The sequence below is a fragment of the Periplaneta americana genome, chromosome 10 (genome assembly GCF_040183065.1).
Source record: "Periplaneta americana isolate PAMFEO1 chromosome 10, P.americana_PAMFEO1_priV1, whole genome shotgun sequence".
In the NCBI taxonomy this organism is placed as follows: Eukaryota; Metazoa; Arthropoda; class Insecta; order Blattodea; family Blattidae; genus Periplaneta; species Periplaneta americana.
Genome location: NC_091126.1, coordinates 74,512,043 through 74,633,938, shown reverse-complemented (window position 1 = coordinate 74,633,938; position 121,896 = coordinate 74,512,043). Strand labels below are relative to the sequence as shown.

Here is a 121,896-nt window from a genome sequence, read left to right as displayed (position 1 = left end):
ATTGTTAGCTGGCAGAAATATATACAATGAAATCACTTTCACGATTGAATGACATGGGAATTTATGGGAGGGAATTACTTTAGTTACAAAGAGTTCCGATTATCAATGCAACTAGCCTACATGGCTTTCAAAACCTTGCAACAATTTTGCGCTTCACCTACTTTTTCAGGTACGAGCCGCTACTGCTATGTGTAATTCATTTGCAAAGGTTAAATACATTCCCATTTGTTCCCAATGCAGCACAGTGTGCAATTTTCTTAATCTAGCTGGACAAAAATTAGTAACTTCTCTCCTATTCAACAGACTTTCATGAAACTTCATGAAGACCTATAAGGTGGCGCACATTATTTCAGTACAAACCCTGATTACGTTTGTGCAAGGGGAAATATCCCTTTATGGATGATCAATTTAGATAAAATTAATAACTTCTTTCCTATGTAATATTTTCATGAAACGTTATGCCGACCTTTAACGTAGCGTGTTTGATATGAGTAGGCCTACAAACTCTGATTACGTTTGTGTATGGGGAACTATCCCTTTATAGGAAGTGAATTTAAACAAAATTAATAACTTCTTTCCTATATAACATATTTTCATGGAACTTTATGCAGAATTTAAAGGTGGAGCATTTGATCTAAGTACAAACTCTGATTATGTCTGTGTAAGAGAAAATACCCCTCTATAGGGGTGAATTTAAACAAAATTAATAACCTCTTTTGTATGTAATGTATTTTCATGATACTTTATGCAGTATTTGAAGGTAGTTTATTCCACCTGTATACAAACTCCGATTACGTTTAGGTATATAAGAAAAATTCCTTTTTATAGGGGTGCATTTAGGCAAAATTAGTAACTGTCAATAGAATTGAATTTATTAAAAATTTGATATAAAATATGTCCCTTATCCTTAAAAGTTTACTTTCAATAATAACGTTGAATTCATGGTATATATTGTGAACTGTTGAAATGAAGCCATATTTATGTCAAATCCACACTATATTATTTGCAGAATCACACAGAATCGCTGGATGAGTTCTTCATTTATTCTTGTTATGTTAGGGCTGTGGGTGGTATTACAAAAATCTTCTTGCCATGTTACCGTCAATAGTGGTCCCCCCTTCATTCTATCAACCTGAAGATCCTTTACAATTTGGAATTTTTCTCTAATTATTTTCTTCCTTGATTCGCACTTCGATTTGTTAGTTTCACTTCTGATCTGTCATTTTTTAATCCCCAATCCGTAGGTGACATTTAGAAGACATTCGAAACACTGAATCCAGGCATTAAGTGTATAGAGACCGAAATCATTTAGCCTTCGTCGCTAGTCCTTATTCAAATCTTTGGAAAATACACTGCAAATATAGGTAGCAATTTATTTCTGAGCCGTATTATTCTCCGCTAAGATATTACAAACTTCACCATCAACCACGGCTATAAGTAACTGTTGATGCACTTCTACAGTTCCCAATAAGCACCTTGGCAGAGTCCAGAACAATGATTTGCTGTTTAACTTTATCTAACTTTTCTCTGATTAATTGTGGCGCTTCTTTCTGGAAAAGGACTGCCACTTTAACCAGCAAGACAGAATGTTCGATTAAATATCACCAACAGATGTCTCAATTTTATTTTAAACATTACTGGAAATATCTTTTAGTTCTAATAGAGATATTATGCTATTTAAAAGTTCGTTATTCTGTGATTCAGCACTACTCCGGTATCAATCTTCAAAATATTGCCTGCCTGGTATTGACCGTCACACCACTGAAAATAGTTGGGCCTAATGTCGGTTAGGTTCGCAAAAATACGCAACCAAGCAAACAATATTTCACACAGGTAATGATGTCGGAATATACATACTGTACATAATTGTTTTGACATCAGAGAGAAGCTGGTATTTTATAACTCAAATTAAAGTCAGAATTTAATATATATATATATGTCCTTCATACGAAATAAAATCCTTACTGGAGGCTCTAATTTAGTAATTTAGCTAAATTACACATTATATTGAAGCACATACCTGAATTTACAAATTTCATGTGAAAGAAGGAAACGAAACATTTCGCTAACACCTTGTACTTCGTTTTCAACAAGGCGCTCTCTATTGCGACTGAGGAGTGTGGATTCAAAACTGCAGGTAGTAGTGTTTGTGCTACTCTAAAATAAATAAATAAATATTCGGGAGAAATATCGAGCAGTATCTTTACAAGATATCTCGTACAGTCAGGGACATATATTCATAAAAAATATATATTGAAATCGACAAGTCGAAAAAAGAATTTTGCCCAGCTAGTTTAAGAAAATTGCACACCGTGTGCCGTGACCGTGGCTTAACAAAACTTGTTAAATTCTTTGAACGCTGTTTTTCAAAACCTTTAAATGACAAAAATTTTAAGTAGCAGACTTTCGTTCGTCCATTAGCACAACCTGGCAGAGTTAAGCCCACGTGCGTCAACGTCGGTTAGTGTAACCATCGGTTAAAATTGTCACCTAATCCCTGATTAAGCATTTTTACGGTGGATCGACCTCGGTTACGACTTAAATAGGAGGTTAACCACAGTAATCTCTAACCAGCCAAATACGAGAGGTTAAAGGAGATAACCAGCGATTAGTAGAGCAAGTAAAGCAAAATGGCGACCAGAGCCACAGGTGATTATTTCGAAGACGATTATTATTGTACAGTACTTGAATTACTTGGATAGAATGTGAGCGTGAAGATTCTTTAGTGGAAAGAGAGAATTCTTATGAGCAATTAGGTGACAGAAAATTTCATGAGGGATTTCGTTTATCAAAATCTACAAATGGATCACTTGAAATAACACAAGAACAGTCATATTTCTCCTACAGATCGGCTGCTTATATTACGATTCTATGTAACTGTTATTTTCTGTATTTTAAGAGGGAATACTCGAATACTGGCATCTCTTTCTCTATGTCACTGGCTGAACAGAGAGGTTATTGATGGATCTTAGGATAATGCACAATTCCCTGGTGTAAATGGGGTCCAAGATCGTACACACATTCCTACTAATCTACTGCATCCTTTTCCCTTATGGATATTCCATCTTTTTTATATAATACATTTAAATCTAGTAATTAAGTCTATCGATACTTCAACCTCACATTGGGATATAATCATTTTTGCATTCAGTTTTCCATTTTGTACGATTTTAACCTAACAGTACTGAAAAACAAAGAAATGGAACTCGCAAATATAACAGCGCCCAAAGGCAAACAAATGCAAGCGAAAATGTAGGATACGTTCATTTCGATGTAGAACGTATTGAGCGCCGTAGTTTTTAGACGTTAACTATTATCTTTGCAGCGGTATGGTGCTTTCCTTTAGTCATTTTGTAGAAACAATGTACCATTATAGACTTTACTCCGGTTAAATGAGGTATCAGCTAGCCATGTTTTAGTAATCGGTGATTATGAATGGTGCACAGAAATTACATTTTAACCACGGCTACTGTTTAACCGTCGTTTCGTAATCTATGATTATTGCGTTTTTAACTGATGTTGATGCACCTCTCCACTAGACAGCTCATGCCAACGCTTGTGAAGTACTACAAAGTTTAAGGACAAGTTTCTGAGACTACTCTTCGAGATTAGACTCTCGAATAGATTCATCCGAGTGAAAATACTCTCTAATAGACAAGAAATTAGAAAGTACTCTTGACAAATACAGACTAAAAGTTCTCAAATCGACATACATACTTCAGAATGTTGCTCCCATCCTATGTACACGACTGCTTTTGACTTCTTCTTTGACAGGATACCGTAAATTTATCACCCATACCTGTTTTTTTAAAGATGGAACATGACAGTTAAGCGGCCGAGCTTGGAACTACAGCGCTATGTTGCCAGTATGGACTACCATGCTGCCAGCTGATGGAAGCTAGCAATTGACGTTAAGATGGCTGATATTAAAACATTCATTGACAATTGACGCGAAAGTAAAGAAACAATACAAAATCGACAGAGAATCAAAGACGAAAAGTAACAATGCTAACATTGTGTGCACAATAAATGTCGCCAAGAGAGCTATTAACTCGCCACTGTAAGTTTGGCAACTCAACCGTTGTTACCATAGCAACAGGCCTACCACGCTATGCGACATTCAGTTGTTTTTCCGATCGCAACGCTCCTGTCATGTCCCATCTTAAAAAAAAACAGGTATAGCAAACCCTTTATATTCTGAGACTTGCTATGAATATCCTACTCTGTCTCACGCAAAACAAATCACTTTTCTTTACGTTTTCGTTTTATCTCTCCTCTTGTATAGCTCACACTCCAGTGGCTGTAGGGGAGGAAATGGTTTCCTCTGTACCACACAGTAGACACCGACATACATGTGGGCCACCCTAGCCTGGAGTCGGCAGTAAGTAGGGGTCCTCAGATATACACAGGAGAGAATAATTATATTTCTCCTGTTTGAACAGAAGTAGCTCTTACTACTACTAGCACCACCACCACCAATAATAATAATAATAATAATAATAATAATAATAATAATAATAATAATAATAATAATAATTGAAGGATATGTTCAAAATATTATTACAAGTCGAGAAAATATTCCACTCGTTTCCAGCAAATCAAAATTTTATGCTATATACACCTATATGTTTTATGGGGATTAAACTGCGTCAATTTTAGAGTAAAATACAGAGTGAACCGTAAGTAATGCCATTAATTTTAGGGGATTATTCTTTGAGATATTTCAAACAAAAGAGTTTAACAATACAATTTTGCACGTTTTTGCTTCATTTCCGAAATAAAAATAGTTTTATATGAAACATTTCATAACGTGTTTTTAGAAAGCCACTGATTTAATTCCCCATATGTTCAGTCAATTTAATAGAGCAGTGTATTATGATAATAAATGATCGAAAGAATTTTAGTTTCATCCTTTAAATATGCAGAAATGTAATCCGAACAAGTGTAACATTTTAGAGTTCCTTTTCACAAGGAAAAGTTACATTTGTTTACATTATCTCGTAAGCGGTTAATTTTCGTACCCATGTTTACTGAAACTTTTTTGCTTCTCTTTGTTTTCACTTCACATTCCTAATTTTTTACCATAACTTTTGAAACACCCTGTATAAGTGTATAACCTTATTTGAGTCTGTAGCAAATAATTTCACATGTACTTCAATGGTAAATTAAGATTATAAACTCTAAACGGGAATACCATTCGCAATATGATAATAGGAGTGGATTATTTCAAAATATGAAAAACTTTTAATGAAAAATTAGGTGTCATATTCGTAACACTATTGAGTTATTTTTTAATTTACAATAATTGTTGTTATTTCATGATGAATAACACACAAGTACTTTGATGCTTAAAAAACGTACTTTCAGATTCTCATCGGTAATACCACGAGTGATATTTATCCAAAGTGAATGAACAGCACGTGTGGTATTTCTTTGGACTATTTCACGAATATAATAATATTATAAAAACACTAATTAGTTGCGCAAGTAAATAAGGAATAAGTCGTTTAAAACAATAAAGTAAGTACAGTAAAAAAAGAAACTCATGAAATTTTTAATATCCATTTTTAATTTTTTTTTCAGTGCATGTTTATCATCACCGAATTTACAATCTTCCAAATTGTTCGTGTTCCTGTGAGGTCATACATCACCAAATGCAGACATATTTAACGACCTAGCTCACTATTTTGTCGTTATCCAAGAGTCGAAGTAGCACTGTCGAAAGTTGTTATATTATTAAAACGCAATATTAAAGATATTTAGATGCAAACTGCAACTGAACTTAAGACATTGTCTACAACTGACCTACCTCATATACAGATACAAAAATCAATATTATATTCCAAATTATGAACTTATTATAAAAATATTATTGAAACACAACTTCAGGAAGATCGTCAATAAATAAACAACAAATTATTTAAAACCATTCATAAGAAAGCAACAAATCATTTATATTCGCAAGACTTTTCACTTTTAATATAATAATATTTTCTACATATAGTTCGTATGATTCAAAGTCACCACGTAAGACAATACGGTAGCCACCGGCGTAGCTCAGGCGGTAGAGCGTTTTGCTGCTGATCCGGGGTTGCGCTCGGGGGCGGGTTCGATTTCCGCTTGGACTTATTAACTGGTTGGGTTTTTTCCGAGGTTTTCCCCAACCATAAGGCGAATGTCAGGTAATCCATGGCGAATCCTCGGCCTTATCTCGCCAAATACCATCTCGCTATCACCAATTCCATCGACGCTAAATAACAAAGTAGTTGATACAGCTTCATTAATAACCAAGTAAAAAGTAAAAAACGACGATACAGAAGAAGAAGAAGAAGAAGAAGAAGAAGAAGAAGAAAAAGAGTGACATTTACCCAGTCCCTACCCAAAATATGCTTAGGCCTACTTATTTCCCTTCGGGAATCAAAACTATGGACCTACCGGTTCTTTTTATCAATAATGGTACCACTTGAGTCACAGCGGACAAATACTAACACACTGAATTTATTTCTGAAGATTCTAGCGTTAAAACAAAATATACTTCATCTTAGTTATGGATAGTTCTGCGGGTAACATTTCGATATTTACACTGTACTTCGGAAGAAAGTGGGAACATTTTCAATTTTCAGAATGCAGGCGACGCATAAAATTTTCGAATTCTTCCAAAACACTGCAATTATTATTTTCTGTCACATAATACATTTTTTAAATTGTATATCACCAACTCTGGATATCTATGCAATAACAGATGGTGAACCAAGAATAGAAGTATGCACAAAGTTACAACAATATTCTCTACAATGAGGCAGTCAAAAGTGGTAGGATTTTAATAGGACAGATACGTCTTGAGGATCTCACACTGGCATTTGGATCGGAAGTTCCCGGAATGAATCCCAGCCGAAAGCGATGGAATTTCAATGACGATAAAATCCTATTATACACATGGCTTCCTCCAGGAGAGGAGTATAGCTGGAAGGCCAGTGTCGTAAATTTACGCCACATAGAAACTTCTCTCCCTGTTAGAGAGGTCCAGGAAAAAATTGTCGGCAATTTCTAGCCAACGCAGAATGTTATGTTTTATTTAACGACGCTCGCAACTGCAGAGGTTATATCAGCGTCGCCGGATGTGCCGGAATTTTGTCCCGCAGGAGTTCTTTTACCTGCCAGTAAATCTACTGACATGAGCCTGCACATTTAAGCACACTTAAATGCCATCGACCTGGCCCGGGATCGAACCCGCAACCTTGGGCATAGAAGGCCAGCTCCAACGTAGAAATTTGGAACTAGCACAATAGGGTCATTATACAAATGGTCCAAGTACGGGCTTCCCCCATTCTCCACCCCCAATCCATACCATAGCAGGATGGACAAAATATCACGTTTACATTATTTACTAAAGATTTTAAACCCCAAGAGCACAAAATTAACATAACGAATATTAGTCCTGATAACTGATAATACAACTTCGAAGTTCAAACATCATATTCTTCTTCCTATTTTTTCGGACCTACCGATTTCACTCTTCATCTCTATAGTGCTTATATAAGTTGCGGCAGTGGGATATGACGGTTTTTATAGCCCTGTTGTGGGACACCCGGACGAATTAAAAGAAAGCGCATATAATGGAAGTAATCTAGTACAATGCAATTTATTAATGTATGATTACTTTTTAAAAACTACATTTCGTAGTCTCCATGGCAACGAATACATTCCTGGAATCCGCTTATGAAAATTCTGCATAACTCGTCCCAACAAATCGGGTTCGATGGCACTAATTTCGTTCCTTACGTTTTGTTTCAGCTGAATGATGGAGCGAGGCTTGTTGCGATACACCCTACTTTTGAGATAACCCCATAGGAAGTAATCAGCTGCAGTCAGGTCAGGAGATCTTGGCGGCCAGGCAATGTCTCCAAATCGTCCTGGAAACATGTTTCGCAGACAGTTCACTGAACCATGAGCAGTGTGCTCTGATTACTTCCTATGGGTTTATCTCAAAAGTAGGATGCATCGCAACAAGCCTCGCACCATCATCCAGCTGAAACAAAACATAAGGAACGAAATTAGAGCCATCGAACCTGTTTTGTTGGGGCGAGTTATGCAGAAATTTCATAGCAGATTGCAGGAATGTATTCGTTGTCGTGGAGGCTACTTACGAAATATAGTTTTTAAAAAGTAATCAGACATTAATAAATTGCATTGCACTAGATTACTTCCAGTATATTTGTTTTCTTTTAATTTGTCTTGAGTGTCCCACACCAGGGCTATATAAACCGTTATATCTCACTGCCGCACCCTATATTATACACTCATGAATTGCCATTTTTATTGTTCATTGCGTTTTACGGTCCTCACTTTTGAAATCACAAGAAAATCACAAAACAAATTCACAACGACACACATTTCCTTCAATGGCATCGAACCGTGAATCGCTTGGTTCGTAGTCTCGCGCTACCAACTTATAACAGTGAATATTATCACCAACATAAATTATTTTAACCAAATAAACGTGCCCAGCGAATAAAGCTATTGCAATATTATATTATTAGAATATCAATCAGTTCAGTCTTCACAACAACTTTAACATGGAATGTATACACTTGTACTCACCGCGATGAACGGAACTTTGACAATGAATAGCAACAAGAGCGATGTTGTTGTAGAGACAACCATGTTAGGTACTGGCGCTCCACTTGTGTGCCCAGAGTACTTTATCTTTTGCTTTGTTGAAACCAGTGGTCACGTTTCGGTGAATGCATACGTCACATTCCTGTACTTGCATCACGCACCTGTTCGAAATACGGACAGGGGTAAGGATTTGTAATCCCTCGATAGGATGATAATGCGCACCCCTAAAAACGTGTATACATTACATGACTGATAGGTGGGCAACCCATTCCTTTAGTGGACGAAACTGACCTAGCAGCTATGGGATGCGTGGGAACAAGAGCGATACCGAAGGCGACTACAATCACGGAGTACATCAGAAGAGAGCCACAAGAAATGGGTCAAATAACACTTCATTTGCTTGACTTTTCGAAAACCTGACTTAGGACCCATTGTATTGTGCGCCCTATAACATCCTGAGTCCTGAGAGTAATAATAATAATAATAATAATAATAATAATAATAATAATAATAATAATAATAATAATAATAATAATAACTTAAAGCTTTTAAGGAACCCGGAGATCATTGCCGCCCTCACATAAGCCCACCATCGGTCCCTATCCTGTGCAAGATTAATCCAGTCTCTATCATTATATCCCACCCCCTCATATCCATTTTAATGCAGTGCGTTCGTAGCTCGGCCGGACCGTTCCGCGGTACAGGTCGTCAATTGACGAACATTTTATAGACACTTCTGCCATTCATGCAAGTCGTGTAAAAACTAACAAGCATGCGATGAAGTCTGTATCAGACCGATTACTGAACTGTAATAAATTCTTATTGTTGTGTTATATAATGCCGAGCTACGAACGCACTGTACTATCCTCCCATCTACGTCTCGGCCTTCTCAAAGGTCTTTCTCCCTCCGGCCTCCCAACTAATACACTATATGCATTTCTGGATTCGCCCATACGTGCTACATACCCTGCCCACCTCAAACGTCTGGATTTAATGTTCCTAATTATATTATTATTATTATTATTATTATTATTATTATTATTACTATTATTATATGGCTTTTTAACTTTGCTCTAGAGTAAGCCATTAGGAAAGTCCAGGATAACAGAGAGGGTTTGGAATTCAACGGGTTACATCAGCTGCTCGTCTATGCGGTTGACGTGAATCTGTTAGGAGAAAATCCACAAACGATTAGTGAAAATATGGGAATTTTACTTGAAGCAAATAAAGAAATAGGTTTGGACGTAAATCCCGAAAAGACAAAGTATATGATTATGTCTCGTGACGAGAATATTGTACGAAATGGAAATATAAAAATTGGAAATTTATCCTTTGAAGAGGTGGAAAAATTCAAATACCTGGGAGCAACAGTAACAAATATAAATGATACTTGGGAGGAAATTAAACACAGAATAAATATGGGAAATGTCTGTTATTCGGTTGAGAAGCTTTTATCATTCAGTCTGTTGTCAAAAAGTCTGAAAATTAGAATTTATAAAACAGTTATATTACAAGTTGTTCTATATGGTTGTGAAACTTGAACTATCACTTTGAGAGAGGAACATAGGTTAAGGGTGTTTGAGAATAAGGTTCTTAGGAAAATATTTGGGGCTAAGAGGGATGAAGTTAGAGGAGAATGGAGAAAGTTACACAACACAGAACTGCATGCATTGTATTCTTCACCTGACATAATTAGAAACATTAAATCCAGACTTTTGAGATGGGCAGGGCATGTAGCACGTATGGGCGAATCCAGAAATTCATATAGAGTGTTAGTTGGGAGGCAGGAGGGAAAAAGACCTTTGGGGAGGCCGAGACGTAGATGGGAAGATAATATTAAAATGGATTTGAGGGAGGTGGGATATGATGATAGAGACTGGATTAATCTTGCTCAGGATAGGGACCAATGGCGGGCTTATGTGAGGGCGGCAATGAACCTCCGGGTTCCTTAAAAGCCAGTAAGTAAGTAATGAAGTAAGTAAGTATTATTATATGGCATAAACTTTCCTTGTTCGTAAACCCAATTAGCTTTAAATATGTATCAACTGCGCACATATGGAATTGGTGATAACGAAATTATATTTTGAAGGGACGAGTCCGAGAACTTGCCATGGAATTACGTGGCTTTGGCTTACAGTTGGAGGAATCATCGAAGAACTGAATCAGAAAATCAGCCGACGCGGAATTCTAACCCGGACCAGAGCACGAACTTAGTCTCGGTGCATAGGTTTCGAATGCAAACCCCTATATCACGCTGGTGCTCCATGTTTCTTAAAGCGCTCATAATCTGAGGGAGATTTAGTCACGCTTAGATTTAGCTGATTTCACTTCATCAATCAACATTGCGTATCTGTAGTTTGAAAGAAATGTCATTAAATTTCTTCTAATACACGAAGAAGTGTCTTGTGTTTGGTATCAAGAATCTGATCATGAATAAAGAGTATTGTGTCTAAGGTTGTTGATAATTATTTTTCCAGAGATTTTAACCTCCAATGACCAAATAAAGTATCTGTATAAATAATAAACAGAAGTGGCGGGATATTGGTGACCCATGTGCCCCACTTGAAAAGTTATTGTTTACTATCAACAGAATGCAAGAAAGATCCAAATATCATTTAGTAGTTTCGTCAATTTAAATATCCAAATAACATTTTTTTTTTAATTATTTAAATATGTCATTCAACAATTTATGTTCAATTTTTTTCATTTCGTTTTCATTTTGCAACCACACGCTTTACAGATTGAAATTACAATTTCTGTATCCGTTGCGCAACAGCCCATGGAGAGCCAATGCCGACCAGCCGAATATTGGCCTCACGTCCACATGCCTCAGCAGAGGTGAATAATCATCCAACCATAACGAAGGTAACACCTGGTCAGCACAATGATCCCTCAGACGTTATATATGGTTTTCAAAACCCGGAATTCGCTACCTATCATAGCCCCAAAAATTCATCACGATGTTGGGTGAGCACTGGCCCTATACACTGGCCGAAATTCCATGAGAAAATTCCTTGCCCAATGGGACTCGAACCAGCGCTCATTCCGTAACGCGAGTCCAGGCATGATGCCTTAGACCACGACGGTATGTCGCGGAACAAATAAATATTCCAGAATATAAAACGAGTAGAAGCATTAATTTGAAATGTGGGTATGGAGAAGGATGGAGCGTGTGAAGTGAACAGAGACAGAATAAGAAACGAAGCTGTGTTGGAAAGAGTGGATGAAGAAAGAATGATGCTGAAACTGATCACATAGAGGAAAAGGAATTGGTTGGGTTACAGGTTAAGAAGAAACTGCATTCTGAAAGAAGCACTGAAAGGAATGGTGAACAGGAGAAGAGTTCGGAGCAGAAGAAGATATCAGATGATAGACGACATTAAGATATATGGATCATATGAGGAGACAAAAAGGAAGGCAGAAAATAGGAAAGACTTGAGAATGCTGGGTATGCAATGAAAGACCTGTTTTGGGCAAAACACTATGAATGAAATGAGAGGAGAAGGGTGGGAAATGGGAAGAGGGAGAGGGAGGGAGGGAGGGAGGGAGAGGGAAAGAGGTATGGCTGGGGAAGATGGTAGGGAGGGAGGAGTAAGAGTGTGGGGGAGTGGAGAGAGATGAAAATCAACCTATTCTTCTGTTTCTTGGTTTCCTTTAACACAAAGTTTGTTTCTTCAAAATGGCTGAAGAATTTAAATTTGTTAAAGATGAAGCGGCATATACTGGATTTGAATAATATTAATTTTCCCTAGATGCATATTAACACGAATGTACAAATCTGACTTTCAGGTAAAGCTCCCTGTGATGCAGACTTGAATATTTTCAAGAGAAAAATTGTTCCGGGGCCGGGTATCGATCCCGGGACCCTTCGCTTAGCGCACGAATGCTCTACCGACTGAGCTACCCAGGAACTACACCTGACATCGTCCCAATTTTTCCCTTTATATCCACACAACTCAAGCGGGCTGGGCAGGCGCCAGAAACCCAACTTTGAGTGCACACAAACTCTATGTGATTTGAATTGTAGTTTTCTGTTAACGTACCTACAGTGACGTATATATTATGCAAATCTGGCTTTCAGGTAAAGCTCCCTGTAAAGTAGACATGAAAAACGAATGTGTCTATTAACATGCGCCATAATTTACACTCCTCCAAAATGGTCGGAGAATGATGAGTTCCTAAGAGTGTTTTAAATATTAAATAATATATACTTTATTATATCCATCAAAGAGTCCTATACATAATAACCTAAAATATCTTCCCTCAAAATATGAAATATTTTGTTACTTTTCGTTGGCGCATTAATCAATTCATCTTGATCTATGAAATTTTTTGGTTGCACTTACTCCACTTTGAACCTATATAAATTACTACAAAATTAAAGTAGTTCCACTTGCAAAATAGAAATTGTCTGGAATATAAAGTAGTCACCAGAATTACCAACAATTCGCTAGTAAAACTTTGCATTAGAGGAAGCGTTTCGTCGGCAGTTAGCTACTTCATCGACCTGACACAAGGCGTGGTCAACTTCAAAAATAATTTCACTAAAATTTAGTTACGATGGAGTACCAGGAAACGTGAGAAACCTGATGATGCAAAATTGAAGCATGTTGCAAATCATGGTTTTGAAGAGCCAGAGCACGCGTACTCAGCACAGAAGTTGCTGTGATATACAAATCATAATCTCTTTCCATGGAAAGGTATCTTCTGAGTCATGGTAAGAAAATACTTTCTTAGATTCTTCTAATGAACAAGCGCACACAGCTCTGACTTCAAGCATACGATGTTTAACTGATTCACCGCAGTGGAGCCACAGATATTTTAGAAGGGGGCAAGAGGAATTTAAATGCCATAATAATGGAAATGCAATACAATCGTTGTTTTACTTTACTTACAGTTCACAAGGTTAGGCCTACTATCAAATTAACTCGACGTGGCTTTATTCTGGAAAATTTGTCTATAATTTTTCACTCAACTATCTCTGCAGAAGGATTTACTAGACCTATAATGCTAATCCTTATGTGGTGCTGTAGTGTCTTCTTCAATTTTCACGGAAATCTTTGTTAGGATATGATTCATGGAACTAAAGATCGCTCGACAGATGCAGTTGAAATTGGAATACTTAATACAAGTTCTGTCAGTAATTTCTTCAAATGTTCATATTCTGAGTTGGTTTCTAGGAGTTTTGTGGTAGAGATTTTTTTTTATTATAATTTCTCTGCGCTGCAAAATATTTTAAGTCAGCACTAAAACTGCCACAGAATCAAAACACTCACGAATATTTTGAACGTCTCCACTAGTAGCGCTTAATAATGGAGAGCATGATTCAAATATATGAAGCAACCATAGACGAGTTTCATAGCAGTGTCGCTGGACGGTAGTGTGAGTTCATTAACCACTGAACCAGCAACATTTGTTATTGCATTCATTGCTACCTTTCGTCCTTCATTTTTTGTTATAGAATGTAAATTTGATGCTGTTATCTTTTTACTGCCATGACATAATAATGGTAATTGAATACATTTAAAGTCTCATATCAGGAGATAATTATTGTATGTTAAGACAACTAGTATGAAGTTGTGCTTAATTATAATAATAATAATAATAATAATAATAATAATAATAATAAATATTTCACAACCTTTCAAACATTTATTTTGACTAATTGTACGAAGTACGGCCGCACTCTATGTCGTACGAAATTTTGTACGACTATTTTACTGAAGGGAAAAATCATTTTGGAACTTAAGTTGGTTTCTAATTAAAATAAAATTAACGGTTAATTCGTCCCTTTTAGATAAGTTTTCTTCACGCAGTATGTCCTTGACTAATATGAAAGAAACACACTTTTAAGGGGTGAGAAATACTTTGGAAATCGATATGGTGACTACGTTTGTCATGCAAGCCATAATAGTTGAGCCCTTGAGTAAAATAGTGGCCCATGTCCATATTTTCATTAGTTCATTAACTGATTTATTTCACACATCAACGGTATAGGCCTACGTATAAAGTTCCTAATTAACTGTTGTATGTATACCAGATAATGACCTGAAATGCCGTTTTCTAACATGAAGTATGGGCATGGTCCACTCTTTTGCCGAAGGGCTCAATTTGTAATCTCGAGCTCTAGGTTTCATGTAGCCTATACGGCGCGGTTATATCAAAGTAATACGAGTTTAATTAACTTTATTGTATGTTCGATATTCGTCAATGAAATAGTACAGCAGTAGCATTAGGAAGTCTAAATAAACGCGATGACATTACAGCAGTGTCGTTACGGATGTGAACAATAATTAGTAGTATTCCTAATTATGACTAAAATTAAAATTTAGAGGTAGAAGCTATATATAATTGTTTTATTTTACGACGCTTTATCAACTGCGTTGGTTATATAGCGTCTGAACAAGATGAAGATGATAATGCCAGCGAAATGAATCCAGGGTTCAGAGTCGAAAGTTACCCAGCATTTAGTCTTAATGAATTGAAGTATATGTATATATAAAAGGTAAGAAATGTACGACAATTGTATGCTGAAGTACGAAAATTTTCATGAGTTTGTACGACGCGGCGGTTGCGTTTCTTTTATCTGGCAACTCTAGCTGTATCTGATCTTGTTTAGTCGCTGATAAAGTGAAATGGCAAGTAGTTGCAAATTGTTTGTGTTTGAATGGAAGGCAGACTTGTGAAAATGTAAACTGAAACTGAAGGTGTGTAGGCTACTATCTTTCGCATGTATGAGTAAAGAAAAATATATCGCGATAAAACCTTTAATTTGCGTCACGTTTACAGGCATTGATTATGTTAAAATTGAAAGGTTCAGAACCATAGTGGGCCAAGCGTCATTTAATAAAACCGTAGAAAACAAGGTTTAAAATGAAGTTATCACCATAATTCAATGGAAACATATACCAAGTAATATAAAGTATACACATTCAAACTAAATGATATGTCAATCTTCATTAAACTATGGTATTCACTTAACTTTAACCCTTGCTTTCTCTGTTTTTAATAAATTGCGCTTGGCCCACTATGGCTCTGAGCCCTTCAATTCTAAACTTAATAAATGTTTGTCTGTCGCCACTGTGGCCCAGTGGCTATGGAGCTGAACTTATAATCCTGTGGACTTGGTTTCGATCCCTTGCATACCCACGATTTATAACTTGTGTTGGACAAGCCCGTGGTCCAGATAACACAGGAATTTTCTCAGGGAACTCCGGTTCCTCTGTGGCATCCCAAAAAAATCTCCATCATCATTTAATCTCATCGCGAGTGTAGCGTAGACCAGCCTCCAATGGTGCAACCTGGACAACGACTCTGTCGGTAAATTGGTCTACACAACTGGCTTCATATGGGTGAATGGAGAAAAGTGAAGTACCCGCCATTAGTAAAAAAAAAGAAAGGATTTGCCTAAACTTTAAAAAATATGGGGCATCAGCGGGGTACTGTAATTTTTAGTAAAATACATTAAGGATATATTCAAAATTTAGGTTTTTAAGTTAGATTGTGCTAGTAGTTGCTAATGGAGCGTACATTTAATTTTTACATTGTCTCTACAGAGGCGCTCTGACGAGGCGACAGCGCTTTGAAATGGTAAGTGGTAACATCGAGACTAATGACTCATTATCTTTTGTTATTAGAAAATTAAATTCGAAGAACTGTTCTCAAGGTGTGAAGGAATGTCTCTCCATAACTCTAGGGAATTTTGTAAGTATTTGAAAAAAAAAATTAAGAGAAATACAACAATTTTTGTTGCTGTTGTGGAAAAGTATGGTGAGAATATTAATTTTTCATCTGAAATTTCGGTATTGTTAACAGGTAGATTACCGACACCTACAGTGGAGAGAGACTGTAAACTTTTCGCAGAATCGAGCGAAAAATATAGGCAAAATGTTGTGAAAAATTTGATTTCCTCACACACTAAAGAGGAGTTAGTTATTGCAGCAGTGTTCGTTGCCATCTTCGGGTAAGGCGTGATGCTGTCCGAGCTCGAATGGTCAAAGAGGTAGCTGCCACAATCCCTCTAAGGGCGACAAAAGTAAAGAAAGCTTATCAATTATTCACCCCTATAAAGGGGTAGTTTCCCTTATCCAAACGTATTCAGCCTCCGTACACAAAACAAGTATGCCATCTGTAACTAATATACACCATTTTATGAAAATTTGTTAGATTGGAGAGAAATTATTTTTGTATCGATTCACACCCCCATATGGATTGTCACCTGGAATGGAATGAACAAGTGAATCACACTTCCAAAAAATAAAAATATTTTCTATTATTCACTTATTAAAGCGGCTCAAATACTTTCTTCCTAATGAACTAAAATTAATCCTTGTACAAATAAACGTGTTGCCACACTTCGACTACAGCGATGTTACATTAAGTAACCTAAATGCAAATTTGGGCAGCAGACTACAACGTGTGCATTATGAGTGCGTCCGTTACATTTGCAATGTTCGTAAGTATGATTATGTTTCTCCTTCCTTCCATACTCTGTCTTGGTTAAGGCTAAGCGATCGACGAGTCCTGCATTCTCTTATTCTCTTATTTCAAATTCTGTGCACCCAACTCTACTTGGCTTCTCTTTTTCAAAATTTATCCGCGTATCATCAGCTAAGTACCAGGTCTCATCAAAACAATTTGCTCATTATACCCTGCCACAACACATCTATATATTCTTCATCCTATACAGTTTCAGTTGTTAGAAATTGGAACTCGCTTCCGAGTGAATTAAGGGATTGTTGGACAACAACTTCATTCAGGTCAAAATTACATCAATTCTTGCTTAACATATTAATTACTGATTAATATTGGTTACTTATAATGAAACTAACATCTGTCCATTCTTATTATTACCATTAATTTCTTTAAATAGAATACAAAACCTCTCATTGCAAAATCTCATTACACGAATATAATTAGATTTGTATTTTGCTCCCTAACATAGTTCCAGTAAGCTACTATTAAATTAATTTTCATCATTTAACCAACAAGCTATCTCAAACTTAATTATAATTCTTTATATACTGCATATAGATTGAACTGAATTATATTAGTTCATAAATTGCGTTATTACTTTTTCGTATAGGTTTTATCTAAAATTAAATAAACCTGTTCTAATCGTTAAAATTCAACTCAAGAATATTGCTGTAGAATCTTTAGTGTATTGTATATATCCATAATTTAAATATGGTATGTCACTATTGTATTGATTAAGGCTGGATGAGCGAAAGGGAAGGCCTTATGACCTTAACTCTGCCAGCGAAAATAAAACATTGTATTCTATAAAGAAGTAGTTTTCCTTAGCCAAACGTAACCAGACTTCGCACATAAAACAAGTATGATGCTTGTAACTAATATACTATATTTTTTAAAATCCATTAGATAGAAAAGTTATTATTTTTGTGTAGATTCGCCGCTATAAAGGGATAGTTTTTTCTCACCCAAACATATTGAGACTTCGCACACAAAACAAGTATGGTACTTGTAAATAATATACGAAGTTTAGTGAAAATCTGTTAGATAGGAGAGCAGTTATTATTTATTTCAGCTAGATTGCCCAGACATCCCACTGTGCGATAGTGGCCATGCAAATCTTTGATAGATGAATATCAATAATAGAATGTATCTCTTTAGACAAATGAAGCAAATCTAAATCTGTATTTTAACTTAATTTTATTCTTTAAATAAATGTATTATAATTGAACAATGTGTGATAAATTAATTTCAATAGTGAAAATTTAGCAAAATTATATGACCAAATCTCAAGATGAATAGAAATATTGAAGAGAACATATTCTAGTGGTAATCTACAATTTCATTTCCTACTTTTCAGCACTACAGAAATAACACTTCCTTACATGGTGGATGAAGATCTAGACTCCTTGAAAGCTGGCGCTGACAGTACAAATCCACAGGTGGAGTTTCCAGTAAATTTTGCTTGAAATTATTTCATTTAGGGATTGGGTTCTCCACTTATTTGGATAACAGAAAATGTATAGATGAGTTTAGGACTTCATTTAGGACAATGGGTATTGAGTATAACAAACACCAAAGAACTTCATGGGATAGTAAATATGGAGATAAAAATTAGAGGGAAATTAGTTGGGTCTATAAGGAATGTTTAGAGAATAATGTAGAATTGGATAACCCAGAAATTCCCTCCTGTGTTCTAGTATAAACCACAATGAGCAAACATTTGGAAAGACATTTTAAACTTAAGTCCATAACAATCAAACTAGAATAATGCATGAAAGAAATATCAAAGTGGATTTGGAAGAGTACGTTTATTGTGGAAGGCAAGGAATTTAAGGACTGTACTTGTAGTAGTAACATTGGTGAAATCAGTCATTCATCACCAGTTAGCCCATACATACTCCGATGTAGCTTAGTGTAATAAATTGAAGCGGAAAATTAAATATTAATTTGTGTATTTTACATCAATAAAATCAATCACAGAAAAATTACAATACAATACGGTACAATACGATACAAAACAATCGTAGTGATTGAGTTTTTGTAAATGAAAATAAAATGACTTGTTACGTTAATGAAAATATAAAATAATATACGACGTTCATAAATGATATGCGAGACAAATGACAATACAAAAAACATAACGATATGTAGTTTTTTAATTTTCTATAAATAAATAGTGCATATTCAGTCTCTTGGCTATTCTCTCAATGTACACCAAGCACAGAAATACACATTTTGAACAAAACATACAATACTTGATGAAGCAATTAATTTACAGATGAAGGACGAACAGAAATTCTACATCAACGATGTAGGTATCTTTGTCTTCCTAGAATGGTTTCCCATTACCAGGCCAATGGCAAATGCATCGATTCTGGAGTCAATGATGAAGCCGGCCGCAGCAAAGGCTGGAAAGAGGAAGAAAAAATAATTTTAATTTTCTAAAATATTATGCTAATTTTGAGCATCTTTTAATATTTGAGTTTCAATAGATTATTATACAGGTGGGCCAAAATAAAATGTACAAAGTATATAATTACTTATTTTCTGCGTTGGTACATTGTTGAGGATCTGTGATATTTACAAATATTTTTCTACAACGTATCTGATCCGAAACAATTCCTTCAAAAGCTGTTCCTAAGACTGCATCTAATTCGTCAACTGTTATTCAAATGGGTAGTGACTTTTAACACAACTTGTATAATATTTGACATGTTTTACAATTTAATCTGCTCAGACTTAAACATTCAATGATAAAATGACATGACAAAACGTCCAATAATATTCGTACCAATAATATATTATATGAAAATTAATGTGATACTTACCACTAAGTTTCTCCAACAATTCAGACACAGGAATTAAAACGGGCTCCTTAAATCTGTCATTATTGAAGTTTGATTTCAGGTGTAGATTACCAGGTTCATCTCCATTAACCTGAAAATAAATAAAATATAATGTAATCGTCTGAACTCCCTTCATGTTAAAGAGGTCGAGATACACACATTACAAATTCACTTGTACTTAAATATTCTTGTGCTAGTAGCCTATCAAAATCCCTAAAGCTTTCAACAGTTTTATCAGCACTTAGGAATGTGTTTCTCAGAAATATCACAATATCAAGACTAATTTGAAGGCCCTCATAAACATTTCAGAAGAAAATATTGAAAATTATAGTAAGAATTCATTTTTTTAAATAAGGATATGAAGATAAAACAAAAAGAAACACATTGCATTAAAAATATATTGGCCTTCAAATGCATGATCGGATTTTTAAAGAACCAAAAAGATTCACTAAGGAAAAGAACATTTGGGGTTTATCAAGATGTACCAAGATATTTTGTAAGATATATGTAACATCATCCGATTAGCTTCCCAAACTTATAATTTTAATTGATATTTATTGATATTATTGAAATAAAATATGTAATTCCATCTGTCATTATTCATCGATGTCACAAATTATTATGTACATTTAAGGTTTTTAATGTCATTCACCCTAAATACTTGGATATAATCAACATTTTCATAGATAATGCAAGAGTTCTTTGAGAGAGTTTATTTCAAATGAATGCATAAGGGACCTAATAAGGAAAGGAATTAGTTTTAGCAGCAAAGCCAAGTACTGGTGGGTTTTATAGTATTAGTTTACTTTACTCAATCGCCAGCTCCTCAACAAACATGCATACTGTACATGATGGGTAAATTGATAAATTTACGAAAATGGAACTCACCTCGACTGTTACAAGTCTCATCGAGCTGTTGGATGCTCCTGGATCCATCGCCAGAGCAGGTCCGACTTTCTTAACAGTTCCGTAAAATCCAGTATCTTCCTTCAACTCCCGAATTGCAGCTGCATCAGGGGTTTCATTTTGTTCTATCAGACCTAGAATTTGAACAAATTAAAATTACTCAATAAGCACTTCAGTGAATAATGTGAACTTCTAATTAAATAATGTCAATCAGTATTTCGTTTCTTTTGCATAGTTTAGGAAGTGTTTATGGAAGATAATACGATTATAAACGTTTGTATTCATCTATTATATAGTATTATTTTGACATCGCTGCTTCCAGACAGTTTTACAACACTAAGTAACTTAAAGTAAATATAATAGGCTAGGGACTGTATATCTAAGAACGCTATCACGTGGGTAATGCGTATCATTATTTACAGTCTGAATTCTATGCACATATTTAAATTAAATTAAAGCTCGAAAATTAAAAAAAAAAATGTTTTATCATCTTTCACACAAGAATTTCATTATAACTAAAAGAAAACACTGTTACTTACCGATTGGCATCTCAATTGTGTAAGCTTTGAGAGCAGGACGATACTGCTTCACCAAGACAATGCAATCATAATGAAGTAGTCGCCTGTAGAATGCGATAACTCCAACAGAATCAACCTTCTCCTCTTCATTTCTGGTAAGTGTTTTTGTACCTTCCCACACCCTGCAAGATATTAAGTTACCAATGTATACATCTAAATCGACGTACTGGCACTGGACATAATACAGATTTACTAACCACGCTGTCATTTTTATCATGTTATCCTTGCTGCTGGACACGAAGCATATGAAACATGACAGCAATCATTACTTATTAATTCCATTCATATTCAAGAAGCGATGCCTACCACGTGCTTAATGGTAGATAACTAAATGGTCAAGACTCTGAAGTTGAAACAGTCAGGAAATAAGTACGTGATAAATTTAATGCAGACATTTATCTATTACTTCTGCGTAACTGCATATTCCAAATATTGTACAAAAGGATTTATAATATTATATATTGGACAAGCCCTGCAATTAAATTTGTTGAAAAAATTCAGCTTTGTAATCGAAATAACACAAGGCATAAGTTAATTTTTTTCAGTTATGTATCTCCGGTATGCGTTCTCTAAGTCCAATAATAATTTAACAAATTTAATTGGCCATTTCGGAATTGGAAATCCCTGTCTAAATGCAGAAATGGGAATCATCGCAATTTCCTGAAATTAATGACGAATACTGAAATATAATGACGATATAGGTCTATCTTATAATAAATGGCAAATATTGAAGTCCAAATAAGAACTACATTACAAATTTCTTAAAATTAATATTAAAAATAATATTTTGTGACGTAGGATTAAGTGTTACTTCGAAATATAAATATTTACATTGAACCCAATATTCTGCAACGTTAAATAAGTTTCAAAGCAATATCATATCATTGAAATGTAGCACCACATGTTAAAAGCAAGAACAATAATATGTTTATAATATTACATGAACAATTACGTAGTTAAACATAATTACTGCCTCAAGTTATGTTTGCACCCAACATTAATATTACAACTGTAGGAGTAACAAGTATATTTGCAAAGTTGTAACGATTAAAATATTCATAAAATACAATTTAGTACCGGTACCTACAATTTTCTGTATATGTGACATGTTTCTACTTTATAATTTAAATATGGCAACATTTTTTTATAATGTATGAAAAAAATAGTAGGCCTACTTTCATTCTGCTCTTGTCAAAGACTAAATCCTTGACGAAGCAAAACAATCGTTCATCTCAAACAATTGTTGTGAATGTTGTCAAATTTCATATCATTCTACAACGTGACCACTACATTTTGATATGTTTTTAAAAGAATTAGCAATTCGAAAATGTCTGAGCGCTCAAGGACCAAGCACAGAATTTTATCCTTGGCCACTCCGACAGTAAATTCAAATTCCGTCATAGACTGCAATATAGCACAATGAACTACACTATATGGTCACATATACTGTACTTATATAATATCTCACTCACTTCGGCATGCCGCGCTGGTCCAAGTACGTGATCCGCGCCACGGAAACCCACTCTCCGGTGCTCATGTTCTCTTCGCGGTGGAAACGGCAGTTGGTGATTTCTTCGTTGTTGTTGACGTTGTTCATTGTGGATTTTCTACTTTAGCACTGTTCCTCTGCAGCCCGCTCCGGCCTTTTTTCTACTTCTCTGCTGGAGGGAGGAGTTGGACCAGAGCCACGAGATCGAGCCAATGAGATCCCCTGTCACGCTCGTGGACCGTGGGTGGTGACCCCCAGTCTAATCTGCATGGACCTTCGACCGTCCTTAAGCACTCCCGAATGAGTCTTGCAGCGGAACTTGAGAGTAACTACTCTCCACTTTCTCGGTAAAGAGGAATACGAGTGTAACGAACTGTAAACTTAAATACGCCATCGAAAAAACGATAAATTACATATTTACGTAGAGGAAAAACAAACCATAAAATTTCCAGCTACCAATTTTTCCATGAACACAGAGACGTTCAAACGTTTAAGTATGTCAAATCCCTTACCACGAAGTTTTAACTGTCACAGGCCTCCTCTTCTCATACCAGATTCCCCTCTTCTCTTGCCCGAAAATTGCTTGTTGAATTTTATATCTGTCTCTTAAATCAGTTAAAAATTCTGCAGCGTAGTCTGAATAACATTTATTTAAAATGTTGTACAGGAGATTTTGATTAATTCGGCATTGGATAATTCGAATAAATGCTTATTCCTCTCGAAATTACTATATTACTAAAATTAATATTGAATTAGAATTTTCGAAGCTTATGTTTAGACAATTCGAAACTATGGGTTCAACAAAAAGTGTCTAATCTGGAATTCTATAGAAAGTCAAAGGTTTTACTGGTAACCTCAGTTATGAATTATTTAAAGAACTCAAATTGTATTTTTTAACTTCATATTGATCGACAGGTAGTGGAAAAGTAAAAGAGCTGTTATTTTTAACAGATTTCGTATCATTATCCAGTGACAGACCGTAGGTATGAACAATGGGAGGGATGTTCACCACTATTGTTTGTATGTTTATGCTCGACCATGCCGAAATGTAGTAATTATACTACTGGTAGCAGTCCTTTAATGCATGTCATTAAAGTACACCTACTCATTAAAGTACAGGTGTTCAGCCAATGACAACTCAGCTTACAGGTGTTCAGCCAATGCCAAGTCAGCTTTGTACCGTTATAAAACCGCAAGTATCGATTATTCTCGGATATTCAATCGAAAGAGAATTAGCGAAAAGTCACGGAGTCTGGAAATCCAATACTGTCGCAGAAGATTATGTTCTGTTACTATAATAATTAGCGCTAATTGTAAATAATATTCAAATAAATTCAATTTGTCATCTCGTTTTTCAATGTCGAATTCAATAATCAAGGTTACATCAAGTTTAACGGGATTACATCAAGGTCAATGACATTATTGTTCCTCGGAAAAAATCAATACTTTCGCGTCTGCGCACATCTCACAATTCACGACTTAGAACAAGGTCACTTCCGATCTTGTCAGATACAAATAAAATGTATACATCTGAATAATTTCAAGTTAGAAATATGGTCGAGCATAAAAAGTCGTATGAAACTTGCCTATAATGGTAATTAAGACGCTCGTATGAATATTATGAAACGAGCGCTCGTTACATAAACATCCATACTTGCGTCTTAATTACTATCATTATAGGCTCGTTGCATAATGTACTATTATAGTATAGTGAGGCTCACGTAACGTTATTTCCTAAAAAAAAAAAAAGCTAATATGGCAGTCTTTTGAATATTGCCAAACCAAAGAAGGTAAAATTACAATAATATGTACTAAGAAAATAATATTTATTTATTTATTTATTTATTTATTTATTTATTTATTTATTTATTTATTCATTTCATTCATTCATTTACTTATTTATTTGTTTATTTATGTACCTATTTATTTATTTATTTATTTATGATTGATCTAATATTAAAAAGTATTTTATCTGGCAACATGAAATTCATTGGTTTGACTGTACACATAACGATTCATCAGCCCTAACCTAAAAATATATGTTGTTGGACAACATGAAATGATACCATGAACTCAGAAAACTGAATACCACTTTAAATGTATGCTGTTTATTCATTAATTATTACTGTATTATAATATATTAGTATTATTAATTACATTCAATTTTCAAATAACACTCGTTACTAACATTTGTTTCGTTAATATTCACAGATTCTTCAAAGGAAAATGATACTGTCAACATAACAGAAAGTAACTGCCAATTGTAGTATCTTTCATTACCGAAATTCGAAACAAAGTTGGCAAAAAATTCAACAACATGGCAACTAAAAATCATTACAAATTCACTAACATATATATTAATAGGGGTGGAAATGGTTAGTTTCACTCGCAGGGTATAAAGCAAGAAGATCCGGACTATGTGTCTCCTTCTCTCTTATCCACCAGCAAATAAGTTGGAAGAGAACGAATTTGTAGAAATCTTCAGTATTGTACGTACGAAAGTTAGTGTGTTAGTGGCTCTTCTGCATTCACAATGTCGAAGCGTGGAGCGCACACACGTTTAACGCTAGCAAGAAAGTTGAAGTGTTTTCTTCTATTGGCAGCCTAATTTCTGTATGGAAATGGATAAAACATATCAGCAGATGAGGTATACTATTGTACATATATTATTCATTACTTTAGGTTATACGAGTGTGTAATTCTTATTTGATATGAATTTTCCAAAAAAAAAAAAAATAATAATAATAACTTGCTGGTTAATTCGAATTTAGGATATTTCGAATTTATTCAATTTTCTCTTGGAATTCAAATTAAGAAGAGCTCACTCTATTTAACTTGTGCTAAATTACTGAAGATAATGAAATGACTGTCCAGTAATATTTAATCTCTCACTATATAAAACATAAAGGAATATTATATTAGTGCGAAAGCGATTTAGAGTATTAACGCGAAAATGTTTTGAAGCATCCTTCATATCGAAAACGTCGTTTTCAATTTGCCGTCAAGACGGTTTATCCTAATTGTTGGACGGAATTCGTCCATATTCAGCACCTACGAGCGAATTAAACTTGAAATACTCGTACTACACATAAAACAGCATTTACACAAACATTAATGGATTTTGATTCACATTTTTAAATTTAGATTTCTTGAAATTCAAATCGTACAAATACAAATATATAATGAAAAATAAAATATAGCGCGAAAGCAAACACAACAGTAACAAAAAATGGAAGCTAGAAAATACACATTCCTTTCCGTTAAGATTCAAAATTATACCTATTTAAACTATACTAGAAACTCATTACAATATTATAATATATATATTACAATCGTTATATTAATCAAATTATAACTGGGTAACACCCGAAAAAGCAAGATGCTTGATGTCGGGTGTGACAGATATTAAACTACACCGAAAAAAATTAATCAGAACTGCGATTAAACTCTTAACTGTAATTACACATAAAATAAAAAAAAACATATTACGTGTACATAAACATACTAAGTTAAGAATACGACATTGTTACAGTAACAAAAAATGAAGAATAATAATTTATATGGTGATTATAATTTAAAAAGAGTTCAAGAACTTGTTTTTTTCAATCATCTATCGTTAAGTAATTTAAGTTAGGGATTCATCTTTATAAAATCACGATACAGTCTTGAACCGAAATTAGAACTGTGACTTAGACTTGCTTCAGTCTCACATTCTGGTTCAATGAGGGGGAGTGAAATATTGTGTCTTGTATTGTGGCCATGATCGAAAGATATAAACTTAGTTTGATATTTATGGTAGAAATTCAAACTACTATACATATACATTTGTTTGATATTTAAAGCATTAAATTTTTTGTATATGAGATGAGTTGGATAATCAAAACATATTTTAAGAATTCTTTTTGTAGTAATATTAATGGACGAATGGTAATCTGTGATAATTCACCCCATCCTAAAATTCCATACTGTATTGTAGACTGAACTAAGGCTAAAAATATTACTCTCAATAGTGTTACTGGCATAAAGCGATGCAGTTAAACAAATCAAAATTTAAATTTAAATTAAGAACACAAAACAGCGATTCATTCGATATAGGCTCTAACAATTATTCTTTCATTTTCCTTCTTAAACAAGAAGAAGTAGGCTTATTTCCAATAGTTATTTACTTAATTAGTAGGAAAAGTTTATTATGGCTCCAGTGTATTTTTTTAAGACCGAGATGTTAGCTAAGTTCTTTAATTACACGAGAGTTGTAATAATGGTTATCCCATTATCGCAAAAATATTTTATCCACGATCGTTTAATAATGTTTATTTTTTAAATAATAATTTATAACAATATTTTTTAAATAAAAGTTCAGTATAATCGTTCAATGTAGGCTAGAGCTAGATATCCACAGTCATTGATTGTCATATTTATTCATTTACAATATAATTGGTAGGGCCTATAGGTCTACCTGAAAGTAAAAAATATTAATTTTGTTCTATCGCTGAACTATTTATTGACGTTTGTTTTCTTGGACATCACACTCTATCATAGAATAATACGTCCACAGAGATCAAGGTTTTTGTTTATAAGATTTATATTAATACTCAAATAGAGCTGGCAAAATCTCATTTGTAATACACCGTGTCCATAAATTATCTTTACATCTTCAGATTATTATGTCGGGTGATCGTGGTGGCCAAGGCAGTGGATCATCCCTCCCAACCCATCCTATCGGATTTGGGGGTCTGAAAAGCCACGCGAGATTCGAGAAATCGATCGCCATAGTCCAAAGGTAAATGTGTGGTGCGGTCTTATGCACAATAAAATCATTGGTCCCGTTTTCTTCGCTGAAGGTACTGTTAACACCAATACTTACCTGGAAATGCTAGAGGATTTTTTTTCTCGCAACTTGAGCATCTCCAACCAGGCATCTCTTTCCAACAGGATGGTGCACCACCTCAATGGGCTCTGGAGGTACGCATATCCTTAGATAACCATTTCCCTAGGTGATGGATTGGGAAGGATGGCCCATTCCCTTGGCCACCACGATCACCCGACATAACGCCTTTGGATTTCTTTTTGTGAGGTTATGCAAAGGATATCGTGTACCAGACGCCAGTTCCCAATATTCAAGTCCTACGACAAAGAATTCAAGACGCCATCGCATCAGTTACTGCGGATGTAGGCTACTACAGCGGACATGGCAGGAAATCGATCATCGCCTTGATATCCTAAGGGGGCAAGGGGAGGCACACACAGAAGTGCATTGAGGTGGTAAAAACAAAACTTTGAGAGATTCTCTTTCACATGAAAAAACAGAACTGAGATACCTCGTTTCATTATTTAGTTATTTACATCTGAAGTTGTAAAGATAATTTATGGACCCGGTGTATTACCTACTTTCTCACCTTCGCATCATTTCAGGGAGCGCTCATACGCCAATTTATATTTAATTTTCGATTTTTCTGGAATCAAATAACAGTTGAAACTGCTTCATCAATATCTGAAAGAAAGCTTTCTTCAGAATCTCCAATTTTAGTGGAAGAATTGATACTTTTGAGAGATGATTGCCGCAGTGAGAACGGCAATGAGTTGATTACTGCACTGATTGCTATAATCAATGTCGTTACAGTGGTTGAAATAAGTATGGATAAGTACGCATTATTGAAGGGAGTGATACCTGTGCGATTGAAGAATTTCACTACAAAAGTTTAGTTCAATATTTCTAGGTTTTTAATGTAAATTAGAATAACAATTTCCATGGTTATACAATAAATCACTCTGAATTCGATGATATAGAAGACAACTAATTAGTTTGTTATCCAAGTGCAAAAAAAGGCCATAACTGATAACCTGTTTTCCCACTTTGCTAAATGTAAGCCTACCTCAATCTTCAGATGCACATTACTTGCTACAGTCTTCCCTCACAGACTTTGTATTTTTTTAAATTATTAGGTAATGTATATTGTAAATTCTAAAGAAAAATTTAGTTAAATATTTCACCCATAGTGAAGCAAAACAAATATTGCATTTTTATTAACAATGTTTGCAATTTTTTCAATGTATATATATTTTTTCCTCACTTTATGCGTGATATATTCATAAACCCGTAGGTCTACTTTGTAGCACACAGAAAGCACTGTACAAATTTCGTGTGAATAGATTCAGTAGTTTCAGAGAAAAAATGCACTTAAGTTTGAAAAATATCAACATATGGAAAACTGCATTTAAAAAAAAAATAATGTTTGAATTATATGTGACGTCAAATTTAAAAAGGCCATTTAAAGGGCATATCTGCAGAGATAACCCCACAATATATATAGAGTTTTAAAGAGCAAGTTTTGTACTTTTTAATATAAAATAAAAGAAATCGGATTTTGACCACTAATCACTACCCATTCCCCTTAAATAATAATAATTATATAGTCGGTATGTCCTCATGAATATTCATGGTAAAGTAATTAATTGTTATTTAGACAATTATACCCAAATTATTATCTTATATCTCGGGATTTAAAATAGCTTATATTCACATTACTTTGTAAAATTAATGGCGGCCGGGTAGCTTAGTTGGTAGAGCAGCTGGCTACGGACTGGAAGGTCCGGGGTTCGATCCCAGGTGGTGATAGGATTTTTCTTGTTGCCAAACTTTCAGAACGGCCCCGAGGTTCACTCAGCCTCCTATAAAATTGAGTACCGGGTCTTTCCAGGGGGTAAAAGGCGGTCAGAGCGTGGTGCCGACCACACCACCTCATTCTAGTGCCGAGGTCATGGAAAGCATGGGGCTCTACCTCCATGCCCCCCAAATGCCTTCGTGGCATGTGACGTGGATACCTTAACCTTTACTTTGTAAAATTAATGCAACACCATTCGTTTCAGAAGTAGATACATTTGGTTTACTCTAAAAGTGAATTAATATGTACACAATTATATGTCCAACTGCTGATAAAAATGTCAAGGCCTTGAAATATCTCTACGAATTAATTTTCGAAAATAACCGAACCCTAGCGACGAAAGCACTGGAGTCCACCGCTGGGTAATAACGGTCAGCACGTCTGACCGTGAAACTAGGGGGCACGGGTTCAAATTTTTGTTGGGACAAGTAACCTGGTTGAGGTTTTTCGGGGGTTTCCCCTGAACCCATTAAGGGCAAATGCTGGATAACTTTCGGTGTTGGACCCTGGACTCACCTCGCTAGCATTATCACATTCATCTCGCTCATACGTTAGATATGCATAACAGTTGATTAAGCGTCGTAAAATAACCAATTGAAAACACTGGATTAAAACTTGGTTCTAAGAGATCAAATCATAGGCCTACATTAGTATTCGTTTCTCGCCACAAACGCTAGGCAAACGGAACTTTGTTCGCCTTTTGCAGTGAAGAAATAGTTACTAACATTGGCTTTCATCATAGAGGGATTTTTTTTTTTAATTTTTGATTTGACCATAGGTAAAACATTCACAATTCCTTCATAAACTTATTAATTTTAAATGACTTACTGATTTCCGTAAGAAGTGATGTAATAGCAGAGATAACACCAGAATTGGTGTAACACGAGAATTTGTGGAAAATAAATTACATACCGTAATATACTTAATGCGTATAGTTTATAAAATAATTAATTAATGCGTTTTATGTGCAATACGTAAAATTGAAGTATATCCTCCATCGGTGCACAGCAAATCACTTCATTTATATACGTATTTCAAACGAGAGTTCAAGAAAACAAACTATGTAGTTTAAATCATTCATAGCTTAAGGGAAAAGAAAGTGTTGCTAATTACATAAAGGTATATGTATCATCATCCTGACACCCATTTTTACTACTAATAAGGAAGCGATTCACAGAAAATATGACGGACTCTCGGGACTCTCGTGGAGAAGTTCGTGAAACACTTCCACAGCAGTGTCAATTAGTCTAGATTACTAATTTAAATATTTCTTGAACTGCTTTAGATTTCTGCAATTTTTATGAGTTAGGTGCATTTCCAGTAAATTCGTCACGAGTTTCATCATGGCAGGCAAACTTGTCTCACTGGTACAAATAAATAAAATTCTAAGAGCGGCAGAAGTAAGTTCATAAACAGTGGTGAAATACGTTCGTTATCACTAAGTTATATAAGTATTCATCGCGCATAGCTACTCTTAAACAGACAAAATACATAGGCACATTGATGTTTTCTCATATTTGCATCCAGATTGAAAGCTACAGAATGTCCTTGTAGCATAAAACATGAGTTTTAATGAAATAAAGTAGCATCGTTTTTCGTTCTCATGTGCTTATTTCTTCAACTGCGACTTTTTTCGAACCATGAGTTCACAAACATATTTAACACTACCTGCAATGACGAAAATCTTTCAGTCCACAAAACATGGACTGTGTTGTTCAGTGACATTTCCCTAGCTCCTGGCGATTGAGGACGTTAAGCATCCTCTTACAGTTTTTAGATTTGGAAACACAGTGACTTCAGCTGTTTCCAGCAATGACAAATGGAAAGTTCAGAGTTTCAAATGCAGTGTATAGAGGTTTCTAAACCTGAACGCTGAAGATTTGAAAAAGGATAAGATCAACAATTCGTATGTTGCATGATCGTCCACCTCTGCTTCGGAATGTGGGCGTGAGGCCAGCAGCCATTTGGTCGGTCTGGGCCCTTAAAGGGCTGTCGCGCCACGAATTATTATTATTATTATTATTATTATTATTATTATTATTATTATTATTATTATTATAGGGCTCACAACGGTATGCATACCGACTATTCATTGGTTTTCCTACTTTACCCACTAAAATGTTTGTCGATGTATCTTCAAATATTGCTTCATTAATATCAAAAACTGCAGCTGGAATTTGGTTAAAATTAAGCATTGCATCTTCAATAATTGTGCCGAACTTTCCGAAGCTCTATCAAGTTCGAGAGAATTTCTAGCTCCTAAAGCAATCTATTTTATTTTTATCTAACTGTATATTCTAATCACTTTTGAGAGGGATGTAATGTGTAGTGAAATAAATGTATAATTTCTGGAGGAAATTTTCTGTAGACACTGAAAAGCCATACATTATTTCTTAGGTTGTGCATTTTTCGTATAGTACAGTCCCGCGCCGTGGCGTCGCGGTCTAAGTCATCCCGCCTAGGACTCGCGTTACGGAATGCGCGCTGGTTCGATTCCTCATGGGGGAAGAAATTTTATCATGAAATTTCGGCCAGTGTATGGGACCGGTGCGCACCCAGCATCGTGATGCACTTGGGTAGCTAGGTAGGTAGCGAAATCCGGTTGCGAATACCAGCTATAACGACTGGGGGGATCATCGTGCTAACCACACGATACCTCCATTCTGGTTGGATGATCGTCCACCTCTTCTTCGGCATGTGGGCGTGAGGCCAGCAGCCGGTTGGTCGGTCTAGGCCCTTCACGGGCTGTAGCGCCACGGATTATTATTACAGGGCAACCATACGTAATCCGATCTTTTTTTCTGGACGACGGTAGCTTCTGGAGCATCGATGTCAGTGTCGGTAATCAATTATAAATTTGATTTTAGCTGAAACGTGTGTTAGCATAACGTTGGAATGAAAGTGAATGAATGGCAGGATTTTATCACAGGTTATAAAGAAAGTATGGTCTGCTTCTTTTATTTTTCTGACGTTGTTGTCAACAGTAATCTCACTAGAGGTTTTGATTTATCTAGAGAAAATCAAAACTCGAGTGGGATTTAATTTACTATTACACAATAAGAAGAAAATACATAAAGATTAGAAGAAATAAAGTACTCTAATACAATAAAATATTAATTGACTTACTAAAATTCTATTTCATTAATGTTAGCTTCACCAAAACCTTTGAACGGAGCCACCATTTTCAGTTGACTATATGCGGTAAATAAATGACGATCGCAAATCTTGTTTTGTCGTACTGTAAAGAATTTGCAGTTTGAAATGTTGGCAAACAAAGAAACGAATGATTTGGGGATAATAAAAACAGAAGAAAGTATGTAAATATTAGAAGAAATAAAGTACTCTAATACAATATTAATTGACTACTAAAATTGTATTTCACTGATATTAGCTTCACCAAAATGTTTGAACGGAGCCGCCATTTTCAGTCGACTATCTATGCGGAAAATATATGACGATCGTAAAGCATGCTTTATAGTACCGTAAAGAATTTGCAGTTTGAAATGTAGGCAAACAAAGAAACAAATCCTAGGGAAGTGATAAAAATAAACAAATGCTAGGGAAGTGATAAAATTGTAGAATAAACAGCCTTGATTGGTTGAAACACGTCCTTCCGTACAGTTTTATTGGTCAAAAGTAGTAGCTATGACGTAGTAAAAGTGTAATAGTCTTATTAAAACCAATAATTATTCCTCTCGTCAACTGCAACAATAAACATATGGTTTCATAGGAAATAAATTGATCGCCAAGTTTTACAAAAAAAAAAAAAAGAGGAATTATAATTTGAAAATTGCCGCAAGCTATAATAATGGAGCAAGATCGAACTTTAATAATTAACCGGAATTTTAGGTACATGTGCAATATTAGAACTAACTCGATTATTAAAAGTTAAGACTCATACTTTGATTCTAATTTCCTGTTAAGTAAGACCAATTACTCATAAAATAAAATGAAATTGGACGCCTACGTAATATTATACCCATACAATTGTTTAAAATAACTTAAATAAAAGGGCCTCGTTAAGTAATGAACTGTCACATGATTTCCTCCCTTTCTACGACGCTGCGACGTAACCACTTGGATGGACAGTACATAGCATGTCTGAGTAATTTTCTTTTCGGATCGGGCATAAGTGAAGATTGAATTTACAGTACGTAAGGTCTCTTTTATAGAGTAGGTACAGAATTATTTCAACCTGGTAATTGGAATTACGTACAAAGTCCATAGTGCGATAATATGCACATTAGAACTGAAGCCTGTATCGAAATGAACGGCTACCATTTTCAAAAATGTGTATAAATATCCACATTATGATTTTTTTTTCAATTTAACTTCATTCTCTATAGTGTACACTAATGTGCTGTAGACAGTATACAGTGCATAATGAATACGTCCGCATGGAAAGCTCAGTTCGTGAGTAAAAATTCGTGAGTAAAAACACTCATTGTTAATACTGTACTGTATTTAAGTTAGATTAAACAAAAACCTAATGAAAATTATCAAACTCAAAATCGCGATATTTCCTAGTTTACGTAAATGGTTGAAGTACTTTTCTCCCCCCCCCCCTATACCTAGTAAGGTGTTTTGTTTATATATTACGCCAGTATCATCGAACTCCAGTCGTGGAAGGGGGTTTCCGGTTCTTAATCGTTGATCCAAAGGTATAGCCAGGTTAATATTAGAAATGTTAGTAAAAATAAAATGATGTCCCTGTATAATCGACGTCTTCAACTTAATTACTCTAGCTCTTGTAATGTCCATGTCCAAGAAACAGAGAACCAGAAAAGTACAAAATTAATGTCTTTAAATCAATTACTCCAAATCTTGAAATGCTCAAGTTCAAGGAATAGGGCAGCAGAAATGTACTGTACAAATTCAATGTTTTCAAAGTAATTACTCTAAAGTTGCAATACTAGTTTCAGCTTTAGTAGTTCTTATGATATTCTAAGCTACGATCAGTATCTTCTAAAATTTTGAGTAGGTACCATGATCTTCGTGACGCGGTATCTTTTGTGAAATTTTGTGTAATTCAAGTTTTCAAAATTATCGTTTCTTAAATGGTTAACATTATCTCCATCTGGCTCTTGATTTTCTAGCAGTTTCAAATGTAACAATTCTGCATCGAAACGTTCCGCCATTTTGTTTTGCAACTAGTGAGCCACTAAAAATTTAAAGACGGAAATTTCTATCACTAAACTAATGATAGCTGTACTTGTTCGTTAGGACTAAAGATACTTGATGAGCTATAAAAATAATTTAATTAACCAGTAAAGAAATTATTAACTAATCATTAAAAACATAGTGCAGCTCTTTCCTTTTCAATAACAAACTTTATCCTTGGCAGATCCTGATCGCGGTAAACAACTGATAGAACTGAAAAGCAAGTTTTATGGACACATAAATAAAACACAACCAACAACAAACCAAATACAACAACCGAACAACCGGGCCGCAATTCACGAGGAAAAACATTCTTGAGGCGAGCTACGAAGTTGCGTAGGAAATTAGAGAGAGAGAGAGAGAGAGAGAGAGAGAGGATGGAGCATGTGTCAAAAAGTACCTAATTGAAGTACGTCCTAAAACAAAGACGAATTTTGAAAAATATCTTCATAATCATTACAAATGATAACTTATGTCAAAGAATCCGCTGAGGCTCACTATTAAAATATTTTTGTGCGAGATCGTGCGTATTTGCTTGTTTTCCGCACAGAACCAATACGCGGTAAGTGTGAAATACCACATTCAGTATTCCCAACGTAACACACATAACAATTTCCCTCTTCTTACCGCTTAAGCGCGACATTCATTTTACTGCTTTAGGCTTTTAACATATTATTTTTAGAAACGTTTAACATAGTAATAATTATAAATTGGAAACTTACCACTGCAATTTCACCTAAATTGCAATGTTAATTATTGTTTTTAAATATTTGCAAAAATTAAGTAAAGTCTACTACTCCACGAAACTTATTGCATTCCTGATGCAAGTAACATTAAGGAAGCAGTGAAAAAATCAACAAAATTCCAGATGCCGATGTTATTACTGCAATATGTTATATAAATAATATTGTTAAAATATTAAAATGAAAAATAAATCATTACATAACCTTACCGTTTGTTTTAAATTCGCATTTATAGACTGGGAAAAAAAAAGACAGACGTATATCACGGCCTGCTGGAGTATAGTAAACACAGAAAACATTTTATAGCAACAATGTTGAAGAAAGATATTTTGGTTTTCCGAAGTTGCCGTCATTAAACAGAAACCAAGATGGAGATTTCATTGCAACTAATTAGAAATTCGTCTTTCAGGTATGTAATAAACGATCTTCGCACAAAATAATGTACGATACACGAGCGGTATGTTTGTTTTCATGTTCTCGGAAATTAAAAAAGCTCAACTACGTTTCGCTTTTTCAATCTTTTCCTCGAACATGAAAACGTCAACATACCGCTCTTGTAACGTATATTACTATTGTTTACACAAATTTGAGTTTTTATTTCCTATTATTTGAAATAAACAAATTTGTTCTGTTATCATTAAGGATAACAATGAATTTGCACTGTTGCATATACGAGCCGCCACTGAGAAGTAGCAAGGAGTGTTTGAGACAATCTAATGCACGGGGTGAAGAAGCTAGGTAGGTTTGCTGCGACCACTGTAGAACGGCTGAAGCCGGGGTGCTCACGGTGAGTAGGAATCGGGCGTGCCCTGGGCGAGGTGGGCATGTATTGGGCAGGCGAAGATTTCAGTGGCGGCCACACAGTCTCTAATGTCCTAGTGTATGGTTTCTTAACCTGGGGTCTATAAACCCCTTGTAGGTCCTTGGATGGGCTTCAGGGGGTCCGTGAAAGTCACAGAAAAATGAACATGTATATTCACTGTATTGTTTCAACGCAAAAAATCAGAAGCGTATCTAAAATTCCTTCTCACTTTTTTGACATTTTTCTAGGGAGGGGTCCATAGCTTTCACCAGATATTCGAAGGGGTTCGTGACTCAAAAAAGATTAGGAACCACTGTCCTAGTGGGATTGAAAAGAATATTTTATTTTATTATATCTCTATGTGTTAGTTATGCTTTATCCAATGAGGCAGTCCCGTTATTAGGAAAGCTGAAAGAGTGTTTTTCTACATAAATATTATGTCTTTTAAAATTATTAGAGAGTTGTATTTATAATATATTTGCATTATCTAGAAAACTAAATGTTTTGCTTTATGCATTTTTTAATGTTTCTGAGAATAATATTTAATTGCTTCATTTCAATTTGTCTTTTCAAACTAGAGAGTTGTTGTTTATACAATATATTTACATTATCTGCACAACGAAATGAAGAGTCCACTGCAAAAAGGGGGAATGTCGAATATATTGCATTTTGCAGGAAATTCAATTTAAACTTCGACAGTCCCACTCTGTGTGTGGTATACCACTTCAACACGATGTAGATCTGGAACTATCATCTTTTTTGCAGTGCATCTAAGTGTATTATATTTTACTCTCTTTGATCTATAGTACTGAAACTTCATCTCATTTTTCACAAATTTACGACATTCTCCCTTTTTGTAGTGGACTCTTCAAATTTAATTATGATTTTGCTTTATTTATGTTTTGTTTTGCGTTTTGCAATAAGCAAGGAAATGTCTGAAACAATAATTTACTTTTCTAAAACAACTTACCTCATTCATACGGATTGAATTACATGTTCTATTAGTTGCATATGTTCATCTCAAACAGTAGTGTTATATGTTTGAGCATGCCTGGTGTTGTAATATGGCTCAACGTTATTATTATATTTTTTTTTCACTATAACAGAGTGTCGACTTACTAAGCATTTGTTACGTTCTCCAGTTTGGACAGAAAGAACCCGATCCTCTCACCGGGAATCTTCAATCACTTTAAGTGCAATGCAGGTAATTATTCTGTTCTTTTTGTAAATAGTTCTCTTATTGTAGCATAAAATACTTCAGTCTCCAGTAATTTCATACCTAGATAATTATTCTATGTTTAATTTGTACTTCAGTAACTAATACTTTCTTTGTTATTAAATTCTACAATAAATTATCGTGTCTTTATTAATCAGGTAATGTTATAGTACTTTGATTTTATTGTAACTGTAAATTTAATATTAACTGTAATTTTAATTTTAATTGTGTTTCCCCTGGTAGAGGGGAAGGGAAGGCCTGATGACCTTATCTCTACAAAATAAATAAATAAATAAAGAGAAAAAGAGAAGAAAGGAAGAAATAAATAAATAAAGTAAAAAATAAAGAAAGGCAGAAGAAAGAAAAATAAATAAATATGTAATGAATGAATGAATAAATAAATAAATAAATAAATAAATAAATAAATAAATGTACACCGTATCAGTAGACCTATCCATTTCACAAACCGCCAGCGATATTACTGCTTGGTTACGGTAGGTTTGAGGCGCGACACTGTCTGTTGACGGTCGGGGCAAGTTACCTAGTTGAATTTTTTCCCGCGGATTCCCCTCAACCCAATATGAGCAAATATTGGGTAACTGTCGGTGCTGGACCCCGGACTCATTTCATCGGCATTTTCACCTTCATTTCATTCAGACGCTAAATAACCTGAGATGTTGATACAGCGTAGTAAAATAACCTACTGTCTGTTGACATGTGCAGCAGGTTTCCAGCGCACACACCTAGTGCCCCGAGCACACAGTGGGCAAAATGCCTATCATCAGCACGTCTGGGCTAAAGGTATAAAAAATACCGACCACTGGCATAATGCATGATTAACTGAAGCTTCTCAGAGTTGTTATGCTATTATACAGCACGCATGACAAAAAACATACGCCAGAAAATTGAAAAAAAAAATATGTTTATGTTTACCAAGTGTGTACAGTTACCGAGGGTGGCGAGTATGGTTATCGGAATCGGCCGGCGCGGACCCATGGTCGGAAAGCTTGAAACATGCGAAACGACGACAGGCACGAGCCCTTGACATTCGCGCGACGGAGGAGGAGAACGGGGTCAGTTCAATGAAGCGAGCGCGTGCCTCGATAAGGGATCGGGGGTCGATTTGTTGCGCATCTCTCCAGCAGCTCCGGATGAATCTGGTTCGCCCTTATCAACTTAGCCTCTGGCCCACGCGAAGAGACGTGGCAAGCGTCTTCAGGACGACTGATGTTTGGAGTGGGGAAGAGGAGGAGAAGGCGATCCAGTATTTATATCAGATATTTACTTTTTAGGGTCTGCATGACATAATAGGTCCGAGTTCTGTGTTGATTTACATAATGCATAAACATCGTGTGTGAAGAAACGAATGTGTACAACACCATGATTAACACTGCTAATAATAATAATAATAATAATAATAATAATAATAATAATAATAATAATAATAATGTTATTCAACAATTTAATTTAGCGACATAACACTAAGCAGGGATTTCGACCATTGGTTCATCAGCTTCAGTCTCCTAATAACAATCTAGAGGCCTTCCTAGTTACAGCAGAGCGTCTCGTTTAGGCACAGTGAAAACGTAAACGAAATGTGTGGGGGAGGAGGTCGAGCCGTACAATAAATACGAGGGATGCACAAGGTTTTAGTTTAGGATGACCAGACGTCCCGTTTTTAACGGGATTGTCCCTTTTCTTAGTCTTTTGTCCCCTGTCCCGAGAAAAGTGTGCTCGGGACGTCAAATGTCCCGTTTTTTTTAAATGGTATCCTGTTTCCTTAAGTTATTGTTGAAATATTTCTTTTTCTTTTAATTTATTATTATTAACCACGTAAAACATTGATCAATTCTATATTGTTTCCATGAGCTGTCACCGTAATGAATTCAATAAAGGCCATGTTAATCACAAAATATCATTTCAAAAATGTGTCTTGCATGGACTTATATAGTTTCATGAAGGATTTATTTTATTTTACTGGGTTATTTTACGACGCTGTATCAACATCTAGGTTATTTAGCGTCCGAATGATATGAAGGTGATAATGCCGGTGAAATGAATCCGGGGTCCAGCACCGAAAGTTACCCAGCATTTGCTCGTATTGAGTTGAGGGAAAACCCCGGAAAAAACCTCAACCAGGTAACTTGCCCCGACCGGGTTCATGAAGGAAAGGCCAACACTTCTAGAGCAAATTCACTCATCAAAGAAATATGATGCTGATTGTACAGTTCATCTTCATGGAGAATGTTAAAATAATTAAAAGGTAATATGAGGCAAACAATTTTGTTATGAAACAAGTTCAGAATACAGTGACATGGATATAATGTAAGATCCAATTAACCTGAAGTATTTTAAACAGATAAGTTAAGCTAATTAAACCAGACTAGTTGCAATATAAAAATATGGTTAACAATGACTTAAGCCAAGTATCCATGCTATTCTATTATGTATAATTATTAGGCCTATAGCCTAGTTACTGTAAACAGTGTAGTATTTATTACTTTAAAATAAATAAAACTGGACCTCCTTGATCACTGAAATTATATAAATACAAGTAATAATGAATGTTTAGATAAAATGTTGATTCATGTCAACTTTAATAAGTGTCCCGTCTTTTTTTTTTTATTTTATTTTGGGAATCTGGTCACCTACTTTAGATACAACATTTATGGTGGAGCATTAATTGAAATTATATTTTCCACAAACATGCAAAATAAAAGAACACAAATTGCATAACATTATCATATATACATTTTAACAAACAAGCAATTGTAACGTTAAAATAATTCAATATAACAAATCAAATTTTGCTACTTATATGATGTTGCTTTCAAGCATCATTTTTACGGTCATGAATTTCATTCTCTGTTTGCCTAACATAATATCACCGTCTTCTGTACTGTACCTGAATAAATTGATCTTTGAGAAGGGATAATTATGTTTAGGAAATAGTGTTGTCACTTCAGACCAATATACTGTAGTTTTGTTAATTCGGCCACAGAAGACGGTGATATTATGTTAGTCATACAGAGAATGAAATTCATGACCGTAAAAAATGCTGCTTGAAAATAGCAAAATTTGATTTGTTATATTGAATTATTTTAACGTTACAATTGCTTGTTTGTTAAAATGTACATATGATAACGTTATGCATATTGTGTTCTTTTGTCTGTTTTTGAAAATATAATTTCAATTAATGCTCCGCCATAAATGTTGTAACTAAAACCTTGTGCATCTCAAGTGTTCATCGTACGGCTCGTCTTCCCCCTGCACGTTAACTGCACTTTGTTTACGTTTTCACTGTGCCTAAACGAGACGCTCTACTGTATAACCTGTTCCACTTCACGTTACTTCTCGGAGTGATGTCGCTACCGTCTCTGTTTACATCAGAACTACGGTGACTTGGGCAGCAAGCAGAGTTGCGGGGGTAGGAAACACGGATGATTCACGAAGACGCCTCGGATAACGTGAGCTGAAGCGGGTTGTACGTTGTTTAATTACTGTATTTAATACTGGGTGAACAGTATAGAGCGGAACAGGTTTCACGGCTCTTAGCCGGCCGGCTATCCGCGCAGAAGTGGGGGACTCAAGGCCGAGCGAGTTCTGCTCTATACTGTTCACGCAGTAGTATGTTTACCTGTCCTACGAAAATGAAAACTACGTACATAACTAAATTGATATATTTTTAAGAGTATCAGGAATTGAATCTGTTTTTTGAGAAACTACATACGTCCTTCGCTATTAGTTTTGAGAAAAATACAAAACACTGTCTGCAGATCATAAACACTGGATCTATTTTCTTATCCATCATCATCATCATCACCATCGTCATCAATGTTCATGTTTCCCGTAAGTGATAAAGAAATTTTAACTATTGCTAAAACTTTAAACATTAATGTGGCTCCGGGTGTTGTTTATCTAGTCTTGTTTCAATCAGTCATTCAATACGGAATAATAGGATGGGGTGGAATGACGAAGACTATCCTAACTCCATTAATATTACTACAAAAACGTATCATCAAAATTTTTCTGCATAAACCACTTGATTATCCGACACAACTTATTTATTCTGAATTCCAAGTACTAAAAATTGAGCAAATATATAAACATACAGTACTAATTTATTTCACAAAAATTGAATGAATTTTATAACTGAAAAACATATACATAACACCAGAATAAATGTCCCAACTCTTTTGGCAGAACCTAAATGCCACACTACAGCTGGTTTAAGACACAATAGGAATTATGGACCAAGACTATACAATTCAGTATTGAAAAATAATCCAGACCTAAGCAATTTACACATTCTTAAGTTTAAAAATAAAGTGAAAAAGTATGTATGATATTTGATAAATTTTATTATTTTTTTAAGTGTTACTAGCATTATATGGTACTAATTTTTATTGTATTTATCTGATGCATGTAACCTACAAGATAAAACATTGTAATAAATATAAATAGATCATTTTCTTAATTAATAACAGTGTATATTTCCAATAAATGATTTCTTAGCATCGCCACAGGTACACTTGATTGTACTTGTCACTAGAGAGTTCTTGAAATTTATATTTTCGCCGCCATTCATAAAATATTTTGATATGATACCTCTTGCACAAAAGGGGAGATCTAGAAACTAGATTAATATATTTCAGTATTATTTGTATTTATCCTGGTAATAATGAACAGTTTGACTCGTAGGCATTTTGTTTTTGCAGCAAACTTCCCATGATTGTACGAGAAGATTCGAAGAGAACGGCAGTTACGTAGACTTTCGGCTCCCCACTACTACCATTAATGCACAACACAATGTCAATACGGCGGTTGCTGTCGTCTGCGATACAACGAACTTTTCTGTTGATTTTCGAGTTCGTCATTTTTTCCGGTTATTATATGCTTATTTAAGTTGTGTTAACTCTCGCTAGTGGTTTTATATTTTATTTTATCCGTCTTAGTATTTATTTTATTATTGTAAATATTTTTGTTTTATCACTATCACTATTATTATTATTATTATTATTATTATTATTATTATTGTTAATGAATTATTTTGTATTACAATCTTTGTATCATTTCTGTCACGATTATTATATTATTATTATTATTATTATTATTATTATTATTATTATTATTACTATCATCAGCATTATTATTTGATCCCTGTAAAATTTATGTAGACTACTGGACTGTTCCCGGGCACGAGCATATGCTCATTTCAGGTATCTATTCATATGTATTCATTTCAAATGTAAATTGTAAATAAATTTGAATTTGAATTTTAATTTGAAAAAAAGAATAATAATCGACGCAGGGGATAATAAGAGAGTGTAAACACTCACCCAAGGTCACATGTTCTCTTTACCTTCCCGTGCGGTTGACTGGCACGGGGGAGAACACGCTGCAGCTTGTTTATATTTTGCAGATATCCACTGTGCCGAGTTTACAGATATTTTATTATAACGACACAGTTTAAGGTGAGAGGAAGAGATATAGCAGAAAGTGGTATGCTTTTTAGCACTGTGATGCCCACAACCAAGTTAAATCACTTTAAATTAAACGGTCACTCACCGGCAGAGATATAATGCAATATCTGTACATCCTTATCCTTTTAGGGTGAAATTTTCATATGAATTGCAATAATCCTAAATATTTTAAAGAAACGTTTCATTATGCTTGAGAGTGCCAAGATGTCTTAAATTTCATAGAACATGTGATGTTTCTCAGATGCCCGAAATGTTTTCAGTAAAAAATTATAATTGCCCGTACTTATTTTGTATGTAAACTAATGAGAACAAAAGCTATTTAAGTATAAATTTAGTACATAATGTATTTTGTCCTCCATATTACGAAATCAAAACAAAATTTCTAACCCAGTTTGAAGTGAAAATACTGATATTTTTGTGAAGTTCCACACTACAGCTCCTCATGGTCACCATACCTCTTCATAAAATTTGATATCGTCCCCTTCAGGGAAATACTATAATGACAATGTCATCATCACTTAAAATAAAGTGGACATGTCAACTTTCTCTTACAGCTGTGCAAACTGTCAGAAACATAAACTTGTTTTGGCTAAAAATGGACTTGTGTACTTTCTCAAGTAACCGATTCATTTATTGATAATACAATAAAACCTCATTAATCCGGACTTCGTTTAACCCGGACATCCAAAAGAAAAAAAGAAACTTGCGTAAAGATGGCAAATGCAAGGTTTTAAACGTGGTCGGGAGTTAACAATTGAATTGGCCATGGCCTACAGGTCCGTATTTTAAACCAATTTCTGCAGCAAGCGTTTCGACTGTTGCAATATCTTTGAAAATTAGTGTTTCCTAAACACAGTAGGCCTATGTCCCTGGCTGAATACAGTAAGAAAAGAGGATAAGTTACACTGTAATTCCATTTACTAACTTCTCCTATAGATGTGTAAAATGTATGATGTTACTAGTTGCACAAGAATGCTCTGTTTTCTAGGGTTATTCTCTTTGGCACTTACAGCCCTTTTTATGTCCAGTCTTCAATTATCAAGATACAGGGTGTTTCAGGATGAATAATAAACATTTTAGGGGGTGATAGTATGGACTGTTATGAGTAAAAAAGTTCACATAAATATGTGTCCAATTTTTATTGGTTACAGAGATACAACTGTTGGAATGTAACCCAAGAAGGTGTTAAGCAAAGGCAAATGATTACGTTCAATGCACTTTCGTTTCGTGTGTTGCTACTCCGGTTGCTATAACCTTATTTATGGATTGTCATTTTTGTTTTGAAGGTCAAGTTGTGAAGTTGTGCTTTAGTTTACACAATTGACACATCATCTAAACCTAACATTCCCCGGAAGATGGATCAGCAGATATGGTCACGTCTCTTGGCCACCAAGGTCCCCGGGCCTTACCCCTTTAGATTTTTGTCTGTGGGGATGGTTGTAAGGCGAAGTCTACAAAGAAAAATTAAACACAAGAGTCGACTTAATCGTTCGGATTATGAATAATGCTGCCCTCATAAAAGAACGCCAAGACGACCTCAGAAGAGCTACACGTGGTGTTGTCAAGAGAAATCGAAAGTGTATTAAAGTCGGTGGTGGAATTTATTAAAATCAATTTTGAACGTAATCATTTACCTTTGCTTAACACCTCCTTGGTTTACATTCTAACAGCTGTATCTCTGTACCCAATAAAAATTGGACACATGTTTATATGAATTTTTTTCACTCAGAACAGTCTATACTATCACCCCATAAAATATTTACTATTCCTCCTGAAACACCCTGTATACTTTGTGTTGATTTGTATTTTATGTAAATTAGGTCTATACCGTTTAGATACATAATAGATGTATGTTATTGATGTAAACGGAGTTTTAATGCAATTTCTATTGCTTTTTAGTTACGATTTATTTCAGTTCATCCGGACTTTCATTAATTCGGACAATTTACCCCTCGTTTAGTCCGGATTAACAAGATCTTACTGTATATTTAAGCCCACAAAATCTTCCAAGTATACTCGAATAAAAGTTTAGGCCAATAACTCTTTTCCTTTTCCAAAATTAATGTATGACAGCGAAATCTGGACACTAAAAGCCAATGATAAATCAAGAATTAGAGCACCAAAAATTTAATTTATGAGAAGACTGCACAATATACTTGATCAGATTATAATATATATGACGAAATTCTAAGTGAATAAATAAGTCGCTCCAATTTTAGATAAAATTCAAGAATACAAAAATAATTGGTTTGCTCCTGTCCAACAGACGCCACGGCAAGCATAATGAAATGTTGTTAACATATAGGAATAAGAAGACAAGGAATTTAAAACGGCTATTAGACAATAACTGAGACCGGAGCGAATCAATAAATGGTTCAAAATCCATGTATAGTGAAACGGTGACGATGATAATAATAATAATAATAATAATAATAATAATAATAATAATAATAATGATAATCCAACAGAGATCGTGGTTGTTATTAATACGAGAGGTCGCGCACGGTGCTTTCAACTGGGGGCCATTTTCTCTGTTTTTATAGTTATTTCACTTTTATTTTACTACGTCCTAACGTAGAGCCACAATAATAATAATAATAATAATAATAATAATAATAATAATAATAATGCAGTAGTAGTAGTAGAATTAATAAAACGTCAAAGGTCTCACACGGTGGAAACGACCTGGCTCTTATTCAACAAGAGTTTACGCCAAACCCAGATCTATAATGCTGCTTATTTTTATTGTTTCACACTCTAAGATAAGTAGGGGAGAGCTACTGAAGACTGCAACAACCAATGAAAGAGAAAGCGTACTCCACCAAACTGTGCACGACACCTGGCGGGATAATAAGCTACATAAAACATCACTAGCAGTATGGAATACATGAATCGACTCAATACGTAACAAAAGTTTTCCTTAAATGGTTTGCAAGAAATAAAAAGAAAATATGAGTATCACGAAGATTACAGACAAATGTTTTCTTGTCGTGCAGCAGACTACGTCGTACGTGTTTCGCAATATGTTGCGAATGATAATACTATTTATAAGTTATTTTCTTGCACCATCATTTAAAAGACGCGAACAAAATAAATTGAGTAAATTAATGTGCACTGAAATAAGAAAACAAATCATTTCTTTCGATTACACAAGTGTTGATCTGTATAATCACAAAAGACGGTATGTGACTTCATTTATCAAATTGTACAGTATTGTGCCATAAATTTGGCAAAAGTTCACATCAAAAACCTACCGTCTTTTATGGTATAAGCATAATATTACCTCTTAATTTATTTCAATAAAAAATCTTAACTGAATATCGCGAAATTCCTTCCCATAGTAACACAACATTCATATTGATAAAACTGACAATACAATGTAGGGAGAGAGGGAAAGAAATCATGAACGATTATTTTTATATCAACAATGTTATGGCATTTATCTCAATTAAAGAAAGTTAGATAATGTGTAAAGTTTATTATGTTTTATTTACAGTAGAACTTGGTTAATTCGAGGTTGAAGGGACGAATAAAAAATCGAATTAGCCAATATTTCTAATTTGTAAAGTTTGAATTATCTTCTTACTCTTTACACCAGAGGCATCTCGTTTTAAATACATCAACGTTTTTCGCGAGAAACAGCCCACACCAACCAAATTTATGGAGCCTCTATAGGAATCGTATCCGGAACTTTTTACATTATACAACGCAGAACTGTACGCATTGTATTCTTCACCTGACATAATTAGGAGATGGACAGGGCATATAGTACGTATGGGAAAATCCATAAATGCATATAGAGTGTTAGTTGGGAGGCCGGAGGGAAAAAGAGCTTTGAGGAGACCGAGACGTAGAACGTTAAATGTTATGTTTTATTTAACGACGCTCGCAACTGCAGAGGTTATATCAGCGTAGCCGGATGTGCCGGAATTTTGTCTCGCAGTTCTTTTACATGCCAGTAAATCTACTGACATGAGCCTGTCGCATTTAAGCACACTTAAGTGCCATCGATCTGGCCCGGGATCGAACCCGCAACCTTGGGCATAGAAGGCCAGCGCTATACCAACTCGCCAACCAGGTCGATCTGAGCCGTAGATAGGAGGATAATATTAATATGGATTTGAGGGAAGTGGGATATGATGATAGAGACTGGATTAATCTTGCATAGGATATGGACGGATGGCGGGCTTATATGGGGGCGGAAATGAACCTGCGGGGTCCTTAAAAGCTGTAAGTAAGTTAGCTTGAAATATGATTGTAATTGATTGCACACTTTGGTATATTTATCTTCATAACTAATATATAAATCAACTAATGGATATCGGTAACAACAAAGGAAATAAGCGTAATGTATAGATGAAATCTGACATGTAAACAAATACAAGAATAAAATAAATTACAATTACTTACAAAACAGAAGAGCAAATATGTGCTTTAAACTCAAAATACATAGGCTACCTCTGAAAGATTAGTTGTTAATATATCCTATGTCTTTTAATTATTCTAAGTGGATGTATTATTATTTGTCTAATAAATCGTTCTTAGGGAGATAACAAGTTATTAACAAAAATAAAAGCACTCTCAAGTCTAATGATTGTAGCTTCATGATGCATGCTTCCATCAATGAGAGAGGAGGTAATATCAACTGAAAGGTACACGATGATAATCGCGTCCTTGCAACTATTCTTAGAACTCCTGGATGGCTCAGAGCCGTCCACCCAAGTGAGACTCGGACATTCGTTAAACCGAACATTGGACCACATCGCGAGACGCAAGAGCTTCGCATACTGTCTATAGCCCCAAGCGTTCAGTAGCAATATGTCTTTTCTATCTTTCGTAACCGGTTATGCACGACTCTAAGGTTAGATACTATGCATAGAGTATTTGTTGTAGAGAGAGAGGGAGGGAAATAGCGTAGCTAGCAATGCAGGTGCATGGGTACCTGTTAGGGAACTCTGCCGTGGTATAAGCAGGGGGATGAGGTTGCAGCTTTATGTGGTTGATCAAACAACGAATCGCAGTGCAATGTAAACAAACCAATTGTCGGAGCACAACGATGAACCCTACTTACAAGAAACGTATCCCCATTCAATTGCTGCGATACACAACACATTTCAGTTGCAACCTGGCCATATATCAGGCTTCATGTCATTCATGATGTAACGACAGTCTAAACACAACTAACCCAATATACTCATGTTGTGATATAAATTCGTACTTTTAGCTATAATATTGAATTCATATACAAGGTTAGCAGCTTCAGCATCTGAAAGTAGAAGACAAACTTTGTACTCTTTAACTCAAGTGCCCACGGTTTCCTTAGAACAGTGGTCGTCAGCACTCACTTAAATGGGTAACGGGTAAGCAGTGCATCGTAATATGCCCCGTCGTGCAGCAGGAAGAGGGATAGATCATACCCGTCAGCAGCCACGGATGCAGCATAGTGCAGTCTCTCATCCGCGGGTAAGAAAGGCTACCCCGAGGGTGCACTGTGCTGATGACCGCTCCCGTAGAACATTGTTAAAGACGTGTGACAATGGAACACTTAGTTTTTTTTTTAAGATACTGTAAGATTTTTCCCTCTCGTTCTCGCTCAGTTTGCCTACGACAAAAATCGTCACATGGTGAACATGAGCGTCCCTAGTATCATTCGACACATTCCAGATGAGAGAGTTTTTCATATTACTTTTGATTTCTTTAAATCGTCAAACGATAGCAATCTTGTAAGTAGATTTTTCGAAGAGTGATTTCTATTCCGATGACATGATTGTTGTATTGTTTAAGAAGATTATGTAACAGGAGACCGTTTAAGGCGACGAGCTAGGCCTACTGTTTTTTTTTTAATTTCTACAATTTTCATCATACACATATTGAAAATTTTTCACCAGTTAAATATTGCTCAAATACACGTGCACATTTTTTTTTTCAAATGTCTAGGCCTATATTGAAAATTATGCTCAGAATACTTTACGTTTAAATTAATTTCTAATTTTAGTAAACATTTGTCTGGGCATCACATAAAAATAATCAAATTCTTAAAAGTTTAAAATTAAGCTAAGACTCCCTGCAATGAACTACTGCATCGGTCTTTTCTTTGTAAATACATTTCATTAGTGAAAAAAAAATCCTGGACATTTGATTTTTGTTGCTTTTCAACTTCATAATGAAAAAAGTAAAAATCACAGCTTCCTTAATAATAATCCTATGTGTAAATGAATTCAGCACTTCATGCACAGATCTGTTATTTCTATGCGTGCAAAGCTTCATTGTTCTGGATATAGCCATGCCGGCAGAATCTTATTTTCAGTAAGTTAAAATATAATAAATATGTTTGCCGGTAAAACCGCTTTAAAGTTTGTAATATGCATTCTGAATATACTGTAGTAATCACTAATCACTTCTATGGGATAAACTGAATTCCTAACTTAGAATAAATATATCGTGATGAAATCTTCACTACAGCATTCCTCTGAAAACCGCAGATTTTTCGGCATCATAATTATAAAATGAAGTAAATGACCAAAATTGACCAAAACTCAGTAGCGCGTCCCTTCATGTATTCCATTGTTGTTTGCGTCGATGTGTTTTGCAAAGATCAGAGAAAAATCTATTTTTAAAATGTAGATAGCACTTGCAACAATAAGAGGAGCCCTGCCTACTGTAAGATGGCATTTTGTATTTAAGTGCATTTGGTATTTGACGACTCAAATTTCTTAATCCAATGTCTTAATTCAGTGCAAACATGATTTATCTTTCGGCACTTATCCTGGTAGCATAATTTCACTACTATATACATCACTAAACGAATAATGAAATAATTAACTAAAATTCTTTTACAGACATCGATAGAAACTAATTGCCCAAACTAATAGTTACAATTAAGTACGCATGCATTTTCGGGATAGACGTGCAATATATTAGTTGAACTGTGCACAACTGCAAGATAGAAAAAAAAGCTCACAGTTGTCAAATCACTGATTTCTCAACAAAGTGTTAAAGTAAAATTTTTCCTTCTCAATGGCACCCCGATGATGCAGCATTGCACCATTACGCCGTTTCCTGGGACTGTGAATCATAGCTGACTAAATATCACATGATATGGCAGCATATTCCTGAACAAGGTACCCTTAATAAGGGTGACCTTGCTTTTAAAGGAAATCGCAAACACATCTTTGTACGACCTAAAAATATATTCACTGTTGTGTGAATTCGAGATTCGAGGGTTGAAACCCGGCTATAACGATTGCCTTCAAAGGGTGATAAAATCCTTAGCATGGCTTCCTTCGGGAGTGGGTTTGATGTCATAGATTTATGGCACACAAATTAACACTATCCCTGATAAAGTGCCAGACAAAATTCATTGGCCATTCTTTAGCCGAAGGTGAATTTGGACACAGAAAAATCTACACAGTTGAAAGCGTCTTTAAATAAAATAATATTACTTATCAGTAACTGTGTTAAAATCATCATGATATCACTTCAAAGTTTGGGCCGTTCCGTCCTCATTGAGGAGGTCTGTGAACTCGCACTAGGCATACGCAAATAGTGAAGTCCTTGGTCATTTGAACCGCTTGGTGCAAGAGCAAAGCTCAACATTTTGTTATGTAACGAAACAAAGAACAAATGATTCTAGCAGACATTATTCCATCTTTAAACAAAAACATTCAGCGGGCAAAAAGCACAAAAGTCAGGAAACACAAAAAATCAATGAAGGAATAAAACGACCTAGACATGACAGCAGATTGCACATATGTTCGGACTACAATCGTTTCGAGCACAGGTCGTATTCCAACCTCTCAGCAGGAACATTTTTGGATTTTGAAAACTCAATTTCCGCTCTTGAAAGATTCGCACTATATTACACGTGGTGTATTGTGAAAACATCTCTGAATAATGGCAATACATAATTACCTACAGTGAATTAGATTACTTTTGATTAGTAGGTAACTTTGTAGCATTTCCTAATTCCGTTTCAAATATGGTCGAAATTCGACCGAAAATTCAACATATAGAAAATATATGCAAAAAATACTGTAGCCATTATTATTATTGCTGCAAAAATGAAGTAGCTACTACAATTAACTGTTGCTATGTCCTACTTCCATCAGTATTAGGCCTACTACTGCACTACAACCAACTACTTCTTTAAGCTATAAATAAATGAGCGGCAGTAATTGTTTTCGGCCAATTTAATTTTAGGGAGAGATTAACTGCCCTATTTAAATATATTTATATAACATTCGTTATGAATTTATTACAAATACGAACGTTTTCGCCCTCTTGGGACATCATCATAACAATATCAAATATTTTAAATTATCAAATGTAATATGTACAGTTGCATAAGTTGTGAAAAAATGCCCTATTCAGTTAATGTTAAATATTCTTATTTAATGGCCCATTAACTCAGGAACTACTGGAGATATGGTACTGAAAATTTTACAGGTTAATGTACAATGTTTCTAAGCAAACTGGCCCAGATTTATCAAGAAATACAAGGTGTAAAAATTTCATTTCTTAAATAATGTTGATCTACTTTCTTAGTTTTTATTTAAAACATCGTTTTCTGATTAAACTAATAGGCTACACCATTTCACCTGCGTCTATTTCATTAATGTACTGTTCTCAACATGCGTTTAAAATTTCATCCTTCCATCATTTACAGCCATTTACACAGAAAATAACAAAACATCAACATTATTTTAAAATATAAATCTTTTTTAGAACTTATATTATTGATAAATTCTGGGTCAGTTTGATTAGATACCTTGTATCTCCATCCTGAAAAATTGATGTATTATATCTTGAGTAGTTCCTAGATAATAGTCATTAAGTAAACGAATTGAAAATTGGTGCATTACGGGAGAGGGTAGTTAATCTACCCTTAAAATATTAATGTTTACATACACATTTTAAATCTTATAGAAATGTAATTGCTAGTTTCTTTATCTTCTTATTCTTTCTAATTATATTACGATGTTTAAATTCATGCAAACATTATACTTGCCTGAAATGTTTCGACTCCTAACTTTAAAAAAAGATGTGCTTGCTCGCGAAGTATAGAGCGTGGAAGTTGAACGTTTTTATGTCACACACATCACCCGTTTAAATATCGTTCCCTCCAATTGGGGGTAACCTGAGGTTTTAAAACGTTTTCTTTCCTGCATGGCGTTAGACATCTTAGCCCATCTTTGTCTTTTTATAATGGTTAGCAGTCTATTTGCAGGAATGTCGAATTCCGCTGCAGCATATTTTTCCTTATGTCCTTTTCATCTTCGCGAATCAAATGTAAATTTTCACTTACTATACACGTCTTAAAGACTGTGATACTCGCTTCTTCACCATGGCTTTGATTTTATAGTTGTCAGTACTGGACCGAACTAATCTAAAAAAAAAAATATTGTTAGTGATTTCCTGACATCATTCCCACCTTACTAAATCCGTTGCATGTGCTGTAATAGCCAACATTACCCTACTAAGTTTGAAAATTGTACAGGAAAACTTACTTAGACAAAAGCAACACCTTTTATGATCTGCTGTGTTTTTCGTATAGGAGAACTTCAAAATTGTCCACAAACCGCATTTCTGCTTTTCAGATTGACGATTTTATTCTTTTAAGAAAACGAAGTTAATTTTCAATGCAATCGCTCAAAAACAGGAGACTGTTGACAACTTAAAGTACTTTTCCAGCCCTCTGCAATGTGGGTCCCATTGTGTCTACTGCAATGTAACTGTATTGGAAGAAAATCTGTTTCCTGGAGAAAAGAAATTAAGTTCTGTCCTCATCTTACAGCATATGAACAATTACATTGTTTATTTCATTGAAGGAAAAATAGTAATTATTCATTCGTTGATAGTGTTCTGCCCAAGATCAGGTCTTCCACTGCAAACCCAGCGTCCTCCAATCTTTCCTATTTTCTGCCTTTCTCTTAGTCTCAGCATATGATCCTTATATCTTAATGTTGTCTATCATCTGATATCTTCTTCTGCCCCAACTTTTCTCCTGTTCACTATTCCTTCGAGCGCATTCTTCAGAAGGCAGTTTATTCTCAGCCAGTGATCCAACCAATTCCTTTTCCTCTTCCTGATCAGTTTCAGCATCATTCTTTCTTCACCCTCTCTTTTCAACACAGCTTCATTTCTTATTCCGTCTATCCACTTCACACGTTCCATTCTTCTCCACGCCCACATTTCAAATAATTCTATTTGCTTCTCTCCACTTCGTCGTAATGTCTATGTTTCTGCCCCATACAATGCCACACTCCACAAAAAACACTTCACTTGTCTCTTTATTAATTCTTTTCCCAGAGGTCCAGAGAAGATGCTCTTTTTCTGTTGAAAGTTTCCTTGACCATTGCTATTCTTTTTATAACGTCCTTTAAATTAATTGTTTTACGGTACATCATTTAACATTTCATCCGAATTACGAATTAAAGAAAAATTCTGCATTTCTGGGGCATGAAATTTCCTTGCATATGTCAAAAAATTCGAGTAATAGAACTTAGAGCTCTAGAAAAAATATTACACACAAATTATGTGCTGTATAGCAGGGAAACTACCTCGAGATTTTGAAAATTCTAGATATGGAATTTCGAATGTACCTAATCTGAGTTAGCAAAATTTGTGCATAAGAAGTAAAAATAAATAATTATTTATATTATTATTAACAGATCGAAAACCAAGCACTTGTAAAGAAATCAGAGGGTAGAAAATTTTGTACAACAGGTAAAATAAATTGTATCTCACTTGCCTGTAATTGATACGTTGAATGTCAATTCAAGAGTAATGAGAAATTAATATTAAAACGAAATGGCACACTCATTATTGACACAATCCCATTATCACCATAATTGTATGTAAGGTAAGGAAAACTTTAAGTAAGAACTGCAATCCTTTCTAGGGTGACATAAAAATAAAATTTATTCTACTTTCATTACCAACATTTTGGTACAGAAACAGGATAGTCTGTCTCATCTTGGATTGAATAATAATAATAATAGCTCTACACATATTTTTAGTGGGTTATTTTACGACGCTTTATCAACATCTAAGGTTATTTAGCGTCTGAATGAGATAAAGATGATAATGCCAGTGGAATGAGTCCGGGGTCCAACACCGAAAGTTACCCAGCATTTGCTCATACAGGGTTGAGGGAAAACCCCGGAAAAAACCTCAACCAGGAACTTGTCCCGACCGAGAATCGAACCCGGGCCACCTGGTTTCGCAGCCAGACGCGCTAGCCGTTACTCCACAGGTGTGGACTCTACACATATTAAAGAAGAGTTTAGGCAATATTTTTTTTTGAAAAGAAAAAAATATATATATATATATTTTTTTTTTCATATTTCACCATCCTCTCCCCCTTAACATCCCGCTCTCCTGAGGATTTTTCGGTGCCTGGTAATGGAGTAGCTTTGCTTTGTTTGATCTTCTTGTCCAGTGCACAGTAAACGATTTCCCAATATATCGTTCATTAAATAAACTATAAAAACTAACGCAATTCACATTATAAAGTAACTAGATGCCGTGAAACGTTTAAAACTGATATGACAAAGTGTAGTTGCATTCTTCGTTACAAATATTTTAGCAGACTCTAAACTTCTACTGTAGAAGTTTGCCACATGTCATAACATATGAAAGGTTCAACATTTTCCCCAGGAGCAAAAAGAGGCAATGCTGGATGAACTGAATATGAAAATAACATAACAGCAGCAGTTATTTCAGTTTTAGTAACAATAACAACAAAAGCACTTTGATTTGGAATGCTAATTTACCGACTCAACGTATTTTAACGACTTGAGAGTGATGATGAATATTATCACATATATAAATCTATCTTAATGAGCTATCTCATTAGTAGAACGTTTCTGTACCAAAGCAACTGCCACAGCCGGTCATAACAAGATGATCAGAGCGTGATTTCTCCACTGTTTGCTATTCTGAAACACACTTCATATCGGCTTTATAAACATTCTAACAAGACATTAAAAAAATTACAGTTTTATATTAATCACTAGAGACCTGAATTTTTAGCATCTATTTCCATCAAAATTAGCATCGATTTTTTTTCTCAAAACTAGCATCTATTTTTTTTCCAAAAGAGACTTTGTGAATTCTACTTTTCATTTCTCAAAATATAACATTGTGAACAGTTCAGCTTTTTCATCCTCCAAATTACACTGTCTGCCTGAAATAACAGCACCATACTGTGATAAAACAATTTCACTGTCAACATTGTTTGTTGGTGTCCACAATACATGCAAACAATATTCTGAAAATGTTTTGTTCTCCAACGCGGCAATTGCAGAATTTGCAAAACATTGTCTTCGCTTCTGAAGCATAGAGTCTATGAATGGAATACATGAGCAGTTACAGTTGTTCGCGCCATTTTACGAAGAAGCACATGTCTAAAAATTCAACCAACTCTGTCAATATAAGTAGAATAACTATCCAATTCTGCTGCGATCTCAAAAGCAAATAGCCGAGTAAACTGACGCGACGCATTTCAGCCAAGTCCATATCGAATTCATTCATTCATAGTGTTCTGCCCAAGGGCAGGTCTTTCACTGCAAACCCAGCATTTTCCAATATTTCCTATTTTCTGCCTTCCTCTTTGACTCCTCATATGATCCATATATCTTAACGTCGTCTATCCTGATATCTTCTTCTGTCCCGAAATCTTCTCCCGTTCACCATTCCTTCCAGTGCATCCTTCAGAAGGCAATTTCTTCACAACCAGTGACCCAGCCAATTCCTTTTCCTTTTTCTGATCAGTTTCAGCATCATTCTTTCTTCACCCACTCTTTCCAACACAGCTTCGTTTCTTATTCTGTGGGTCCATTTCACACGCTCCATTCTTCTCCATATCCACATTTCAAATGCTTCTAGTCGCTTCTATTTACTTCGTCGTAATGTCCATGTTTCTGCCCCATACAATGCTACACTCCACACAAAGCACATCACTAGTCTCTTCCTTAGTTCTTCTCCAGAGGTCCGCAGAAGATGCTCCTTTTTCTATTAAAAGCTGCTTTTGCCATTGCTATTCTCCTTTTGACTTCTTGGCAGCACCTCGTCTTACTGCTTATAGTACACCACAAGTATCTGAAGCTGCCCATTTGTTCTACTGCCTCATATAGAATTCGCAAGTTTACCTTCTTTACTTTTCTTCCTATGCCATGGTCTTCGTCTTGTTTGCTTTTATCTTCATTCCATACTGCTCACAGCTGTCATTTAGCTCTAGTAGCAAATCCCAAAGTATCATCTCTTCTTCTGCTAACAACGCCATATCATTAGCAAATCTTATACACTTTATTCTATTCCTTCTACTGTCACGCCTCCCATTTTCTGAAAACAGTTCTTCATTAAATCCTCCAAGTAGATGTTGAACAGGGTATGTGATAAGGGCATCCTTGTCATACTCCTCTTCCTATTTTACTTCCTTCTGACAATTCTGAATACAGAACTTAATAATCGATATTACGATATGGACAGTGTATCAATCATCTGACATTCATTATCAATATATGAAATTTATCGAATTGAGCGGACAATAATTGACATCGAGATAATAGACCGACATGTTTTGAATATTTAAAAAGGATCTGTAATTTTTGTATATATACATAATGTGAGATGGGCAGGGCATGTAGCATATAGGATACATCCAAAAATGCATACAGAGTGTTAGTTGGGAGGCCGGAGGGATGAAGACCTTTGTGGAGACCGAGACGTAGATGGGAGGATAATATTAAAATGAATTTGAGAGAGGTGGGATATGATAGAAGTTGGATTAATTTTGCACAGGATAGGGACCGATGGCGAGCTTATGTGAGGGCGACAATGAACCTGCGGGTAGGCGTAAGTATATACATAATGTGGGTTTCGCTTGAAAAATAGTATTTTACTGACAAAATCTCTATTAAATAACTTTTTTTTCGTGATTTCGCAATTTGATAGGGAATTCTCATTTTTTGCACTTTCAATTCAGCTAGAAAATCATGCTAAACCATCATATAGATGAAGAAAAATACTTTCTATTCCACACTTAAAAAATTTGCGGATTTTGCAAATGCGAAATTTTCAGTAATCACTCACTAAAAACATACATTTGCCATAAATTTTGTGGAACTGAACAATTTTCCGTAAAAGTAGATCTGTCTGTTGTAAGGAGTATTCTTTTAATCAGTAGGCTACCAAATTGTAGACATGGAAATTGTAGCACTTAGGTACGTTTTTCTTTTTTTTTAATTCTTCGATGAGCTCATCGATCATATCGCAATTTCACTATGTTCTTCTGAAATTCTGCAGGAATTCATCGGTGCTAACGGGTACCGTTTTTAAATCCATCGAAGCTCATCAGACTCAGCGAATTTAAGTGTGATAAATCCTAAGCATTTCAGCTGTCTGTGATTACTTGTTCCGTTTAGGTATAACTTACCGTTTAGCAGCCGACCGCAGATAATAGAGGCGTATTAATAGTTTGATATAGAATACACAATGAATTCAAAAGTTATTGATACTGCATTATATTATCGTCAAAGCGTTGAACTACAGTATTCATCGAAATCAGAATAGGCTTTTCTAAAAAGTGATAATAAAAATAAAAAAAATCAGAGTAACGTTAAAATATTTGTATCACATTACAATGATGAAACTTCAAACATCACTTAATTGAACTTCTTGTTTTTTATGCCAAGAAAAGGGTTGGGTAAAGATTAATTTTTGGGCCACAAATGGGAAAAACACTAGGGGACGGGGATTCGATACGGTGCTGTGGATTGAACTTAGGCGTAGCTCAGTGTTTAGAGTCTTAGTACGTAGAACCAAGGACCCGGGTTAGATCCCGGCGTCCGAGCGAATTTTTCTCCTCTAATAATAACCATTAATAAATAAAAAGGTAGGGGCCAAGGAAAATTCCCGAGGCTATCAGTATGTTGCTCCGTGCATCTCATCTATTACAATATTGTTTCAATTTTGAAAAACTTCTTCCGGAATTTTTTTTTCCTCTGTTCGTCTTTCCTCTATACCTTTCAAATGCATGTCAGATACAAAGTTACACTACGCAAGAATCAAATTCTCTTGCTTCAGAAAAGTGTAAAAACCGAAATCTACAATACATGGACATGATCAATGCGAAGCCAGAAGCATAACAAAGTACGAAAGAAAAATAAGCATGACCAGTGAAATTACATTTTATGAAAGACTGGTAGATAAACAAAATGAGATAAAAGGAGAAATATGATATTCGACAAGAATTAGAAAAAAAAACAACTACTAACATATCACATCGATAAATACGGACGCTGTTGGCAAAAACACGTTCTTCGCATGCACAAAACACGTCTATCTCGTCAGCTTCTGAATAACCGATCATTGGGTAGAACATGTGTTGAAAGACCATCAAAACTCTGGCAGGAGACTATAACTGACATCGGCGTGGTCTAGGGGAAGCGAGACGAACGGGATACTTCTGTGCTCGTCCTTGGCTTCGAATCCCGCTTAGGATTACAACCTTTTCTTTTTATTTTCCCAGCTGTAAGACGCAAGTCATATAATCCCACGGAAATCCCACTGAGAATTCTAGAGACTCAGCTCACACAACTTCCACAGACGCTAGATTACCGTGTAGTTGATGTATCGTAATTAATTAATTAATAGAATTGAAAAGCAGCACTGTCGTCATGTGGACGTGAGGTCAGCAGCCGTCTGTAGGCCTTGGTCTTTCATGGGGTATCGCACCACGGATTATAGTCCGCGTCATCGTTTTTGGCGTGTGAAATAAGTAATGGGAACGTTAAGTGCTAGTGTTTTACATTTGCCGCAGTCAGTCTGACCACTGTGTTTGGAAAATGGCTGGTGTGACGTGTATAGGAAGTGGTACAATTCTCAGATGCACTAGCAACATGCTCACAAACTGGGCACTATATATCTAGGACACACGCCAAAAACGCTGGTGCCAGCTACTTACTGTAAATGACAGAGAGAGAGAGAGCGAGCGAGACGTGATAATGATGATGCTGATGGTGCTGATGATGATAGAATTGTACGGGATGATATATCAATAGAGCTCTGATATTTGGGCAGTTATAATGCTTAAAATAGGAAGGCAAAAAAGGCAATTAAAACCTGGAAAAGGCACTATAAATTTAAAAAATGGCAAAATATGAACGCAAATTAAAAAAACACAGTTAAGTTTTAGAGAAATACGTAGTAAAGTAGGTGTATGAAAGAAGCCCAGCTCTTAACAGGCCCATCCCTTCTTGTGCTAAAAGTATATGCGATATCTACTAGACGACAACAATAATTGGGTCCTCTACTAGTGCGCATTTAACAGTGCTAATATCACATGTATGCTGTAACTGGTTTGCCGCCATTGCATGCTGCTGTATTTGAGTTGTTTGGTTAATTATGGAAAGTGCAGTTTTTACGTATTTCTGCAGCCATTTGTAACTAATATTTCAGATATTGTAATTTTTCGAAAGTTATTTTATTCCTTTTGAAGATAATATAATTAGATTTAAGATATAATTGGTGGCGAGGGACTAGTGAGCAAGAGACTGAAGAGAAACTCTAGGTCTCTAATAAGGCCCGGGTGGGCCTTCTTTGGTGCATGAAGTGTCAGAACGATTACACTTTCAAGATTTGGTGAACTATTTTCATCTGCTTGTCTCAGAGCAATGACTCCAGGGTAAGTTTATTGCAAGGTTTCGGGGAACAAGAATTTTTTCTTTCAAGTTATTTCTGAATCTGCGACCTACTGAAGGAAACTCAGTTTCAAATGCAGATGTACCAGACCTGTCATCCAACGAAGAGGCAATAGTTGATAGTCCTGATAATGTCACTGATCTAACATCAACAGTCATTAACAATGAAGAATCTCCAAACAACCCTGTGATCAACAACGATAAAGACAGTGCTGTGCCTGATTTAGGGCCTATGCTTTCAATAAGGCCCACATGACAACTAATTTTTAAATAATTACCACGGTCAAAATCTTAAAAACATGCATTTAGAACTTTTTTTCGAATAGAGTACTAACTCAACTGTAAACACAGAAAATAACGATTTCCCATATTTAACCATCAAAAACATATATGGCCTCAAACTTTAGGTGGGCCTTGTTTGATAAACCTACCTTATAATATTATTTTACCAACTAATCTATATTAAATTCATGCAATAAAACTCGCTACTGACTGCACATTACCACAAGACATGTCTTTAGAATTTCTGGTGTCAAACTCTGCCTACTATCGCACCGAACTATTTTCCCCACAGAAAGGAAAATAGTTCTACAAAAACTTTCGTAACTGGAGAATGTTTGAAACAGTCATGTTCCTATCTACCACAACTGTAGGTTTTTAAGTTATTTGATTTAACATTTCCCATGTGGAGCAGTTAAATTTAGGTTTAAAAATTATTGCGATTTTCACTTCCGATTTTCATCAATCAAAAGTGAAATTCAGCACCTTTCGTTGCTCTTGTACGCGATTTAAGTGCAGAGAGGATCAGATGTACTGCAAGCAGTATCTTCCAGCCAGGGTTGCCAAAAAACCGTTTTATAAAAAAAAAACATTTATTTGTTTTAAACTGTTTTATACTGTTTTAAAAAGTTTCTTGAAATAGTGCGTTTTGAAAATGTTCTTATTGTCGTCGTCGTTAACTAATGCTGAGTTCTTGGCAATAAGCTGTCCAATATTCTTCACACACAGTGGGTTTAGAGGAAAAGACTAGACTTAGGATTCTGATTCATTTTTTTTTTCTGAAGACTACACAATGGACAAAGTGGTGAAGAATAAATTCGAATTCTGTTCAAGCGTTTTGACAAACAGTCATGTGCTGTGAGTTATCCAAAGAATACAACTGTACTTTTCCTTACATACTCAGAAATTATGTTTTGTATATTGAGACTCTCCCATCTTTTATTATTTGAAATTTCGTGGAAATGGTACATCTGGATATTCTAAGTTTATTAATCTTTCAAGGGGAGTACACCATTGGCCTGTAACAATTTAGTGAAATTCACGTTTATACCTCAGGCACTATAAAAGCTAATTTAAGAGAACTTTTGGTGCTTAATATACTGTACATACATTATAATTTATAATACACTACTCAGAATATTAAAATAGCTAATAATTACCTGTAAAAATAATATAACAATTCCACAACTTTTTACAATCCTAAAGCATTTACATAATAAAATATACAATCAATTAAATATCTGCATGATTCTTTTACTGCAATGTTTTAAAGATGTACATCAACAGCACAGTCTAGGATCTTTTACCTATTTCTTCAGCTGGCGATGCACGGAGGGGGCTGGTCTAGGGACGAGTGGAGATAGCTTCCTCGAAACCTGAGTACGCAGAGAACCTTATTGTAGTCAGCTGGTGTGGATTTGGGAATGAGCCTAGCTTGAGAGTTAGCGCAGTAGGTTGTAAAATGTCGCAGTGCTGGGTCATAGTACCCCATTCCGAAAATTCAATTCCATTCCACAAGTGTAACTACATACTCATGAAAAGGGACCACTTGGCGCGTATTGAGTTAATGGTGTTTTAGTATTCCTTGATATGTATTTGAAGTAGTAAGAATGGAAGAATCCGGTTCCAAAACATTTTAAAGGTTTAAAAATGACAATAACTTTCGTTATGTAAAGAAAAGTCAATTTTACAGTACAGCCTTTAAAAGATCTGTTATGTTTGAACGCAAATTACTACTAATCTACTGAAAAGTTACGCTGGTCACAATTTTTTCATGTTTACTGACAGTTTTGCTACACAGATAACTAAATATACAGTAAATATTTGAAATAATAAGTTTTTCCACTTGAAGACCTCTGTCCAAAGTACTGGTATAGTGTACCAATCATAACTCAATCAGTAATCTACACATGCCACTTCTGAAGGCTATATTTTGGTACTTCATATGCCTCTTACATTGTGATATTCTTTAAAGTAAATTACAAATATTTCTTCTCCATGTCCTGTGTAATTCTGCCGGTTTATGCAGTATGTTTTGCATTAATTTTCATGCTGACATTCGTATTTTGTTATCTACAAATATTTATTTTCCATTTTCCCATACCTAAAGCAATTATGAAAGTTTATGTAATAAGTATAGCGTTCATTTGTTTTAGGATCTTTGCCCCTTATTTCGCGAATCTTTATCCCAATAGCTGGGGCAAAGATCCCAATTGTTGCATCTAATTTGAAGTTGCTATAAATATGAATAATGTCAACAGAGGAACAAAAATAATGAAAATTGCGGATCTTTACCCTCTGTTACTCTAAATCTGAATATGACTATTCCTTTAGTGATTTGAAAATAAATTCAGATGTGAAACTGTATTCTGTCATGATGCGCATGTTGTATAAATAAATCACAAAAATTCTAACACAATAATATAGGCCCTACTTCTATTTGAACTTCCAAACTTAACAATACTCTACTGCACAGACTAATGGATACAATAAAAATGCCTTGGATTCTCAGAGAAGCATAGAATTACGAATATAAGTTGGAAGATAGAACCTCATAACATCATCTTGTGTTTATGTTGTCTACATCCTTAAACACTATAGCACGCAGCAGACCCATAATTTTATTGCTTAGTTAGAAGCAGATAAGACACATGAATCGTTAAACACATCCAAGTGGTCCTTTTTTTTACAGACGATATGAGCGTCATCCAGGTGACGTAGGACTTTATTATTTAAACAGTTTATTGTTTAGAATGTGATCATAGCAAAAGCATCTTCTTTTTCATATGCACGCACACATATTTCATTATCATTTCACACCAGATTTTGGTTAAAATATATAAAATATATTTTCTTTCATTAAGATACTGTAAATTCAGAGACGTATCGCACCCAAATACTCACAATTTTTTTGAACAATTAACAGATAATGGGATATCAATATTAAGTTTTTATGAGCGTTTAGGCCCTAATATGTGGGAACGTAGCATACCGACAAAGCCTGTTTTTTTTTTTTTACCTTGGGGATTTAGTGAAGTGAATTTTTAATGGCAGGCAGAGTAACTATCTCATGCCCCCATGTTTTAGATTGCTACCAGTGCACTTCATTAGAACCAGGTACCCAGCTTCGAAGCCGTTAGCCCTGTGAACTTACAATATATTTATGTTCCCCTATTATCATAATTCAGGGTTTGTATCTAAGAAATTAGCAAGTTCTTTGTGATAGTAGAAGAGAAAGTGTGGGGGAAGGGAAGTGGTCCGTGGCCCATTTCTGTTAGGGCTCATCCCGACATTTGTCTTATTGCTCAAGGGAAACCACGGAAAACCTAGAGCAGGATGAGATGTCGTGCTGACGACAAGCCAATTGGCTATAGTGTGGTCGGAATATGTTCAGGTGGGAGGTTTTGATTTAATCATTATTCAATATACAAATACATTTAAGGTCCATAAAAAAGTGTGAACAATTAGAACAATGCATTTATGCTGCCAATAACGTGATGACCCTGAAACAGAGAAATAACATTATTAGTGCATTAATAGCCTTGTCTGTGTGTAGAGTCAAGTGGTTATTTAGTGTTCAAGTTGGTATTTGTCTTGTACGTTGTCGTTCCAAGCTAGAGGGTGGAGTACGCTCTTAGGTCTTTTATGTTTGTCTAATGCATGGTTGTAATTTCCTAGTGAAGAAATTAGTGGGTTTGTGCTGCTGTACGACTTGGTGTACGTGCAGAAGGCTTGATTTGAAATAAATTCTTGAATTGTCGGAATTTCTAGTTCTTCATGAATCAATCTAACAGGGGTTACTCTAGGAAGTCCTGTGATGAATCTTAAAATTTTGTTTTGGAAAACTTGTAACTTTTTACGGACTGTAATAGGTGCATGTCCCCAAGCAGGACAAGCATATAGTATTAATTAATTAATGTTTTATACAAAGTTAAAGCTGTGTGTATGTTTAGATGTCTGGTTTTATTTAATATTGGATAAAGCTCCACCAATCTAGCATTGGCAAGTCTGAGTTTTTGTAGTACGTGTTCGGAGAAATTAGCCGTCTGTCCAGGGTTACTCCGAGATATTTTACTGAAGTTTTCCACTCGATTTGTGATCCATTTATGGCTAATTTTGTGTGATTTATGCCCGGTCTATTGAATTTATTTCTCCTGCTAAATAATATGGCTTGTGTTTTTGATATATTTAATTTAATTCTCCATCTGAGGAGCCATGGTTCAATGTCACGTAGGTGACCTTGTAGCCTATTAATGGCAACATTTGGCTTCCACGATGCAGTGAGAAATGCCGAATCGTTCGCGTATAGCGCTAGAATGCTATTGTTGAAATTTTGATGAAAAGGTAGGTCATTAATATAAATTTGGAAAAGTATCGGTGCCAGAATGCTGCCCTGAGGCACTCCAGCGTTAATACCTCGCGACGTGGAGTGCACGTCGTTCAGTTTAACCTAGAACGTTCTGCCCCGAATATAATTGTCCAACAGCTTAACTAGGCGGCAATTTAAATTGTTGTTAATTAATTTATGTATCAAGCCCGCATGTCAAACTCTGTCAAAGGTTTGTGTGTAATCTAGGAATATAGCCGCTACTGTTCGATTTAAATTAAATGCAGTGGTAATGAATTCCGTTGTGAGCAGCAATTGCTGTGGGCACGAGTGACCTGAACGGAATCCAAACTGTTCGTTTCGGATTAGATCATTGTTTCCGATCTCGGATTTCAATCTTTTTGTATGATCTTTTCCGCAACTTTGCCTAGAACATTTAGTAGACTAATGGGTCGATAATTACGTGGATCAGATTTATTCTTTCCTGGCTTAGGAATTTGAATAATATGCGAGTGTTTCCAAATTTTAGGAAACAAAGCCTGGTTTCGTGTGGACGGCTAGGGATGCATCCGCTTGCGCAAAGCTCTCTGGGACGTTCTGTATTAAAAGGGACATTGAAAGTGAACTGGAATGTGTTGGTGGTATATAATTTGCGAAGTGAAGTATAAAGAAGCGGGAAAAGCGAGGAAGAAACTATTACCATCACAGGTGATCTAATACAAATATCTTTACAGGCAACACCAGATTTCGAACAAGAATTCGTCGATTATGCCAGAGGAACATCATCATCATCATTATAATCGTTATCATCGTCATTACTAGACCACGTAATTTTATGCACTGAAAAACATGAAAATATATTAAACCGTGCAGTAAAAACTGTTTTAGTTGTAAATATATGCAGTAGAAATGCATTCTAGAGGTTTAATAATAGGATATAAATGAAAATAGTTTAAAATAATTATTATTAAGAAGCCATATTGCACAGAAGACAATTCTCCCATGAGTAGAAAAACATTTGTCTCCAGAAACCCATTTATTCAATTAATATTTTCTTCTATTTTTTTCGTTCCGCATGTCGGCGTTTAAACTTCGCTTGATTGTGCAGTAAACTTGTTGAAGTGAAAATTTACACTCCACGAGACTTCATTATCGCAGGTGTTTATATAGTCTACATTCAGTTTTGTTTCTACGAAATCAGAGCGCACCAGCAGCATTGTCTTCGCAGCAGTTTCATGATCTCAACAACACGTGTCTTCATTGTCGCAGGTGTCTAAATACATTCATTTTTGGTTCTACGAAATCAGAGTAAAAGGTGGTAAAAGTCTGACTGACATCTAGGCGACGCGTATTTTAGCCCTGGCTTCTGGAAAAGTACATTTACACGGCTAGTATGTACAAAGAGCAGCAGCCAGCCTCATTTTAAAGTTAAAAAAATGGCTCAACTTAAACATTAGGGACAAGTATTCATTGTCACAGCGATTTCATGTCCTCAGCAGCAATTAAATAATTTTATTTCTGATAATTTTTATATTTCTTGGAAATTATTCTCATTTTTATCAGGGAGAAATTTTGAAATTAGATAATAAATCGGTTAAAACAAGGAAAGATGTTAATATGTGCGCTTAAATATGCAAATAAAAATATATATGCCTTTAAAAAGAAAAACTCTCGAAATATAGGCCTACATTCATGCAAAATAAAGTTGGCTTCATTCGAATGTAAAAAACATGATCGACAAATATTCATTTTTAATTTTTCCATATGCCAAATGAATAAAAACATTCAATTGCATGAAATTCCGCGGTCTAGTCATTACTTTTTCAATTTGTCAAATCAGTAAGAACATGCAATTGCATGAAGTTCCGCGTTCTAGTCATTAACTTTTCAATTTGTCAAATCAATAAAAACATGCAATTGCATGAAGTTCCGCGGTCTAGTCATTACTTTTTCAATTTGTCAAATGAATAAAAACATGTAATTGCCTGAACTTCCGCGGTCTAGTCATTACTTTTTCAATTTGTCAAATGAATAAAAACATGCAATTGCATGAAGTTCCGCGGTCTAGTCATTACTTTTTCAATTTGTCAAATGAATAAAAACATTCAATTGCATGAAGTTCCGCGGTCTAGTCGTTACTTTTTCAATTTGTCAAATGAATAAAAACATTCAATTGCATGAAGTTCCGCGGTCTAGTCATTACTTTTCCAATTTGTCAAATCAGTAAGAACATGCAATTGCATGAAGTTCCGCGTTCTAGTCATTAACTTTTCAATTTGTCAAATGAATAAAAACATGCAATTGCATGAAGTTCCGCGGTCTAGTCATTACTTTTTCAATTTGTCAAACCAATAAAAACATGTAATTGCCTGAACTTCCGCGGTCTAGTCATTACTTTTTCAATTTGTCAAATGAATAAAAACATGCAATTGCATGAAGTTCCGCGGTCTAGTCATTACTTTTTCAATTTGTCAAATGAATAAAAACATTCAATTGCATGAAGTTCCGCGGTCTAGTCATTACTTTTTCAATTTGTCAAATCAGTAAGAACATGCAATTGCATGAAGTTGCGCGTTCTAGTCATTAATTTTTCAATTTGTCAAATCAATAAAAACATGCAATTGCATGAAGTTCCGCGGTCTAGTCATTACTTTTTCAATTAGTCAAATCAATAAAACATGTAATTGCCTGAACTTCCGCGGTCTAGTCATTACTTTTTCAATTTGTCAAATGAATAAAAACATGCAATTGCATGAAGTTCCGCGGTCTAGTCATTACTTTTTCAATTTGTCAAATCAATAAAAACATGTAATTGCCTGAACGTCCGCGGTCTAATCATTACTTTTTCAATTTGTTAAATCAATAGAAACATGTAATTTCATGAAGTTCCGCGGTCTAGTCATTATTATAACATTTTTAAAACGAGCTATATGACCTGGTCATGTGATCTGATTGGCGAATGATCACGATGTATGATAAAGAATACAAACAGAATTATATATATATATATATATATATATATATATATATATATATATATATTCGTAGTTCTTGTTCAAGGGAAAATCTCTATTTTTCCCTGGCGAATGTAAGCGAAATGTGCTATGTTTGTAGCTGTAGGCCTGTACGTTATCACTTGAGCCACATTGGGAGATGCAAGAAAACGAATGATTTTATCGTGTTGTTATCCACTTTTTCACTTTATTACAGGCCTGGTCCTTTAAATATTATACTGCACTGTCTTTTTGTGCTGGAGATGAATTTAAGGCATTATACAAGCTTATCCAGTATCTTGTCCAGACTTAAACACAGAGGGTTTCGTAACTACAGCAAAGTTATTCACAAATATCAGTTCCTAAATATAATAAAGTGCGATAATGCTGGCTAAATATAGTTCAGAACGATAATGCATGTTCATTGGCACTGCACATTAATAGACGGAGTATTAAATTTGTATGACGTATGTCCCTCGTTATTTATGACATAGAAGTAAATAGGTGGGGAATTGTTTACCACTGACTGCCAAGTAATAAGTTGGGATAAAATATAACTACATTGTAGTTTTTCTGGTAACCTGTGAAATATAAGAAAACATTTTAAAATAACGATTGTGATCCTGGATATGGAGATACTAAAAATTCCCAGCATTCTGAACCCGTCCGAAATTTAAGAATAGCGTAACACCAACTGTGAGCTTATTTCCAAAATGACGTAAATAAGAAATTAATAATTTTTCATTTTTTTCTTCCATAAAATAGTTTATAGTATTTCTCATCTTATATACTCTTTTTGCTGGTTGAGTGGAAGAGAAGGCCTTACGGCCTTAACTCTGCCAGCTAAAATAAATCATCATTATTATTATTATTATTATTATTATTATTATTATTATTATTACAGCAAAAGTTTTAATCTCATCACGTCTTACATCCCATATTATGGTATTTGAAAACTGCGTTTATTTGCAAAGTGACGTAACTCTAATGTATATTTATTTCCAATGCGTCTTATATCCGTTTTGACTGATCCGCTGGCTCTCTGTATGTCACGCGATATGATACAGAAATATGGTTGCTTACAGTTCCCATTTTTGGAAATGCTGGCACTATACATGTTCCTGGCAGGGATTGGCATCTACAAATGGAAAACCTCAGCTAGCAACATATTAAATTTAAACTCGTTTTTAATATCTCGGAATTGAAATCTATTGACATAAGTGCAAACAAAGTGTTCTGCAAATGCTCATATTCAGGGATGTCAGGATGTTTTCACACACTGTTGAAGAGGGGTAAAAATGATCGTTTCTCAAGCCCCGACAAGAACAGTTCTGTGTTGATTGGGTAAAGGGAGATAAGTCATAAAAATGAGTTTGGAGATAAATGAAAATAAAACTTGGAACCCTTACTGCAAATAATTTTCTACACAAATAGAACACATCAACTTAGTATTCTTTTGATTTTTGCACACTCACTTGTATAATTTAACTTGTGTGTTCATCTGGGCTAAAAAATTCCATCTGCACAAGAATACGTGTCAGAGGAAAAACAATTTGTTTGTATGCATCTGAAGTCTGACTAGAGTAGGCCTAATATCTAGCTAGTCGGCGATGTATGCAATGGAGGGGGAAATGAACTGGCCACTCTACCCCATTATCTCCTGGCCTAGTTGCCTCATAAGTAGTGCCTTCTTGGCATCACTTGTGTGGGTCAGACCTGTCTTCGGACGTTGACTAAACAACATCCTCCTTTATCTGAACACCATAGAGTTATGCCACACAGTGAAACAGGAGAAGATGAAAGACAAAGATCTTCCAAATAAACTCGGCATAACTGAGAACCATCTTGTAATATCATTTCATCAACAAGAGATCTCTCTAGCTGGCAATATTGATAATGATAGTGACAATGATGGCGATGATTGAAGCCAATGTAATGTACTTCGTTTATAATCACTATTTGAAATGTAGGTTATACACTGTTGTGTTTGAACAATTTAAATGTTCATAAATGTCACTCAAAACCAGTATAAATAATTTCGTTCCAAAACATCGTAACTCTAGGTTACATGACGTAATTATCTCCATTTCCAATGACACGAGATTTTTAAAACACAGTGTCACGAAATCTATACAAGTAATGAATGAAACTACAGTACATTATATTCATAATAATAACTGAATTTAGTTATAAGAAAATAAAAAATCGTAATTTCAAGGATTTACGTCACTTTGGAAATAAGCTCTTCAGTATCCGCAGTAAAAAAAAAAACTTGAAAAGAGGGAGAAATTCTTTCCAGCTTCTCAACACGCGTTATAACATCTGTGACTGATTCATGTCGACCCTGTCACGTTCTTGCTAATGTACTAAAACAGTCCTCCAAAGTTTCCAATCTAAGATTGAGGAGATAAGCATAGCCATCACTGCGTAATTTACGCGGAGGAGAAAGCTTGAAAAGGGACCTAACTTATTTCAGCTTTTTAAATTACAACAAAGGAGGGTAGTCCATGTCATGTTTATACTATTGAGTTTGTTTTGTTGTTTTTTTTTTAACTTTCGTCTCGTCCAAAGTTACCCCCATTGCGATGTGAGATACTTCTTGCCTATATCGAATAAGAGCAAAAGTAGCCCACTGTATTTAAAATAGAAAACTGATATTAACTATTGTACAGGCTCTCTAAAGATGTAGAATGTATGACTACAAATCCCTGAAGCCAAGTAGAGATTTAAAATCATTATATACGGACAGAGTACATAGATATTGTCTTGTGTTTGTTATTTTCCTTAAACAGTGACCTTGCGTCATGTTGACCACAGAGTCAGATACTTCTATTTACGACTGCCTCAAGTTGGTGAAAAATTCTCATCAGGGTGAGGACGGGGCAAATGCCTAATCTTGGAAGTACATCATGAAGATAATCAGAAGGGAGATATCTGTCAGGGAAGATCAGTAAATGCGACTAAGTCTTTTACCTCTTCGCTGATAGTCACTTTTGCTGTCAAAACTTAAACCTGTTTATAGGTCTATACTCGTATAAAGCTTCAGAACTTGAGGTAAGTCAAAAGTCAGAAAACATTATTATTATTATTATTATTATTATTATTATTATTATTATTATTCAATGAACACGGATGATATGTGGGTGGATATTAAAGTGATGGTGAATCGAAAAGCAGAAATGTAAAGGTCCACCATAACTAAGAATTGTAAAATTGGTTGACGAATAAATATCATATCATATCATATCAGAAGATTCATTTTGTCTCTCTAGTGAGAAAATAAAAAGAAGCATAAATAAACGATAAAAAACACTGGAAAACCTAATAGTTCGTCCACCAGCCATCTGCTTCTCCCACTGTTGTAATCCGGCGAGGCATGGAATCGACGAGACTGCTGAAAATGGGTTCTCGATCTGTGGCGATGCCGTGTGGACTACCGCTTTGGGGAACTGGGCATGCACAGTGTGTTGTAAGAGAAACTTGTAGGCTACAATAAGGGAACTCCAAATTTTATTTCCGTATCTGTACATAACAGTGAGTGGGTTAACGGGATAGCTATATATTTGCTAAAATAACTTGAATTCTCCTCGAATAGGTGATGATCGATCAGTGTCATCGAAAGAAAAATAATAAGACTGGAGGAGGCAGACGTCATCTCTGGAAGACCAGGCAAGAACCACTAGCAGACACGTTAACAACATTGACATTGGTCAGTGTACTGTACATATTTAGAGTAAAGGTTGATAATATTGTGATGTGAGTAATATTGTGATAGTTATTTTTTAGAATTTATTACAATTTTACTGAGCGAGAGGAAGATCGGTTTTTTTTTGCGTCAACGTATTAAGTGAATGTTCGTGGACAAATTTCTGCACAAAACCGGTCCTTCTCTCGCTCATTAAAATTGTAATGAATTCTCAAAAAGAACTATCACAATATTACTCGTATCACAGTATTACCAACCTTTACCTTATATCTCTGCTTTCCATTTCGGTTTATCTGATTTTCTTTGATAGTTGCATTGTATAATAAGATGATTCCGGGTAGCTAATATAAATTGTTTAATTGCAGCAATACTGACTTACTGGCTTTTAAGGAACCCGGAGGTTCATTGCCGCCCTCACATAAGCCCGCCATTGGTCCCTATCCTGAGCAAGATTAATCCATTCTCTATCAACATATCCCACCTCCCTCAAATCCATTTTAATATTATCTTCCCATCTACGTCTCGGCCTCCCTAAAGGTCTTTTTTCCCTCCGGCCTCCTAACTAACACTCTATATGCATTTCTGGATTCGCCCATACGTGCTACATGCCCTGCCCATCTCAAACGTCTGGATTTAATGTTACTAATTATGTCAGGTGAAGAATACAATGCGTGCAGTTCTGTGTTGTGTAACTTTCTCCATTCTCCTGTAACTTCATTTCTCTTAGCCCCAAATATTTTCCTAAGCACCTTATTCTCAAACACCCTTAACCTATGTTCCTCTCTCACAGTGAGAGTCCAAGTTTCACAACCATAAAGAACAACCGGTAATATAACTGTTTTATAAATTCTAACTTTCAGATAATTGCAGCAATATGATTAATAAATATTTATTCTAGAATTTCACACCAGTTAAGTTAGGTTAGGTTAGGTTAAGTTACGGGGGGGGGAGTTTTAAAATAGTATGGAATTAGAACTCATTCCGACAAAGGGAAATGGTGCCGGATCCACTGTCAAGATAACAGGCGGATTTACTATATATTTCCGAAGTACGGGTGGTCTGGTCTTAGCGGCGGTTTGTTATTGCTCCACCAATATTGCACAGTTGTATTTCAATACATATGTTTGGATAATAAAATCTTTAAAATAATGTTTGAAAGCTTTCAAAGTGTTTATCGTCGCTGCGCCTCCAAAATCCAGTAGGCCTGAGTGTTTTTAATAACATTTTGCAGTAGAAAGGAAAAAGCATTGTCACTCATAAGTCCCTTGATTTTCAAGTCTTTCTATATTATTTCAAGCATTACATAATAAATGACGAAAATATACGGAAAGTAGCTTTGAATATCAAAGGAATTAAAAGTGACAATGCTTTTTTCTTTCTCCAGTAAAATATTTTTAAAAACATATAGCGGATTTTGGAGTCACAGCGACGATATAAAGTAAAATTTTGCATATGGCCTAATATTCATATCGTTTGCTAGCAAGGACAAGAAAGTAACTATTGGTGTTCTTTTCTTCCTACATCGAGCTTAGTAGCCTATCTCAGTTACCGTATTTAAAGTGACAGTGAAAATGGAAATAAGAGAACGTTATAAAATCGAATTGTTGGTGCAAAATTGTCATCAAATAGACAAGTTAAAAGGTGTTTTTATAACATGCGGAAAGTGAAATCTGATTTGAGACCTAGTGCACATCCGGAAATGAAGTTGAGACTTTTGAAAAAAAAAAAAAAAAAAAAAGGCACTAATTCCAGCAAAAATATTACAACGAATTGTGGAAAAGATGGGAACGTTATATAAAGAGTAGAGAGGATAGCGGAAAAGTTCTAAGCCGAGAACTCATACTTAAAAAAAATGGAACAGGTATTTATAGAAAAATTGGAGAACCTTTTCGACATCGCACTCTGCAGATGATTAAAATTGAAGATCAGCAGTTTCTCTTTAATAATCCGTGGCGCTACAGCCCGTGAAGGGCCCAGACCGACCAGTCGGCTTCTGGCCTCACGCCCACATGTCGAATAAGAGGTGAACGATCATCCAACCAGAATGGAGGTATCGTGTGGTTAGCACGATGATCCCCCCAGCCGTTATAGTTGGCATTTACAACCGGATTTCGCTACCTATCGTAGCTCCTCAAGTGCATCACGATGCTGCGTGGGAACCGGTCGCATACACTGGCCGAAATTTCATGAGAAAATTTCTTCCCCCATGAGGACTCGAACCAGCGCGCATTCCGTAACGCGAGTCCTAGGCAGAATGCCTTAGACCGCGACGCTACGGCGCGGGACAGTTTCTGTTTAATCAAAGAAAAAAAGGCCGACCGGGTTCAATGAGCGGAACCGATCAAATCATTCTCAAAAAGGAAATGAAAAGATCACTCCACGACTAAGTAGAGGAGTCTAAGCTACTTTGTTGTCGGACTGAAGAAGCTAAGCAAGGTTAACTTTAATTTAGTTATTTGCAAAATTAGTCAATTTTTAAATCAAAATTATTCTCCTGTTTAAAATATTTAAGAGATTCACCTTTAATATGAGTCTACAATAATAATAATAATAATAATAATAATAATAATAATAATAATAATAATAATAATAATAATAACAATAACAATAATTGTTCATTTGTTAAAATAATAGTTTATATTCCTAATTTTATTTCACTGAGCTTACCATTTAAAAAAAAATATAGGAGGAAATAAATTAAATGCATGTACTTTTTAATGAAAATATTGTACAGTGTGAACCCTAAGTAATGGCATCAATTTCAAGGGATTATGCTTTGAGATATTTGAAACAAAAAAGTTTAATACAATTTTGATGGTTATTGCTTGCTTTTTGAGATAAAAATTGTTTTATATGAAATATTTCATGGCTTGTTTTAGCAAAGTTATTGATTTAATTTCCAATATGTTAAGCCAATTTAAGAGAGCAGTGTGTTATGGTAATTAATGATTGAAGGAATTTTAGTTTTGCCCTTTAAATGTGCAGAAATTTGATCTAAACAAATGTAACTTTTCTTCCTGAAAAGGAATTTTAAAATGTTATAAATATGTCCTCCAATGTTTCTACTCACTTAGAGGACAAAACTAAAATTCTCTCAATCATGTATTATCATGATAGAATGCTCTCTTAAATGGACCGAACATATTGCGAAATAAATCAATAGCTTTTCCAAAACACGCTATGAAATACTTCACATAAAACAATTTTTATCTCGGGAAGGAAGCAAACTTTTTCGTTTGAAATATCCCAAAGAATAACCTCCTGAAATTAATGATATTACTTACGGTTCAGCCTGTACATATTTTGTTAAATTTCAGAATGTATCATTTTTTTTAATCATCATCTGATACAGCCAGCCAACTAGACGTACGTCCCGAACCAAGTAATGTGCCCGACTTCAATTTTAGAGCATTCTTGATGTGGCAGAAGAAAAAAATTGTAATTATGTAGGCCCTATGGTATTTAGCATCCGAAACAATAGCATTCGCTTTCTTTGATATCAGCATTCCAACAGGCTAGGAAGCTGACGGTAGAACCACTGAGTGCTACTGAAAAGTCTGAACGAAAGTCCTAAAAAAGTAGTCTTGCATCGAAAACATGTGCATACATTTCTTGACAGATGGCTTGAAACTTTAGTTTCTAAGGATATGAAGAAATTGTTCGAAAAAGTTTAATTTCAACATCATTCACTGAAAATAATCGTGGATTGGGGAAAGCAATGGCAGTGTAAATAAGGCTTGGAAAATGTGAAGAGACTGAAAATAATTAATGATGCTGCACAACGTGGAGTTAAACGGATGCAAGAATACAATCGCACATTGACTAAAAACGAAGACAAAATGTAGTTACTTCTTCAGATAGTTACAAAATATAGACGTCAATATCCAGACGTAAAGAAGATCTACGTAAAGCTAAAACAAATTTAACTTGCTCAAATTTCATTTCTATAAAATAAAAGGGAGTTATTCAGAAAAGACTTTCTGCTTTTAACTTCTCATTTTTCATCCTGTAATTTTGTATGAATGTGTGCGTAATACGTTCCTGCTCCCTCCAACGAAACTGGGCTGACTGAATGAGGAAGTATAAATGAAAAATTAAAAATAAACCATTAAATAATGGAGCGGTAAAAACGAGTTAATAGTACATTATGCAACCAGCCTATAATGGTAGTAATTAAGACGCGAGTATGTATGTTTATGAAACAAGCGCAAGCGAATTTCATAATTTTCATACGAGCGTCTTACCATTATAGGCAAGTTTCATACGACTTTTTATGCTCGACCATATTTCTAACTTGAAATTATTCATAAGTATTCATGTTATGGTTATGTAAATGAGAAGCGGAACTGACCTGAATTGTGAGATATGCGCAGACGCGAAAATATTGATTTTTTCCGAGGCACGCATGTCATTGACCTTGATATAATCTTGATAATAACATGAAAATTAGTCTTGATATAACCTGGAAATTGATTTAGAATTGAAAAACGAGATGACAAATTGAATTTATTTGAATATTATTTACAATTAACGCTAAATATTATAGTAACAGAACATAACCTTCTGCGACAGTATTGGATTTCCAGCCTCCGTGACTTTTCGCTAATTGTCTTTCGATTGCATATCCGAGAATAATCGATACTTGCGGTTTTATAATGGTACAATGGTGATTTCTCATTGGCTGAACAACTGAATTATACTGAATAGGTGTACTTTAATGAGGTGCATTAAAGGGCTACTACCAGGTGTATAATTACTACATTTCGGCATGGTCGAGCAAAAAAAAAATAATAATATTTTAGAGGGATTGCGGCACGTCTTGCTCTTGTCCCATTAACCCATTATTTTAAGGGAATTATTTCCTCACTATAATGAACGAATTTAGGAGGGGGTCCCGATAATTTTTTCGAACATTTATTTTTGTTCACATATACGTGAGGTCCAACCTAGCACACAATGGGGGATGCATCCTGGATCCGCCCATCACAAAACTAGTCAGCCTATATTGTGTAATTTTTTTTACAGATTTAATTGGAGGAAAGAAGAATTCAGAGACAAGATAATGGAACTGGTGACCTCACTTGGCTGGAGCAAGCAGACACCAACATTAAGTGTGAACTTCGGTCTCCGTAATCAAATGACCCTCATATCAAGACTTCTTATTGCGTAGCAGACTTTCTAGACCAGAATAGAAGCAAGCAAGGAACTTGGAAGTTGTTTTTTGTGTTCAATTGAGGAGGTCATGTCAAAACATGAAATTATAAGTAAAATAAACACAGAATAGTGATTCACGCCCACATTGCTATTGATATTCCGGAAGCATTCTGATCCATTTCCTTAGCCATCAGAAACGATTATCAATATTCATCTTGCTTGTTTACTTATTCCACTTGACACGCAACGATGTTAAGAGTATTCGAAGGACAAAGTTTCATTTTTAAAGAAAAGAGCCTCCGTTCTCGTTAGAAAAGCTTTCCGTTGAAATAAATTCCTATCCCCTAGGCATCTCTTATACCGAGACAAATTACAAGCAACTAGCAATATGCAACAGACAATATTTTTCTGACCTTCTCTCACACCGAAGCAACAATCAATCTAGTCAGTTCAAGTTTGCTGTTCTGTAGTAAAAGTCAAGATTGTCATCATCTTACTACGATGAGGTTCTCTTGCTCTGGTGGCTACTGGAAAGAAAAAGGAAAAGGCAAAGGTTCTAGATACAGAATTCATAAATTACAATACAAATGCATGTGTCGAAGAACTCAAAGCGCATCCTACAAAGTTAAAAAATTGCTGCTGAATGTGCCCAAATAATTTTCAAGTTTTTAAATTTGGTTGGATCAGAAATCACAAAAGGTACTCTCATACAAGCCACGAAGTAGAGTTCAATGCATTCTTTGACCTCTGCACTAGAATGAGATGGTATAGTCGGCACCACGTTCCGTCCTTTTACCCTCTGGAAAGATCAAGTACTCAGTTTTATAGGAGGTTGAGTGAAACTCGGGGCTGTTCTGGAACTCTTGTCACGAGAAAATTCCGTCACCGCCCGGGATCGAACCCCGGACCTTCCAGAGTCATTACAAGACAAAGCGAGACAAATTACAAGGGAGGTCCTCACCCTAACAGAGAAATTATTGGTTGCGCTCAAGTGATTATTGCTTATATTAATTTATTAATTTGCATTGTCCTTGTGATTACAAACTTGCAGAAAAGTGTTATGGACATAGTTTTTTGTATTGTGACTACCATCTTCATATGCACGCGCAGGAGTGTGCTGGATTGTGTTTGAATTAAACATAGTAATATACGTTACAAGAGCGGTATGTTGACGTTTTCATGTTCGAGGAAAAGATTTAAAAAGCGAAACGTAGTTGAGCTTTTTTAATTTCCGAGAACATGAAAACAAACATACCGCTCGTGTATCGTACGTTATTTTGTGCAAATATCGTTTATTACATACCTGAAAGACGAATTTCTAATTAGTTGCAATGAAATCTCCATCTTGGTTTCTGTTTAATGACGGCAACTTCGGAAAACCAAAATATCTTTCTTCAACATTGTTGCTATAAAATGTTTTCTGTGTTTACTATACTCCAACAGGCCGTGATACACGTCTGTCTTTTTTTCCCCAGTCTATAAATGCGAACTTAAAACAAACGGTAAGGTTATGTAATGATTTATTTTTCATTTTAATATTTTAACAATATTATTTATATAACATATTGCAGTAATAACATCGGCATCTGGAATCTTGTTGATTTTTTCACGGCTTCCATAATGTTACTTGTATCAGGAATGCAATAAGTTTCGTGGAGTAGTAGACTTTACTTAATTTTTGCAAATATTTAAAAACAATAATTAACATTGCAATTTGGGTGAAATTGCAGTGGTAAGTTTCCAATTTATAATTATTATTATGTTAAACGTCTCTAAAAATAGTATGTTAAAAGCCTAAAGCAATAAAATGAATGTCGCGCTTAAGCGGTAAGAAGAGGGAAATTGTTATGTGTGTTACGTTGGGAATACTGAATGTGGTATTTCACACTTAACCGCGTATTGGTTCTGTGCGGAAAACAAGCAAATACGCACGATCTCACACAAAAATAATTGGACATATCAGGACGAGGTAGAGTTGATACATGTGCATGCGGAGAATCGTCACACAAAATCAAATCAATTACGTCAATAGTATTGCCTTTTTTGATAGTCATTCATTCATTTTTGCTAGTTCTGGTAGTAAACTTTTTAAGGAATCAAGATCGGAATTGAGATTGGATGTGGCTTTATTGCGATGTAGAAGCTTTTCTGTAATTTAGATAATCAACAATACATTTATATCCTTCATTTCTCATGCTTTTCGAAGTTTTCTGTTTTCACAAGGCTAGTTGGTGCTTCATCTTCCTCTTTCCCACCTTGTCCAATGGCCCCGAACGCAGTTCTAGGATATCTCATAAATACATATCGATGGCTCAGAACGAGACTGTTACAACTAAAAAAATTCACTTTTTGAGTTAATACCATCATTTGAACACTTGAATTGAGAACTATGCTATGTGAAATTGTTACAACTCTAAACATTTCCTAGTGGGACATAACTGCACATATAACAGCTTTAAAGTTATGCTATTTAGTCTTTTTCTCAATTGGAAAGTGTTATATTTTGCGTTGTAACAGTTATTATTAAATAATAACTATAATAACTAAATAATAACAATGATTATATATACCAATATTCATTGTTGTGCCATGATTCTCTAATTTACCATCTACAATGGAAAACTTTAAATGGATGTACTGAAAAATCTCTATTTTTGAGTTGTAACAGTCTCGTTCTGAGCCATCGATATGAAGAGTCCACTGCAAGACTGATGGATATCATTTGGAATACATTTTTCAGGAGAAGGAATTGAAACAAATTGAAATGCTTAGCGCTCAAAGCTTAACTGTGATTTTCCGATCATTACTGGACAATGACTATCAGTGTTAATGCCATGTAACTCTCTGTGTACATTCTATATGTCTTAAGCAATACATTGACAGTCTTGGTTCATTTCTGACAAGAAATTGACATCCATCATTCTTGCAGTGGACTCTTCATATATAAATATATCGGTAGTTTTCTACCAATTCCACAACATTGAAAAATTTGACGTTGTTGGCAGAATCGTGAGACATTCCTCGATTGTTGTAACAGAAGTTCTCGGAGTCTGAAGCTCAAACTTTTCATAGATCAACGTCACTACAAGAACGAAATGTAGCTCTAAAAGAGCGATATACAGTACATCGCTTTTCAACATGCATGCTGTATCAGCGGCAACACATAGGCCCTATCGCTCAAAGACGGCAACCTTTTGCTTAGTCGATATCACGTTGCTCCAGTGTGAGAGTCTAAATCTATTATAATGTAAACAGACCGAAATTAGCGATATCGAATATTGCTGGTTTCCAGTTGCTTGTTGCGTATTGCTCCGCTGTGAGAGCTGGCTAAGGCATTCTAGCAACGCACTTCACTTCTGAAAAGGGCGATTAATTAAATCCTAGCAATAAATTACACATCCTCCAAAGAAGTTCAAAACGCTTATCGAGTCCGTACACTTCTCAGAATGAGTCCGTTTGCATATTTCCATTGAAGAAATTATTCAGTGGATTTTGGCTAAATTTTATATGATGCATATAAATATTTTCTTTCTCAAAGGGACTAAAATACGAATGATTTTGTTCGATCAAAAATATATTTACATTCTTAATGAAAATTATTGTCTTCAGCAACCCTGATGATGCATAAAATGTGGTTTATGGCATGCCCTTTGTCTACAACGATTTATCTGAGCTGGAATACTTCACAGTATGCACTAATTTATTTATTCAGATTGCGGGAATTGCTTGGCTGATTTCGATTGAAATTGATATTAAACTTCTCTTTCGTTCCTTATTTATATGAACTATAAAGAGAAAGTATTGTAATGATGCAAAAAGTCATTTCGATATTTTGAGGCAATGGCAAGTTTCCAGCATCTCTAATAATTTTTATAAAATCAAATTTTTAAACGCCTTTTGTGTACAGTGAATTCTAAATTACTTGAAAAATTTCGTTCAAATTCATCATAAATTCATCCAACAATAATACCAAAGTAACGTGGTAATGTGTCTTTATATTGAATTGAATTTAATTTAATTTAACGGAGGGGGCACTATGGCCCAGCACTGCGACCTGAAGGATCTATTGCGCTGACCCTCTGGTGACGCATTTCCAAACCCACATCGGCTGACCACACTAAATGTACGGTCACACGTCGCTACATTTGCAGCGCTGCAGTACAAAAAACTGCGCAACTCTCGTACTGCGACGTGTGAACAATGGTGCAACCCGAAAAGTAGCGGCTGCCGAACCTGTTGCCAGTTACTTTTTCTTGCTGCGCGCAGCTTATAAGTAGCGACGTGTGAATAGGGTTCTCAGGGTTGTAGCCGCAGCATTTTTGATATCGGTTTTGTTGAAACTTTTGTTGCGGTTGCGACCAGTGTTGCCATCCAAATGTGCCAAAGATACTTTTATTGTTTGGATATATTTTAATGTTAGATGTGATGAAAATAAATTATTTGTAACAGTTACTAAATGTAGCCTACAACACAGTCTGAGTATATTTGCTGACGATGTAATTCATTTTTTTTTTAATTTTCCGTAGCGTAGTTTCAAACAGAAGGGTTGCCAACATTGATTACGTGAATATGCTGTTGGTTATCATTTAGGTATATTGGGGTTTTTAAAAGCTTTATAGTAAAAATAATGCAAAAGTAGAGCCGTGTGTGTGAACAGACTCGCAATCTCCAATTGCAAATTTTGCAGCTTTCGGGTTGCGCAGCACGAAAAGTGGCGTGCAGCGCGCTACTTTTGGCAAAGTGAACACGACACGCAACTTTTGCAGCTGCAGTACAAAAGTTGCGCAGCAAAAGTAGCGAAGTGTAACCGTACCTTAAGGTTCTCTATGTGCCCAGGTTTCGAGCAGGCAATCCCACTCGTCCCAAGGCCAGCACCCTCCGTGCGTCGCCAGCCGGCGTACGGGGAATGCTATGGAATGATAACGAAATGGATAAATGGTGACAGAATGATGTAAATGCCTAATGTGGGGAAAAACGAAAGAACCCCGGGAAAATCCCCAATTGCGACCTAGTCCGCCACAAGTGTCACTATGGATTTTTTCAATGAAGGAATCCCAGACCTGACCGGGAATCGAACCCGAGCCGCCTACGTCTGAAGGTCTGAGCATTCAGCCATCGCAGAGAATGTGTCTTTATAAGTAATGTCTTAATTTTTAACAGACAACACTAATTAATAGAGATGGTAGTTTTGATAAATGCGAACTGTACGAATGCTGTCAGAAGAAGTAATTTTATGTTTAAAAGCATATCAAATACATTATTGCAGTTTTGAAACCCGCGATAAAATGTGTAACTGAGTGCAAAATGCGAAATGTACGTGTTTCTACGCAGTCAGAGTGAAAATACATTTTATGAGACATTTTTGTATATTTTTGTAAAAAAATTAACAAGTTTTTTTAATCCGCAAACGAGTTTTTTCAAGCTTCATCAGATCAGTACCATGAACTCTAAAAAAGTGTTGCTACTAAAGAAATAATTTCATACTTTATTCCAGTAGACTTGGTTTTTTATGTGATTATGATTATTTTATAAACATGTAATAAGCAGTATTAGAGATAGTTCATAGTTAGACTGCCTGTAAATTTTATTAGCAATGTAAATAAAATCTCCACTCTTTGCCCGTGCAGATATTCAGTCCACCTGGTCACCTACCAATAGCGTGGATGCAGAACGATTTTTGGTTAAGTTCAATTTAATTGTCAGAGAGAGACAAAATAGATTAAAGGAGGTAACGTTGAAATAGGAATTGATGGAAACCCCATTGAATTAGTGAAATTCTTGGGTGAAGACAAGAAGCAAATTCAATCATTATGCAACGAAATTTATTAGAAAGGCGAATGGCCTGAAGATTTTACGGACACAGTGATGATTCCAATACCGAAGAAAAATAGTGCCAAGAAATGTAAGGAGTTCAGGACCATCAGTCTAATATCGCACTCGGCGGAGATTCTCTTGCGAATACAGAATCGACGTTTATATTCTAAGATGGAAGAACTGTTGGAAGAAGAGTAGTTTGGGTTCAGGAAGGGAAAAGGTACGAGAGATGCAATTGGACTGCTAAGGACATTTGACGAAAGGTAGGCTACCTAGAGAAGAATAAAGCAGTGTTTGTAGTATTTGTGGAACTAGCAATGCTTCTGACAGAGTGGATTGGAATAAACTAATGGGAATCCTAAAGAAAATTGGTGTGGATTGGAAAGAAAGAAGACTGTTCAGTAATCTTTATATGAAACGAGTCAAAGTCAGGTTAGGAGAAGAAATGTCAGAAGGAATTGAAGTTGGGAGAGGAGTACGTAAAGGATGTCCTTTATCATCTATCCTGTTTAACATCTACTTTGAGGATATAATAAAGAACTGTTTTCAGAACATGGGAGGAGTGATAGTAGGAGGAAGAAGAATAAAATGCATAAGAGTTGCTGATGATATGGCGTTGCTAGCAGAAGAGGAAATAATACTAAAGGATATGCTACTGGAACTAAATGACAGCTGTGAGCAGTATGGGATGAAGATAAATGAAAATAAGACGAAAAGCATGGTCATAGGAAGAAAAATAGAGAAGATAAACTTACAAATTCTAAATGAGGCAGTAGAGCAAGTGGACAGCTTCAAAAACTTGGAGTGTACTATAAGCAGTAACATGAGCTGCTGCCAGGAAGTAAAAAGAAGGATAGCAATGGTCAAGAAAGCTTTTAATAGAAAAAGGAGCATCTTCTGCGGACCTCTGAAAAAAGAACTAAGGAAGACACTAGTGAAGTGCTTTGTGTGGAGTGTGGTATTGTATGGGGCAGAAACGTGGACATTACGACGAAGTGAAGAGAAACGAATAGAAACATTTGAAATGTGAATATGGAGAAGAATAGAACGTGTGAAGTGGTCAGACAGAATAAGAAATGAAGCTGTGTTGGAAAGAGTGGCTGAAGAAAGAATTATGCTAAAACTGATCAGGTAGAGGAAAAGGAATTGGTTGAGTCACTGGCTGAGAAGAAACTGCCTACTGAATTATGAACTGGAAGAAATGATGAACGGGAGAATAATTCGATTAGAAGAAGATATCAGATGATAGACGACATTAAGATATATGGATCATATGAGGAAACAAAGGGAAGGCAGAAAATAGTGAAGACTGGAGAAAGCTGGGTTTGCAGTGAAAGACCTGCTCCTGGGCAGAACACCAAATGAAATAAAATGAACGTTTAAATTTTTTCCATGATAAATTCAAATGAGTGTCTACAAATGAAATAAAACGAATTTTGTCTTTCATATTTTTTTCAATTTAAGTAAGTTATTTTACGACGCTTTATCAACATCTTAGGTTATTTAGCGTCTGAATGAGATGAAGGTGATAATGCCGATGAAATGAGTCCGGGGTCCGACACCGAAAGTTACCCAGCATTTGCTCATATTTGGTCGAAGGAAAACTCCGGAAAAAATCTCAACCATGTAACTTGCCCCGACCGGGAATTGAACCTGGGCCACCTGGTTTCGCGGCTAGACGCGCTAACCGTTATCCCATAGGTGGGGACTTTGTCCTTTATATTGATTTAATGTTAAATGCATAAAGGCCTCTGTGTTAGCAGCTCCATATCGTTTGGAGTATTTCTTAATAATTTCTTATAATTTGATATGGAGCTTTACTTATTTACTTGCGAGAATTTTATGTAGAAAATGTATCTTTTAACACACTGTTCTTCAATTTTAACCACAAAATTACATATAAAAATGTTCCATTCCAAAACACAACAAAATGATAAATTCTGACTTTAAAATGCTATATAATGCTTAATTTGATGTCTATAGTGTTATTTATTTCAAATTGCTAAAATCTACCATCTCTACTAATTAATTACACATATACTCAAAAACCACTCTAACGTTTTTCTACCTTAATATCTTCTTTGCGTACGATAAAATGACAATGGAACAATATAGAGTACAGTATAGTACAGGCCGTACAAGCTATCGTTAACACATCCTACTGTGAACTTTATACAGAGTGTAATCTCACCGAAAAACTTTGAGAAATGACAGGTCGCACAGAGAAGACCATTTTTTTGTTTGTTAAAGAACATATCGCTGGTGAAAGTGCAATTCTTGTGTCCTGAGAATCAAATTTTTATTAATGCAATGAAACTAATCTGTATTAAATTTGCTTGACATATAAACACAAGTACGATTCATAAAATTACGCGAAATAATTCTGAGATAATTTTATGAATCAGTACGTATTGCAGTGGGGAGGGCTATTAAGATGGATTAAAGGCGCACTACACAGAAAAACAAACCTACGTAAGTCGCATCCCGGTTTCCCCAACCCGTTTCTGCTGACCTCTCTGTCAAGGCTAGTGGCTGGACTGTTACGGTCTTTTCTGAAAATATTTTCTATATGGAATTGGAAGTTTACGTAATGTTATTCAACTGTTTCAGGAATGTGAAGGCCCAGCAAGTCCTACTGGTTGAGTGACAATAAATCGTAACATATCACCATATTCAACTGTTTAAAATAATTTGAAGCAGGTGTCGGCAAATGCTCACCGGCTGATGCTATGACGTACTACCACCGTCAGAGAGGCAAGAAGAAAGTCGGCCTGCTTCTATCCTCCCTCTTTCACTCAGCACGCGTTCAAACGTAAACAAGCAGTGGTGTAGCCTACACCATATCATACATATGATCGTTTCCTTCAAGACGCCAATTGGGTATCTCCGTGGAATGAGGCTGTAACACTTGGGCAACATGTTTAGATTTAGATTTAGATTTAGATTTTATTTAATAATAACATATAGGCCTACATAAAAACGTTTCATTAAAATACCCCGAAAGAGCAAAGCTCGTGTTCGGGGACAGTTCCGTTACATAGATATACATAATTTATAGACAAAATACTTAATAAAATAGCTCACATAAAGATGATAATAAAATTAGTAAATAATAATACTAGTAATAACTGAGTGAAAAAAGAGACGATGTTGAGATTGATGGATTAATATTAAATTATTATTAGTAGTATAATTAGTGTAGGTCATGTTGATATAGTAACCAAGATAAAATAGAAAAATACACTTAGGATAGAAATAAACTTGTTTTACAATACATGGTACATAATATATATACAGGGAAGTCTGTCATATAAATTTTTTAATTCTGGATCTGAAAATTTCATTGCTTAAAGTAGTCAACTCTGGATGAAATTTTATTATCGAATTATAATAGACGTGGACCATAATTTGTACTGTGTAGTAAAGCAGCAGATGTGAAATATTTAGTTTCAACTAATTTAAGAATTTCATGCAACCAACCTTTTTCCACGGAGGTAATCAATTCAACCAATTTAAAATATGTTCAATTAAGTTATGTCACACAGGAAAGCCAACTCTGTTATCCAATCTTCGTTTTGAAGTTCCGCAGTTTCAGTACCCTACAATGGAAAAATATATTAACGATCTGACTAGCAAAGTGAGCACATATGAGGAGCTTTTTTTTAAAACTTAACATGTCCAATATATGAAAATATACTTCAGATCCCAAAAACTTACTTCACTGCAATGAATAAAATATATTCTATGGCGAAATATTAAAGATTACTTTTTTCAATCGATTCGCATACAGTTTTACCGAAGAAAAATCTTCGTTTATTACAGAGACGCATATTCGTAGCAATTTAAAAAAAAATGGACATTTTAAGTTTTGTTTTACATTTTTTTTACATATACATATATACACAGCGATTTACCACCACTTACGGAGCTTATTTCCGAAGACATTCTGAGCAAAAAATGTCATATAAACATATGTCCTGATCTCAATATTTTCAGTTACATTAATATGAATTTGCAAATCTAGTCTTTCAGGTGAAGCTTCCTGTAAAGCAGATTTGAATAATTTCAAGGGAAAAATTGTTCCGGGGCCGGGTATCGATCCCGGGACCTCTGGTTGAACGTACCAGCGCTCTCCCAACTGAGCTACGGGGGAACTCCACCCGACAACGTCTCAACTTTTCCCTTTATATCCACGCAACTCGCGTGGGCTGACGAAACGCCAGAGACCCACATCGAGTGCACATAAACTCTGTGTGACTTGGAATTGTGGTTTTCTGTTAACGTACACAGTGACGTCACCACAATTCCAAGTCACACAGAGTTTGTGTGCACTCGATGTGGGTCTCTGGCGTTTCGTCAGCCCACGCGAGTTGTGTGGATATAAAGGGAAAAGTTGAGACGGTGTCGGGTGGAGTTCCCGGGTAGCTCAGTTGGGAGAGCGCTGGTACGTTCAACCAGAGGTCCCGGGATCGATACCCGGCCCCGGAATAATATGAAGTTGTTAATAAAATGCCTTTTTTCTTCAGTTTTAAGGGTAAACGAATGTTACAAATAAAGACTGAACGATTCAGAAGTATCATTTCTTTAATTGGCTACTGTTCTGAAGCTAAAAATGTGTTGTTAATTACTTTGTACAGATTTCTAACGCACTTATCAAAAAAAATTGTTACAAATCATACGACATTAGGAACTCGATCCTTTACAGTTTAATTATGCATCTGAATGTAGTCTTGAAGAATTTACAAAATGGCGTGATTTGTAACAATTATTGTGATAAATGCATAATAAAAATGTAATTTTGTATTTGAAAATTAAAAAAAAAATTCTGTACGAAGCAACTATGGAATTCACAACACATTTTTAGCTTCAGAATACTATTGCTGTTAGAGGAGAAAAATTCGCTCCTGCGCCGGGGATCGAACCTGGGTCCTTGGTTCTACGAACCAAGCGCTCTAACCACTGAGCTACACAGAAGTTCAATCCACAGCACCAGATCGAATCCCTCTCCTCTAGTGTGTTTCTCGTTTTGGTCTTACTCCAAGTTCGACAACAGTATATGTTGATATATTATATTAAGTCAACTTCTGTTATACAAGGAGCGCACTCAACTGAGTGACTTAGTGGCCAGGATTCCACAGTAGGTATATGCACTGTTGGTCGAAGAATCTAAGTAAAGATTAATTTTTTGCCCTACAGAATTTATCTGTTATAGTAATAATTGTTGTTCGATCCCTGGCACCGGAGCGATTTTTTCTCCTCTAACATTTAATGGAAGTTGCGAATTTACACATAAACACGTTTTTGAAGCCACAATTCGAAAATAAGGCTGGTTTAGATTTATTTATACTACTTGAGGTGACAAAACTTCCGTCTCTCCATTCATTTGCTGAGAGTATTATTAATATGTTTGGCTCAACTTATTTGGAGCAATTATTTTAAAACTGAAGATTATAAAATCTAAAAGCAGATCGCGATTAACAGATGAAAACTTCTGTGCTCTGTTGAAAGTAAATACTTGTGAATTAACATTAGATGTATGCGATACTGCTAACACTCGAGCTGGAGTGAAGAATAAGAAGAAAAGCTAATGTAAAAACTCTATCAGTCTGTATTTATGTATGACACATAAATCAAATCAAAATTCTGTTAGAGAATTTCGTTTGTATCACACCGCCACTACGGAGTAAGCAACCCATCCTCCGAACCCGTACGTCATGTGTATGGCGGGTTGCCTTTAATGACGTCACCATTCCTGCAATCGCAATGACTAATTTTCCGACTCCTGATTTAAAGAAATGGTCCACATTACGCAACTGTCAGATGATTTCCCCCGTTTCGACAATCCTGCAACATAACCACTCGGGCGGACAGTACAGTGTTGCAGGGCGGACTAAAGGCGCACTACACGGAACAAACCTGCGTACATATTGCAGTGCGGCAGGAATTAAAAAGACCACTAATAAACTACAACATTGCAATGGAGATGATGTCGATATTCCGCAATTGCAAAATTGCGGTGAATACTAAAAACACCCGCATCTGACTAGTATTATTTAAAAATGCGTAACCAAAAATTATAATATTTTGCTTGATTTTGATTGTCAATATTTTGTTCAAATATTTATTATTTATTTATACACGTATTTATATGTAAATAAGAATGTGTTTTTTGCTTCTCCTGAAAAACTTTCTATGTTGCACTTACGGCGTTGTTGCTCCGGAACGGAGATACTGTATATGGACTTTGGCGCACACTTATGCAACAAGGGCGTTCGGAATGCTCTTCTAAAAATGACACATAACTCATGAACAACGTTCCATTGAACATAATATGTACTCTAACAGAAAATGATCCTTTATTTGTAGCCTATCATTTCACATACAGTAGTTTGTCTGTGAGGTCCTGTTACATCCTAAAGATCTGTTGTGGCTTAATGAAATGGGTTACACCATGGGCCTCGAAAAATGATTTCACAGAAAGAGAATAGCAACCATTCATGAACAAAATGCTTTGTAAGCAAAGCTGAAACATTTCAGACTTTCGGTTGAGACATTTAAAGCAGGCTGTTCAATATTCTTTCTTTCCTTAAATGTTTTGAAAATACATCTGTACCATTCTGTTTCAGTTTTGTAGTGAACTTCACCCTTACTAATAACGGTACTTCCTTCGGCGTATCTTTACATGTACAGAGATTAAAATTATTGTGCCACTAAGCTAGAGGGAACATCGTGAAAAGAAGTGAACTTCTGCCGTCAACGTTATTTCCTGGTAGATTCTAGATTGTAAATGATATCAGATTTCTTGCATACTCATTAATCGTGCAAAACATGATACGAAGATTGTTAGAAGCAACATGTTTACCAGGAAATAGCAGTCTTAGATTTTAACGTTTAAAATAAAGGGGTAAAACGAAGTTTGGAACACTATGTGTGAATAGAATTATAGGGAAAATGGAGTAATTCTGTAACTACTGCTAATACAATTTCGTTCAAAATTGGTTAAGAAGAATTTTGGAAGTGGTGCCTTAGGTATTTAAGAAAATGCTGCAAGTTGTTTGTTATATTTTTGTATCTCCATTCCATCGTTAGCCATCGAAATATATCATTCCAGAATTTAGTTTTCGGCAGTTTCTGACACAAAGGCAGCTGATTTTTTAATATAAGACATTTTGTACATTGAGTGGAACTGCATTGCCTGGTTATACGCACAGGCAGAGCAATATTTTGTTTTTGAGATAAAGACAGGTGTAATGTGCTGAAGTTCAAGCCACCAATACACTCATAGACAGTAACCAAAGCTTTCTTTTCACTTTCATAGACACACTGGTTAAATGTAGATACAATGGATAAAATCTTGCAATAGAGCGAGGAGAAGTTTTTACTGGGATGCAAGACTTTTTATACAGTAATGACCACCACTATTTAAAATCTAGCACGTGTTCCTTGCACCTCCTGCACCATGAAATTTCCAACAAAATATGCGTAGTTCGCGAAACATCTGACAGCCAACTTTTGAATGTAGAAAGGACCGTAGTCCTGGACTTCGGATCTTTCTGCACTCAACCAGAAATTCAATCCCATGTTTTCAATATTAGATCTCAGTAGATTGCGATCTTTTATATGCACAAAAGTCAATATACATCCAGAGATTCAGAATCTGCTCATAACTGAATTTCATTTAAAAAAAACCGTGACTCGGGTCCTTTCTGATTCATTAGATTTAGATTCTGGTGGCTACATAATGCTCTTTATGCATTCGTATCTTGTTTAAGAGAAGAATTTGGTTATTGATATTGATATAGATATTTGTCAGCCAAATTTGCAATTCATAATTATGGTGGACTTTTAGATTTCTGCTTTTCGATCCACACACACACACACACACACACATATATATATATACCCACACACCACCTTTTTATGTTCATATATTCATTTGCTAAGTATTTCCTGATTACTTCCTATTCTTCAGTTTTAACTGAATTACAATCTATCCTTCCCTGTCTATCCTCTTCTATTCTCTCTCATAACTAGACTGTCTCTCTTCCATTTTGTCGCTTTCCTATTATATATTATATAATTATTTCCTTAATAATTTGCACTATTTTTTAATTCTCTATTCTCAAATCTGCCTTCTCTTAATCATTCTTTTCCAGCTATTTTCTCCTAAATTATTTGTCTACATTTTCATTTTCTAAATTTTACAACGCTTACATCACTTATTATTTCCTTACTAGTCTATCCTCTATTTATTTACGTACTTATTTCTTTATCTTCGCTACACTCCTAAATTTCCTCCTTTATTGTCTCTTTCCGTATATTTATATCTAGAAAACTTCTACAGTTGCAGTACACCTGATGCTACTCTGAACCAACAACATTGATTCACATGAATTATATAACTCACTTAATTACACTTCCAATTTCTCTCTCTTTCACTTCTCATTTGTTCATATGTTCTTTCACTTTAATTCTCTTTTATTCATTGTATCTATGTCTCTTTTGTTCGTTATTTCTATGTCTAACTTACTACACTCTTACACTTTCTTCTGACTTTTTTGCAATCACTTTTTAACCCTCTCCTTCTTCGCTAATTCCATCCTCCTCACTATTATATCTTCCACATCACCATTTAATAATCTCTCAAAAGCCCTATCTATTCTGTCCTAACAATCACTAATATCTGGTAGTTGCTTCGTTCCTGGAATTTGGTTGGTATTTAAAAGCTTACACAGATAACACGATATTGAAAAAAAACAGTAATGAAGGTATTTTATTCGTATAGCTAATCAGCACTGCAACAGTTACAACATAGAGCTTAGATTGCCTGTTACACAAGGTTATGTCTGCCACTAAGTTTTCTCGGTGCTTTCTTGTAGTTTAACAATTGAAATTTTAAGACCACCACCATGAATTTCCTTTCCTAGATTCACATTTTACATTTTGCACTTCAAATTCAGCTCAAGAGGCATTTCTTTTCATTCAGTTACTTTTTCGGAAAATGTATTATTTGTCTTTCTTGTGTTAAATTTTATATTACCTTGTTAACATGATTCAGCCTGCTATTGGCCATCATCAGAACTGGTTGTTGTTGGTCTTGGCCCCTCTTGTTTCCTGTGGGGGTGTGTTTATACAGTGTAATGTGCAATCAAAGAGTGTGTGTGTTCTGAACTTGAGTTGTGTGTTCAGAATGTCATTTGGGTGTGTTTTTGTGCGTCTGTATATTTCGTAATATACGTACGAAATATACAGACACAAAAACACACCCAAATGAAATTCTCAACACAACTCAATTTCAGAACACACACACTTTCTTGGACTCCACATTACACTACACAAATACACCCCCACAGGAAACAAAACAAAAGGCGCCAAGACCAGCAACAATCAGTTCTGATGATGGCCAATAACAGGCTGAAACATGTTAACAAGGTAATATAAAATTTAACACAAGAAAGACAAATAATACGTTTTCCGAAGTGATACAGTGTTAAAAGTTGCGTAATAAAGATGTATATAGTTATTTTTTATGTTTTCATCATTAGGCTAGTAACTTATGATTACATATTATTTGGTTTGCGATTTCGAAATAATTAAATTTCATTAAGTACAGATTCAATTATGTAACTAATAATTTTCAGCTTAATAATGACTCGGATTCCCTCAACCCAATATGAGCAAATGCTGGATAGCTATCGGTGCTGGACCCCGGACTCATTTCACCGGAGTTATCACCTTCATCTCATTCAGACGCTAAATAACCTAAGATGTTGATACAGCGTCGTAAAATAACCTACTAAAAATATAAAGAAACCTGCATAAATGTTGCTTCTTTTGAAGACAGAAGGTCAATTTTATTTGTTTTGTTACAAAATATCCTCAAATCCATGATTTGTAGTTGCAGAAACCACATCGTTCAGTGTACGGTCCCAATCAACATTTTATCCTAAATATTACGTCTCATTTTGTTATCATCCTTATATTTTCCTTTTATTGATTTTGTAACACATAGGTTTAAGATGATAGTATATTGTCAAAAAGTACCTTACAAAAATGTTCTTTATGTTTATGAAAAACCATAGAAACTGGATAAGAAGGATTTTGGAACCTGACGCATCATCGATACTTCACAGATAGTATCACACAACAAAGTAATGAAAATGAATTACGTATATGTAAATTTCAATCAAAGTGAACAGATCAAAACTGGCGTGAAAAAGATGGAATGCTGTAGCACACCTCGCAATACTTTTTCTAATGTATCTGGTTTTGAAAGTGAAATAATAATCTGGATTTTAAACTAACCCCTAATGCAAAGATGATGTTCTATTCTTACAGGCTCATAGGCTTCTACAGACAAAGAAAACAGCAAAAACATAACTTCGTGAAAGTTTTGCGGTTGGTTTTCTAGTAATATCAATATAAAAACTAAGTCGTTATCATTAAGTAGGCCTATGTATTTTGAGAAGTCATTAGAATATCTTTTCCGAACGCGTTGGACATCGCCCGACAGCAAATTAATTATATCTCTAGGCAGCTAACTTGTTCAAAGTGCAAAATGTGTTTTATCTGGATGACACGTACTTTCGCTTTGTAAGTTATGACCGTTATGAGTATTCTAATCGTTCAGTTCTTGTACGAAGTTGCAGACGATATTACTGATCACAGCGCACTTCACTTCTTTTAAATGTAATTTCAAAATACATATACAATATATGAAATTATTTACTGCATACCGACATAAGATACACTTTCTTAATCTGCATTGAACACAAAAGACACTTTTTGTAATCTCAATAAGTAAATATATGTGCCCTCCATTTACAATTGTGTATTGCAGCGGTAACCGAAACTCGAGCTGCAGTGATTACAAGCGGCAGACAGCCTATGAAGACGGAGGAAGGGTACTTGGCATGATAACTACAACCAGTGGTGGTTCCTGTACTAACATCTTGATCAATCCCGCGGATAAAAATCTCAAGCTTTGCTGTAACAGTAATGTCAATGCTGTCATCAAGAGCCAGTGAATAATATACGATTTTTCTCGCCTCTTTTTTTAATCTTCCCCTTGAATATAATGAGGAATTTTCTAAATTCTTCTCTCGATACTTGGTCGAGAAATTCGTAGTTTTTCAAAATTAAAAACTTCTTCTGGACAAGTTAAGCTATTTTAATCATTACTCTTTTGAGAAATTCTGTTATATTAAAAGGCTTTTAGAGCACGAGTTATTTCAAACCCCATTAGATAGCTGATTTTCTTACATTTATTTATCTCATCTTTCTCATCCTGGCTATGATTTAAGACATGTCAGTTCCTGGCGTTTAACAGTTCGTTGGCACATAATACTGAATCAGTTTTTCTACAATATTATTATTAAATGAATAACTAATAAATAGTTACCCTCATCTAAAGATTGAGAAGATTAAAATTGGGATAAAACCTAATAATTTTATCCTTCTAGAGGAAGATCTAAAAATAACAATATTCATGCACGTACAGAAGAATTGTAGAAACACATACTTAGTGGTCAATAATAATAATAATAATAATAATAATAATAATAATAATAATAATAATAATACATTATTCAGCGTGGCAATGTTTCTATATACTTCTAATTGAACCTTTGAGCAAGGTAAACATATTACATTTTGTCCGACAGAACAACAAAAAAGTTCTCCTCCTTCTTTACGAAACCACCTCTTGCTGCTTGTAGAGACAGAGTTTGTAGAGCGACATGATACCGCCATTGCTTGCCTTCAGTAAGTGAATGAAACACACAGCAATGTACAGGAAACTCCTCGTACCCGTTTGAATGTCTGTGATTACATGATGTAATCACGACACCTGCTTTGATCACCTCTGGTGTATTTTGATTAGCTTATTTGGATGATAATGTCATTTAACCGGAACTTTTGTAACATTTATTTTCAAATTTACCAAAGCATAACAAAAGAGATTTACAACAGTGATAGTAAATTGCTTAAGAAAGAGGAACTCTATACAAATGAATTCATTTGACTAGAAAAAATGAAACTTTGTCTAAACTCGAAACGAAACGAATAATTATTATAGTTTTGTAATATCATAAGAGATTTCATTTTGTCGATAAATTAACAAGCGCAAGACGCGAATGAATTTATCAAAAGGAAATGGGAACCTAACGTGATATTTAACAAGATTATTTCGTGACCAAAGTTATAACTAAATGAAAATAAAGTATTAGATATTATTAAACGAGATATTTAATTTATTAATTTAATATATTTCATTAGCCTATATGGCTTAAGCCTCTCCTGCAATACATTTGGCAATGTCTTTAGAAATTATGATTAATGAAACATAAAAATTAGACAAATATTTCATGTTGAACTACATACTTTTATTTAGTTATGCATAGTATGTACACGTAAGCAGTTCCTTCATTGCTTGACATTTTTTAATCTCATAATTTTTCAACACAGAATTGAAGGGTACTGGGGAAAAACAATGAATGTCACATTTGAAGATTTCTCCGGAAAAAGGATATAAAAAATTCTTGAAATACAAAGTGAGTTAAAAGTTGCTTTCCACAAACACTTCCTTACATTTAATTGCATTTGACTACAGATTCCTTTACATACTATGTTCAAAATGGAGGCCCTGTTCCTCGATACACAATTCACAACGTTTAGACACTGATTTACAGATGGCAGAACATATCTCAGGATTTTCATCAATTTTCACGAATGACTGTTCGATCATCTGTCGCAAATGATGCAGATCCTGCGGTTTCTGAGCAAAAACATCATTTTTCAGGATATTCCACAACAAAAAATTACGTGGTGTCAGGTCGCATGATCTGGGAGGCCATTCTGTTGTGCTCCGAAGGTCAATCCATCCATGGACTTGCTTAAGTTCCTCATTCGTACACCAAAATGAGGTGGTGCTCCAACCTGTTGATATATCAACTGTATATCGGCAAAACGAGGGCTGTTTTCAAGTCATGACATCGGAAAAACAGTTGATGCACGAACATGGTTGCCAACCCACACTTATTACACCAGCTATTCGTTTGCAAATCTAGTCTTTCAGGTGAAGCTCCCTGTAAAGCAGATTTGAATAATTTCAAGGGAAAAATTGTTCCGGGGCCGGGTATCGATCCAGGGACCTCTGGTTGAACGTACCCGGGTAGCTCAGTGGTAGAGTGCTGGTACGTTCAACCAGAGGTCCCGGGATCGATACCCGGCCCGGAACAATTTTTCCCTTGAAATTATTCAAATCTGCTTTACAGGGAGCTTCACCTGAAAGACTAGATTTGCATAATATATACGTTACTGTGTACGTTAACAGAAAACCACAATTCCAAATCACACAGAGATTGTGTGCACTCGTTGTGGGTCTCTGGCGTTTCGTCAGCCCACGCGAGTTGTGTGAATATAAAGGGAAAAGTTGAGACGGTGTCGGGTGGAGTTCCCGGGTAGCTCAGTGGTAGAGCGCTGGTACGTTCAACCAGAGGTCCCGGGATCGATACTCGGCCCCGGAACAATTTTTCCCTTGAAATTATTCAAATCTGCTTTACAGGGAGCTTCACCTGAAAGACTAGATTTGCATAATATATACGCTACTGTGTACGTTAACAGAAAACCACAATTCCAAGTCACACAGAGATTGTGTGCACTCGTTGTGGGTCTCTGGCGTTTCGTCAGCCCACGCGAGTTGTGTGGATATAAAGGGAAAAGTTGAGACGGTGTCGGGTGGAGTTCCCGGGTAGCTCATTGGTAGAGCGCTGGTACATTCAACCAGAGGTCCCGGGATCGATACCCGGCCCCGGAACAATTTTTCCCTTGAAATTATTCAGCTATTCGTTTGTTCAAGTTATGACATCTGTATATGTGTACAAGTATGAAACCTAAGAACGAATATCGGGAAAAGCGACTTTCGACCCACCTTGTATGTGATGTACGTGGAAAAACTAATTTTGAAGCTTTTATTTATAACAATAAATTATTGCATTCAATGACTGTATAAATCCGTATCCTTGATTAGTCAGGTGATTGTGATAATAAATATAGGCCTAATGAAATATGACCGTGAAATTATTTTACTTTCTCCTGAAACATGAATCACAGTTTTGTTATTTCGAGGAGGACTTCATTTCTGTTAATGGGTGTAATAATAATCTAATTTAGTAGGCCTATGTTACTGCAAAATTTATTGTTCTTCCTACTGAAAATGAAGAAAAGAATTATTCTATTTGTGGTGATAATTTTCCTTTACATCTGTTTTGATAAAAATGCTAAAATTTGAAATAATCGATTGAATTAGATAATAACATCACCCTTACGGGAATTGTGACATTCATCCTTTTTCCCATGCACCTTTCAATTGTGAATATTCATTCCAAATCATTGCACTATTTTTGTGTTTGTTGGTTTTAAACTGTTTATTAATATCAGCATAGTCGCCATGAAATACTAAATTTTCTAGCTGGGAAAAAATAATTAATTGCGAATCATCTGTGATAAGAAAAAGTTTTAATATAAAATCGACAATATTGCAGTGACAGATGGCTCTGACTGGTAGAAATTTAACAAATTATTACACTCTATTGGTACATGGTACGTCAGCGAAATACAGTAGTCTAAGGAAATCATTCTTGTCAGTTTACTTTCAATAATACTGAAATAGTGCACGAAGATGATACATAATTTCTCACTGTAGGTTTTACGCCTTTAGCAACAATTCAGTGTATTTAACATATTGTCAATGGTATTAATATTGTTATAAACTTTTTCAAATATCTTGAATATTACGATTATATAGGCCTAAGTGAAGTCATTTGCAATGCCCCGAAAGAAAAAAAAAATATTTTCCATATTGCACAGAAGCGCAATCTTTATACTCTCAAAAAGTAAGCTATTCAACTTGTTTAAAATTTGTAGGCCTCAATTAGAATATGTAATTACTTAAAAAAATACCCACGATAGGGCCTATTACTCTTCGTATATTGTATTCGCTCCTGATATTACTTTGCTCTTTATGAAGATAGACATTTAAAATCCATAGTAATACGAAAAGGAATCAGTCCTATATACAGTAATTGGTTTCTGTTACTAGTAACAAATCACTCATTTGAAAAAAAAATTCCGTAACTTATAGCAGTTATAGCATGCTTTATGGCAAATTATGCACCAGGAAAACATTCCACCATAATTAATAAAAAATCCAATTTTGTATTTAAATTCGAGTACTAGAATCAAAGCTACAAATAACAAAATATATGTCCCATTTCACACATAGGTTTACACACAGAGTAAGAGTAGCTTTGTCTATTTCCAAATTATTTTTAATTTATACCTAAACATAATCTTAAATTAATTATATAAGTCAGTTCACTAATAAAACAGTATTTAAAACCCTAACATATGATAATCATGTTCTTCTTGTAAAAACAGGAGACTACTTAAAATTAACAACATTCTACTTAAATAAAATTGCCATAAATTACGAAATAACGAAAGCCATGTGATTTCGCGGAGGAAATTTGAACACAGTAAAAGTAGCAATTGAAGGAGTAATAGCGGATTAAGTATCCGAGTTTAACTACCTTGGTCACTTAATTTCTGAGCACAGAAATAACATAAAAAAGTAAATCCATGGCGCTAGAGTCCTGAAGGGCCAAGACCGACCAGCCGGCTGTTGGCCTCAGATCCACATGCCGAATCAGAGGTGGATGATCATCCAACCAGAATAGAGGTGTCGTGCTGTTAGCACTATGATCCCCCAGCTGGTTTGCGAAACCGGATTTTTCCTACCTATTGTAGCTCTCCAAGTGCATCACGATGCTGGGTGGGCACAGGTTCCACACACTGGCCGAAATTTCATGAGAAAATTTCTTCCCCCATGAGGACTCGAACCAGCGCGCATTCCGTAACGCGAGTCCTAGGCAGGATGCCTTAGACCACGACGCCACGGAGCGGGACTAAATTTAACAGTATTCTACTTAAATAAAATTGCCATAAATTACGAAATAACGAAAGCCATGTGATTTCGCGGAAGAAATTTGAACAGAGTAAAACTAGCAATTGAAGGAGTAATAGTGGATTAAATATCTGAGTTTAACTACCTTAATTACTTAATTTCCGAACACAGAAATAACACTGACATCAAAATAAAGAATACATTATCAATTAAATGGAACAATGAAGAGGCATTTCGGGGAACAATTAACCACAAATACAAAATCATGTTTATATTACATAACTCCAAAATCATGTCTTCAATATAATAGGGAAATTTGGGTACTCAATAAAAAATTAAGAAAAGCAAATGCGAATCTTATGACTATTATTGTGATATATACACTAATTTGGACCGACAAGAAAATGACAGCATTCGTGAAAGATTGTACTCTCCGAACATAGTGGATGAATTTATATAATATAAACAGAACTGGAGCAACTATGTCCATGGGATGAACAAAGATCCTTTCCAATATTCCTATTAACCTTTTCGTATCAAGGAAGAGGCCATCGAGATATAGAAAGACAGAGGCAATGTTGAAAAGATAAGGATTAGTCCTTAAAGTCTAAACCAAAATTCGTTCACAATTATTATCAATTTATAGACATTCCCTCACGAACACAAAGCATGTCTTTACAACGACTATAAAGAACAGGAAATTTAGCCCTTCAGTCCTAATGTTAATGGCGACCCACGCTCTATTGCCCAACTACATCCTGTGGCCAGAAATACACCTATCTCCCCGATCCCTTGGAGACCAAGACCATGGATGGGCAACTCGTGCTCACAAAGTGCTAAAAAAAAAACCTTGAAAGAGAGAAAGGCTGACGGAGCCAGCCGCAGCAGTGACAAGTGTTTGTAGTTTTGCTGTAAAAGCAGTTCTCTGCAACGGTGCGCTCTGGCGGCTCATGCAGATAGTCGTGATATCTACTCCATGATTTGAATTTCAGAATGACCCTTGGTATAATAATTATGATAATTTAAGATAGACCTAAACACACATAACAAAATTATATTATTTCCTAGCTTTGTAAATTGGTTTAGTACTGGAAACACAAACTGAATACAACCTTTTAAAGATACAACAAACACAGCTGCAACACTTATTTATTATTACACTATTTGTTAATATTTCTTATTATATATCTTATTTGAAACAACGTGAGAATTTACAAATCTTTATACATTAAAGAGTACTCTATAACAGAGTCGCCAGTATGAAAGGATAATTCCGAGCCTTTGGCGTGAGATGAACTCGATAGCTCAGTGGTAGAGCGCCTGACCGGAGAACAGGAAGTCGCAGGTTCGATTCCCGCTCGAGGTTGTGAAATTTTTCTTTCATACCATGGCATGATTGTGACTATAATAGTATTTAATTCAGTATTCCTCTGTTCTCAGAAAGGTAATAGTCTGTATTAGCAAACAATCACAAATTCAAGGAAGTAATTTTTACATGCCACGATAGATGAAATAAACTCATTTCTGAGCTCTTTCTGTACATTGAGAACTTTTACGCTTCTCTCTTGTATTAAATTCTGCCTCAAGCACATACAGTATATATGGAAGCAAAGAGTATATTTGGAAATTCTGACTTAGGCAGTATTACGAACAGTTCGATTCCTGATTTCGCTGGAATCTGAGTTGCGTGCTGTTCTGTAGATTTATCAATTCAAGCTATAAACTTTCAGGATTTTCTATCGGCTGTAAGCCAAAAGGATTTCAGAAAAATATCGATTCCTTGTCAATTGTCACTGTTCCTCCAAACTTACTAGTGAATTCTGCTGTAGGTCTTGAAGTAGGCTCTTATATTTGATAAGATTTTCTTATCACTCTTCAAGATATTTTATAGTCAAAGAAAGTGAATTTTTTTATGTTCTACATGATTCTGCCACATTTCAAACTTATCCATAAATGCTCTTAGCTAGTCGATCATAATGTCGTGCAGTTTTGTAACTCGCACGCACAACGTGCTAACGATATTTGAATCAGTGTCACCTTGTTGATATCCCATTTTTACCTTTAGCTGTTCTAAAGCAGATCTAGACAGTATTTCTTTACTAAAACCTTCAGTGTGTTTATTTGTAACATAAAATGGCATGCGTAAGAAAGCGTAACAGAACATAAAACAAGTTTCACCCCCCTTCTTATTAAAAGAAAATCTTTCTCTTTCGACTCATCACTAAAGGGGAATGATCTGGGGATTATATTGTTTTTCACTTAAAACGAGCCGCCGCTTACTGCAGACGCGAGCAAACTTCCGTCTTGCAAGAATCGCTCGCATACAGACACTACAGCTAGTACAGAGTCCGTTCTATCTGCACTGAGGTTGCCTTGACACTTTGAAAGCACGAGTTGCCCACGCATGACCAAGACTGCTGTTCTGTATTTAAACTCTTTTCGTTGTTCTATTTATATAGTGGGTAGTGTTACGTTATATTTGAAAATTAATTCGTGCGGATACTTAGAGCCCTAAAATTTTTATATGAGAAAGTTTATTATACAGTAATTGGACTTGTAAGTATGTGAAATCTAATTATATTTCAGATAGAACTATATTAAGTTTTTTGCTCTATTTCCATCCAGGATAGAGATATGTTAATTTAACAACGCATTTTAATAGGGCTAAATAATTTAATCCTCATATTCTTTATCTAAAAACTTTATATTGGAGATATAATTACTTAAGTGATAATTAATTACTCTAACATGAACATTTCCGGGGGCGTAAGGCCTATACACAGTGAGTTTTTTTTATCACTTCAACTTAATTAAGAAAGAAATAACGTTAATAAGATCCGACTTGGATTGCATTGCTAATATGTGTTTTGATTTCAAATACAGTATGTCTAAATATAATTCTATTTCACTTTTATCATTCCGGTTGAATTGACTCGCAGATAAGTAACATAGGTCTACACAAAATCCGTTTACAATAATATTTAGGAGAACTCGATATACATTACATAGAAATTACAAAAAAAAAAAAAAAAAAAAAAAAAAAAACAGCATGTCGAATATATATTTTTCGAGTTCGAGGACGCTGGAAACTTGTAGGCTGATTCTATCAAATTTTGAAACCGATTTCTCTGCAGGATACAATATTGTCATTACAGAAACAACAACAAAATTTCATTTTGGGACAGCCCACGAAGGGCTAAGCTCTTACAGCCTCACGTTCACATGCATCAGCAGAGGTGAACGATCATGCAACCAGTACGAGGGTAACATGTGTTAGCATGATCGCTTGCTAACTTACTGTAGCTCTCCAAATTCATCACGGTGCTGGATGGGCATGCATTCCGTACTATGGCCGTTATTTCATGAGAAAATGAAGACAAACCGGCAAGCATTCAGCAACGCTAGTCAAGGCATGACGCTTCGTATCACGCCCATACGGCGCGAGACATTTTCTCATAGATACAACATGAAGGCAAACTTCACGAATATGATCTCCTGATTTTTAGTGGATCAACATGGTGTTTTAGATCTCAAATCAAAATCCATTACTTTCTACTGCATTTACCGTACCCTTCTTCGTAGCTCAGTTGCCAGAGCACTGGCTTACATTGACTGCAGTTCCGGGGTTCAAATCCCGGCGATTGCTAAGTCGTATTTGTGATCGACAAAGTCAAAGCTGTTATGGGTTTATCTCGTAATTCTCCCGTTTCATCCATAATTCCACATTCGCATTCCATTATTCATAATCATTATTTCAAAAGCAATCTATCCAAAGTGGTGAAGCTGATTGTAGCATTGTGACTGGTGTACAAATGGCACCAATAACTTAGTAAGGCGGTAGTACTTATTCAGGTGAAGAAAAAGTTCTAGAGGGACTTCACCGGACTTTGAGCCTACATGGCTGAATCGACAGAAGGGCTGCAGTGATGTCAACGAGGCACAGACATGCTCACAGCCCGTATGCGCTGATCAGAGCACGTAAGGCACGCAGGTACAAGTTACTGGTGAACACAAGGGTTGTACAGTATTGGCAAAAAAACCGGACCGACCCTTGTAGCTGATTTCAGAGTCTTGTTCATTCCAGAGCACGATAGACTGGTAACTAAAACTTTCGTGGTTCGAATCCTGCCTGGGAAGGAAACTTTCTTTTGTTCCTTATTCAAATTTATTCCCAATATTTTTCGATTGAAGCGATATTTTACTACTTAATTAACTTATTATTCCCAGAACATGAATTTTACCAGCAATCTAAAAGTATTGGGAATAAATTTGAATAAGGAACAAAAAAAAGTTTCCTTCCCAGGCAGGATTCGAACCATGAAAGTCTTAGTTACCACTCTATCGTGCTCTGGAGTGAACAAGGCTCTGAAATCAGCTACAAGGGTCGGTCCGGTATTTTTGCCACTACTGTACATTACACATTGACGAAGAAGTCGTTCAGTAAGCTTCACGCTGACTAGACTCTTGACTCCTTATGTAAGTGAAAGATGAAGTGATGCTCTTTGTTGATTTGTGGAAATTATTTAATTACAAAGAAAAGCATTGTCGAACGCCTGAAATTATTAGTTCATCTACAAATTGATATAATATTCACGTTAGTTTGTTTCTATTAACATTAAATAGTAGTAGACTAAATGTATGTGAAGATGTATTGTAGAGCTTCTTCCTCACAGCATTGTATTTATGTTTACAGAATAAAGTACAAATAAAAGTGTGTGCTGCTAATGGCGTAGACTCGTAACATGTCATTTACGAGTTGTGTCTATAAATTGTCCAGATTTTCGTACATAAATTCTTAGTTTGACGATGTTTCTTACCATTACGATATCCTTTGGTTAAGCCAAGAAAAAGTTCTGTCCAGGTATTTTGAATTGCGTAAATATTTTTTATCAGAATTCATAAAAGAAAAATAGAGACAGTCCAAAACTAGTTGCCTCTACATGGATTGAGAAACTTAACTTTCTCATCTCTTTCGAGCATCTGAACATTTTAAATTGGAGACCGCAAGGAAAGAATTAATTAATTTCTGTTGATAGATATTGTTAAAAGCTTTCAGGTGAAGATTTCATTGTGGATGTCACAGATGTCACAGCACAATTTTTATAATTCCAACACCTTTAGTCATTGAACTCCTGTTCAACAGTGTAAAATACTGCAATGGTTTAAAAAATCTCTTGGAGTGTTCCATAGAAGTTTTAAAGATGTTGACCTACTCCAGCCCAAGTTGAATTTGTTTTGTGATCCTTACTCATCAAACCCAAAAAATATACCAACACAGTTACAATTGAATACCTGAAATGACAAAGATTCCAAGTCCAAAATTTACCGAATTCGACTTTTTACCTAACAAGTTGTGTTTTACATAGGCTATCATTCTGTAAAAAAAGAACATCTTAAGTCCGACTCTAAGCCTGTGTTTTTGGATCATACAAATATTTATTTCAATACTCATAATGCAAGCCTACTGTATATAGTTTCTTTGCGGTCCTGAAAAATTTACTTTAATGGATTTGGAATGTTAGCCAATTCAGATCTTCCATTAGAAATGATTTTGCTGCAGGAAAAAACATTTCACCGGACATAAGAAGGCTGGTGTCGGCAAAAATCAGAAAAAGCATTTCTGAATTACGCGAGAACTCAGGAATTTACATTTGTTTCTAGAAGTGTGATGATGCAAATATAAGTAGTATATGATTATGTAATAGTAAAATAAAAATAATTAGGCCAATTATAGGTCTCATAATGTAAAACTGCTTAAGTTAAAGAGAAGCTGCGTTTATTATTTGTTATATCCTACTATTTTATAATTAATTGCATTTATTAGATAGGTACAGTAGTGGCAAAAAAACGGACCGACTCTTGTAGCGGATTTCAGGGCCTTGTTCACTCCAGAGCTCGATAGATTGGAAACTAAGACTTTCGTGGTTCGAATCCTGCCTGAAAAGGAATTTTTTTTTGTTCTTTATTCAAATTTATTCTCAATACTTTTCGATTGCAGATATATTTTACTACTCAATTAACTTATTATTCCCTGAACATGAATTTTACCAGCAATCGAAAAGTATTGGGAATAAATTTGAATAAAGAACAAAAAAGTTTCCTTCCCAGGCAGGATTCGAACCACGAAAGTCTTAGTTACCAGTCTGTCGTGCTCTGGAGTGAACAAGGCTCTGAAATCAGCTACAAGGATCGGTCCGGCTTTTTTGCCGCTACTGTACAGTATGGTGACGTGGGACATGTAAATTCGGGTTTACAGAAGGAGACGACAGTTGTGGAAACGATATATTTCTCAAAAGAAAGAACGGGGCCGTTTAATTACGTAATATTCTTGACAATATTAAATGTGTGCGTGCATAAGAAAAGAGACCAGGAGGCACACAGTTTTCGAGATATAATTAAGAAAACGGGTGAAATTTTGCTATTCTTGTTTTTTTACGGTACTGTATTCTTCTCTATTTAAATTAATCACAGTATACGTTTAAAGGTAATAGGCTAGTTGAAACACTGGACATTGTTCTTTTTAAGTTAAAGGAGAAAAGAAACCAGTTTCCGGTGCGTAATGTTTTCCTCGTTATTATTCTATAATCAATAGACTGAATTATCTCTGTATCTCCTTAAACACTGTGTTCAATTTTTTTTGTCAATCCTTAATCAAAAGATAAGACGGAATTTTTCAAAATACGAAAATTAAGGGGATGGAAAAGAGGTGATAGTAAAGATCAAAATTCACTAATTTACCTTATGAACCTTGAAATTTAACTCAAAGGCTCCTTTCAGAATTGGGTTAGACTTTCGAGTATTTTTTTTTTTTAATTTTGTCTCCTAGGGAAGTGAGGAGGAGAAATGGGAGGGAAATTGAATGTTTTAGAAATTCACCAATATAGAATAGACTTAAAACATAAAATGAAGGTTACTTTCTACTAATTGGATTAAATGTTATTAGGAAGTTATTAAATAGTTTATAATTCCTTAAGGTTCTGGAGAGAAAGCAAAAGTGTGTGGGAAATCTCAAGTTATCCGATCTGGACAAAATTTGATATCTGAAGATTTTTTTGGGGCCACAGAATATGAATATGACATTATTTTGTCCGAATGTATCCCTTCAGTGAGTCCAGAAAAGCAGAATAGAGTGAGAATTTAAATTATATGTACGTCTGGGTTTCTTCGAGCCTAAAAATATGAATATGAAAATTTGTGGGAATTCAATACAGATTCAGTACTATTAATTACATGTCAAAAACCTACAACATGGGGTAACGCAGATAAACATAAGCACAATAAATGCATGCTGCGCAGATGAATGTCGACATCTGCGTGCACAATGTTAGTGTGTATAATAACAGTATAGGAACTACACAAACATCTGGAAACAAAGTAATAAACCAGTAAAAACCAGCTGGATATGATACGTATCGAGGGGATTTTTGCTGAAAGAAGAGAATTTTGTTTATTACCCTTGAGAGAAAGAGAGAGGGAGAGAAAGAATGACTGGCTCCGATTTCATTAGGCCTATTATTGCCACGACTTGCATTACAGCGTTCAACCAGCCGCTAAAAGAGTGGGACTAATAATTAGCAGAAATTGCACAAAGCAATATCGTATTCTAAAATAATTTAGTACTGTATTCAACAGAAATTAAATTACATGTAATGTAGTAGGATGTAAAAGTGTAACAGTTTAGAATACAAGGTTAACAGCGCAGTTGTAGCATTTCCAGTACTGTTCGTACTGTATATGTGGTTCTTGTAAGAAAATTGGCAAGAGAAATCAGATAGTAAATCATTTTATCATTTGTCCAAAAAGCAGAGGTGAACAGCAGTAGTCATATTCATGTGCGATTCGAACAGATGAGTGGAAATATGTCGTTAAATATATGAATGTATATAAAATAAAAGAGACAAATTAAGACTGACAATCTGGACGGTCGTTTATAAACATATGATCAGACGAAGCATGAAACTATGTTTTCGTTTATTTTAGAAATTAAGGGTTAAATATAAAACATGTCAACGAAACAGAAAATAGCATAATCGGCGTAAATTATGTGAATGTTTAAATATAACTTTAGTAGCATCTATAATGGAAAATAGGTTTTTCTTTAATAAGTTTTAGTTGGTTATTTCACGACGCTTTATCAATTGCTATGGTTATCTAGCGTCTGAGTGAGTTGAAGGTGATAATGCTAGCGAGTTGAATCCAGGGTCCAGGGCCGAAAGTTATCTAGCATTTTCTCTTTATGGCTTGATGGAAAACACCGAAAAATCCTCAACCAGGTAAACTTTTCCAACCAGGATTTGAATCTGGACCCGCTAGTTTCACGGTCAGACGTGCTAACCATTACTCCACAGCGGTGGAATTTCTTTAATAAAAATAGCGCTCACGTTTTACAGTTATCTCTCTTGAATCCATTAATTCTTTCAATGCCCACTTTAAAACAATGTCGTAGAATTCCAAAATAACAATAACTCATTAGGTACCCGACAACCGGTCCCTTTTTATAAACACAATATTGCTCTCACAGGCATAGAGTACAACACGATTTTGAAGACATTTCTGAACGATAATATTGGGTTAAGCTTACGTTTCACTTGACACTAAATTTTACAAAATTATTGATGTAATTATTACATTTGTGTCTATGTATAGAACGTTATTTTTAGTCCACACCTGTGGAGTAACGGTTAGCGCGTCTGGCCGCGAAACCAGGTGACCCGGGTTCGATTCCTGGTCGGGGCAAGGTACCTGGTTGAGGTTTTTTCCGGGGTTTTCCCCTCAACCCAATATGAGCAAATGCTGGGTAACTTTCGGTGCTGGACCGCGGACTCATTTCACCGGCATTATTACGTTCATCTCATTCAGATGCTAAATAACCTAAGATGTTGATAAAGCGTCGTAAAATAACCTATTTTAATTACTACTATCAGTTTAAGTTAGTTGGAGTTGGGATTTTCTGTGGATTGTTTTGAAAACTTAGATTATAAAAATACTAACAAATATTTTTGCATAGACCACAGAACACATTCCACCTCTGTAATGCTCGACAGTCGATACACCGGTAGACACATCCCCCTTCCTCGCAACCAGTTTCCAGTGGCTAGAAGCACACGTGTTAGATACAGAACACCCTGTCAATTATGAATCGATACCATGTTATTTATAAAGAAAGTACATTACACAAACGATATATTGTACGTGATGAACTGTGACACAGCCAAGCTTTTCATTTATTTAGTTACTTATGATAAACATCTCGGTTAATCAGATGACCACTTCAATTTAGTAAAGATGACAATAAAAAATGTGTGTAAAATTTGTGATTGAACTCCCTGTGGAAGTAGGAGAGTCATAATACCGTTGCTTTCATTCTCATGGGAAGCAGTGTTTACGAAACGATGTGAGATGGATCCCCTTCGAAATTCCACATTTCCTTTGAAAATAAGCCAGATTTGTTTGTATGTCTGGCGAGTAGAAGCGTCTTTATAACGATTTATTTTGAAGAACTGTTTATTACGAGAATTAAGTTATTTACAGCTAAGAATGATTGGTTTCGTTATAGTCCTACATAATCGTGGAATAGCGATTAATGGAACATGAGAATTATCGGTGATTCACCAAATTGTGTCTCGAAAAGCATGTAGTGATCACACGATGATTACATGTGTACAGCGTCGTTAAGACTTTATGCACAGGGGCGTTGACATTACACAGATTTTCAGACAGAACATTGAATACAATCATGCTAGATAGGGAAAACACTATTATAATAACTAAAGATAGGAATTTACCCACAGAATCTACAAAGTTAGGTGTGCATAGTGTTCGTTGTACGCACTACAAACATATCCCCATTCAATTGCTGCGATACAAAACACATTGCAGTTGTAACCTAGCCATACCCCAGGTATCACGTCATTCATGACGTAACGACAGTCTAAGTACAACTAATCTAATATCCTTATGTTGTGGTATAAATTCCTACATTTAATAATAACGCAGTACTGAATCGTCACCCGGAGAAGTAGTTTAGTGTTGCACCCATGATTTTTAATTGATTATTTCATGATGCTTTATCAACTGCTATGATTATCTAGCGTCTTAATGAGATGAAGGTGATAATGCCAGCGAAATGAGTTCAGGGTCCAACGCCGAAAGTTGCCCAGCATTTGCTCTTAATGGGGTGAGGAAAACCCAGGAAAAACTTCAACCAGGTAGATTGTCCCAACCAGAATTTGAACCGGACACGCTCATTTCACGGATAGGCATGCTAACGTTACTTCACAGCGGTGGACAATTTTATTTGTTTGTTTATTTACTTATTACTTTTATTAACATGCTGACCAACGACAAGTAGTCAGTATAAAGTTAACAAAACTATTGCTACCTTTATAATCTATACTAATAATAAATCTGTAGCCGAAATTTTTCTGGTAATTTTCGATTTTCCAAAAATAATTGGTTCTAACATATATAATTAACCAACCTAAAACCGAAAATCGCTTTTTTGAAATTTTTGTTTGTATGTCTGTCTGGATGTTTGTTACCTTATCACGCGATAATGGCTGAACGTATTTCGATGAAAATTGGAATATAAATTAAGTTCGTTGTAACTTAGATTTTAGGCTATATGGCATTCAAAATACATTATTTAAAAGGGGGTTTATAAGGGGCCTGAATTAAATAAATCGAAATATCTCGCTTATTACTGATTTTTGTGAAAAATATTACATAACAAAAGTTTCTTTAAAAATCATTTTCGATAAGTTTTATTCTTTGAAAAAATTTGATAGGACAGATATTTAATGAGATAAATGAGTTTTAAAATTAAAATAACGCCATCTAAGGCCGTATAATGAAATAAAAAACAAATGACTTCGTCTATAAGGGGCCTTGGACAACAACAATCGAAAGCTATGAAAGATAGCCTACAGAGAATGTTTCTGTGTTAGTATGAAGTAATATCGGAAGCTAAATTAACCTATTTGTATAATTAATTATTTCACCATTGGAAAGTGTAGTTTCTCTAGATTGACATAATGAGCTATAATGTTATTACAGTAACTTCTGAGTGAATTGAGGACAGGTAAGATTAAAATAGCTTTTTATGCACAGAAAACTTGATAGGTTATTCTGTATATTCGTTTCCTATATTTCTTAAAATAATCTTTATGTACACATTCATTCTAATCTCAGAGAATTAACGAACAGCGAGAGTGCATTGATTTAGTATGCAGTAATAGTATGTTAGCTTAGCATTCCATTACTTTATAATCCAAATTTTAACTATACTCAATTGAATCCTGTTAAAATACATAAAATACATAGGCTATGCATTAAATGCAATGCAAAAAATTGGGTAATGAGCCAAGCAGATTATGTTGCGCTGTTGTAAAAGTTGTTCCTCCTGAGATTCAAGAGCCCCTCTAACAAATTAACAAATTAACATCCGTTATCAACACAATTTTTATATAATATAATATAATATAATATAATATAATATAATATATAATATAAGTTATTTAAGTTATTTGAAGTGTTCAGAACCATAATGGGCCAAGCGCCATTTACTGAATACATAGAAAACAAGGGTTAAAATTAAGATAGTACCATAATTCAATGGAAACATATAGCAATAAAGTATACACATTAATTCTAAATGATGCCAATGTTCATTAAACTATGGTTGCATGTAATAAAAATTAAGAAACATTTTAAAAGAATTGTCATTGCACCAAATGAGTGGTCTCTGGACCAAAATGATCGAATTTTAATTATTTGAATACAATTTAAATTAAGTAACATATTAAACGATTTATCCTTCTATCAAACACGAATGTTCCCTGGATCAAATGTCCTATTTTAATTATGTAATTACTTTATATTTATTTCTAACGGGTGCAGCGGAGCTCACGGGTACGGCTAGTAATTACAATAAACTAATAACATACTGTATATCCAAAATAATTTACAAATATACTAATTCTAAATTTATAATGTGAAAGGATCATTAACGCTATAAAAGTTGGCAAATTTAACGTACAGTATCTGTACACTGGAGAAAGAGACTTAGAATTTTTGTTGTAATAAAGGTTGTGAATTCACAAACAGGTATACTGTATTTCATAGGAAAACGTAAACTAACATTTTTTTTTTCTCTCGCTGTTATTTATACTCGCTTTAACAACTTTGGTCATATCGCGAGTTAATCTTTTGGGTGAAATCCGAAGGCCTGTGTACTATTGTTGAGACTGGTTCTATTGTTGTGAACTAGATGACAACTGTATATGTATTACTAATTTGTTATGAATATGATTTCGGTGATATTCAAGGATGTTGTGGCCCGAATTTCCTGGCATTTGCCTTACGGTTGAAGAAAAACCCTGAAAAACATCAACCAGGAAATTCAACACTTGACTTAAGAAGTAAAAATAAAAATCTTATGACTATTCTTGGGAACATTGGGCACAAATTTATGTAGCTATATGGACATGTATGAATGTGCGTTGGATATTTGCGAATTATTCCCCACAGGGAATTCACACAGCCTTTGTTGCGGAAAATTTCACACAGGACATAGCGCCGCATCACTTTGTACCGCGACAATGATGGTAACCATAATGATGTTCTGGATCACTAAACAAGCTGAAACGTAAAGTATCAACCATTGTCACACATCTGCTATGACATGTTCAAAATGAATGCACATCAACATAGAAACAAGGGAGGGGGGTGAAAAGACTTTCGAATCTTACTGTATATTAATAATAAGTTAAATATCTATTACATTGTCATTGATATAATGCATTGTTTCTTATGATACCACATGGTAACATTAGGATATCACACAATCTTTTTTACTATTTTATTGCCAAAAAGGTGAAGAAAGAAACAGAAGACGGTACAAAAAAATAATGTTGCTAACATGTCAGTGACTGTGCGTGAAGCAGAAGAGATCGATTGCATCAATATAATGCCACCAGAACCCAATGTTTTATCTGATGGGAGCTCTGCAGATAAACAAAGCGGCAATGATGACAAACCAAGTGGCAAGAAACTGAATTCTTCTAAGACTTATTTTTTTAAACCGTGAAATAAGGATAGCTACGTCCTTTTATGCAAGAGGGAGAAAAAGTTGTGGAGACGTCTATGGCAAGACAATGTTGAGGAAGAAATTTTCCATCAACAAGACGTAATGAAAGTGTGTCGTAAGAGAAACATAAGTGAAAAAACGAGTTTCAATAACAGTAATAATAATATAGCCTAAAAGCTCGTAGTTCCAATCGCCGAATTTTAATAGAACACGATGACGGTATTCAAATATATTGTTGCTATCTTATGTTAACTACTGTATTTGTGTGTATGCTTGGAATAACAATGTGTCGGTTTGTGAAGTCAATGTTGACTAAAACGTTTCTAGTAAATCATATTTAATTATCTTTTCGCAATATTTATCTCATTACAATATTAATACCGTATGTTTAGTCAGCAGTCCGAAGACTGGTTGGCACCGTGACACTAATGAAGCATCACTCATGAGGCAACTGAGTCAAGAAATAATGGGGTAGGGTCCACACCTGTGGAGTAACGGTTAGCGCGTCTAGCCGCGAAACCAGGTGGCCTGGGTTCGATTCCCGGTCGGGACAAGTTACCTGGTTGAGGTTTTTTCCCGAGGTTTTCCCTCAACCCAATATGAGCAAATGCTGAGTAACTTTCGGTGTTGGACTCCGGAATCATTTCACCGGCATTATCACCTTCATATCATTCAGACACTAAATAGCCTAAAATGTTGATATAGCGTCGTAAAATAACCTACTAAAATAATGGGGTAGGGTGGCCACTTCCTTTCTCCCTACACTGCATATATCACTGACTAATAACGTAGTTCACTAATCAAACTTCAAGATGTATGTATGTGTCCTCTCTCACATACCGCCAAGTGAGATGTACTCCCTGTTAATAGATGCATCAGCCAGAATCTCAGTCAGAGATGAATTACAATATTATAGTCGATTAATCGAACAAATCATCCCAATAATTGACTCTTGAGATCATAATAAGATCGCCTGTTATATAAAAAAAGGTCTCGCAATCAGGGAATGCCGACGGAAGGAATGCGAATGAAACAATGCGGTAAGGAAGAGTGGGCGACAGGAAAGATACGAGATAGCTTGAATGATATTCAAGAGTACAGTCGGAAGAGAAATGACATCGATAGAATCAGTCTTGCGTTGTGATATACGACTTTCTTTTGTTTCATTGCATGTGAATACGTGTCTTGTATCACACGGTATTATTATTTCATTCGTAACATATGTTGCGCGTTTAATTAGCTTCGAATTGTTCTCTTGCTACGTTCTTTATTTCCACAGCGATGTCCTCAATTGTTCATCTTCTTGGAAGAGGCAGTAATTTCATCTGGTCGACCTGGTTGGCGAGTTGGTATAGCGCTGGCCTTCTATGCCCAAGGTTGCGGGTTCGATCCCGGGCCAGGTCGATGACATTTAAGTGTGCTTAAATGCGACAGGCTCATGTCAGTAGATTTACTGGCATGTAAAAGAACTCCTGCGGGACAAAATTCCGGCATATCCAGCGACGCTGATATAACCTCTGCGGTTGCGAGCGTCGTTAAATAAAATATAATATTATTAACATTCATCTGCCCGCACCTCTCGCTCCCTCGGCGTGCCTACATACACACTTCAAAACACAAACCAACGCCACCACTGTTTTTCGGTAATCGTTCCTCGCGCGAGCTATAACGAAATGTGCACAGTAGAAATAATAAGGCAAATCACGACAGAGTTCCATAAAAGAGAACCGTTTGGTTGAAAATAGCCTATGTAAACCATTTTATATAATTCCTTTATACATAAGTTATAAGAAAACATGATGGGAAAACAATCGGTTTAAGGAGCACGTAATATTTAGCTTTTTCTACACTAATATTCTGAATCTCTCTACGGACTAGAGACAAAACAAAGTAATATTCTTTCCAGGTTTCGAACAGATGAACGTGCGTTGAGTATAATTAAAAACGGCCCGTTCTCCATCTGACTTCTTAATACATGAGTAGTATATGGCTTATTTGTCTCTGTTGCAGAACTATAATTTCGGAAGATATTGAAGACAGCACTTGCTTCTAATTATATTTGTGGGAAACATTATTCATCCACATTAAATGTATTAGTTCACGCAAACTACATTTCTGAGCTTCATATTTGAGGGGAAGTTGGAAATATGGTTATGGATTTATAATATATCCGACCTATGGACACGATTTGCGTTGCGGTCAACGATCAGCGGCATCGCGCCTTCAAAGCAACACATTTTATCTTGCGTGAATGTACACAGAGGTCATTAAAATACGAGTGGGATTTCCATTCTTTCTAACAATATTGACATTCTAGGAGGCAGTGGTTAATATTTCAGTGGCCTCTTTTTGCGGTTTGTAAGTTGAGAATAATTTCCAAAGGTTATGAGTGAAATAAATAACACATAAAATTTTGAGGTTGGTATAAGACCATAAAACACCGAAATAAAAAAACTCTTAAATAAATAACTAAATAAGAGAGTATTTAAATAAATAAAATGATTTATTTTGCATATACTGTAGGTACTATGGTAAAGTTTTTCATTATTTAAAAGTAATATTACCAGCATTTTATTGAAAACGCTATATTCGGAAAATTGTATCAATATTAAATGAGTCTTTTTGTGGAACAATAGAATTGCTGCATTGCGAAAATAAAGAAAAAAACATTTATATATATATATATTTATTTATTTCCAAACATAATTTTATTAGTTTATTATTGAAAACGTGATTCTTATAAGAAACAAAGGATCAGACCTCAAATAAAGAAGTTAGATACACAGTTTGCAAAATAAACCTCAGAGCACATAAAACTAACTTAGAATATCATCACAGTCTAGTATATACAGTCACGAAGCTTGAGTTGTGAGGGTGCTAGGAACAATAGACTGTGCCGGTACTATTTCGCATTGTTTGTAATGAGGCGATATTAGCGATCCTAGTGGTTAGCAACTATCTATGGATGCATATTTACTACATACTGAGCTTCGTGACTGTATATTCTAGACTGTGATATCATTCTAATATGAAAAATTAGCCAAAGCATGACTGCAGTAAACACACCAAAGCAAGTGGCCTTGTGGAATACTGGTCCGGTAGTTTTGGTAGAATATAAAAATCGGGTATTCTACGATAGAAATGGTCGTATAATTGATAGTACTTGTCAAAAATGAAACTTCAATCCATGTATAGGAATCGAAGTATTTTTCTTTAAGCGTTACAAAATCATAACCAAAGAAATGCCTTTGTAGAATATCCTAATAGAGCTGTAAGCTGGTTATATGTTTTATATAAAAGATGTGATTGGTACTTCTGCGTATGTGTAATATATCAAATAGGCAATTAGGTGGAAATGTTTGTTACTTCTCTTAAACAATCATTGACATTTTGATATCAATAATTAGTGTTCCCTTATTAGAAATAAACTTTTCTGCAATACGATGTTTCTGGAATTCGTACAGATCCAGAAGTTAACTGAGTGATCTTATGAGAGTTTTCATGGGAAAAAGCATTATTACATTTTAAATTATATGGATTAAGCTTCAATTTCATTTAATTAGAAGTGAGATATCAACGTAAATCATTAACATTTTTAGAAATTATGCTTTGGGTAGTCACAGAAGTATTCGATTATGCAATTTCATTGTTAGAATGAGTTTTATTATATTTTCAACCTCAGATACATAATTTGATGTAATGTTGAAATTAACGTCATTATAATTTTGAATTTATAGTCCAGTTGATTTACTTACATTTTTAAAACTATAAATTAATGTTCAGTTGTCACTGCATTATAGTAATCGATATGCAATATTTGCAGTTGGTATACTATCTTCTTCTTGACGATCTTTGTGTGGTACAGTTCCACATTTCAAACCTAGGACACATTCTGAGAACTTTTACTTGAACACTGAAGTGTTCCTGACTACAGAAATCCTTTTTATGTGTACACCAACTTACCTTCTAGACTTTTAGGAGTGACATTATTAAATATTCTCGTTAAGGGTCAATTTCCATGTTCAAGATGAGAATCTAACCCAATATCTCATGATTTGTAGTCAGGAATGCCGACAGCTAGACCACTAAGCCGTGTGTTGTAGAATCTGCTTATTATATCGTCATTTTTTATAACATTGATAGATAATGTCGCCTGTTTATGCAACTAACAGAGCCTTGATGTATCTAAGGTTGCATTGTATTCTACAAATGCCACTGGAAAAAGTACCGTATTCTTCACTGTCATTTCGTGTTCTATGATAGTCTACTGCAGCTTTACAATTCTTGTAACTACTGCGAATCAAGTAAGCCTGTAAGAGGAACGGATTTTTTTTTCTCTTTAATTCCTCTCACCAAAATTAAGGATATTTACTTCACAAAGAAAACATTAATCTGCATTTAGCTAACTAACATCATCAATTCACCATTATTGTTACGTCGTATTTATGTAATAAAGCTTCTAAATTTCGTATTTGTCGCATATGTTTTGAAGACTATAATTTATAAACGTACTGCAGTCATTGTATTTTAAGCAATGTTTTCAAAAATATTATGCTTACATTATGTAATGTTAAATGTACACATTTTATTACATAAATATGACGCAAAGTAATGATATTGCATTAACTACGATAAAAACGTATGCATGAAACAAAGTAGAAAATTGGCGACACTGGGCTACAACAGAGCCTAGATTTGGCGACTTCAGGTTAATTAAATCTGGCAACCCTGCTTCAGTCCAACGTCATGTTCTGTCGACTACGAGTGTGGTCTACTACAAGTCCACAAAAAATCTCGACTGACGCCATAGGCGTAACTGGATGCAATATCGCAATCCAGATACAAATGTTATCTTGGAGTATTCTTGGTAATAATATTTAATCAGGTATTCAATAGTCTAATACGTCAGATAATGAATCCATTGCAATCTCTTATTACTCCATACTGATTGTTTATCGTAGTTATGCTGTGCATACAATATTTCAGTGACCTTGAGATTTTTACCAGAGAGATCCAGTACATTAGGCGTGAGATAAGCTTACTATGGAATCTGTGGTCGAAATACCCGTTTTAGATAAGGTTTGGCCAAATACTTTGATCCTCTTGACACGTCAATTCAACTGCTCTACCACTGCCTCAAATATAACTTTTACTCCGTTTAACATGGCTTCCATTTGACCGTGAAACAAGTGGGCTCGAGTTCAAATCCTGGTTGGGACAAGTTACCTGGTTGAGGTTTTTTTCGGGGTTTTCCCTCGACCCAATAAGAGTAAATGTTGGGTACCTTACGGTGTTGGACCCTGAATTCATTTTGCTGGCATTAACACCTTCAACTCATTCAGACGCTATATAACCACATTAGTTAAAAAAGAGTCGTAAAATAACCAATTAAAAACATTGGCTTCCATAAACAAGAAACTTAAAGAAAAATTGCATATAGCTTAATTGTGCACACTGGATAAAAAAAGCAATCACTAATAATCTTCCCTGTTGTTTTTGAAGTAAATCTCCAATTTTGTGTGGAAATTTTGCCCTCCCTTTCACATAATATGGAAACGGGGAAACTGTTGACTCAGTCTAAAATTTGGGTAAATTCCATTGTTTAGTTTATTTCATTATTTATAACATTAACAAAAAAATGTGGCAAAATAAAACAAATTTATTTCCAAGTATTTAACTTTCAAAACTGGTCACAATTCTGCATGTGTCTAGGACGAAATCTAACATTTGTTTTATTGACAGACAGATCTTCATTTACGCTCTCTCCAACCCAATAGTGTTTCGGATAAGGAGTTACATTACGAACAGGAAGTTTGCGGCTTCAACTCCAGATGCGGTCATTAACTGTGTCACCTAGTTAAAAGATGGTCATGTCCATTTGTCAAAAATTTTCAGTAGAGGCCAAAAACTGTTTTAGTTATTTGAAGCCAACTTAGGAAGTTGAATTTTTTCTGCAGTATGATGGAAGCTTAGAATAAATAATTTGCTTAATTTAAATATTTCATCTTTCATATACAGGGACATCATTTTATTTTTACTAACATTTTTAATATTAACCTGGCTATACCTTTGGATTAATGATTCAGAACCGGAAACACCGTTTGCTACTCATTTCCACGACTGGAGTTCGATGATACTGGCGTAAAATACAAACAAATCACTTCACTAGGTATAGGAGGGAAGAAAAGTAGTTCATCTATTTACGTAAACTAGGAAAAATCGCGATTTTCAGTTTGATAATTTTCATTAGATTTTTGTTTAATCAAAACACAGTACAGTATTAACAATAAATATTTTTACTCACGAACTGAGTTATCCATCTTCACTTCTGTCCGACTCGCATAGATAAATTTACGCAGACATGCTATCTACTGTCCGTACAAGTAATGTCGCAGGGTCGTAGAAAGGAGGAAATCACGTGACAGTTAATTACTTAACGAAGCCCTTTTATTTAAGTTATTTCAAACAGTTCTATAATATTACGTAGATGTCCAATTCCTAACAGAAATGAATGTTTTCAGAAAAGAACGAAGACAGCCCAGCCACTAGCCTTTACAGAGGGGCGAGCAGAAGCAGGTAGGAGAAATCGGTATGCGACGTAGGCAAACGGACGACACTACCTGTGCGAAATATGATTCAATATTGAAAGCTCTTTCGTCACAGGAAAACGCGAACATATTTCTGGAACGTACTATACTCACTAACTCAGTACTGTCTATACTGTTTACTATATGCGGCCTTGGCTATGTGTGGAGGACAGTTGGAACTTCATTAGTAGAAGGGGTGGGAGTGAAGTACATTCAAAAATTCAGGTACAATAAAAATTGAAGTATAAATAAAATGATGTCCCTGTATAATGAGATAATTGAAAAATAAAAATGAACTTGACCAGCTTTGTAACAGAGGATGTGAGGTGACTGTTTTTGTAACTTAAATGACAAGACATCCATATGTTTGATTAGGGGAACAGAGTGATTTAAAAATGTCAATATATTTTATCTCTTGAAGAATAAACTGAAACATATTTATTTTAAGAAAAGTACACTATATTAGTGCAAACACATTAAATTAATTTGAAAATATTCCAACATGATAAATAGAAAACACTGCAGAAATTCACTGACTCTCTAGAAGTAAAGTTACTGCTTTACAACACTGTTACGCAGACTAAAAGAAATGAATGTTATAAGCATACTTTTAATAGAAAGAATTTCACTTTACAATTTATAGAATTAAAATATTATAAACACATCCCGATTATCGCCAAAATAGAAAAGAAAGTTCAATTAAAGCAATGTATTAAGAGACTCTGCTTACTTTGATCAGCTGTTACGAAAATACATCTCCCATAACCATCTGCTTAGTCACATGAGCTAATTCAATCCTCTGATTTGTTCTACGTGGAGAAATGTTAAATGTTATGTTTTATTTAACGACGCTCGCAACTGCAGAGGTTATAGCAGCGTCGCCGGATGTGCCGGAATTTTGTCCCGCAGGAGTTCTTTTACATGCCAGTAAATCTACCGACATGAGCCTGTCGCATTTAAGCACACTTAAATGCCATCGACCTCGCCCGGGATCGAACCCGCAACCTTGGGCATAGAAGGCCAGCACTATACCAACTCGCCAACCAGGTCGACTCTACGTGGAGATGGCCGCTATTGACATACATACGCTTAGAAGGTGGCCGTCTTTGTAACGAAGGCTTGTTTTCAAAACGCAATTTAACACATTTCTGTCCGCTTTTGACAGAAAATAATAGCAAATTCAGATTCCACGTACAATTTTCCATAAGAATAATTCTTAACCCTACTTTCGAAAAAAAAATAGACTTGGCGTCTTTGCAACTAGGCTAATCAATTTATTTTTCCTTTTAATGTAATCTTTACAGCCGCACTATGGCTCTGGTGTTCACTCAGCATCTAACAAAAATAAATACCAAGATAAACCCTTGACGGCAAAGAAAGTCAGCATGTAGGATTAACACCCCTACTGCTACTCAATGCCGTTTGTTTGTGAGGTGGAAGTCTTAACATCCTGCCGACCTAAGGATATTTCGGGGCCTATAATGGGACAGCTTTATTTTTTATAAAGATTTGTACAGGTACTGACAAGGGAACCGTCCCAACTGGACCGCGGCTATTTGGATACAAGGATACAAAAATTATACAAGCTAATTTTTGTGTGATAAACAACGTGGTAATAGTCGCTTATGTCGTTTTTTGTTATTAATGATATATAAAAACTTTAAAGAGGGACGTAGATACTCCACTTATGCGCTAAATGCAAGCAAAACAACAAGCGGCAAGTTCTAAAACTATACTCTTCATTCTTATTTCATTTGGCAGGCCTACTTTCATACAAATGTAACATATTACATTCTAAATATATCAATTTAAATTTTAAACTAATCTTATCTTATCGATGGTAGTGTGGATTCAAAACGAAGTGGTTCGAACAAAGGACCATGGAACAATACAGATATATTTTAACAAATGCTGTTTTTTCACAATCTTCCATTTCACATTCGCTACTGTTAACTTGAAGTAGAGTTTGAAGAATATTTCGAAAACCAATACCCATTTTGTTTGTTACATATCCAGATTTCCGCCACGCGTATACCAACGTCTCTTGTAGTGGGTCGGGGGGGGGGGGGGACAGAACTGATGTTAGACAACAGAATGTAATGTTTATTATAAAGACCGTCATGCAAATTTCCTCTACTATTTAAATTATAATTTTGTGTCTGAAATAGTCTTGTATTCTCCGTGTTACAATATAATTATACTGCCGGAAAAAGTAAATTTCAAGTGGCTGCACATATGTTGTGGTCTTGGAGGGGGAGGAATTATTTGCGTCTGAATTGTTTTAATATTTAAAAGCATCTTTATTTCAAGGTCATTACAAATATTTTTATCAGTTTGTCCACTCCATGAATCTAGTAGAAGTAATATATCATCCTTAACATCAGGAATGAACTTACTCTTCAGCCATCTTTTCACATGGTTTTTCGTTAGTTTTCCTGTATTGCTAGCATCAACCACAAGATTAAATGGAGTTTCCCTTTTTATAGTTTGTTTAACTTTGGGTCCAAACTCTCCTTTCGGTTCTTGAAAACAAAGGTAAATTCGCATACATAAGGTACAGTCACGGAAGAAAAATCTGGCCGATGAGCAGCAAAACTCATAATGTTACTTATGCCGGTTTTGTTGTGATTATCACAGTACAGAGTGTCTAAGAGGGATAGTGTTTACTTCCCTTCGAAGTCCCTGGGCTAGGAAGGAGAGGCTTTCGGACTGTTTCTGTTCAGAGTGTCTAATAGGAACACTATTGACTTCCCCTCGTAGCTGTTACGCTACGAGAGACTGACTTTCGGAATGGTTTTGTTTAAAGTCTACAATATACTGTATTTGTATAATTGCAACGTTTGTTGTGTTTTAGTCGACATATAGAAAGTTGTTTTGTCATTGGTTTTGCCATTGCGGATATGAAGAATGTTGTTAATGTAATTTTCATCCCCTATGTTCGTCTGTCTTCACTCCACAGGCATAATACGTTTATGATTTATGACCACTGTATAGCCTACTTCGCGTTTTTTCTAGAGTCCTAGACACGTGACCCTGTCCATCTTTACCAACAGATTTTGTCTATAAATAGCCACAACCACTTCGAAAATCATCATTAGTATTTCAGTTCGATAGCTATGGACGTCAAAGCCAAAGTAATTGCACTGATCGAGGAAGGCGGATTTAGCGCGGCGCAAGCTGGAGAACGCTATGGAGTTGCGACTAGAACAGCTTCCAGGTGGTGAGCGCAGTATCAAGAGCGAAGATACGTAACTCGTAAACCTTTTACCGGAAGACCCAAGGCATCAACACCACAACAAGATCTTATGTTAATAGAACGTTCGAGGCACTTTCCATTCCACACTTCTAAAATGCTTGTTGCCGACACGGGATTTCCTGCTTCCAACAGAACGGCTCGTAGAAGCCTCAATAGTGCCAATATTGTGCCGAGAAAATTGGCGGTAAAGTTCTGACTGAAGACCATCGAATTGATCGTGTCGCATTTTGCCAAATGCATTACAACTATCCATGGCAAGAGGTCATCTTTTCGAATGAGAAAGTATTTATGAACCACAGCACAGGGCCAGTGCAAGTATATCGACCGAAACAATCCAAGAGATTTGACCCTGAATATGTGGTCCAGAGGCAACGCATTGGTCGTTTGTCCATGTCGGTGTGGGGATGGATTTCTGGTTATGGTGGCGGCGCGGTATGGAGTATTCATGGGCATATGAATGGGCATCAGTACACCAATGTACTGGAAAATGTTATGCTACCTAGTGTGCGTGTGTTTCAGCCCGAAAACAAAATAAAATTCCAACACGACTTTTCTTCCGTACACACATGTGTTGCCGTGCAGCGGTGGTTCAACATTCACAGGGATGATGTCGTAGAGGTTCCATGGGTGCCAAAATGTCCTGACTTATATCCCATAGAAAATGTGGGGCGGAAGTGCAACGCGGTGTTAATGAACAACTACAGGGTCGGCGTCCTAGAAATACAGACGAATTGTGGGATCTCGTTTCAGATGCTTGGGATGATGTTGCATTGTCAGATAGATATATCCACAACCTTGTTAATTCTGTAAGTAGAGGAATGGATACAGTGAACAATGCCAATGGTTTCTGGACAGATTATTAAGTCCAGAAGGAAACTATTGTATATCACTAGAGCTACATAGGAAGAAGAACATTTTAAATTCTGATAAAAAGAACATTCAATATTAATTATTTTACTTCAGGAATGTATATTTTCCCTTATTTTCAGAACTAAAGTAAATACTGTAGGTTTAAAAATAGAATAAATAAATAAGTTATACTAAATC

General features: G+C 35.3%; 1 protein-coding gene, 1 long non-coding RNA gene and 1 other non-coding gene across 3 annotated transcripts; 1 reads left to right on the top strand and 2 right to left on the bottom strand.

Moving 5' to 3' along the window:
• Positions 1-19,029: 19,029 nt before the first annotated feature.
• Positions 19,030-23,236, bottom strand: LOC138707781 (ADP-sugar pyrophosphatase-like). Its single transcript, XM_069837684.1, has 5 exons — positions 22,897-23,236; positions 21,386-21,546; positions 20,829-20,980; positions 19,923-20,031; positions 19,030-19,502 (listed from the first exon to the last, which is right to left on the bottom strand). The coding sequence occupies exons 1-5, from the start codon at positions 23,019-23,021 to the stop codon at positions 19,393-19,395; spliced, it is 657 nt and encodes a 218-aa protein (XP_069693785.1). The 5' UTR covers positions 23,022-23,236; the 3' UTR covers positions 19,030-19,392.
• Positions 23,237-25,189: 1,953 nt separating this feature from the next.
• Positions 25,190-76,278, top strand: LOC138707299 (uncharacterized). The gene is made up of 2 exons (XR_011334151.1): positions 25,190-25,560; positions 76,013-76,278. It is a non-coding gene; the product is annotated as an uncharacterized lncRNA (long non-coding RNA).
• Positions 76,279-86,856: 10,578 nt separating this feature from the next.
• TRNAT-CGU (transfer RNA threonine (anticodon CGU)) lies at positions 86,857-86,929 on the bottom strand. The gene has a single exon. It is a non-coding gene; the product is annotated as a tRNA-Thr (tRNA).
• Between the last annotated feature and the right edge of the window lie 34,967 nt (positions 86,930-121,896).

Excerpts from the sequence above, each read along its gene's own strand:
- LOC138707781 (XM_069837684.1), bottom strand. The coding sequence starts at position 23,021 with ATGAACAACGTCAACAACAACGAAGAAATCACCAACTGCCGTTTCCAC. Across the intron at positions 21,547-22,896 it reads GACCAGCGCGGCATGCCGAA|GGTGTGGGAAGGTACAAAAA; the intron begins GTGAGTGAGATA and ends AATATCTTGCAG. Across the intron at positions 19,503-19,922 it reads ATTGTTGGAGAAACTTAGTG|CCTTTGCTGCGGCCGGCTTC; the intron begins GTAAGTATCACA and ends TCCTCTTTCCAG.